The sequence below is a fragment of the Haliotis rubra genome, unplaced genomic scaffold (genome assembly GCF_003918875.1).
Source record: "Haliotis rubra isolate DU_JTF1 unplaced genomic scaffold, ASM391887v1 Scf62, whole genome shotgun sequence".
Lineage (NCBI taxonomy): Eukaryota > Metazoa > Mollusca > Gastropoda > Lepetellida > Haliotidae > Haliotis > Haliotis rubra.
This window is the reverse complement of record NW_025767324.1, coordinates 511,159-655,337: the sequence shown is the minus strand read 5'-3', so window position 1 is coordinate 655,337 and position 144,179 is coordinate 511,159. Positions and strand designations below refer to the sequence as shown.

Below are 144,179 nucleotides of genomic sequence, written 5' to 3'. Positions count from 1 at the left end.
GATATGGTCGGGTAAGTTGGCCGTGGGGGCGGTGAGCTAGCCTAACGGTAATGCATTCGCTCGTCACACCGAAGACCTGGGTTCGATTCCCCACATGGGTACAATGTGTGATGCCAATTTCTGGTGTCCTCCGCCGTGATATTGCTGGAATATTACTAAAAGCGGCATAAAACAATACCCACTCACTCAGATGGACAGTTACATTTCCATGTGTGTGAATCCAGTCAAGCTCGTGATATTTGCTAGACAAATAGGATTAACTGCTCCTTATAAAATGTATATCAACCTTTTTAAAACATCTTCAGATTCACCTTAAGACATTTACCTTGCTTAAGATCGTGCACCCAGATTGTGGTTTAAACAACCAATAAAGTATACAACTGCCAAACAATGAAATATCAATTCTGTGTACCAGAATACTGAATCCGCATACACAAAATTACAAAATATATTCTCCCCGAAGTTTGTCCTTCATGTGGGTTTTCTGGAGTCTGTAACCTGCGTCCCGTTTGGAATCTCCCTTGGTAAGAAGTTGAGGTATTTTGGTTCTGTGCTGAGGAGACACAGGATGGTACTCTTAATCTTTTACTTATAGGATTAAGTGTCAAACAGAAAAGCCAAGGACTAAAAGAATCGCCCATGTTTTTTCTGGCTCATTTTTATTGCATCTGAATGTTATCGTTTGAGGTTCAGTCTGATGACACAGGATCTGTGAGACAACCTGTAAGTATTGTGTACTATGTATTCAGACATGGAATAGTGAGTGAGTGATTGAGTTAAAATTTAAAGTAACTTTGGCAATATTTCAGCCATATTGTGACTAAATCAAGTTATAGATTAATAATAAATAAAGGTAAATTATAAAAATCTGTTAACGAAGGACAGTAAAACAACTAGATTACCACAGATAGAAATTTAAAACTAGTAATTAATTTTACAACATTTTAACTATACAAGACACGTACGATACAATAGAAAAACAGGCTATAGATTGCCAACAACTGAAGGTAGATCACCATACTAGGGACCATGGTGACTTACAGTACATTTGCTTCCTGCATGGACCCTAGCTAAATTTACATCATCCCTTCAGCTGATAGCAATTTACACACATCTAGCCTTACATAAAAAATACACATATTCTACGATTAAAAGTGGAGAGTTTATATTTACTTTGAATGTTTTGGGACTTACGTACCCCCTCAGGAGGACAATCATTTTACAGTACTTTAACCCCCTTGAGGATACAGCCCACTAACAATCTGAGTTACTAATTTAAACTTCCAATCATAAAATATTTATCTATTTACAAATCAGTTAACAAATCAAATTCCTTTAAAAATGCAATAATCAAATGAGAACTTATATGAGTGAGTGAGTGAGTTAAGTTTTACGCTGCACTCAGCAATAGTCCAGCTATATGGCGGCAGTCTGTAAATAATCGAGTCTGGACCAGACAATCCAGTGATCAACACCATGATAATCGACCTGCGCAACTGGGAACCGATGACATGTGTCAACCAAGTCAGCGAGCCTGACCACCCGATCCCGTTAGTCGCCTCTTACGATAAGCATGGATTACTGAAGATCAATTCTAACCCGGACCTTCACGGGTCACATGGAATAGGGCGGAAGGTATTATGATCACTCAAATCACCATTATTGGGAGAAGTATTGTTCGACTTTGTCGGAACTGCGGAGGAACATCTTCGAGAGAATTGAAACAGTGAAGTGATAGTGTTTAAATAGAAAGGAACTGTTTCCGATAAGGGTCAATCACAATATCATTATACTCCTCTAACCATGTCTCCCAAAGGTTTGCCGGGTACAGGGCGTAACTGTTTCCCAAAATATTCGCTGTAATCTATGATGGGTCGTAGTTGCCTGTAAAATTGTTTCCTTTCATTTTTAAACAATTTTTATTAGTTTATACAAATTCTATATTCTTTTGTGAACAGGTGTTTCGTTTTTAATATTTTACCGAATATAATGTTTCAGGTTTTGTCATCAATTTCCCAGAGGAACACATTTTTAAGCAACACCGAAATCAGTCAACATGGAATCGGCGATTGTGGTGACTCTCAGAGCATGTGCAATCCGATTAAAATGATGGTTTTTTTTACAAAAACATTTCTTGACAAAGTGTGGGAACCATTTATCCAAATGACACAAAAAATGCCCCATGAACACCTGTGACATCACCGGTTTACAGTTGTTCATATTTATATCTTCATCACTGTTTTGCCTTTTACGCCTAATGGAATTTATTTCGGTTGATAGTTGAGTCACTATGTCAAGGTAATAAAAACAGATTCCGTTGAAAACGTATTACTTTCAAAGACAGCATCACTATGTGTACCATATATGTTGTAGTCTGTACTTTGATGCCTCTGATACAAGCTGACACCACTGTCCGGGAAATTGTGACGCCCAACTTCGGTAACGGTCCTTATTTTGACAATCAAGTATGCCAAGTGGAGATCCAAAGCAACGTTCGTGATGTAAAGGTGGAAGTGACGTACTACGACATGGAGTGTCCTTTTGACAACATTTTCATTTGTGACGGTAGGTGTATTTATATCATGATGGGGATTGTTTTACATAATTCACTACAAAATGCTTTCCTTGATTTGGACAACGGTGTGTCTCTTTTCTAAGACAAAGCGGAGAGTGTACGCGTCAACCTGGACGCTTGCCTTCGCTATAGATGGAATTAAGGTGGAGGGTATCCCGAATGTGTGAGTAAATGAATGCGTATGGTTTTTGCCTGTTGAAACAATATGATGAAGTTCTGAGACACAAATTAGGGTCTTTGGGGAACTGACTGAACATTTTAACAACTTAGCTTTTCATGTCGTCATCTGTGGGTGGGAGTAAACAAAGAACATTCCGATGTTATGTTATAGTGACTGAAATCAGACTGGCATAAATGTCAGAGATGGAAATAAGACGGTGGGTATAACTGGAAGTACAAGTAATACGGTGGGAATACCCAGGGATAGATGTAAGACTCAGAGATGTAAGAGAGGCCAGTCAACATTGAGACATCGAAGTTAGACGGGTGCATTATCCAGAAGAACAATATCCACGAAATAGAAATTGGGGGGGGGGGGGGCTTCTCGGACGCGATACCTCTCCATGTGAAAATAAAATCGTCGTCTGGTAAGGGTCGGATTAACCCTGTAGTTCGCGTTAGGACTTCTAGGTTTTCTATACGTACGTTAAATGAACCCGTAGAGATCCGGGTTAGAACTGATCTTCAGCATCCCCTGCTTATCGTAAGTGTCGCCTAAAGGGATCAGGTAGTAAGGCTCGCTGACTTGGTTCACACATGTCATTGTATCCCAGTTGTACAGATCGATGTTCATACTGTTGATCACTGGATTGTCTGGTCCAGACTTGATTACCTACAGATCACCGCCATATAGCTGGAATATTACTGAGTTCGGTGTAAAACCAAGCTCACTCACTCACTCGTAAGTAAAATGCGCTATAATGTCGTCGTTAGTTTACATACTCAGTAGTCTGTGAGCGCCGTACATTGTGTACCGGCAGTGGAGTACTATCAAGACTATTTTTGAGGTCTTTGTAGGCCTGTTAAGATCAAATTGCAGAGTCGGGTATCAAATCATTGAGAAAGCCGTCGGTTGAATCAAAAACTCTTTGTTGTCAAAGTTCGTACGGGCTCATTTGCCTTATTATCTTTGGAATTGTACGTAGAGGTGTATCATATCAGTATCAAATATCTGATTTGTAAGAGATGAAAAGATTTTAAGTTATTTCGAGTTCATTTATTCTAATAATTCTCTATTAATTGTTATTATGTAACAACCGTGGTTCATGATGATAAGAACATGTATTATATACCCATGTATAACTTAGGACAGAATACAGGGGTGCAATACGGATGACGTGGTCATACGGATGACGCCAGATTACGTATTGAAACCCTGCCGGTCCTAATTTCTCCAAAGCTCAATTTGTTTTTTTAAGTAACAGATTAATGCAAGATAAGAGGGTATATAATAAATATTGAAAGTCATTCTATTGCATTTGGATGTTTTGTATTGAACTAGAAGATGTCATGGGAGCAGAGAAACAATTTGTTCTTTGAACTCGTTTCTCTGGTCCGATGACATCTTCGACTTCAATACAAAACATCCAAATGCACTAGTGCGACGTTCTATAGATAAACACAATGATCTGAACACGATACACCTTATGCATTTAATCTTTTCCAGGTGCCGGGTGTCTTAATTTGTGTGATACAAATCAAAGGATCTTTCGTGGTAGCAGTGTTAACGTGACTCACGTCTCAGATATCTTTTTGGCTTTCAGTGGTATGAGATTAGAATACAGCTTAGGTAAGTATCTTCTTTTCAATGAACCCATTTAACTCCATAGTTTTCCCAGGACAAACATAGTGTATAAAGATAAAATTGGAAACTATATAATTATAATTATTTGTTTAGCTGCCTATTTTGTCTGGTCAAGTCCGTTACATTGGTGAGATATCACTTATGATTATTTCACCATAGCCCATGTGATTAAACAAGTGGGGTGCCAGACCACAATCGCCAGCAGCTGAAGGGATGATGTGAATCCAGCTAGGGTCCGTGCATGTAGCAAAGGTACTGGAGGTCCTCATGCTTCCTAGTATGGTGATCTACTTTCAGTTGTTGGCGATCTACAGCCCGTTTCTATATTGTATTGCTCTGTTGAGAAATCTACTGTTATAGTTAGATGCCAGTTTTACCTTCTGGTTCTGTGATCTTTGTGTTGACCTTACGGCCGTTTACCGACAGGATTTTAATAATTCATATGTATTTATTATGTATTTAGAGCTTGTTTTAGTAACGAGATGGCTGAAATAATTATGTCATCAGAATAAAAAGTTAAAGTAATAGAAACCAAATGCCCCCTCTGAAATAATAGCAGGTAGCAAAGGTACTGTAAGTCTCCATGGTCCTAGTATGGTGATCTACCTTCAGTTGTTGGCGATATATAGCCTGTTTTTATATTGTATTGTCCAAATAGTACTATTAGTTTTAACTTTCCACGCTGATATTCTTGTTGTTTTACTGTCCTTTGACGACACGCATATATAATATGCACATGTTCCATTTCAATGTCAAGTATGTTCTCGTCACGATATCGATATGGCTGTCTGATGATGAAGAAACTTGTTCTAATATCCCGCTGTATGCTGCGAAACTTTATTGTGAGAGCAAGAAGTACACTGAGAAAAACATTTTAAACATATTTTAAGGCCGCTCCTTTTACAATTTATAATGTACAGTGTCCTGCATTTTGTGCATTCCCAACGGAAGTGTGACTTGTTTGTAGTCTGGTGATGAAGAAACTTGTTCTAATATCCCGCTGTATGTTGCGAAACTTTATTGTGAGAGCAAGAAGTACACTGAGAAAAACATTTTAAACATATTTTAAGGCCGCTCCTTTTACAATTTATAATGTACAGTGTCCTGCATTTTGTGCATTCCCAACGGAAATGTGACTTGTTTGTAGTCTGGTGATGAAGAAACTTGTTTTAATATCCCGCTGTATGTTGCGAAACTTTATTGTGAGAGCAAGAAGTACACCGACAAAAACATTTTAACACATTTTAAGGCCGCTCCTTTTACAATTTATAATGTACAGTGCCCTGCGTTTGGTGCATTCCCAACGGAAGTGTGACTTGTTTGTAGTCGTCTTTGTGTACATGTAGACACGTGTTCATAAGACAACTTGACATCAGCCTTGGTTGCGTATGAACTCCATGATCAAGGTTTAGTCAGATGTTTTCACAGTTTCTTCATTTCCTTTACGTTCCTTTACAAGGGTGGGTTATGAGTTGTACCCGGGTACCCATCTCAATACCCGGAACCGTTATCATCATGTGACTAATAGATTAAACATTGTAATATGTTATTCTTTCTTGATCAAAAGGTGGTATTGTCACTGAAGATTTACACATTATTTACAGTCAGCTGTTTAAATATAATACACGATTAAGTAATTGAAAAACTCGAAATTTTAGCCTCCGAGATGAAGAATATATTGCCATTCCTTTCAAATTTGATATCAGGAATTAACATAACGGGTATCCGAGTAGGGTAGGGTGAAAGGGGATGGGTACCCTCTAAGAAATTTGGACTCGTCTCAGCCCTAATTTGTACCAAGAGGCTTTTGTCCCGAGGGACTTTAGGCCCCTACCCCTGATGGCGACCTGTCTATAGCCGTCCCGACCCCGTATACACCCCTTCAGACACAGAGCAATGCTCTTGTCTAAATAAAGCCTTTACTATACCCCTGTACATTACTCTACGTCTCTATGTTGGACGGCACTTCCAGATTTTGATTTTACGTTGTGGACACCGTGGATGAGCACTTTCTGTTCCGGTGATTGTACAGCATCCATGCTCAACGACACAAGGACAAGGACTTGTAACATCGACAGCTGTGAGGGGGAGACGAATCAGGAACGAACCCGGGTCTGCGAATCCTACTGCAGTAGCTGCGTCCTTCCATAACAGGTAAAGTTTACGAACACAATACAATAAATATTCGCCTTTTTTGTTAGAGACAAGCACAACTTCGGCCACATGCATTTGAGGAAGAGCGGCTGTTTTTATACGACATTATTATAGGATATATAACATTGTTATGAAAACCTAAAGTGTAATTGGTCTTAAAGAAAAACGGGAACACATGGCACAAAAACAGGGAAGTGAACATTCCCCCACAGAACTCCCTGAAAGCGTCACCATGGCCACGAATTTGATCAAACAACTCCAGTAGATAAATCCAGGTATTTGACCGTTGTGCACATTTTTATTTGTTTTAACGTACTTTCTTAAATTACAAGGAAATAAATGGAATATTAAATGTCTACTTGTCTCATTGGATGTGCAGTACAAATACACATGCTTATGTATAGATGGATGGATGGATGTATGTATTATAACACATCCTTCCTCTCATGTCTTACAGGTCCTGTCTGACAGAATACAAAGAAATATTGCAAGGAAGGATTCAAGATATGGTTGCACAGTCAACACTGACTGGGAAGATTTCGTTGAGAGAGGGAACCCAAATTCCAAAAATGCTTTGGTGTTAGTACTGACGCTTATTAGTTAATTTGTGAGGAAAAATCACAAGGCATCAGGTTATATAGACACAACTATCTTTGAGGGCCAACGATTTTTCATGCTTTTTTCTTTCAACTTACAGGGGGAAAATCGAATGTAAAATGTCCCTCCTCTCAACTACTATTTTCATTCTCTTTTTTTATTTAAATGTAATTTCTTGAATTACACGACAATAAATCGAATGTTCAATGTCTTTTGTATCTTTGGATGCGCAGTACAAAACAAGCTTGTTTATGAATCGAAAGAATATCTCAGTCTCATAAACTTCACGAATTGAAACCCAAATTAGGTTACACTTACATAGGGTGTAATTCAAGACATGATGAAGTTCTTATGAAACAATGTCGGATTGGCCATACACGTTTTTACACATGAATCCCCATGGATTAAAAAGTGAGGATCCTCCATTCTGTGACCCTCTCACAAGAGATACCTGTTATCATCTTCTTAAAAGATTTTTTAATAATGTCAGTGTTAATTTAATTTTTGGTTTTGGAAAAGAAATTGAATTATTTCATAAAGTTTGAAATTTGGGTTTTGTTTTAAATCAGTGTGATGCCATCACCAAACGGATTTTATTTATGGCAAAATTATTCAGGGTGTTAAAGTACAGTAAAATCGTTGTGCTCCTGACACTGGCACAGAGTCTATCCGAATCACGATATATATCATCAACTAAGGTTATAGTACCTGGGATATATTTCCATAGTTTGACATTGGCTAAAATTGAAAACACCCAGTGCTAAACAAAGTGACGGCATATATCCTGCTGGTCACTAGTAAACAAAGTGAAGGCATATATCCTGCAGGCCACTGGTAAACAAAGTGAAGGCATATATCCTGCAGGCCACTGGTAAACAAAGTGACGGCATATATCCTGCTGGTCACTAGTAAACAAAGTGAAGGCATATATCCTGCAGGCCACTGGTAAACAAAGTGAAGGCATATATCCTGCAGGCCACTGGTAAACAAAGTGAAGGCATATATCCTGCAGGCCACTGGTAAACAAAGTGACGGCATATATCCTGCTGGTCACTAGTAAACAAAGTGAAGGCATATATCCTGCAGGCCACTGGTAAACAAAGTGACGGCATATATCCTGCTGGTCACTAGTAAACAAAGTGAAGGCATATATCCTGCTGGCCACTGGTAAACAAATTGACGGCATATATCCTGCTGGTCACTAGTAAACAAAGTGACTGCATATATCCTGCTGGCCACTGGTAAACAAAGTGACTGCATATATCCTGCTGGCCACTGGTAAACAAAGTGAAGGCATATATCCTGCTGGCCACTGGTAAACAAAGTGACTGCATATATCCTGCTGGTCACTGGTAAACAAAGCGACGGCATATATCCTGCTGGCCACTGGTAAACAAAGTGACTGCATATATCCTGCTGGCCACTGGTAAACAAAGTGACTGCATATATCCTGCTGGCCACTGGTAAACAAAGCGACGGCATATATCCTGCTGGCCACTGGTAAACAAAGTGACTGCATATATCCTGCTCGCCACTGGTAAACAAAGTGACAGCATATATCCTGCTGGCCACTGTTAAACAAAGTGACTGCATATATCCTGCTGGTCACTGGTAAACAAAGCGACGGCATATATCCTGCTGGCCACTGGTAACCAAAGTGACTGCATATATCCTGCTGGCCACTGGTAAACAAAGTGACTGCATATATCCTGCTGGTCACTGGTAAACAAAGTGAAGGCGTAAATCTTGCTGGTCACTGGTAAACAAAGTGATGGCGTACACCCTGCTGGTCATTGTTAAACAAAGTCATGGCGTAAATCCTGTTGGACACTGGTAAACAAAGCGACAGTGTAAACCCTGTTGGCCACTGGTAAACAAAGTAGTGGCGTACATCCTGCTGGTCACTGGTAAACAAAGTGGTGGCATAAATCCTGCTGGTCATTGGTAAACAAAGTGGTGGTATACCTCCTGCTGGCCACTAGTAAACAAAGTGATGGCATAAATCCTGCTGGTCACTGGTAAACAAAGCGACAGTGTAAGTCCTGCTGGCCACTGGTAAACAAAGCGGTGGCATAAATCCTGCTCGTCACTTGTAAACAAAGTGATGGCGTAAATCCTGCTGGACACCTGTAAAGAAAGTGGTGGCGTACATCCTGCTGGACACTGGTAAACAAAGTGTTGGCGGGCAACCTGCTGGCCACTGGCAAACAAACCGACAGTGTAAATCCTGCTGGTCATTGGTAAACAAAGCAGTGGCATAAATCCTGCTGGCCACTTGTAAACAAGGCGACAGTGTAAATCCTGCTGGCCACTGGTAAGCAAAACGTTGGAAAAATCCTGCTGGTCACTGGTAAACAAAGTGGTGGCGTAAATCCTGCTGGTCACTGGTAAAGAGAATGTTGCAGTAAATCCTGCTGGCCACTGGTAAACAAAGTGGCGGCATAAATCCTTCTGGCCACCTGTAAATAAAGTGGTGGCGTAAATCCTGCTGGCCACCTGTAAACAAAGCGGTGGCGTAAATCCTGCTGGCCTCCTGTAAACAAAGTGATGGCGTAAATCCTGCTGGTCACTGGTTAACAAAGTGAAGGCGTAGATGCTGCTGGTCACTGGTAAACAAAGTGATGGCGTAAATCCTGCTGGTCACTGGTTAACAAAAGTGAAGGCGTAAATCACTGGTCACTGGTAAACAAAGTGATGGCGTACTTCCTGCTGGGCACTGGTATATAAAGTCATGGCTTAAATTCTGTTGGACACCTGTAAACAAAGTGGTGGCGTACATCCTGCTGGCCACTGGTAAACAAAGCTGTGGCCTAAATCCTGCTGGTCACTGGTTAACAAAGTGAAGGCGTAAATGCTGCTGGTCACTGGTAAACAAAGTGATGGCGTAAATCCTTATAAACAGTGATAACGATTGTTCTCAACCTCTTCCAAACCACTGTCTGTATATCTTCTATTCGCAGTCTGTATAAAACCATCATGCATCGTCCATCAGTTAATAGTGTGTATGGACAATGGCAGCCTCATGGCTCACTTGACACACAATCAACAAGTCACCGGCGACCCAGAAATGCCAACCTGAACTTGGCGGTAAAGTTGGTTGGATTGGTTGGTTTATACTGGCATTAAAAACGCAATACCAATTTCAAACAAAGATATTTAATACAACTGGATATTGAACACAGCGCATGTAAAACGATAAAGTTATTGTTTGTGAACAAAAGAAAATGCAAAAGGTACAGAAGTTAAGTGTCTTTATGATGTCATATCACTGCAAACAAGCAGGGATTCACAGATTTTCAGTATTCTGTGTGTCCGCGTTGAATCCTGATGAGAACCCGCACACTGCTGCAAATAGACGTGCATAGACGAGCATGGAACCTTTGTGGAATAACTTGCCACTGTTGTTGGAGAACTGCTGTCAGTTCTGCAATGGTCATGGGTGGGTTTGGAAGGGCTCGAACTCTGCGACTGAGCTCATCCCACAAATGCTCGATGAGGTTCATGTCCGGAGATCGAGAGGGCCAGTTCATCACAGGGACTTGGTTGTTGTTTAGGAAAGCCCGCGTGACCCTTGCTGTATGGGGGCGGGCGTTGTCGCGCTGTCGTGTTGAAGGATGTGATGACCTTGGCCATTTCCCGCCGCCATCAGCGGAAGCAACGTTCGCCGAAGAACGTTGTCAATGTACCCCTGGGCAGTCAGGTTTCCACGGATTACAATCAAGGGTGATCTGAAGTTGCGTTCTGGGCCCAGTTGAGTCTGTCGCGGCGGTGACGTAGCGATCTGTCCTATGTATGGGCGCCGACAGCGTAGACCGTGACCAGCAAGACGTCTACGGACGGTACGTGCGCTGATCCTTCTCTGTGCTGGTGGCGAATGTTTCGATCCTGACGTATCGTCGTTACATGTAGCTCACCTTTGTCTTGTTATTGAGATTGAAGATTAGACACCGTTGAAGTTAAATCCCTTTGCTGTATCTATTGCCGGTGATGTGAAGAACATTACAATATTACGTTCTGGTGCGCTGTTGATTGAGTGCGGCAATGGCAACAATCGAACAACCTTTTGAAGACTGAAACATTTGTTGGCATTCCAGTCACCGTCACCGCCAACAAAACACTTAACACAAGCAAAGGAATCGTCAGAGACCGTTGTCGATTGCTAGCTGGCATGTCGGAACAAGATATTGCCTCCGAGATGAGATATCAGGATGCACTGTAAGTTAAACGCTTTTCAATCTGTAAAAATAATGAAACCTTTAAAATCAACACCGATGTATTTTCCTCTTCTTTACCAAATGCTCCAAAATCAATTAAGGCAGGCGTTTGTAACCTTGTTGACACGTACATTCCGAATCCTCTTAGTTGCTTCAATTGCCAAAAGTTCGACCATGGCGTGAATACTTGCACATTGTCTGTTATGCGTGCTCTGTGGTGAAACGACACACAGAACAGACGATTGTGACAGTAATGTCCAAAAATGCACAAACTGCCCAGGGGACCACCCATCTTAGTCTAAAGACTGTCCTGTTTGGAAATAGCAAAGGCAATCAATAAGATAAAGTACACGCAAAACAATAGTTTTACAGCTGCAAAAAGACTTGTCCAAAGTTCCGAACATGCAGCAAGCTATGCTTCCATTACCAGAATATCATCTGAATCAACCTCCAGAGCTACTTAAGTATCTGCAAGACAAACTTGACTCGGGTGAAAACGGATTCCCCTGCTCCTTTCACACTTCCTACATCTACTCAAACAGGAGAATCACTTCCTGGTATACCTCGAATGCAATCAGAGACATCCCCCGATCATGAAACATCTCAGTCGTCAATACGGTCTCAACAACATCTCGTTAAAACCAAAAGTAAAAACGTCAGATTATTTAAGAAAATGAGTGGCAGGGCCCCAAAAGGGTCAGAAAATCAAATGAAATTATTCAACAAATATGGATCCCTTGAAGACATGGACGTGTCCAAAATCTGAGCATTATTTCCGTTGCCATCCCATGGTCCATAATTTGAATAAATTCAAAAGTTTAAATGCTAAGGCACGGCGTACTTTCAAGCAAAGAAAACGCCAATCCTGGCAAAATTATGTGTCAAAAATAAATTCACAATGGGCCGATATTAAAGGTATGGAATATGATCCAGAAAATGAAAGGTAAGGGCTCTCAATCTATTATTAACTAGTAAATCTGATATTGCAAATAAACTTGGAGAAACTGTGGCCAAACACCCTTCCTTATCGAATTATTTACCTCAGTTCCAAAAATATAAACAACAACAGGAAAAGAAAACTATTAATTTCAATTCAGATAATGGGGAAGATTACAATGAAATATTTTCTATTCATGAGCATCGTACCGCTCTTGAACAAGCTCACGATACCGCCTCAGGAGCCTATAACATACATTATCAGCTCCTGAAGCACTTACCGGAATCATGTTTAGAGACCCTCTTAAATATCTTATTATGATATTAGGACATCTGGAAAATGTCCTTCTTCATGGCGCGATGCTATTATTGTTCCTATCCCTAAACCAGGACGTGACCATACTGATCCTTCGAATTATCGACCGGTCTCTCTAACTAGCTGCGTTTGCAAAACCATGGAACGCATGATAAATGATCGACTTGTTTGGGACTTGGAAACCAATAACCTTATAACAGATATGCAATGTTGTCTCTGTAAAAACAGAAGTACCATGGATCATTTAGTGCGTTTAGTATCCTTTGTTAAAAATTCCATTATTCAAAAACAACATGCAGTGTCTATCTTGGGCTCAGTAATAAACCCGCCTTCTTCCTTCTCCTCCTTGGCAATTAGTGACGCCACAAGTTGATCTAACACTGACAACGTTTAAAAAACCCAGAAACTAAAGAATTACAATATAAACATGAATTTAATCAATTAAAAATGAAATATAATACATACAAATCCTTATTTACAATGGCTCCGAGGATGGTGGCGCATTTGCTTGTGCCACTGTCAATGAATGAGTGAGTGAGTTAGAATTTAACGTCACCTCGGCAATATTCCAGCCATATAGTGCCGAGAAAGATTTTCCATACACAATAAATATAAGTATCACAGATGGTGTTTAAAACTAGCATGTAAATCTGAAACTAGTTTATTTACGAAGACAATACAATATTAAAACAGGCGATAGGTCGCCAACAACTGAAGGTAGATCACCAAACTAGGAACCATGGGGACCTACAGTGCCTTTGCTACCTGCATGGGCCACTGCCATTGGATCCAGAACGATATCTTCTCAATAACCAGCTAACAGCTCTTTTTTTACAGCAGAAGCAAACGCCATATTAACGGCTCTTAAATATATTCAAAACTACCCTATAATAAACAATTTGTAATCTTTTCTGACTCTCTTTCGTGTCTTCAGGCTACTAAAAACTTGTCTTCTAAACATCCACATTTAATTGAAATTATTGACTTACATAATGACCTTGCAAATGTCCAGTGCAACATCGTCCTCTGTTGTTTACCCATCCAAGCTGGTATTTCTGGTAAGGCTATGGCTGATTTTGCTTGGGTAAAGTATCAGTACGGTCAGATAGTGAGGTAAGGTAAAATTGGGTTTTACGTCGTGCTTGAGAGTATTTCGCTCATATGACGACGTGCATGTGTGTGTATGTGTATGTGTATGTGCGGCTGCTTGTACTTACCCAGACTGAGGCTTGTTTTATAGTGCTAGCCCACTGAGATACCATACCGCAGTGAAGCACGAATACCCCACTCAGACACATTATACTGACTCCGAGCCGACAACTCCTTGTCCATTAAAGCAGAGCGCCAGGCAGGGACCAACAAGTACTATATTTTAACGTCTTTTGGTATGACGCGGTCGGGGATCGAACCCGTGACCTTCCGCTCTCCGGGCGGACGCTCTAACCACTACACCACGGAGGCGGTCAGTACGGTAAGAAGGAATAATTGTATGTCCATTGAGTAATGCACATCGAGCAATGATAAGGGGTTACGGTACAAACCCAGGTACATGCAGGCATGCATTTAACCGGACACCTATCTGCAATGGCTTTGTTTATGTACAAATGAATAAAAAATACAACCACAACAGGAAATAAACAAGCAACAAAATTAATATGTGGTATTAGCTTTTGAAACGTCATGTCTGTGGTAGACACACGGGGAGGTTCGTCATGTCTCAAGGGTCTGTGGTGGACACACGGGGAGATATGTCACGTATCTGACCGGACAGCGGAAGTTCCAAGGTTTGATCCCTGGGTATGTCATTCCAAATCACGTAAACATTCCTACTGCTTCGTTGCCCGGCACTGAAAAGATAAAACAAGCATCGGTCGGCTTGGAGACAATATACTGACACTCGGTATGGTATCCTACTATCTTTGTGGGTTAACACATCTGAATATACGGGTATAATTCAAGTATGCACTCGCATACGCACACAGGCATATGCATGCACGTGTTTAGAGAAGGTTAAAAATCTCAAACGCCACGGTTAACCATATTTCGCCGCGCCTCACTGATGAAAGTCCATGACCTTAGTTTAACAGATGTGACAGATGGTTTATAATCTAATTGAAAAGAATGGTGACCACTGTTTGAACTTTGTACAGGTCTGTCATTTCACAGTCGAAACACAACATCTATGGACGCTGCTCAACGAAGAACGTATAAAGTAGCCATAGTTCTGTGTTTGACTCAATAATTATCGATGCATACTTGTTTGCAAATGACATAACTGATTTGTCCAAAAGGAGGTACTCATTAAGCCAAGCAACACATTGTTCAATTATTGAATCACAAAGCTCATCAGTCGTTCCAGAGCAGATGGATAGACACGAGATTAAAGGGGGACAAGGCTCTGGAAAGCTGTCAGTCCTAGCAGAGCAGAGGGGCAGACACGAGATTAAAGGGGGACAAGGCTCTGGAAAGCTGGCAGTCCTAGCAGAGCAGAGGGACAGACACTAGATTAAATGGGACAAGGCTCTGGAAATCTGGCAGTCCTAGCAGAGCGGTGGGATAGACACGAGATTAAATGGGACAAGGCTCTGGAAAGCTGGCAGTCCTAGCAGAGCGGTGGGATAGACACTAGATTAAATGGGACAAGGCTCTGGAAATCTGGCAGTCCTAGCAGAGCGATGGGGTATACACGAGATTAAAGGGGGACAAGGACATTTGCCGTGGGTTCCGCCCCTGTGTCGTTGGAGGACGGGAATCTGGTGGTTGAGGGCACTGGTTCCAGGAACAGCGTTCCTTTGCCAAACACACCACTTCGGCCCTGACTTCACCTAGAAGGGTGGTAGAACTGTCCCGATTCTATCAATCGGCTGGTCATGCCAAGCCCTGTGCTTGTATATTGTGCTGCACAAATCTATTATATACTTGGTGGCATTAAAAACGCAATGCCAATTTCAAACAAAGATATTTAATACAACTTGCCAGTCACCAGACTCGTGGGCAAAAGACCCGTCGAAGCCATCAAAATGAAATCAGTCAAATCGTCACCAGCGGCGGCGGCACGTCGCGATAAAACAGAGAAAACATTACCGGACCGTGTCAGCGTTAGGTACTTATACCAGCCGGGCGAATACGAGGGAGACAACAGAAAGCGCGCCATCGATCCGATATGGTCCATGAAAACGTACAACATCGACCTGGTCGACATCAAAGACGGCCAACCGAATTTGTACTACTTGAAAGACGGGCCACCGAGAGCATTCGTCCGAGAGGAGTTGATGATCGTACCTCACGACACAGTCCTTTACACATCACCCACCGTGTGATGATAGTTTCTCGTCATGATTTTTTATCAGTCTTGCATGCCTATTTTTCTGCTTAATGTAGCCAGCCAGCCAGCCACCCGTACACCAAGCCGAGAGAGACACACGCACACGCACTGCGACTCGTCAGCCCACAGCGCTCGGAGGAGCAGCCACCCCCGAGGCGACCCGAGCCTTTTTCCCGACCGACCCCATGCTCACTTAAAAGTCAATATTTCAGAAACTATTCGACTGATTTTCATCAAATTTTGAATGCACCTCAGTAGTACACAATGGGGCTACGGGATTAGGGACTTCCCAAGGACTCAATTTAAAAATTGGTCCCGTAGCCCCATTGTGTATACTACTACTTTCCCTATCTGACATGACTGAAGCAGACACTGTTTCAGAGTTACACTCTCAAGGAGTCACTGCTGTACAACGGTTTACGTTTAAAAGAGAAAAAGAAATTCTAAAAAGCAATACCTACTTGTTTAATTTCCGTCTTCCGTCACGTCACGTCCAAACTCACTTAAAGCTGGTTATTGTCACCTTAGGGTAGATGCCTACATTCCTAATCCCCTGAGGCTTGAGGCTCCAAATCATACCATAATCCAGCTGCCTGCCACCGATGTGGAGGCAAATGTGAAGACAGTAATCCCTGCAATAACCCGTCTGCTTGTGTAAACTGTTCTGGAAGTCATCCCTCGTCATCCAGAGAATGCCCTACATGAAAACACCAGTCAAAAATTTCACGTGTCAAACATGACCGAAATATCACCTTTTTCGAGGCAAAGAAATACGTCATGGCTCAGGAAACTCCTGGCCTGTCTTATGCCGCCGCAACTGCTTCTACTTCTGCCTCTGCTGCTGCTTCAACTTCAATCCCCAGATCTCTTCCTTATAAATCGGTAGCTTGCCAGACCGAGTACACTTGCTCCAACCTTGATATCTGCCGCAATCCAAGTGAAACTTGCACAAGAAACATCCAGTTCACAAACATACATTCAATCTAAGGCATCTTGCGATAAGGATTCGACCTCATCTCACATAAAAACCATCATCTCAAAAATCAAAAGCAGACATAAATTAGAAACGAATTGAAAAAATCAAATCCAAATTTCTAGAACTGAAACAAATAAATAGAATCAACGTGGTAGAACCCCGAAAGGGGCTAATAATCAGGTCCAAATATTTAACAAGTTTGGATCACTCGAAGACATGGATATGTCCGACCACAACCATGGTAGGACACATAGCTTGTCGCCCTCGAGGAAGGTAAGTGGTCCATCTCCTGTTAATCCCCAGAAGTGGTAGCATCTTCACCTCTAATACAATGGACTGGCTGACTGAGTTTAGTTTTACGCCGCTTTTAGCAATATTCCAGCAATATCACGGCAGGGGACACCAGAATATAATGGAACTGAGGACTCAGGACAAATTTGAATGATTTACATCTTTTAGTCCAAGATTTTAAACCGTCGGTATTCTGCTTACAAGAGACATATGTAAAGCAGACTGATCATTTTTAATTTTGTCAATATAATGCATACTATTGTTTTTTTTCCTCCAAGCGATAAAGCCTCTGGAGGATGTTCAATCCTTGTTCGGAATGATGTAATCCACAGCCCTGTTATACTTCAAAGAACTCTCCAGGCCGTTGCAGTAAGACTTGCGTTGCATGTTGCAGTTACTCTGTGCTCTTTGTACACTCCGCCTTCATCATCTGTTCAGCATGATGAACTCCCTAAACCTTGTATAATCATGGGTGATTTAAATGGGCACAGTCCACTGTGGGGTAGTACTAATACAAACGCCAAAGGTAAATTGCTGGAGGATTTCATTTCAAATAATGATCTATGCATTTATAGCGACGGTTCAAATACGTATTTACATCCTGGCACAGGAACCTATTCAGCTCTTGATTCGTCTATTACTGACTCTAACCTGTTGAGTGAATTTGAATGGTCAGTCCACGAGATATACGATATGCGGAAGAAAAATGATCTAATGCAAAAGAAGTGGGACACCCAAGTAGGTATCAACAAATTACATGCAATTAAACCAACTATAATTTACATAGATTTATGGTGGTTGAAAAACTTGTTTTAGTCACGATATGGCTGAAATAATGTCGATGTGACTATAAATCTTAACTCACTCATTCTATTGAGTCGGAAATCCGGTTTCCGGATAAAAATAGTGAACCTCATTCGTCCGAAGGACACGCTGTTGTGAACCAGACAACCACCATGGCGCACGATGTTTGATCTACCGACATCATGCTGGTGGTGATCTTTTAATTACTTTGCAATTCATCACTTGACATCCGACACCATGTTGGTGATGATGTTTTATCTACACTACAGTTCATCACTTGGCATCAAACATCATGTTGGTGATGATGTTTTATCTACTCTACAGTTCATCACTTGGCATCCGACACCATGCTGGTGATGATCTTTTATCTACTCTACAGTTCTTCACTTGGCATCCAACATCATGTTGGTGATGATGTTTTATCTACTCTACAGTTCATCACTTGACATCCGACAACATGCTGGTGATGATGTTTTATCTGCACTACAGTTCATCACTTGGCATCCAGCATCATGCTGGCGATGATGTTTTTTCTACTCTACAGTTCATCACTTGGCATCAAACATCATGCTGGTGATGATGTTTTATCTACTCTACAGTTCATCACTTGACAACTTACATCATGCTGGTGATGATGTTTTGTCTACTCTACAGTTCATCACTTGGCATCCAGCATCATGCTGGCGATGATGTTTTTTCTACTCTACAGTTCATCACTTGGCATCTAACACTATGCTGGTGATGATGTTTTATCTACTCTACAGTTCATTACTTGGCATCTAACATCATGTTGGTGATGATCTTTTATCTACTCTACAGTTCATCACTTGGCATCCAACACTATGCTGGTGATGATCTTTTATCTACTCTACAGTTCTTCACTTGGCATCCAACATCATGTTGGTGATGATGTTTTATCTACTCTACATTGGCATCCAACATCATGTTGGTGATGATGTTTTATCTACTCTACAGTTCATCACTTGACATCCGACAACATGTTGGTGATGATGTTTTATCTCGATACAGTTCATCACTTGGCATCCAACATCATGCTTGTGATGATGTTTTATCTACTCTACAGTTCATCACTTGACAACTTACATCATGCTGGTGATGATGTTTTATCTACTCTACAGTTCACTCTACAGTTCATCACTTGTTTTGTCATACAGTTCATCACTTGGCAACAACTATGCTGGTGATGATGTTTTACCTACTCTGCAGTCCATTACTTGGCATCCGACATCATGCTGGATATTATATTTCCTTCGGTTGAAGGATGAATAAGAAGGAAATTGCTTTCTCCAGGGTATGTAACTCTGGACAGGGTAGGTGTGGATGTTGATAGGTGGCGTTGCTATAAGGGTATATAAAGGTAGTGTAAGCCGTGTACGTCATTCTCGCATCACGTGCAGCTACGGTCTGTTGATTTATTTTCAAACCTTACAATGGAGGCTAAGATTGACGCCATTTTGAAGAACTTGGAGACAAGTCAGCGAGAGCTTCATGATGCTCTGGATACTAAGATATCGGCCCTCAGAGAAGAGTTCAGTCAAACCACAACTGACGTTAAGAAGCTTAAGGCGGACAAGGACTATATTTGGTCGAAGGAGGGTAATAAGATTCAGTACAATTTTAATCAAGAGACTATTCAGTGCTTAAATCATGTAATTTCATCTATTCACAACGAGATGCTTGAACAGGCAGAGTCCATGATCGTATCAGAATGTGAACGACTGAAACTGAGGAACAAGCACATCAGGATCGCGGACTCCTCTGAAGGCGGTTGGGAGACGGTGAGACAATATGTTTCTAATGAACTCGCTGACAATTCTGACGATGATCGGGCTATTTTCCGTGCTAACAGCAGAGCTGTCAGGAAATTGCGACAAAAGCGGGGAAGATACGCGCCGTATGCAAGTAGAGCTGCTCGTAGGAGTTCTACAGTTAGTCGTCCCGTGCAGCAAGCGGCCAGCGTTTCTAACGGCCCTCAGCATATCCAGTCCGTTAACCAGCCCTTTCGTACCAGAGGTCAGCGTTCAGGAGCATGTTTCGCCTGTGGCGAGTTTACCCACTTCCGAAGAGACTGCCCCTATACCAGTGGCGGAAGTCAGGGAACGTCAATCGGAGTTAGTGCAGGCCAGTCGGGCCAGTGAGCAGAGGCAGGATTTGTCAGTTAAGTATACTTTTCAAGAATGTTTAAATGCTGTCGAGAATATTTATACTGAAAGCCTTACTGAAAACTATTCTGAATATGAACAGGGAATGTCGGAGATTTTGGTCAAGGGTCGGCTTAAACGCTGTTTACCATTTTGGATATCTATGGGTGCATCACAATTTGTAATCGATATTATTGAAAATGGATATAAAATTCCTTTTTTAACCAGACCTCCTGATATGTTTTCCAGAAACAACCAGTCGGCAATACAACATGCAAGTTTTGTGACAAAAGCTATTGATGAGCTGAAGAAGAAAAAATTGATTTGTAAATGTGATACGCCCCCTGTTGTCGTCAACCCGCTCTCTGTATCAGTGCAGTCCTCAGGCAAAAAAACGGTTGATTCTTGATTTGTCGAAAGTGAATAACTATGTTTCAAAATCTAGTGTGAAATATGAGGACTGGAAAACGGCTTTAGTTTATATACGTCAGAATGACTATTTGGTTAAATTTGATATACATTCGGCATATCACCATGTTGACATTTTTCCATCTCATACAGGTTTCCTTGGTTTTGGTTGGCCAGATAGTACTGGAATGATACATTTCTACAAATTTTGGTTTTGCCATTTGGCTTGACTTCGGCACCGTATGTATTTACTAAGATTACTAGACAGCTTGTAAGGAAATGGCGGGCAGAAGGTTACAGGATTGTTACTTTTTTGGACGATGGTATTTTATCAGGAGATTCGAATCTGCATACACTTGCCATAGGTTCTGCTGTCAAAGATGACATTCTTGCTTCGGGTTTTGTACCAAAAGTAGAGAAGTCCTTGTGGTCTCCCTCACAATCTTTGGAGTGGTTAGGTTTTAGCATTGACACTACAACAATGTCATTGAGTGTGCCTAACAGGAAAATTGACAAGCTTCTCAGTACGATACGTCATGTACAGAGTCTTAGTTGGAATCCGGTGCCAGTGAAGAGTGTAGCCTCTGTTGTAGGGCAGATCATTTCTATGAAATTGGTGGTTGGTGGCCTTGCTCAATTAATGACTAGATCTTTGAGTATGGATATTATTACTGCTAGGTCTTGGAGCAGTAAAATAAGACTTACTGACAGTAGTAAGCACCAGTTACAGTTTTGGCTAGATAACACTGGGCGTTACGTGTCAAGACGTTTGATTCAATCAGCAGGTATGAGGAAGCTGTTGTATTCAGATGCGAGTGACACTGGGTATGGTGGTTATTGTGTGGATGTGAACAAGGTGGTGTCACATGGTCAGTGGTCTGATGAAGAGCGTGGTAATAGTTCCACTTGGCGTGAGCTTCAAGCAGTGAATATGGTTTTGAAGAGCTTAGCACCAGGTTTGAGACATGAAAGGGTCAAGTGGTTTACTGATAATCAAAATGTAGTTAACATCGTTGAAAAAAGGTAGCATGAAAACACACCTGCAATCTATTGCGTTACAAGTATTCAATATTTGTTTTGAGTACAATATAGATTTGCAAATCCAGTGGATCCCTCGCAATGAAAATGAAGAAGCTGATTTTCTCAGTCGATTAGTGGACCATGACGATTGGGGGATTAGTAAAGGTGTGTTTCAGAGTGTTGACAAGAAATGGGGACCACATCAGGTTGATCGATGTGCTTCATACTACAATGCTAAGCTGACAACTTTTAACTCCCGCTATAGCAACCCAGGGTGTTCGGCTGTAGATTGTTTCACAGTGAGCTGGAGAGGAGTCATGAACTGGGTTGTCCCCCCCCTGTGTGTTTGATACCCAGAGTTATTGGACACATGTCTGAATGTCACGCTGTAGGCACGCTTGTTGTTCCAGAGTGGAAGTCGTCTGCTTTTTGGCCAATATTGTGCTCACAGTCTCGGTACATATCACAAGTGAAAGATTGCATATATCTGCCAAGATCAAAAGAAGCATATGTTGCTAGTAGAATAAGAGGAGGTCTGTTTGGTGAACATGATTTGCATTTCAACATGCTAGCATTGTTGCTTGATTTTCGTTAATGTTGATGTACCTGTTACAGGTGTGTTTCACGACGTTTATCAAGATGAGATTGGTTGTCTCCCTTCCCATGTTCGGGATCTCGCATATGAACTGCCTGATTTAATATCTCATGCAAGAGCTGAGTCCACAACAAAGAAGTATAGTATGGGTTATGCAGCATGGAAAAGGTGGGCGAAGAGTAATAACATGTCTGATGCGCTCCCTATATCTCCTTTGCATTGTGCAATTTATTTATTGTCTATTGTGCAAGAAAGTGATTCAGTATCGCCTGTTTTAAATGCTTATTATGGGTTGAGACATGCTCATTGCAGTGTTGGCTTGGTTAGTCCTACAGAGAATGGCTTAGTTAAAAATGTTGTAGAAGCTGCAAAGAGAAAATTGGCTCGAAAAGTAGATAAGAAAGAACCAGTTACAGTGTCTGTTTTAGAGCAGTTGTATGATGTAAAGGGTCATAGTGATTCTCTAATGGATTTGAGAATATTAGCTATTTGTTTGCTTGGGTATGCGGGATTTCTTAGATCTGCTGAGTTATTGAATATCACTCGAGCTGATATTGTATTTTGCCAGTCTCACATGATGCTGTTTATTGAGAAATCTAAAACAGATATCTACAGGGATGGTGCCTGGCTGGTTATTGGTCGGACAGGTACAAAGTTGTGTCCTGTAAGTTGTCTAGAAAGGTATTTGGTTCAAGCCAATATTGATCCATATTCTGACTGTTTTGTCTTCAGAAATTTATCTAAATGTGCCAGTGGCTATAGACTAAGGAAGGTTAATACGCCTATGTCATATAGTAGGCTGAGGGAAATATTTTTAGAAGCTTTCAGTCCTTTTGTTGATAACATTAAGAAATATGGACTGCACAGCCTGCGTAGTGGTGGAGCTACTGCAGCAGCTAACAATGGAATTCCAGATCGGATGTTTAAGAGACATGGACGCTGGCGAAGTGAGAAAGCTAAAGATGGATACATCAAGGATAGTTTAGAAAACAGGCTAAAGGTTTCCCTCTCTCTCGGGCTCTGACTTTCTTTGTTTCTCTCGGCCGTGTAGCGCACAGCGAGCCCTGTGTTGATACAATGTGTTGTGTCGTTTGTTAGAGTGGAATGTTGGGGGCTGGAGAAATTATATTTCCTTCGGTTGAAGGATGAATAAGAAGGAAATTGCTTTCTCCAGGGTATGTAACTCTGGACAGGGTAGGTGTGGATGTTGATAGGTGGCGTTGCTATAAGGGTATATAAAGGTAGTGTAAGCCGTGTACGTCATTCTCGCATCACGTGCAGCTACGGTCTGTTGATTTATTTATTGTTTTAACTTACAACTTTTATAAATCTGTAACATTTATATATATATGTATGAATGATATAATTTCCTGTGTTTCAGGGGTATGTTTCCTGCTGGCTGAAGAGCCATGAGAATACTTGGGTTCTCTACATTGTAAATAAGTGTGAATAGAATCTTGACAAGAATTATACAGACGGTGGTTTGTATTGGTGCTGAAGAGCCGTTATAATACTGCATGCATGCAATTTATGTGTTTGTGCCTGCTAAGAGCTGAAGAGCTGTTATGATATCTTAAGATTGAATGAAATAAATGTGGAATTTTGGTTGAGGAGCCATTATAATACCGTGTTGATAATGAATGGATGTTATGTCCTAGTTGGAGATAAGAGCCGTTCTATCATGTGTTTTCAGCGCTGAAAAGCCGCTGTGATACTGTGTTCAGATTGAATTAACTCGGTTGTATTCCGGGCTGAAGAGCCGTTATAATACTATGTTGGGATTGAACGACTTGTGTAATATGGGCTGAAGAGCCGTTATAATACTGTTATAATAACGATGGATTGAGGTTGAGATTGTATTTAATGTACATATTTGTGCTTTACACAGTTACTGTAAACCCTCCAGTCATGTGCTGCTGCATCGTTGAGGGAACACGGTTCCAGAGTTTTTCTTTAAAAGTTTATCTCTGGTTTTACGTGTCGGGCTTCGGCATGGTGTATCTGTAACTTGTCATGCGTGGTATATGCGTGGTGTAAATAAGTATCTTACAGGTAAACTACAATGGGATGATGATGATGACTATGATGATGGTGGTTAATGTAATAAATCTCGGCCGTGTAGCGCACAGCGAGCCCTGTGTTGATACAATGTGTTGTGTCGTTTGTTAGAGTGGAGCGCTGCAAACAGCGAGCCCTGATTGTTGATACAATGTGTTGTGTCGTTTGTTAGAGTGGAATGTTGGGGCTGGAGAAGTTATACCGAGATGTTGAATAGGACGCGGTTTGCATTTCTTTATGATCTCTGATCGTTTGACTAAAATCAACAACGGCAGTTTCTATAACTTCTACAAATTTACGTACAATGACAAGAGAGAGTTGGAGAGTTGTTGACACTCGCGGTGCATTAAGTTAAAAATCTTCTTTCTATAAAATAAACGTTTTGTTTTCCAGAGAAGAATTTTCATTTAAATCAACAACACCAACTAATTTACATGAAACGCCTACATCTCCACAGCAGTATCGAAACGATCCCCAAAGTTGAATTTATTACATTAAAGTCGAGCTGCACACAGTAGAAACTGTTTTGTGAGAAAAGAAATACAGTGAACTCCCTCTAAACCGACATTGCTCGGGCCCTGTGAAAAATGTCGGTTTAGAGGGATGTCGGTTCGGAGGAATGTCGGTTTGGAGAGAGTTTTTAGAAACTCAATCCAAAATTAGTCCTGTAACAATTTCTGTTTCACTTCTACCAAAAATAGTCCGCTTGATTTAATTTGAGACCGATGAATTTTGTCACTAACACAAAATCTAATTATTGCAACAAAACCAGATTTGGCACAGTCATATGAAATCGTCAGACCAACTCATATGATTGGTCTCATAACTTTGGACACCCAAATAAAAAAGTTGTTTAAAGAACGATAATTGTGTTGTTGTCACTTTTCGCTATTATTTACGAGGGAGGACCACTTCCTGGTAGAACAGCCGGATAATCAACAAGCGTATGTAGTGGGATTTCGCTCGTCACGCCGAAGGCCCGGGTTCGATTCCACACATGGGTACAATATGTGAAGCCAATTTCAGATGTCCCCTGCCGTGATATTGTTTAAACATTGCTAAAAGCGGCGTAAAACCCAACTCACTGACTCACATGTTATATCTGATCTGAAATAGGTATTGGGTGAATTTCATTAAACCTTAAGGTCGTCTAAGTGAGGTTAAACGATGAAGAACATTGATTCATTGCTGTCGTTTGTGATGCAGATGCTGTTCCCCCTGAAGCTGTGTGTTCCAGTCTTGGTGTTGGTGATGGTGGCAAGAGCACAGGTCGACAGTAAGAGAACCAAACACTGAATATCAGTTTAGGGTATAACATCCATTATATACTCTTCAGAAGAAAGTAAGGGAACCTGATATTTCAATTTGGATAGGAAGTATAAGTATGAACAAATGTTTCAAAGACAGACATCTTATAAAAAACACCACCATTTCTCCTTATCACCACCCCTAAATACAACTCATGGAATGCACGTGCACAACGCAGTAGCCCCATACACGTGCATGGGGTGTCATTCTTCATTTTGACGGTTTTCTAGAAGGTCGATAAATCACTGTAGACTATTAATTTTGACAATCATCCTGCATCACACAGTTGAAAGTGTTTGTTCCTAGCCGGGTTTTTTCGTTTGAAAATGAAAATCGTACGCATGCAAATTTCACGTCATACACCAACCATCTTCCAAGAACGATTACTGTACAAACAGCTATAGTCATAAAAAAGTGGTTATGCACTCTCAATTCATTCACTATTATCATGTCAACATTTCCAAATGTTTACAATCGTAAATTAAAAATGAAGTTCCCCTACGTTTTTTGAGAAAATGATATGCTATATTTTTGTCTCTCCTGACATCTATGGTTGACTGTCATATTGAGAGAAGGGAGCAACTTCTCAATCCTATTAAATACCGCAGTAAGCATGCGGTACAACACATGCTTTGCTTAAGGCCGGTCTGTATTGTTACCTTAAAATGAAGATATATTACAATCCTATTAAATACCGCAGTAAGTATGCGGTACCACAAGGCCGGTCTGTATTGTTACCTTAAAGTGAAGATATATTACAATCCTATTAAATACCGCAGTAAGTAGGCGGTACCACACATGCTTTGCTTAATGCCGGTCTGAATTGTTACCTTAAAGTGAAGATATATTACAATCCTATTAAATACCGCAGTAAGTAGGCGGTACCACACATGCTTTGCTTAATGCCGGTCTGAATTGTTACCTTAAAGTGAAGATATATTACAATCCTATTAAATACCGCAGTAAGTATGCGATACCACACATGCTTTGCTTAAGGCCGGTCTGTATTGTTACCTTAAAGTGAAGATATATTAGTATGCTTTTCATTTATGATAATAATCAGCTGTTGTTTTTTTCAGTTTGTGATAATGTACCAGTGCTTGCAGCCTCCCCAACGCCCCAGACACTCACATCTGTGAGCATAGAGACGGGATCTTTCAATTTAATATATTGTACAGTACAAATAACCGTACCAACTGGCTCCTCTTTGAAACTGAACTTTAACTCAATCGTTGATCCAATCCTTGATCCTATTGTTATCTACACACAAGGTAAGTTAAAACTATAGTCAAACTTGATTAATTTACCTAATTTTACTTAAGATGCCACTGCTTCAGTGTGCGTGGTGTATAGGGAAGGTTGTTTGCCTGAACAACGGTGTGTTTTTGTTGGGTTTGTGTGTGTGTGTGTGTGTGCGTGTGTGTTGTGTGGCCTGTGTGTGTTGTGTGTGTGTGTGTGAGTGTGAGATATGGCATGGCGTGTGTGCGTGCGTTGTGTTGTGCGTGTGTGTGTTGTGCGTGCGTGTGCGTGCGTGCGTGCGTGCGTGTGTGTGTGTGTGTGTGTGTGTGTGTGTGTGTGTGTGTGTGTGTGTGTGTGTGTGTGACAGTAACAAATTAAACCATTGTTTTGGTATTGTGAACATGTGCAAGCTTTTGGGAAATGTTTCCTAGAATTATTGAATGATAATGTCAACATCTTCACAACATGAAACTTGAACTACAACGCACTGTGTTTGAGATGAGAACAAATGTATGTACTGGTGATGTGTTTGATTTAATATTGTTGTTAGCTAAATTCTTCAAATATATATATGCAGGTCAAGACATTTATCATATATTTATCATTTATCATTTATATATATATATATTAGACATGACTTTTGCAAATTATAAATGACTTTCTGAATTCTTTCTTCTTGTTCCCTAATGAAGAAAAAAATATAGGCTGAATGAACTTGAACTTAAACAAACTTACTGTGAATATTTGAAACATGTAAGTGTGATTGGTGAGGGAATGTGTTGTGGGGTCTTGTGTTGTTGTTGTTGTTGTTGTTGTTGTTGTTGTTGTTTTGTGTTTTGTTAGAAAAGAATCCTGTTTTTCTGTTGTCAAACAAAGATTTCTTACAAAGGATTCTAGAGTCCCCTGGCTCTATTGCCTTTTACTGTAGCAGGGTAAACTGGAAATAGAAATTTTCAATTACCAAACAAAGAAACATTAATTATATAAAGAAGCCCCACTGAGATGGGAGGTATTGGTGATATCTAGACCTGCTTCTCTTAGGGCTTGAGCATCGCAAGGATGGCTAGGCAGTATTGGAAATAATGTGGTTCAGGGACTGTGAGGCAGATTCTCTTTGTGTGTATGTGTGTGGGGTGTGTATGTGTGTGGGGTGTGTATGTGTGTGTGGTGTATGGGGAGTGGGTGTATTAGGGCATGTGCACATTAAGGTAAGCATATATGTATGCGGTATATAAGAGTTTGTGTGTACAAATACTGTCATAGGCTGTCGTATTCTGTGGCAACTTCTTCTAACGTTTCTTCTTGTATAGATGGGACTTTGGTGGAAGTCAGCTTCAATGCATTTCTCGGCTATGGTCCACCTATCTACGTTTTTCCGGAATCAGTCTACATCTCCATTGAATATGACGTCACCCCCAGTTCCACATTTGTGATGACATATCAAGAGGTACCCTTCGAAGAAGACAGTAAGTTGCTGTCATATTGTTCTATATCTGGGGGACCGCCTCCGTGGTGTAGTGGTTAGGGCGTCCGCCCGGAGAGCGGAAGCTCACGGGTTCAATCCCCGACCGCGTCATACCAAAAAGACGTTAAAATATAGTACTTGTTGGACCCTGCCTGGCGCTCGGCATTCATGGGTACAACAAGGACTGGTCGGCTCGGAGTCAGTATAATGTGTCTGAGTGGGGTATTCATGTTTCACTGCCGCATGGTATCTCAGTGGGCTAACACTATAAACCAGCTTCAGTCTGGGCTAGTACAAGCAGCCGCACATACACATACACACGCATGCACGTCGTCATATGAGCGAAATATTCTCAAGCACGACGTTAAACCCAATTTCACCACCACCACTATATCTGGGGTTCCCATGGTCCGAAGCATGGTGATCAACCTTCACTTGCTAGTGATCTATAGCCCGTTTTTATATTGTTCTGTTGTCTATAGTGATATTTTTTTTATGATAGCCTGTTAGCTTTAAGTTAAAAGCTGTGATATTATAGTAGTTTTACTGTCGTTCGATGACTGTTTTTTACGTTCTAAATATCTGTATATGTTTTAATACTAATATGTAAATTGTTCGCGTCACGATGTGGCTGTAATATTGTGGATGTGACTGTAAAAAATACCTCACTCACTCTGTATCTGGGCATTTGAGGGGAAGGGGTGGGGGAGAGGGCTGTATAATGTGCTTAAATTCTGTCCCCTCAAGTTGCAGGACATGTCGGTGGTCACTTCAACCAATGCCATTATTATGATCTTGAATTGTCATCTATCATCAAAATAGTGCTGCTTGTTTTCACCATAGCGTCCAGTTTGTGTAGGGGCGGTTAGGGTAGCCTAGTTGTTAAAGTGTTGGCTCGTCACGCCAAAGGTCCGGGTTCAGTTCCCCACATGGATACAAGGTGGTTTCTGGTGTGATTGTGCTGGAATATTGCTAAATGCGGCGTAAAACCATACTCACTCGCTCACTCGTTGGCTTTGATATCATGTCTGAGGTCTGAGGGTCGCTATTCCATTGAAATTTATAATTTCTTTGAGAGGCATTCAGAACTGGGAGTGCTCAACAAGGGTAAGTTATATATTCTTTATTCAGTCGTGTGAACCCTCAGAAGGACTATATCTGAATGGAGTGTTTGATGTGAGCTAGGGGTATGTAATAGCCCCGTGCAACCATTTCAATTCACAAAGATCCTGACCAAGACAAGATCCCGTCTCCGAATCTGCAGCACAGCACAGAACCGAGCACGCCTCTTGTCCCCACTTGGAAAAACTGCCAAATCCTTTGTCTTACAGTTAACGATATTCTGCAAAAAATCCATGACATCCCCCAATCAGTGCCTCCTCTCACAAAGCAAAGGTTATCGTAAGTCACTAAGGTAACCTTAGTGCAATGTTAAAGAATGGGAGTTAGGGTTAAACTTAGTAACGGTTGCTTCGAGAAAGGAGCCTCAGACCCATTAATCAGCTGGTGTAAAGGATCAAAACCGAGGGTTTGTTTGTAAAAGTAAGCCCGCGTGCTCTGCTCATCAGCAAAGGCATTCATGAAATTTACCCATCCCTTGAAAACCCCTGTCAACTAAGGGCTTACTTTTTCAAACAAAACCGTGGAGAAGGTTTTGATCCAACTTATGAACCGACCGAAGATATACTTTAGAAGATATAATTTTAATATTTGGTATTTACTGTTGAGATCAACTGGGATGCGACTGGCAGCCGACACTTTGCCTTGCACGCGCGGTGCACGTGCTCTGCTCATTGGCAAAGGCAGTCATGAAATTTACCTTCCCTTGAAAACCCCTGTCAACTAGGAGCATTATCCAAAACAACAACGACCAGAAAACCCTACTGAACCATCTGAACTAAAAAACTCACGTATCCAATTCAAGAATCTTCAGAAGAATCTGATAACTAACCACCTTCCTGAATGTCCTGGTACAGAGAGATAATAACAACAAGCTCCTGACCACGTATATCGTAAAGCAACTCCGCAGATCGGTACCTTCACTATGGCTCCCACCCCCCACCTCAAGCCAAGAAAGAAACCACCTCAACCCTAGCAAGACGAGGTCACAACATCTGTACCGCTAGTTGGTTGGTTTGTTGGTTAACGCTGCACGCTATGTGGCAGCAGTTTGTAAATAATCGAGTCTGGACCATTCTCTGCCATTCTCAGTAACATTCCGGCTATATGACGACTGACTGTAAATCCCGTAAGAACCAGACAATCCAGTGATTGACGTCACAAGCATCAATCAACACAACTGGAATACGATGACACATCAACAAATCCAGGAAGTCTGTCCACCCGATCCCGTTAGTCGCCTCTTACGACAACCATGGGTTACTGAAGACCAAGATATTCACGGGTTCACTATGAAACACCTTACAACCAAAATGAATCACCTATGTACCAGTGCTTGCAGCCTCCCCAACGCCCCAGACACTCACATCTGTGAGCATAGAGACGGGATCTTTCAATTTAATATATTGTACAGTACAAATAACCGTACCAACTGGCTCCTCTTTGAAACTGAACTTTAACTCAATCGTTGATCCATCCTTGATCCTATTGTTATCTACACACAAGGTAAGTTAAAACTATAGTCAAACTTGATTAATTTACCTAATTTTACTTAAGATGCCACTGCTTCAGTGTGCGTGGTGTATAGGAAGGTTGTTTGCCCTGAACAACGGTGTGTTTTGTTGGGTTTGTGTGTGTGTGTGTATGTGGGGGCGTGTGTGTTGTGGCCTGTGTGTGTTGTGTGTGTGTGTGTGTGAGTGTGAGATATGGCATGGCGTGTGTGCGTGCGTTGTGTTGTGCGTGTGTGTGTGTGTTGTGCGTGCGTGCGTGCGTGTGTGTGTGTGTGTGTGTGTGTGTGTGTGTGTGTGTGTGTGTGTGTGTGTGTGTGTGTGTGTGTGTGTGTGTGTGTGTGTGTGTGTGACAGTAACAAATTAAACCATTGTTTTGGTATTGTGAACATGTGCAAGCTTTTGGGAAATGTTTCCTAGAATTATTGAATGATAATGTCAACATCTTCACAACATGAAACTTGAACTACAACGCACTGTGTTTGAGATGAGAACAAATGTATGTACTGGTGATGTGTTTGATTTAATATTGTTGTTAGCTAAATTCTTCAAATATATATATGCAGGTCAAGACATTTATCATATATTTATCATTTATCATTTATATATATATATATTAGACATGACTTTTGCAAATTATAAAATGACTTATCTGAATGAATTCTTTCTTCTTGTGATTGGTGAGAGAATGTGTTGTGGGGTCTCTTGTGTTGTTGTTGTTGTTGTTGTTGTTGTTGTTGTTTTGTGTTTTGTTAGAAAAGAATCCTGTTTTCTGTTGTCAAACAAAGATTTCTTACAAAGGATTCTAGAGTCCCCTGGCTCTATTGCTTTTACTGTAGCAGGAGTAAACTGGAAATAGAAATTTTCAATTACCAAACAAAGAAACATTAATTATATAAAGAAGCCCCACTGAGATGGGAGGTATTGGTGATATCTAGACCTGCTTCTCTTAGGGCTTGAGCATCGCAAGGATGGCTAGGCAGTATTGGAAATAATGTGGTTCAGGGACTGTGAGGCAGATTCTCTTTGTGTGTATGTGTGTGGGGTGTGTATGTGTGGGGGTGTGTGTATGTGTGTGTGGTGTATGGGGAATGGGTGTATTAGGGCATGTACATTAAGGTAAGCATATATGTATGCGGTATATAAGAGTTTGTGTGTACAAATACTGTCATAGGCTGTCGTATTCTGTGGCAACTTCTTCTAACGTTTCTTCTTGTATAGATGGGACTTTGGTGGAAGTCAGCTTCAATGCATTTCTCGGCTATGGTCCACCTATCTACGTTTTTCCGGAATCAGTCTACATCTCCATTGAATATGACGTCACCCCCAGTTCCACATTTGTGATGACATATCAAGAGGTACCCTTCGAAGAAGACAGTAAGTTGCTGTCATATTGTTCTATATCTGGGGGACCGCCTCCGTGGTGTAGTGGTTAGGGCGTCCGCCCGGAGAGCGGAAGCTCACGGGTTCAATCCCCGACCGCGTCATACCAAAAAGACGTTAAAATATAGTACTTGTTGGACCCTGCCTGGCGCTCGGCATTCATGGGTACAACAAGGACTGGTCGGCTCGACTCGGAGTCAGTATAATGTGTCTGAGTGGGGTATTCATGTTTCACTGCCGCATGGTATCTCAGTGGGCTAACACTATAAACCAGCTTCAGTCTGGGCTAGTACAAGCAGCCGCACATACACATACACACGCATGCACGTCGTCATATGAGCGAAATATTCTCAAGCACGACGTTAAACCCAATTTCACCACCACCACTATATCTGGGGTTCCCATGGTCCGAAGCATGGTGATCAACCTTCACTTGCTAGTGATCTATAGCCCGTTTTATATTGTTCTGTTGTCTATAGTGATATTTTTTATGATAGCCTGTTAGCTTTAAGTTAAAAGCTGTGATATTATAGTAGTTTTACTGTCGTTCGATGACTGTTTTTACGTTCTAAATATCTGTATATGTTTTAATACTAATATGTAAATTGTTCGCGTCACGATGTGGCTGTAATATTGTGGATGTGACTGTAAAAATACCTCACTCACTCTGTATCTGGGCATTTGAGGAAGGGGTGGGGAGAGGGCTGTATAATGTGCTTAAATTCTGTCCCTCAAGTTGCAGGACATGTCGGTGGTCACTTCAACCAATGCCATTATTATGATCTTGAATTGTCATCTATCATCAAAATAGTGCTGCTTGTTTTCACCATAGCGTCCAGTTTGTGTAGGGGCGGTTAGGGTAGCCTAGTTGTTAAAGTGTTGGCTCGTCACGCCAAAGGTCCGGGTTCAGTTCCCCACATGGATACAAGGTGGTTTCTGGTGTGATTGTGCTGGAATATTGCTAAATGCGGCGTAAAACCATACTCACTCGCTCACTCGTTGGCTTTGATATCATGTCTGAGGTCTGAGGGTCGCTATTCCATTGAAATTTATAATTTCTTTGAGAGGCATTCAGAACTGGGAGTGCTCAACAAGGGGTAAGTTATATATTCTTTATTCAGTCGTGTGAACCCTCAGAAGGACTATATCTGAATGGAGTGTTTGATGTGAGCTAGGGGTATGTAATAGCCCCGTGCAACCATTTCAATTCACAAAGATCTGACCAAGACAAGATCCCGTCTCCGAATCTGCAGCACAGCACAGAACCGAGCACGCCTCTTGTCCCCACTTGGAAAAACTGCCAAATCCTTTGTCTTACAGTTAACGATATTCTGCAAAATCCATGACATCCCCAATCAGTGCCTCCTCTCACAAAGCAAAGGTTATCGTAAGTCACTAAGGTAACCTTAGTGCAATGTTAAAGAATGGGAGTTAGGGTTAAACTTAGTAACGGTTGCTTCGAGAAAGGAGCCTCAGACCCATTAATCAGCTGGTGTAAAGGATCAAAACCGAGGGTTTGTTTTGTAAAGTAAGCCCGCGTGCTCTGCTCATCAGCAAAGGCATTCATGAAATTTACCCATCCCCTTGAAAACCCCTGTCAACTAAGGGCTTACTTTTTCAAACAAAACCGTGGAGAAGGTTTTGATCCAACTTATGAACCGACCGAAGATATACTTTAGAAGATATAATTTTAATATTTGGTATTTACTGTTGAGATCAACTGGGATGCGACTGGCAGCCGACACTTTGCCTTGCACGCGCGGTGCACGTGCTCTGCTCATTGGCAAAGGCAGTCATGAAATTTACCTTCCCTTGAAAACCCCTGTCAACTAGGGCATTATCCAAAACAACAACGACCAGAAAACCCTACTGAACCATCTGAACTAAAAAACTCACGTATCCAATTCAAGAATCTTCAGAAGAATCTGATAACTAACCACCTTCCTGAATGTCCTGGTACAGAGAGATAATAACAACAAGCTCCTGACCACGTATATCGTAAAGCAACTCCCGCAGATCGGTACCTTCACTATGGCTCCCACCCCCCACCTCAAGCCAAGAAAGAAACCACCTCAACCCTAGCAAGACGAGGTCACAACATCTGTACCGCTAGTTGGTTGGTTTGTTGGTTAACGCTGCACGCTATGTGGCAGCAGTTTGTAAATAATCGAGTCTGGACCATTCTCTGCCATTCTCAGTAACATTCCGGCTATATGACGACTGACTGTAAATCCCGTAAGAACCAGACAATCCAGTGATTGACGTCACAAGCATCAATCAACACAACTGGAATACGATGACACATCAACAAATCCAGGAAGTCTGTCCACCCGATCCCGTTAGTCGCCTCTTACGACAACCATGGGTTACTGAAGACCAAGATATTCACGGGTTCACTATGAAACACCTTACAACCAAAATGAATCACCTATGTACCAGTGCTTGCAGCCTCCCCAACGCCCCAGACACTCACATCTGTGAGCATAGAGACGGGATCTTTCAATTTAATATATTGTACAGTACAAATAACCGTACCAACTGGCTCCTCTTTGAAACTGAACTTTAACTCAATCGTTGATCCAATCCTTGATCCTATTGTTATCTACACACAAGGTAAGTTAAAACTATAGTCAAACTTGATTAATTTACCTAATTTTACTTAAGATGCCACTGCTTCAGTGTGCGTGGTGTATAGGGAAGGTTGTTTGCCCTGAACAACGTGTGTGTTTTGTTGGGTTTGTGTGTGTGTGTGTGGGGTGTGTGTTGTGGCCTGTGTGTGTTGTGTGTGTGTGTGTGTGAGTGTGAGATATGGCATGGCGTGTGTGCGTGCGTTGTGTTGTGCGTGTGTGTGTTGTGGCGTGCGTGCGTGCGTGCGTGCGTGTGTGTGTGTGTGTGTGTGTGTGTGTGTGTGTGTGTGTGTGTGTGTGTGTGTGTGTGTGTGTGTGTGTGTGTGTGTGTGTGTGTGTGACAGTAACAAATTAAACCATTGTTTTGGTATTGTGAACATGTGCAAGCTTTTGGGAAATGTTTCCTAGAATTATTGAATGATAATGTCAACATCTTCACAACATGAAACTTGAACTACAACGCACTGTGTTTGAGATGAGAACAAATGTATGTACTGGTGATGTGTTTGATTTAATATTGTTGTTAGCTAAATTCTTCAAATATATATATGCAGGTCAAGACATTTATCATATATTTATCATTTATCATTTATATATATATATATTAGACATGACTTTTGCAAATTATAAATGACTTTCTGAATTCTTTCTTCTTGTTCCCTAATGAAGAAAAAAATATAGGCTGAATGAACTTGAACTTAAAACAAACTTACTGTGAATATTTGAAACATGTAAGTGTGATTGGTGAGGGAATGTGTTGTGGGGTCTTGTTGTTGTTGTTGTTGTTGTTGTTGTTGTTGTTGTTTTGTGTTTTGTTAGAAAAGAATCCTGTTTTCTGTTGTCAAACAAAGATTTCTTACAAAGGATTCTAGAGTCCCCTGGCTCTATTGCCTTTTACTGTAGCAGGGTAAACTGGAAATAGAAATTTTCAATTACCAAACAAAGAAACATTAATTATATAAAGAAGCCCCACTGAGATGGGAGGTATTGGTGATATCTAGACCTGCTTCTCTTAGGGCTTGAGCATCGCAAGGATGGCTAGGCAGTATTGGAAATAATGTGGTTCAGGGACTGTGAGGCAGATTCTCTTTGTGTGTATGTGTGTGGGTGTGTATGTGTGTGGGGTGTGTATGTGTGTGTGGTGTATGGGGAGTGGGTGTATTAGGGCATGTGCACATTAAGGTAAGCATATATGTATGCGGTATATAAGAGTTTGTGTGTACAAATACTGTCATAGGCTGTCGTATTCTGTGGCAACTTCTTCTAACGTTTCTTCTTGTATAGATGGGACTTTGGTGGAAGTCAGCTTCAATGCATTTCTCGGCTATGGTCCACCTATCTACGTTTTTCGGAATCAGTCTACATCTCCATTGAATATGACGTCACCCCCAGTTCCACATTTGTGATGACATATCAAGAGGTACCCTTCGAAGAAGACAGTAAGTTGCTGTCATATTGTTCTATATCTGGGGGACCGCCTCCGTGGTGTAGTGGTTAGGGCGTCCGCCCGGAGAGCGGAAGCTCACGGGTTCAATCCCCGACCGCGTCATACCAAAAAGACGTTAAAATATAGTACTTGTTGGACCCTGCCTGGCGCTCGGCATTCATGGGTACAACAAGGACTGGTCGGCTCGGAGTCAGTATAATGTGTCTGAGTGGGGTATTCATGTTTCACTGCCGCATGGTATCTCAGTGGGCTAACACTATAAACCAGCTTCAGTCTGGGCTAGTACAAGCAGCCGCACATACACATACACACGCATGCACGTCGTCATATGAGCGAAATATTCTCAAGCACGACGTTAAACCCAATTTCACCACCACCACTATATCTGGGGTTCCCATGGTCCGAAGCATGGTGATCAACCTTCACTTGCTAGTGATCTATAGCCCGTTTTTATATTGTTCTGTTGTCTATAGTGATATTTTTTTTTTATGATAGCCTGTTAGCTTTAAGTTAAAAGCTGTGATATTATAGTAGTTTTACTGTCGTTCGATGACTGTTTTTTACGTTCTAAATATCTGTATATGTTTTAATACTAATATGTAAATTGTTCGCGTCACGATGTGGCTGTAATATTGTGGATGTGACTGTAAAAATACCTCACTCACTCTGTATCTGGGCATTTGAGGGAAGGGGTGGGGAGAGGGCTGTATAATGTGCTTAAATTCTGTCCCCTCAAGTTGCAGGACATGTCGGTGGTCACTTCAACCAATGCCATTATTATGATCTTGAATTGTCATCTATCATCAAAATAGTGCTGCTTGTTTTCACCATAGCGTCCAGTTTGTGTAGGGGCGGTTAGGGTAGCCTAGTTGTTAAAGTGTTGGCTCGTCACGCCAAAGGTCCGGGTTCAGTTCCCCACATGGATACAAAGGTGGTTTCTGGTGTGATTGTGCTGGAATATTGCTAAATGCGGCGTAAAACCATACTCACTCGCTCACTCGTTGGCTTTGATATCATGTCTGAGGTCTGAGGGTCGCTATTCCATTGAAATTTATAATTTCTTTGAGAGGCATTCAGAACTGGGAGTGCTCAACAAGGGTAAGTTATATATTCTTTATTCAGTCGTGTGAACCCTCAGAAGGACTATATCTGAATGGAGTGTTTGATGTGAGCTAGGGGTATGTAATAGCCCCGTGCAACCATTTCAATTCACAAAGATCCTGACCAAGACAAGATCCCGTCTCCGAATCTGCAGCACAGCACAGAACCGAGCACGCCTCTTGTCCCCACTTGGAAAAACTGCCAAATCCTTTGTCTTACAGTTAACGATATTCTGCAAAAAATCCATGACATCCCCCAATCAGTGCCTCCTCTCACAAAGCAAAGGTTATCGTAAGTCACTAAGGTAACCTTAGTGCAATGTTAAAGAATGGGAGTTAGGGTTAAACTTAGTAACGGTTGCTTCGAGAAAGGAGCCTCAGACCCATTAATCAGCTGGTGTAAAGGATCAAAACCGAGGGTTTGTTTGTAAAAGTAAGCCCGCGTGCTCTGCTCATCAGCAAAGGCATTCATGAAATTTACCCATCCCTTGAAAACCCCTGTCAACTAAGGGCTTACTTTTTCAAACAAAACCGTGGAGAAGGTTTTGATCCAACTTATGAACCGACCGAAGATATACTTTAGAAGATATAATTTTAATATTTGGTATTTACTGTTGAGATCAACTGGGATGCGACTGGCAGCCGACACTTTGCCTTGCACGCGCGGTGCACGTGCTCTGCTCATTGGCAAAGGCAGTCATGAAATTTACCTTCCCTTGAAAACCCCTGTCAACTAGGAGCATTATCCAAAACAACAACGACCAGAAAACCCTACTGAACCATCTGAACTAAAAAACTCACGTATCCAATTCAAGAATCTTCAGAAGAATCTGATAACTAACCACCTTCCTGAATGTCCTGGTACAGAGAGATAATAACAACAAGCTCCTGACCACGTATATCGTAAAGCAACTCCCGCAGATCGGTACCTTCACTATGGCTCCCACCCCCCACCTCAAGCCAAGAAAGAAACCACCTCAACCCTAGCAAGACGAGGTCACAACATCTGTACCGCTAGTTGGTTGGTTTGTTGGTTAACGCTGCACGCTATGTGGCAGCAGTTTGTAAATAATCGAGTCTGGACCATTCTCTGCCATTCTCAGTAACATTCCGGCTATATGACGACTGACTGTAAATCCCGTAAGAACCAGACAATCCAGTGATTGACGTCACAAGCATCAATCAACACAACTGGAATACGATGACACATCAACAAATCCAGGAAGTCTGTCCACCCGATCCCGTTAGTCGCCTCTTACGACAACCATGGGTTACTGAAGACCAAGATATTCACGGGTTCACTATGAAACACCTTACAACCAAAATGAATCACCTTAAGGGTCACATGCAACGTAAAACACAACTTTGCAGATTCTGATACCTTTCGGTATGGACTTACCGAAACAAATCGTCAAAAATGCAAATTCAACTTATAAAGTTGAAAAATAACGCGATGAAAAAAAACGCGCGAAATCGGAGTTCAAACGTTTCACTAATTTTCCCAAGACTTTTCTGGGGAAAACGGGTTTCAACAGCTGGGCTGCGCTCATAGCACGTGCGCAGTGAAATAGGTTCGCGCAGCTTGGAAGTGGGTTGTCCGGTGAAGGCTTTGGTGTGAGCTATGTTTCTAATGTTTTGTTGATATCTCACAGGCGCGAGCTTTTTGTATGTTATGACAGTAAATTAACTGTTTATATAATTTCACCACACGTTCTTCTTACCGAGTCACTTTCTCAGTTTGATACTTAAAAGCAATGTCATTATTTAGCATTGACAGAATTTCTAACTGTGATATAGATATGTCGTTGTCACAGACAAAACTCAATGTCTTGTTTTATTGACACCTGTGTGTCTGCCTGCCTGTCTGCTAATGACAATATTCAATACACAGCTGCTGTCACTGACCACATGCAATTTGAACTTAACACCAATCAGGCTATACACCATAAACAAAATGCATTGATTTATCTGATCAACCGAGTTCGGTCTCTGTCACATTATGTAATTACACAGACAGGCAGGTGTGATAGTTGAACACATGACATGTTTTGATGTCTGTTGATTGCAAAATGTTATACACAAAAAAATGAGCATGTATTTACAAAACCCAACATCTCTACATATACACACCGTGAGGGCATATGCAAATGAACCAGCCGTTACACTTGAGTGCACACCCACCCGCTCTGACTGGGTTCGGTATCCCGGCTGCTTCGTTTCTTTGGAAGTAAACCGTACACAATATTGCACTTTTGATTTGCGATTGTACGCTTATAATTTTGTTTATATGTTTTTTCATAACCAGCAATGTATATTATATGTCATGACTAAGTGATAATTGTGTTTTAATTATGTTTGATTTTTTGGTTGCATGTGACCTTTAAGCAAGTCTTCTTGTAGTCATTGGATTGTCTGGTCCAGACCCCACTACTCACAGCTGGAATATTGCTGAGTGTGGCGTTAACACTAAACAAACTAAGTACATCCGCTACCCTGAACAAAACAGACATTATCATGAACAGCATGAAGAAAAAAACAGAAATCTCCTCAACAGTTGGCACAGTCCCCCCTACCGTTAGCCACATAATCCGGAGACTTTTAAAGAAAGAGACAAAAATTAAACTAACAGGCAAAAAAAAAAGGAAAAGGAAAGTGTGCCCATACACCTGTCATTAAAATTCACTTTCCTTTTTCACAATGGTGGTTTGTCGTTTTGAAATATCAGTGGTATCGTTTCTTTTGCCTGTTATTTTAGATGTAGTGTTCAATAGAATTAACATCATCCAAACCACCATCCAAACGCTCCTACCCGTGTAGATCCGGGTTAGAATGAACCTTCAATAACCCATGCTTGTCGTAAGAGGCGACTAACGGGATCGGGTGGTCAGGCTCGCTGACTTGGTTGACACATGTCATCGGTTCCCAATTGCGCAGATCGATGCCCATGCTGTTGATCACTGGATTGTCTGGTCCAGACTCGATTATTTACAGACCGCCGCCATATAGCTGGAATATTGCTGAGTGCGGCGTAAAACTCAACTCACCCACTCACTCCAAACGCTCCTTGGAACAGTATAGTATATCCTGTGTAATTGTGGACATGTGTACATTGGTGAAACATCCAGACCTCTCAAAACTAGAATTCAAGAACATCTCAGCTCAGTGTTTAAACGAGACTCGAAGTCAGCTCTATCAGACCATATCGTCAGTCATAGATGTCTCACATCTGTTGCAGTGTGTAATATGATGCCTGTGGTGTTTGCCAACACCACTACCCAGGATCTTGTGACGCCCAACTTCGGCAACGGACCCTATTTTGACAATCAGGTATGCGTTGTAGAGATAAGAGCCAGCGACACTGAGTTCAGAATAGTTGTGAGGTTCTTCGACATGCTGTGCCCTGACGACGTGCTCATATGCGACGGTAAGTACACGTAAACCAGATATTACTATGTATAAAGCTTCAAAATAATATTTCCGTGATTTTGCTTTACATAAATTATTCCAAAATGCACTGTTTGATGAGGCCTAGAGTCTCTGTGTCTATCATAAGACATACGTTAATTAGGGAGAGATTATCTCAAGTTAAGATAAATGGTGTCGACAAAAACGTAACACAGAGGGGGCTTCAAACAAACTTTTATTGACATATAAAAAACAAACAAATTAGTTTCACTTATCAATGTGTAAGTGACTAAGCACGTGGCTGTATATAGGAACATACACTTGAAGTTAGTAAGTTCAAATTAAAAGCATATGAATGTATGTCATTCGCCCACGAAGACACACAACATTGAAATGCTTTTCCTATGGAACTGACGTCATCACCGGCCCTCATACTGTTCAAGCGACTGCAACCTCTTCTGACTGTCGTATGTGAAGCAAACCATTGCATTGATAACTCTGACACGTACCCATTCGCTGCGCATTAGTGGGTTCGGTGCAGTCTTATTACGTTGCACCTGATGAACCTTCCAAATAGCTATTCAGCGTGGAGGCTTCCAAATTCTGGCCATGAGTGAGCAGTGTTTCTAAAGAAACGTGTCCTAAAATCTCTCCGGCTTCAATCAGATAAAACCGCTCTATATATTCTAAAACCTTGTCTCTTGCTCCCGGGGTATATGTGTTTTTGCAATTGTACATATCTAATTTAGTTCTTTTACAATATGTCCGGTCAATATGTAGAGATTATTACAGAAGCAAGTGTGTAATATGACACATACGAAACGAGTGTGAAATTTTGTATACATAATTTTGAATGTCTTTCGTATAAGTCATCTGACACACCTGCTCGAGTGTAATAATTTCTTTATTCTCCATTTTATTCATGTACATTTGTGCAGTAAAAAACGGTAAGCAAGTGTGACGGCCCTCTTCATTGACGTCACGTTCAATTGTTTAATGACGTCACAGACGACGAAATACAAAAACAATGGTTGCCATGCAAAAGTGATATGTGCACATATTATATGACACTGGTTATGTTTCCCAATATGGGTAATAAAGTACAGTAATCTAACAATCAATGATAGTATCTCGAAAATAATGATAATCGAGGAGTTCCAAATGCAGAAGAATAAAACAGCGCTATTTTGATGTAGTGAACATACATTCTATTGCTTGTGAATGCCATGGTATCTTCAAACAATGGGTGCATTATCCACACATACCTCTTTTAGACGGTAGATGTGTATTACATCAAGTCCTAATGGGATTGGAAGGGCGTAAATTATTGCTAGAATTCAGTAGAAATGAGATTATTCAAGAAGCTGTTATTGTGCAACTGGCGTTAATCAAGTTAATCTGTAAATATTAATCTAAACAGGATAAACATGCTCGGGTGTTTTTCTTTCCCAGATGCTCAATGTACGTCATTGTGTTCCACGAGTCAAAGAATCTTTCGTGGGGACGTTTTGTATGTGGTTCTCCTTACAAACAATGTTGGTGCCACGAGTGGAATGAGAGCGGAATACACTGAAGGTAAATATCATGTGTCCTAAGGGACCACCTTGTCTGATACCCTTACTTCCCTACATTTTGGCATTTATCTACTCTTAACAAAAGTAGGAGAACCTGAAGTTTCAATTTGGATAGGAAGTTTAAGCAGTAACAAACTTTTCAAAGACAGACATTTTATGAACGCACTACTACTTCTCTTTATCACCACCCCTATAGTTTGGCATGAAATGCATGTGGACCCGGTTTTTTGTAAATATCTCTTCATCCAATGACCCAATCGATCTCAAACTGTGCAAGTGGATGTTTTGTCAGACAACCTAATCACATTGTAAATCACCGATTTTATGCATTTGTAGTAAAGAATCTGTCTATGTAACTGTCAACAAAATAAACAGCAGAACGCAGACGGCTTGCAGAGGGAGGGAGCCAATGACCTGTAACAGCGGCAGTGATGTGCTCATGGGGTTTGGTCCTTGTAACAATGCGAACAGTCTTGTTCTGGATCCTCTGCAGATGAGAGATAGAACTAGATCCAACTAACAACGCATTGCAATAATCCAACCTTGAGGTTGATTAGTAACCTGATCGACATGACAGTTAACGACATATTGGTCTTAGAGTACAATTTGATATTGCAACAAAAGTAGACAGTTTCTTTAATAGGTACACATATTTTGAGCAAAGAAGGTTCCTTTATTTACAGAGTTATAATAATGTGGACTGATGAACTTGATCTAAATTAGGTTCTGTAAAGGCTGAACTTTAGAAGAGGTACTGAAATTCGTCAGCAATAGCAGATGAATCACAAAGAGGACATGTCCTCACGTGGTACATTATACCAACGACCGGTCTCTACAGGAAAGTAATGGTTTGAGGTTCTAAATATGTCAGTAAAGTGTATGATGGTGAAGTTGATAGCAACAGGTAATTATCGAAATATGGAATAGTTTTGAAGACTCTAGTAGTTAACTTTTGTACTGCTTTCAATTTCACTACGCCAGGATTGAATAAATTGGTGAAAATAGCGTGCGTTCACATGTGCTGACATGTAACGTAGGTGAGCGGTTGAATGTGAACTTTGTGTAAAACCGTTGAAACGAGGTTTGCTGGCCCAACTCTCGCCATCATGTTGGAGGGGCGATGGGGTAGCCTTGTGGAAAAAGCGTCCACATGGGTACAATGTGTGATGCCCATTTCTGGTGTCCCCCGCCGTGATATTGCTGGAATATTGCTAAAAAGGGCGTAACACTTAACTCACTCACTCACTCATCATATTAGACAGAACATTACGAAGAATATTGACCCATGAAACAGTGGATATAATTAACTATCATTAAGAAATACAGTTCGCCCTAACCCCATGTACAGGGTAAAAAAAGTAATTTTTTGCATTAACTATGATTATGGTTAAAGCACGAGGACGCTTGCTTGAAGATTCCGATTTTCAAATTAGATCCTAAATATCATGTTCGACCGTGCAGAGCTTCAATTTACGGCATGAGTGGTAATTTGATGTTTACTTTTTAAAATCAAATATGCTTATTCGTGTGTATGCAAGAACAATCTGTGCTCAATGACACTTTCGTATCCGATCTCGTTGGTCGCCCAGTACATAAATTATTGGTGGAATAAAGAGTAAAGAAACATTCTTTGCCAAATCTTCATAAGGGTGGTGTAGTTAAATGTTCACACGGCGACGTGTATGTTCGGGCGTGGCTGCACCTTCTAGCCCTAGATCCCGACCCCGACCCTGACCCCGACCACGACCCAAACCCCGACCCCACACACACCACCACATCACAACTGACTTACCCGTGAATATCCTGGTTAGAATTGATCTTCAGCAACCCAAGCTTGGATTGTCCGGTTCGGACTCGATAATTTACAGACCGCCGCCATATAGCTGGAATATTGCTGAGAGTGGCGTTAACCAACGAATCAACCCAACCCTTCAGAAAGAGAGCAATGTCCTTGTCTGAATTAAGCCTTTACTATACCCCTGTACATTACTCTACGTCTCTATGTTTGTGTGGCAGTGGATGTTCCAGATTTTACTGAGTGGACACCGTGGATGAGCACTTTCTGTTCCGGTGATTGTACAACATCCATGCTCAACGACACTAGGACAAGGACGTGTAACTTCGACATATGTGAGGGTGAAACGAATCAGGAAAGAACCCGGGTCTGCGAATCCTACTGCAGTAAATGCGTCCTTCCATAACAGGTAAAGTTTACGAACACAATAATTATTCGTGACATTTGCTAGACTGGATAATTTATTATTAATATTATTGTTATATTGTACTTGTTATACTGACTGAGTTTGGTTTTACGCCGCTTTTAGCAATATTCCAGCAATATCACGGCGGGGGACACCAGAAATGGGTTTCACTCATTGTACCCATGAGGGGATTCGAACCCGGGTCTTCGGCGTGACGAGCCAACGCTTTAACCGCTAGACTACCCCACCGCCCCTGTACTTGTTATAGGCTTTCAGTGATTAAGTAAGTTAATAAGCCTAGTGGGTAAAGCGTTCGCTCGTTCGAACCCGGGTTCGATTCTCACAATGGGTGCAATGTGTGAACACCATTTCTGATGTCCCCCGCCGTGATAATGCTAATTTTTAAGCGGCGAAAAACTAAACTCACACACTACCATATGAGGTGTTTGTGCAGTTATATGGTGATGTCGTTCATTAGTTCTTTGTATTCAACCGTTTCCACAGGCGGGCTGGCAAACTAGTCAATATTTACAATGTCACATTTCTTGTACAGAAAAATACTTTACGGTTACAGCGAAATCGGCCACTAGTTTTAGTTCGCCATTAACGTATTTCCTTGTATGCATTTCAACTAAGATATACTATTCACACTTTGCTAAGGATCAAATCATTGATTCAACAGAAAACTATGATGTGGGATCTAATTTGGTTTAAATATCCAAGCTTATTGTAAGCATGGATCCTTGGTTTCAGTATGTCACTGCGTCTTGTGGATCCCATACCTGCTATTGACAGGTGTTGTGTACTTGTCAATGACTCGTTCCATGATCTGCAAAATGGTTGATTGGTGCCATGAAAACCATGGATGGTTACTGATGAATCAAGGGTAGATTAAAGTGTCTGTTTGCCTAAAGGGGGGTTACCATATCATTATTTACCCAGTTTTAAATGAATACAATTTCAAATTGTAAATCTATGTTTATGTAAAGTTGTGAAATTTTGTGATTATTAGCAAAGTGTGAGTAGTGTATATACAAGCTGGTCGGGAACAAAACAGTTTGCACACACACACACACACACACACACACACACACATATACTAATAATCATCACCCCACATTGCCATGAATTATGAACGGTCCCTAACTGTACATGTGGGGCGGTAGGGTAGCCCAGTGGTTAAAGCGTTGGCTCGTCACGCCGAAGACCCCGGTTCGAATCCCCACATTGGTACAAGTTGTGAAGCTCATTTCTTGTGTCCCCCGCGATGATGTTGCTGGAATATTGCTAAAAGCGGCGTAAAACCAAATTCAGTCAGACAGTCAGTCACTACATGAATTTGTTCTCTTGTTGACGATTTTCTCACATCTTGAAAAACTCCAGTTATGTCTGTTTTATGCAATTTAAGACATCCCCCGTCTCTCGTATCTGACAGGAGGTCCAAGATTGGCAAAATACGAAGAAAAACCTATCTGTAGACGGGTTCAACATGTGGTTGCACGGTCATGGCCTGAAGATTTTACTTACAGTGTGAGAGAGAATGCGAGCGTGAAAAAACTGTAGTTTCGGATGAAACATCGATTTGGTATTAGTTTAAAATATTCTTTCAAGATACGCTTAACTAGGATGGCCAATTAGTTTCATAATTTTGTATTTTCATGCTTCCGTGTAAACACTGAAGTTTGGTTGTAAATGTCCGAGGGATAAATCAACAGGGTGTGGGTTAAAGCATGAAGATGGGGCACAATCAGAATCGCCAACGACAATGTGCATAATATCTTCCAATGCCACTGTGTAAATTTTTATGTTTGATGGGAATGGCTGGTATAGAGTGGAAAGGAAAAGGAAACGTGGTATAGAGTGATAAATATTTCGAAGAAAAGTTTTTGGGACAACAAGTATCTGTATATATTGAGGTGATTTGCAAATAAATAAATCAAGTATTATCTCAGTCCTCTCTCTCTAACACACACACACACACACACACACACACACACACACACACACACACACACACACGTGCGTATGAATACATCGATATATTGCATGTTGACTAAGCCTGTGGCTCACACACAGACGCACGCACGCACGAATATGTGCACGTGGTTTATACACATACAAGTGCGATAATCATGAACGCGACATGAAACCCAGGTTATCAGTCGAGAGGGACATATAACCATTGAGCGTCCATTTAACGAGGTGTAGCACCAAGAGTGAGCGATAACTAATGACTTCTGATAACTTGGGATGAGGTAGCCTTGTGGTTAAAGCGTTCGCTCGTCACGGCCCGGGTTTGATTCCCACATGGTTACGCTGTGTGAACACCATTTCCGATGTCCCCGCCGTGATGTTGCTAATTTTAAGCGGCGAAAAACTAAACTCACACACTACCTATGAGGTGTTTGTGCAGTTATATGGTGATGTCGTTCATTAGTTCTTTGTATTCAACCGTTTCCACAGGCGGGCTGGCAAACTAGTCAATATTTACAATGTCACATTTCTTGTACAGAAAAATACTTTACGGTTACAGCGAAATCGGCCACTAGTTTTAGTTCGCCATTAACGTATTTCCTTGTATGCATTTCAACTAAGATATACTATTCACACTTTGCTAAGGATCAAATCATTGATTCAACAGAAAACTATGATGTGGGATCTAATTTGGTTTAAATATCCAAGCTTATTGTAAGCATGGATCCTTGGTTTCAGTATGTCACTGCGTCTTGTGGATCCCATACCTGCTATTGACAGGTGTTGTGTACTTGTCAATGACTCGTTCCATGATCTGCAAAATGGTTGATTGGTGCCATGAAAACCATGGATGGTTACTGATGAATCAAGGGTAGATTAAAGTGTCTGTTTGCCTAAAGGGGGGTTACCATATCATTATTTACCCAGTTTTAAATGAATACAATTTCAAATTGTAAATCTATGTTTATGTAAAGTTGTGAAATTTTGTGATTATTAGCAAAGTGTGAGTAGTGTATATACAAGCTGGTCGGGAACAAAACAGTTTGCACACACACACACACACACACACACACACACATATACTAATAATCATCACCCCACATTGCCATGAATTATGAACGGTCCCTAACTGTACATGTGGGGCGGTAGGGTAGCCCAGTGGTTAAAGCGTTGGCTCGTCACGCCGAAGACCCCGGTTCGAATCCCCACATTGGTACAAGTTGTGAAGCTCATTTCTTGTGTCCCCCGCGATGATGTTGCTGGAATATTGCTAAAAGCGGCGTAAAACCAAATTCAGTCAGACAGTCAGTCACTACATGAATTTGTTCTCTTGTTGACGATTTTCTCACATCTTGAAAAAAACCTCCAGTTATGTCTGTTTTATGCAATTTAAGACATCCCCCGTCTCGTATCTGACAGGAGGTCAAGATTGGCAAAATACGAAGAAAAACCTATCTGTAGACGGGTTCAACATGTGGTTGCACGGTCATGGCCTGAAGATTTTACTTACAGTGTGAGAGAGAATGCGAGCGTGAAAAAACTGTAGTTTCGGATGAAACATCGATTTGGTATTAGTTTAAAATATTCTTTCAAGATACGCTTAACTAGGATGGCCAATTAGTTTCATAATTTTGTATTTTCATGCTTCCGTGTAAACACTGAAGTTTGGTTGTAAATGTCCGAGGGATAAATCAACAGGGTGTGGGTTAAAGCATGAAGATGGGGCACAATCAGAATCGCCAACGACAATGTGCATAATATCTTCCAATGCCACTGTGTAAATTTTTATGTTTGATGGGAATGGCTGGTATAGAGTGGAAAGGAAAAGGAAACGTGGTATAGAGTGATAAATATTTCGAAGAAAAGTTTTTGGGACAACAAGTATCTGTATATATTGAGGTGATTTGCAAATAAATAAATCAAGTATTATCTCAGTCCTCTCTCTCTAACACACACACACACACACACACACACACACACACACACACACACACACACACACACACACACACACACACACACGTGCGTATGAATACATCGATATATTGCATGTTGACTAAGCCTGTGGCTCACACACAGACGCACGCACGCACGAATATGTGCACGTGGTTTATACACATACAAGTGCGATAATCATGAACGCGACATGAAACCCAGGTTATCAGTCGAGAGGGACATATAACCATTGAGCGTCCATTTAACGAGGTGTAGCACCAAGAGTGAGCGATAACTAATGACTTCTGATAACTTGGGATGAGGTAGCCTTGTGGTTAAAGCGTTCGCTCGTCACGGCCCGGGTTTGATTCCCCACATGGTTACGCTGTGTGAAGCCCATTTCCGGTGTCCCCCGCCGTGATGTTGCTGGAATATTGCTAAAAGCAGCGTAAAACCATACTCACTCACTCAAAGGATTTGGTTTGAAGTAATAATAAGACTCCTGCAAATTGAACGTGACCTCACGCACAGTGCATTCCCATCTCAAGTCCATGACTTTGCGGTCGAGATTATCTTTCGCACGTACGGTGATGTGAAAGAAACCTCCACGATGATCTAAATTCTTCATGAATCAAAGTAGCCAAAACTGGACATACAACAGCGTGTAAATCTCTTTGATAGTCCTTATCGTCCCTACCCTTGACACTCCGGGGTAGACAATCCATGCTTGTCGTAATGGGACAGGGTGATCAGGCTTTCTGATTTGGTTTATGCATTTTACCGTATCCCATTTGCGTAGAGCTATGTCAGGACAATCACTGGAACGTCCTGTCCAGACTCGACGCCGTCATGTAGTATTAAACAAAATGCTGCTCGTTTTAACTATCTGTCCAAATACATCCAGACAACACTGTTCCTTCAAAGACCATGAACCGATCTCCCAACACACACTGGAACACTGCAGTAAAGTTTTATGGAGAAATCAGTTTCAGATAACGCACAATTAAGCAAAACGTCGGCGTGTGGTCCTATGCATAGCGCTAAGGTCACTATCAGTTGAAGTTAAGCAACGTTGCGCTCGGAGAGTCCTTGGATGGGCGACCGTGTTTGGCAGCTTAACTCCTGAGAGTTTCTAGGACTTCAGTCCTGCCCCACAACGAAGCACATGTGATACATGTGGTCTCACCTTAGGCAAGTGGGTTTGTTCAAAATTGCCTCTGTTCCCCCAGCAGAAAATGGGTACCCGGTGAAATATGTCGTGAGACTATTAAGCTTCTAGCGCCTCACAGGCAGTTGGATTATTCGGGGTAATCATGATCAGACTGTGGATATCTAGCCCGGAAAAGGCGCGTTATAAATATTTTCATTATTCTCATTAAAACATTCACCACACAATGTCAGCAGCAAGTGATATTTCTTGATGGACATTATGAAGACGATAAGACACGAACACTACCACAAACATACGTTGGGGCCAGGCTTTGAACTGACAAGCAAACCCGCTAGGCTACCCGCCGCCCCTGCCATTAAACCTATACCCGTTTAATTCTGATCACCGCCTCAGGCCGGTGGGGTAGCCTAGTGGTTAAACCATTGTCTCGTCACGCTGAAGACCCGGGTTCGATTCCCCACATTGGTACAATGTGTGAACCCCATTTCTGGTGTCCCATGATATTGCTGGAATATTGCTGAAAGCGGCGTAAAACCATACTCACTCACTATTATTACATCATCCGTTTTAAGTCTCGATTGTACTGGAAGTGAGACTACAAAGCTATGGGCTCTTACTATGACAAACTCTGGATTTATTTTATGAAAAGAATTCACTTATACACCACTCTTCACGTGAAACTAATATAAGAAAAGCTTTGAAAAGAGAGTTATACGTTAATGAATGGCAGATGTAATACATATTAAAGCTGGTACAGGTCCAAATGTTCTACTCGGGTACCCCAATCCCTATTACCCTATCCTACCCTGATGCCAGTTAATTCGTGACATCAAATTTGTAGGAAAAATGGCAATATTTTCATCAGCTCGGGAGCTAAAATTTCGAGTTTTTCAATATCTTAACCATGCATTATATTCAAAACAGGTGACTGTAAATTATGTCTAAATCTTAAAAGACAATACAACCTTCTAATCAAGAAAGAACAACATATTACATTGTTTAATTTATTAGTCGCATGATCATAACGGGTCCGGGTATTGAGACGGGGTACCCGGGTCCAACTCATTACCCACCCGCCCGGGTATCCGGGGTACTCGTCCCAGTCATATTACATATAACATATCTTACCTTACAACAGCTTGCTTGAAGACGATGGCTAATCATCCTGTTCGCGAGCTGCTCGAGGGTTATATGGGTCAGTTTCAAAATTAGTAGTATATTCTGTGAGTTTCAAATATAAAAAAAATCTGTGAGATTAAAAGGACTTTTCGTTCCAGAAAAAAATATTTAGATGTTTACTAGTCAGTAAATGTGTTAAGTCATTAGTCTTGTCATTTTGAAATTTATTCTTAACCACATTTGGGGGTCAAGACTGGCAGATTTACTCCGTCCGGTGGTGACGGTCATAATATCAATGTTCACAAATAATGTAAAAATAAACAAATTAATTCATATTATGCAAATTAGGATTAATCAAGCATACTCAAACTGCATTTATTTATTTTCAACTTAAATAAAGAATCTACAAATCGTAACATGTTTGTCCTGTGATTCTGTGTCCTGACTTTTACCAGTGTATGAAATTGTTGCAATAATTTCCCCCTGGTGCTGGATTGTACTTCTTCCTCTGTCAGCTTGAGCTACCTCCTGTGCATGTGACAGCAGATGATATAAAAAGATTCAGCACATTTTGCAGAAAATTTACACCATCAAGTAAGTATAAAATGAAATGTTATGTGTCAACCATAATTGTCCAGACCGTTACCAATGTTTTTCATGTCAAATAAATCTCTCTATTTTGCTAATTTCAATGGATATGCTGCCCAGAAATGGAAGGGGTGGGAGGCATGTCATTTGAAATGTTTTAGGGATCATTCATGTTTTTTGTCTTAGATTTATTTACAGATTGTCTTGACCGTGACTGTCAAAACCGTTACCATTCTGCATATTAAAGTAACTGCTTGGACAGTCCTTGTAACGGCAAGGACAAAATAATTTGTATTTTGAGAAACTAATGAAGTTATTCATTAATGTTTAAAGAAATATAACGAATATATAGTTACTTTAGCAGTTAAAATGGTTTAAGCACGGAATGTTACTGTTCAAAGAAGTTTTGATGCAGTAGCATAAGAAACAGTTTCTAGTAATGGTTTGGACAAATAATAGTAAGGGTATGAACATATTTTGTAATAAATTTCAAATTTGAAGAATTTGTAATAATGAATTTCTATTTACTTATCAATCTGCTTTAAATAATACAACCCAAAAACAATCTTATCATGTTAAGTTTCTATTTTCTAAGATCAATAGTCTTTATGAATGAAAGTTAACGGTTAGGAAATCAATGGTAACAGTTTGGACATGTAGTAACGGTTTGTAACTTTTATCAGAATTATTTCAAATTATCTCTCTAAATGTAATAAATCTGTGTTTATATGGAATAATTCATTAAACAGATCCAATTATGCGAATGCCAATATTTTCACTCTTCCATATTTAGAACAATCTTCAAGGTTTTTGGTAACGGTTTTCAACCTCTCCATACTTTAAAAATCACTAAAACCAAATTTTGTTTCCATAACAGAATAACCTTAAGCGCTGCTGAAAAAATGAGACGGTGCCGAATGAAAAGAGATCTGTAACCGCGGAAAAGAGCCAATTGCTTAGAAAGAAAGAAAAGCTGAGGTGTGCCAGCAGAAGGTCAAAGATCAATGACCTGTCCAGGAGAGACAAGTTGCTAATACGTTGGCCAAACCTTTGTATTTGATAAATATTTGATACCATCTCACTATTAACAAATACTAAAGGCACCCAAGTGAATGAGAAGTATATTGCATAGAGACTAATACTGTACTATAATATCAACAGCAAAATGGCATCTATGCAGTTACCTGTGTAGCATGACCATGTGCACAGTATCATAGTTGTTGCAGTACCTTTCAGAATTTAATCTTTTGCATGTTTTAGAGGGAAAACATTCGTCTGTTGCACTAAAGTCCTTACCGTTACCAATAATGTCACAACGGTTACTATTCATTCAATTTTGATTGCACTTTTCTTTAGATTTCTATAGCGATTTTTCAATCAAGACAGGTGTGTGTTTTTCATTCTTCAGAAGCTATAATTTGTTTTTATTCAAAAGCCAAAAATGTATTCACACATTTTATATTGATATAACAAATGTCCAAACCGTTACCACAGCATAGAAGAAAACATGTCATATTTGTTACAATTTATCATTTCTAATACATGTTTCAATATCTGTCCAAAATAGGGTTAGTAGTTGAGGTAAGTAACATCATTTTTCCTTTCATGTTACCTATTTAAAGTGCACTCCTGCAAAAATTCACCCATCCACATATACCTCTACCTCTACGTCTGCGTGCGACAGCTGTGGTGACTCTTACACTCATGTGTGTACTTTGTGCTCAAATTCGATTCTACGGATATTATTTTCTACATTTTGGAAAGTGTTTTGTGACCTAGTGGCTTCAAAGTGTAGTGAATTCAAATTGAATCGGATTGGCTGGCATGTTCGCGAGTCTGTTGACAAAGAGCAAGATTTGTGGTGATATTTCCGAAAGGATGGATCAGGACACGAGGGTGTACCTCTGGCATAAACACGGTAAGGTAATGAATTATACTTTAATAGACTACTTTAGATCAAGCAGTGTAATGGATAAGAGGGATCATGACTAAGCTAAATAACTTTTCAACGATATTATACATTTAGAAAAAAAAAATATGTTGGGCTAAACAGAACGGTTTGCAGATTCTGTAGATCTGATTGTGTTTTACTACCGCTAAATTTGAAACAGTACAAATTTCAAAATATCATTTTGTTTGAATTGATAACCCAACTGTTTATTTATGTGGACGGAAGGCATTAGAATCTAAAATTTCTTCGGCGTTCGATGTTAATGCATCCTCCGTTACCGGATCAAGATCAGTGGCGATATCGTTGACGAAAGCTGATAATAAATTTAACACGGAAATTTTGTAGCAGTCTATTGCTGGATCTATTCTGACATAACATAGAATCAACGTAAACATATTTGTTTTTGCTGATTTTTTAGTCGGAAAGCAGACGATGTTTTGATCTTGTTCGACTGAATATTTGTTTCCATGCTTTCGAAGTACTTTTGTATGTATAAACACCTATTGCTGTGATTTACGCAAGTAGTGAGTCGTGCCCGTCATCGCTAAATCCATCTTTAAAGACATATGTGTAATTTCCGACAGTAAAATCGCCGTAATTTATCGATGCATCGGTAGGTTGTTCGGTGTCCGCCATGTTAGTGGGCAGACAAAAATAGTGCATTACCGTAAACCATGTATGATTGCGCACGGAAAACAGAGACCTGTATAACGTGATTATATACCTCTGAATGACTTTAATTAACCAATCACAATCCAGTGTTTACTGAAGTCATGGTAGAATAAGTCTTAATCCAACTCGTTTCCATGTGTAAGACTTCACCCAGCTACTCAACTCAAACCAGGCTGATGATAACCCAGAACCTCCTCCAGTTGTGTTCTTTCCCACATCTGCCAAGCTGTCTGAGCAGCCAGTCCGCCCGGAGAGCGGAAGGTCGCGGGTTCGATCCCCAACCGCGTCATACCAAAAGACGTTAAAATATGGTACTTGTTGGTCCCTGCCTGGCGCTCGGCATTAATGGGTACAACAAGGACTGGTCGGCTCGGAGTCAGTATACTGTGTCTGAGTGGGGTATTCATGCTTCACTGCGACGTGGTATCTCAGTGGGCTAGCACTATAAAACCAGCTTCAGTCTGGGCTAGTACAAGCAGCCGCACATACACATACACACGCATGCACGTCGTCATATGAGGGAAATATTCTCAAGCACGACGTTAAACCCAATTTCACCTCACCTCACCTCTGAGCAGCCAGACGAGAGTACTGGGAACCAAGAATAGTTGACAATCATACTTCGTCCCATAAGCTCAAGTATTTTGGGCTATAATGTTTTGCCACTTTCTCTCTTTTTCTTTATCTTTCCTGAATATCCAATCTCTAGCAAGTATTTATTTTGTTTGATATTTTGTGTCTAGTATTCAGACACTTTAAGTTGAATATATTTTATTTGAATCCTTGCTAATAAAACATATTCGAACAGATTTGTTTTATCTAAGTTGGGTTGTTCTTGAAAATATACACATGGAAATTAATTAAGCTACACCCGATACAGTTTGTAATAATTTTTTACCTTTTAAATATTGTGATGTTTTGATGGTGTACATATTTTGAATGGCGTTTCCTTTAACGAAAGTTCAGTTTGGGTTTACACCCATAGCGCGAACACAACATGACATGCATGGAATTCAAGGTACCCACGTGCCCCGCAAATATAAAAAGCACTTTCAATAAGTATAGGTATAAAAGGTATAAAATGATAAAAATTCGTGATAATTTACTCAGAACTTATCAGTATGGCACAGCGGCGATATTCACAAGCGAGGAGATGGGGAATTATTGGCATGCATAAAACAGGAATGTCCGCCAAAGCGATTGGGCGTCAGCTGAACATTCATCACTCTATCATCAGCAGACTTGTGAGAAAATTCATCGCCATCGACCATGTGAGGGATCGTCCAAGGCCAGGCCGACCCAGGAAGACTACCAGAGTGGAAGATAATGCCCTGGCACGTCTTGTGCTACGTCAACCCTTCACCACAAGTGGCGTATTGAAAACCCTTTGGCTTCCAGAGCTGTGAGTAACAGAACAGTGAGAAACCGCTCGATCGGCATGAGGGCACGACAGGTACTGAAGCGTCCAGCACTAACTAATCTCCATAAACGAGCCCGTTTGGATTGGTGTTTGGCCCGACGTCAGTGGAATTTGACGTCATGGAGGAAGGTCCATTGGTCGGACGAGAGCCGCTTCCTTTTACACGTCACAGATGGCCGTCAACGTGTTTTGGGGACCAAACACACTGCGTATGTGCCAAGAAACATTCAGGCTTCAGTTCCGTTTGGTGGGGGGTCAGTTATGGCATTTCCCATGACTGTAAGCTGGATCTTGTCACGGTTCGGGGAATCTCAATGGCGATCGCTACATCCGGGACATCCTTGACCTCGTCCTTGTACCTCATTTTGACAACCATGCTTTAGCTACTCGTCCTTTATTCATGGGTGACAACGCTCGGTCTCACCGTTCTCATGCTGTGAAGGAGTATCTCCAGAACAACGCCATCACCCAACTCCCCTGACCTGCTATGAGTCCAGATATGAATCCTTCAGAACGTGCCTGGGACATTATTGGACGTCGAATCCAAAAACAGGAATCTAGTCCACAGAATCTTGCTGGTTTAGTGAGTGAGTTTAGTTTTACGCCGCACTCAGTGCTGGTTTAGAGACTGTACTGCATCGTGAGTGGCTGCAGCTGCCTTTGGAACGAATTCGACGACTCACTGGAGGCATGAGAAGGGTCGACGCCGTCATCCGGACTCGTGGCGGGTACACTCACTACTGACATTTTGTTAGTGATTTGTCTTCTTGATACCTCACAGAACACCTTCTGCCAGAAATGAATCTGTGTCTTTGTCGATCTCCACAGCACCAAAGTTGTATCGTGAAACAATTTTGCTGAAATTCCCACTTCAGAATCACATGTCCTAAAACATTTTATCACCTTTCACCATTGTGTGTTATTCATTACTGAATAAGTTCAACTTTCATGATAGAGTAGTGTTGGACCCATTCCTGACTTGATATGATGGCAGTTTTACATCACACTTATCCAAAGTTGGCAAAATCGGGTGTCGCTTAATTAATTTCTATGTGTATAGAGGTTGTACGTGAGTGAGTGAGCATTGTTTTACCCCGCACTCAGCAATATTCCAGATATATGGCGGCGGTCTGTACATAGTCGAGTCTGGACCAGACAATCCAGGGATCTGCGCAATTGGGAACCGATGACATGTCAACCATGCCAGCGAGCCTGACCACTCGATCCCGTTAGTCGCCTCTTACAAGAAGCATGGGTTACTGAAGGTACATTCGAACCCGGACCTTCACGGGTATAGGTTGTAGGTCTTTCTAATACAGATATACGCATTTGAAAGGTTACCTGTTGTTTGTGTGATAAATTTGTGAAATAAAACCTCAATATTATTTTTGTAGCTGGTCCCCTTTTGGTCCCTGCCTGGCGCTCAGCATTAATGGGTACAAGAAGGACTGGTCGGCTCGGTGTCAGAATTAATGTTTCTGAGTGGGGTATTCATGCTGAACTGCGGCATGGTATCTCAATAGGCTAACACTATAAAACCAGCTTAAGTCTGAGCTAATACAAGCAGCCACACATACACATCGCCGTTTGAGCGAAATATTCCTAAGTTCGACGTTAAACGCCATTTCACCTCACCTGGCACCATGTTGTGCTACTCATATTCCACATGCACCATGCCATTGTGGAGATTATAACGGATCCTCATCAATTTGTGCAGTCAGACACAGCATTCATTGACATTCAACAATGTCAACCCATGTTGGGTTGGGTTGAAACTTATGAATAGTCAAGATTCAACAGGTTTTTACACCCCATCGTGGAGCATTCCGGCAGCATTCTTGATGAATTCCGGACATTCGTGTTACATTCTAAGTGCATGTGTAGGACATTTGAAATATTCGAGCTGCATTCTGTTTGAATTCTCTAACACTAGATCCATATTCGGTTGTCATTCCAAGAGGGTTCAGAATGCATTCTATGTAAATTCGTACAGAATTCGAAGTACTTTCCAACCGAAATGCATTCTAAATATTCTCGGTGTATTCTAACATTCCTCCTGTATTCGAGATCTATTACACTCAGAATGAGCAAGAATTATTTGAGGCAGGTTCAACGTGCATTCTAACAGCATTATTACAAAGCTTGAAAAAACTGTTTATTTTGACATTCTCTCCCGAATGTGGTTTCGAAATTTGGAAATATTTCTTTCATGGCTGATTTTCCTTGATTCCTGTCGATTTGAAATAGTGTCAAGGAGCCTAAAGGATCGGTTTGCTTTTGAACAGAAGGTTGCTGATATCCGTCATGTTGGAACTAAGAACAGCCAGGTTAGCGTTCGACTTCAGCAAACCATGCTTGTTGAAGGAGTCCGTGTTCAGGCTTGATGGACGTGGTCATATCCAAGTCACATAAATCAATGCTCATATTGTCTTGAGATTGGACTAGTTACTGTATGCAGTCATATTGCTAAGGGGAGCATAATAAAATAAAATAAAATGCATTTTGCCACTTACTAAAACTTGGATAAATTGCTAATCTTAGCACAAAACTTTTTTTTAAAGAATCGCATCTGAACCACACAACCCAGTGCCTGACGTCATGAGGATCAATCAAAACTGGGATACAATGACATCAACAAAGTCAGGGAGTCTGACGACCTGATCCCCTTAGTTGCCTCAAATAACAAGCATGGGTTGCCCTGGATCTTCACAGGTTCAAACAAAAGTCATCAGAAGATCACAAGTAACCCCTGTCTCCACAAGTTTGAAAGAACAAATCATCTGACAATTACTTAATGTCAACTTGATGAGATGCTAGAGTAGTTACTGAAGTACCAAAATAACATGGAATTGAGATTCCTAACTTTGTACTTCTTGGTCAGGTACACACCAATGTCAAAGTCAAAATTACAAATTTCAAAAATCCCTAACAACAAAAAGCACCACTTCAGGATCTGTTCCAAGTTTTGTTGTAAGATATTGAAAGGTGTTTGCTCCGGAAAATGACACCTACCTCAATTTCAACTCAGTCTAACTTGTTTCCATGGAAACAGGGAAAAATCAAAATTTGAAAAATTCCTAAATAGCAAAAGGCTACACTTTTGCACTTGGTTAATACATGTTGCAGATTTCGAAGAAAAATCTTTCATGGTTTTCAAGTTGTGCTCATTAATGAAATCCACCTGTCCTTTTAAAACAAAGTCCAAATTGTTTCCATGGAAATCAAGAAATATATAAATGCAAAAAATCTGTAAATAGCAAAAAGCACCACTTTATGTTGTTTCATATATCTACCAATTTTTGTTGAAAAATAGTTGACTATATTTGAGTTATGCTGCAGAAAAGAAATGATTAAGGACAGATGGATGAGATGTCGACTAAAATCCCACCCGACCGATCACATAGGGCAGGGGAATAAGACATTGCTGAAAGGATTACATCCTGACAAGAAAACAGGTCAAAGTATGTTCTCTGCAGTATGTTTCAGTGTCTGAATCTTGCTGGAAAGTCGATTGCAAGCACTCAAATGAATAGGGAGCGACTTAGAAAGCTTTGCAGTGAGACAAATGCCTATGTCTAATGCAGATGCCAACCCTACTTAGCCCAATTAGTATTTTGGCCAAAAATGATGCCAAAATTAGCATTGACTTTTCCAAAGTACTTTCATATTAAATAAAAAACATGCAGAACTTATTAACATTGTACTCACCTAAATTAGTAGTAAGTATCCACATACAGCTTGAAACTGAACACGATGTGGTTGGAATTCATTGTGTATGGTACGTATGCTATTTGATACTTTAATGCATTTTAAAAAAAATTGTATAATTTTACTGTTATGGTAGATGTGTATTTTGTGGGTTTTTTCGTAATGTATATGGTATGGGTTGGCATCTCTGCTAATGTTTGACGTCTGGATCACTAGACTGGCAAAGTAAAATGCTGGTCGCTGATGTAACGTCACCAACAAACTATTCAATTTCCATCCAGCCTTTTACACATGCCAGAAACCTATGTTCCAATAGCTTGATTCCAAGATATACACTGATTGACAGTGTGTGTGTGTGTGTGTGTGTGTGTGTGTGTGTGTGTGTGTGTGTGTGTGTGTGTGTCCCCTAGTTCAACTAAAGTACTAAAATATGCAACACTTCAAACTTTCTTCCCAAATAACATATCCAAGTCCAGATAATTTTTCTTTTTATTTAAATTTAAAAGTCCATTCTCTTTTAAAAATAATCTGAGGCAAAAATATTTCAGTGCCCACCTTTGTGTATACTGAGCTATACACCTGAATATACATCTTACTAATAATTCTATATACTGGTACAATCAACAAACAAACATATGGAATTTCTTCACTTTTTTTAATATTTTTTTTTGTACAACCACGTTATGCCATAAGAACACAAGCTCCTCCGACCTTCTTGATCTTGGTCTCTGCAGACTTGCTGAAGAACTTGGCCTTGACTATAACAGGCTGCTTAGGCAGGACTCCCTTTCCTAGGACTTTGAAGTAACCCTGGCAACAGAATAAATTTGTACGGGTAAGTGGAATATATCAAACCAGTCACAACAGACTTCAGGTGCATCCAAAATACATAAGGATGCGCATGTCATACCCAATTCAACTTTCAATTTGATGCACAAAACGAACCATCGAAAACATGAAAAACATGAGTAACATGAAGCTTATAAGAAACAGTCGTTGCTTAAACCCCATTATGCTGAATGCCATGCATGGTAATAGTAAGCAGGGAAAAAAATATTTCAAAATTTCCCACTAGATCCAGGACCAGTGAGTGGATAAATGATAAGTGGTCCTGGTTCAAAATAACATACGTAGATTTACTTAACTATCAATACAAACATCACTGGCCACCAGGACCACTGCAAACTTATCATTTAGTGGTGTAATTTTTAGTATCCAACCACTGACATTCAGCTCTCTTGAAAGAGGGTTAGATGGAAAACCTTTTGAAATTAATTTCCCAAGGAGAATACACTTACAGCGCGAACAACATCGATGACAGGAGCCACATCTTTCTTGGTCTCGTAACGCACACGTGTCTGTTCTGATACCAGGGACCACAGCTTGTCCAGGTTGATGGTTGGGCAGTAAAACTTTTGGTTGGTCTTGTGGAAGTACCTCATACCAACTTTTCCAAAGTAACCTGGATGGCTGGAAATTGAATCTTCAAATTAATTTGTGTACAATGAAGTTAACTTCTAATAATTAAATGAAACAGCATTCATGTCAATTACAAGCCAGGGTTTTACATGTGTGATTCCTGCGTATTTGACGCAACAATTTTGTAAAAGATTCTCAAAATATTATCATACGAGTCAAGCTCGATGCAAGTTTTATGAGTGACCCTCACAATTCAGTTCAGAGTCAATAAAATCTATCTGATAAGCAAACAATGATAGTTTTCGTGAGGTCTTCATTAATTTAGATATTTCTTTCAATTGATGATAATAACTGTATGTTACAGTGAATAAATCACAAGCCTGATTATTTGTTCAGTAAACTGGAGTTTGTTATGACTGAACTGTGAATGACAATATTAATGCCAAAACACAAAACAATAAAATCTTTGCAAAACTCTTGCCTTTTGATATACACACCTAAATATTACGCTAACATTTTAATGACTCCCAAATATTGACAATGACTCCCAAATATTGACAATGACTCCCAAATATTGAAAATGACTCCCCAAAATAATACTGTGGGTCACCACGACTCTTTTTTAAAGTCTGTGTAAAACCCTAACACGCTGTAATAAGCAATATTCAAGCTAGACGGAAGCATTTACTTAATATTAGCCTAGGCCATATAATCATGATATTCCAGTGATTTATATTGTTAGTGAAAATTCAAGCATGTCTGGGTGTGATGGTACAATCAACAGCTAACAGAACCAGACCACTCAACCCAAGATATGCTAACCCAATTGATTTTTTTTAGCAAGCAGTGGGGTAGCTAATCATAATTTTATGTGAAAAAACATGTGGAATTCCATTTGATCACCCCTTTCAACCAGCATGGGCTTCTGGGGACTGATTCTAGTCATGAATCCAGATATGGAATCCAGGTGCAGAATGAAAATAGACACGTATTTGCATTATACACAAGCAAGCATTATATGCTATCAAAAATGTCACTGAACTTGACAAACTGATCATTGGAAGACCATTTCACATAAGCTGGTGGGGGATCTATTTGAGCCAGAATGTTGACGAGGGGAGCGTTAGTTGTACAATGACAAGCACAACTTTCTCTCCCTACCCATCCAAACAGTGCCTGAGAATGCAACCCCACATTTGTATGACAACACTTGAAATGCAGTGAAACTTAACCACCATGCCTCACGAGAGCGCTAGCAAAACATGAAAACTGGCATTGACCTAGATGGTTATATCTGAGATTTCATATACATATTTCATAGTATACTACTCACTATTTGTCAAAGTTAATTCTGTGATGATGTTGTCCACCAGCATTTCCTCGACCTCCAGGGTGCTTTCTGTGTTTGCCTGCAAACAGATGTGTGTAGGATGAGCAACCGTAAATATGTTGTAATTTATGCTTTATATCACTTCAATATTCACATGCCTTACTTGCTACAAGTTTGAAAGCTGTACCTAGTAAAACTAGGTACTTAGTATGACTAAGCTAAACTGATAATTGTCCACGTGTAAAGAGTTTTACAGGGTACAGAAATGTGTATCCAGTACACACAAATGTATGGAATGTATGCAGACAAAATGTAAATAGCTCAATAATATAAAAAATCTCGACAAGAAACAAAGCTCTCGTAAATAAGTTTATTTTAAATCTTACAGTACACTTCCCAATTTCATCAATTAAGATGATCAAAACATTTTATTAAAAGATGCCTTTTTATGAACTGGGTCAAGTTTTAAGGTGAGATCGTTGTATTCATTTGTTATGAAGTTGCTGGCAGGGGTTCAAACTCACCGATACGTCCATGTCCATGACTCACATGGCCTCTAAGCTTCCTGGTCTTCTTTTTCGAGGTGGTCTACAATAGAAATTCATCAAACCAATTCATAACATGTACATCCAACTAGTTGCTAACACTCTACAAGCTATATAAGCTCATGCACATCAGATTTTTGCACAATGCAGTAATGTGCACCTAGTACACACACAAACTAAAAATGGATGCAGGAAAAAGTATACAGAGCATCACCCACGTCAGTCATATTCATGCCACATAATAGTTGAATACACACAAGGTTGGAGGGAGTTTAGTTTTACACCACACTCAGCAATATTCCAGCTATATAGTGGCAGTCTGTAAATAATCGAGTCTGGACCAGACAATCCAGTGATCAACAGCATGAGCATCGATCTCCGCAAATTGGGAACCGATCACAAGGTTGGACAAATGTAGGCCAGAAGGAAATCAGAGGGAAATAAATTAATTACATCGCTGCACTGGGAAACAAACTTACGTCCTTTTTTGTGTATATGTCGAAATTTTAAGCTTTTTCGTGCCCCTGCAAACCCTGATTGCAATCAATGGTCTTGGGTCAACAATGCACAAGAAAACAATGTTGCACAATCCGTTATTCTACTTTGAATTTTCCAATGGTTACAACTGATTTTATTACATTGCAATAAATTCTCCCTTTCGCTAGTAGTTTTCTTCAAGTAAATATATTTCGCTATGAACTTTAAAAGACAAAACCTTAGTCAAGGAAAGTAAAGTCTGGTGGTTCATAATAATAAACTATGTTTTATATAACATTAGTTGGTATGCTTTTAGTTTAACAGACTTCCGATCATTCCCGACACTTTAATGACAAAAATTATATGTTATATTTGTCAATTAAAAACATGTATTATGTCAAAAGGCCATATGAATTAAGTCATGGTTATGTTTAAGGTTAGGTAAACCCACCCCTTACCATGCTCACGAAAACAAATTGAAGTTATAAAAATTGTTTCTTTCTCATCTGACAAGTTTTCATGGAAACTGACTTTTTTCCAAAACACTTAGTCCTTTCATATGCCTTAATTTGCACTGATGAAATTAGTGGTGCGAGTGAATGTTGCAAAATGTGTAATACCGGAGTGTGCAATATTCTGACACTGCGACAGCAGCTTGTAAACGAGAGTCTAGACCAGACAAATTAGTGATTGGTATCTTGCAAAATAATCCACAACAGGATTCATTTAGTTACCTCAGGGTATCCAAACTTGCAATGTAAAACACTGGATTATCTGGTTCAGACTTGATTTATATGAAATATTGCTGTGTGTGCATTAAACAAGAAGCAAACACAATTTTTGCATAGAATATTTGGGTTTAACAAAGGGATGAAGGAACTGTAACAACCGAGTCCAAACAAATATACCGAATTTCTTTATTGGTGACCAATAACAGTTTAGCAGTAAGTGCATGGCAGTACTTGATTGTACAATGTTGTGAATGTTTTGCAATATCACAACTACTGACATGTATGGCAGACAAAACAAATTATGTTTAAACATCACACTTAAACAGGGCTGGTATGCATGCATTCAGTTTGTGATACAAGAAGAGTTTTCATGTTATTCAGGGGTAGACAAACAAGTCTATATCCAACCTCGCTAACACATGGCTAACCGGTCCCATTTGAAACCCTGTTCTGTACGCATGTTCTGATGCGTTTCAACTGATGCAAAGGCACGATAATGGAAAATGTTACCTATCGTGTGCAATAAAGGAAAGATTTCCGCCATTAACCCCCGTATTTTTTATCATTATAGGCCTAAGAATATACGCCTATGTCTATGTGTTTTTATAACCCTCGAACCCTAAAACCCTCGAAATAACCCTAATAAATAGAATACATTTCAAGCGTGGGTTACAGGCGGAACTCTTACCGCAATAAACGCCATGTAACTAAAGCACATAACTTTTAAAACGTATTTCATTAAGCAATACCAGCTGAAAATATTCCTTACACTTGTCAACACTAGAAATGCATCATATCGCGCACTCACATACAAAGTTGCATTAAGTTTTCAGTTCAAATATTTGCATTAGGGCGTAAAATATGACCACTGTATGAACAAGCAACCTTTATTTTATAACATATTGGCCTTGGTGATATTTTCAAGTGCCAGATTCAATCGCTACGTGTCGATAGAATTTCAGTTAGGCCAACGCTGACATACCATGATGGTGGATCAGTGAAAGAGGACGGAAGCGGAAATAGGTTTGGTAATGTAGTATTTTCCAAACAGCTAGTTACAGTAGGCGAATCATTTGACAAACGTTGTGGGGCCTTAGCGGCTGTGCTCGCCCGGCTGGATGAGAATATGTCTCCCTAATCTGTCCGTCAAATTCATATAGTTAAGTAGACCACATGGTCTTTGTGGTAAAATTGTCACGAACAAGTACCTTTTCAACAAAAATATGTACAAAATCTAAAACTCCCTAAATAGCGCAAGGCACTAGTTCATCACCTGGTCTTTGTGTGTGCTAAGAGTAATGAAAGACCTCCTATTAGTTATAGAGAGATATATATGATCGGGGAGATGATTACTAAAGGAAGGATTCTGATGACGGACAAGCTGAAAACTATATCCCCCGTATTGCATACCAGGAAGATACTATGTAAAATATCTACAGTGGGTATATAGCGTTCTCAAATATCGAAATCGATTAAAATAAGTAACCCTAAATTCTCTTGCATTCCATATGAAATTAAGTCTAAATGATTGTCCTTATGTTTATCACTCAAGTGATTGTCAACATATGTATGACTCCATATGCTCACGAGTCCATAGATTAACGTACGTTTATGACGCAAATGATTGTCAATACGCTTTTGATTCCAATGAGTGCAAACAGAACGGCACTTCCTTAATATAATGATTTGGATTTTTACCCCTTTCCTTTTTGTCTATGAATATCACATTTTTTCTCTCATAATATTATCGAATGATTACTACAAGGCACCATCAAAAGTCGTTTGCGGGTGATATTAATTCTTTTAGTGTTCGATGATTTCGCACAAATATTGGTCTCACTGGGTCTCCATGGCATAGTGCACGATTTTGTATAACAAGAAAAACAGGTTTATTTTCGGGAGAAATTATGCGCGTTTCTGTATCCATGCTCTTGGTGAAATAAACTATTGTGCGTTTAAATGAAACACGTAATACGAATGTGAGATTTATGTATTTAAGACGTATATTACGCTCATTATTTTCATTGTCCGTGTTGTAAACATCCTTTCATGTTGTAAGACGCGACTAACGGGATCGGGGGGTCAGACTGGCTGACTTGCCTGATGCAGGTCATCATATCCCAAATTGCGTAGATCTATTCTCAGGGTGACCCGGGTTATCTGGTCCATACCCGATTATTTACAGACTGTCGTCATCGAGCTTTAAAAACAAACTAGACACAAACAATTTCCTACAGGTGGTCACGGTTGGCCCAGGTGGCTAAACGCCGAGGCCTGTGATCCCACTGGTTCGAATCCGGTTGTGGTTTTGAGGTTCGTAAGCACCATAAACCGGCTGATATTTTTCATAAGTGGTAAATCATTATAACGTCAAATATTAAAATTTTCCACTAATTCGAAGGAACCCTTTTCTTTGGAGTACAAACAGAATGTTGTAAAACTGTTCCTAAGGGATTATCATAAGTTAGCTAGATGTAGTCTAGTCGGAAACATTGACACATAAGGAAACAGACGGGCCAATGTTAAGTTGTCATTTTCATCATCTGAAAGGATGACTTCCATGGATATTGACTCATCTCAAATTTAGCATAAAACATTATTACAACGTATTTATCTTACCGAAAACCTTATTGTTAATTTTGAATTGTTTGAAGCACGGTACAAATCTTTTTGCAGCCATCGCTAGATTTTGCTGACAAGAGAAACAGATTTATAGTTATCTCCCTTCCATCGATTTGCATTCGCAAAACATCGGTAATTTCCATACATCATACGTGATTGAATGTTATTCGAGATAAAGAATTACTACCTCGAAGTACAGAATGAGTTGCCATTGACAGCGGGGTACATTGAAATGTTACTCGCTTGTAAGCGGGGTACATTGAAAGTAAAGAAGAGCGCTCAGCCAATCAGAAAGCGACTTTTATGTGTGCGGTAAGATAAAATTAATTAAGCCTGTTTTGTATGGTCTTCATGTGCTTTGGTCACGCGCCAGTTGCTATTTCATAGATAAACACTGTAATCATGATATGAATAAGTAAAAACCTCAAAAATAACTGGGTTATTTGGTGAACCTTGTTGTTTCTTCCATCAGACGACCATAACCATTGTTGTTGGTTGTTAGGGAAAGTCTATGGAGCTACCGGAAGTTTACGGAATCACTCGATTTAAACCGGAAGTTATCGAAATGTTGACAGATCTGTGGAACCCGAGCGAATATAGGAAGTAGATTACACTTCGGATTGTTATGGATCAAGGAGGAAGAAATATGCTGAACTTTTGGCTGAGTAGGTTGTCATTTGATATTCATAAATAATGCCACTTCCCACATCTAGCGTTAGAATTCTACGCTCTGTCAACCCTGGCTGTCTCATCCCGGTGTCCAAAACATTCCAAATGAGGTTGGTCGCCTGTAGCGAACAGTTGACAACTAACCTGTCACGATGATTTGCTATTGTATTAGCTTTGGTTTGTCAAACTGGAGATGAAGATGCGTTAGAATAGCAACATACAATGCTCATTCAATTTTTGTTTCATGTAGGGATCAATGGCCATATATTTATTCTGATACAATTAATCAATAACCTGTAGCTGAATACTGACACTTGACATGGAAGACCAAATCAAATGTCTTTGGTTCCGTTGCACGTGTGGTGTGTCTTATCCAAGCGAAAACTTATGACTCCACGATATCCTATACATATTTAGGCCAATATCAGACAATGCATTTGCTTGTACGTGGATTGATTGTCATACTTAATGTCTCAATTGGTGAGGTGTAATGACGTTTACTGAGCGCAGTACTGTCTTTGACTGGTTCATGCTAATGCAGGTTTTCTAATGCCAACCCAGTAATCATAGAGGCAGTCTGTGTCTTAAAGAGATATTGTTCTAATTTGGTATTGATACAGACATTAGCATGATTAGGGCTGCAATGAATCAACTATGATACACATCACAAATATTGCTAACAAATACAAATGGGGGATACGATAACAAGTCAACAAATGATGTATTGTTTTGGTATTCAGTGAAAAAATTACAAAATAACATTTTTTATGTTTTGACCGTGTAATCCCAAATATGACGTATGTTACATTTGACCACTTTCTAAATGGCATTGTGTAATCATGCTGACAGTGTTAATGTATCACAACAATGAGCAGTGATCACATTACTGGCAAAGAGTGGCAAGTGGGTTAGATGCTGAGTTTGTGTGATGGTGATTAGGTGCCTGATTCTGCAAGTGTGGGTTTAAATCCCTGATGACAAAGTACCCAAAGTAAGCCAAGTACTTTACCAATATAACTGTACTTTACCAATAGTAAAGTACCTCAAATGGAAATTTGTTGGCAGTGTCCTTAGGACAAATGGAAAAAAAACCCTGACAGCTTTTGTTCAGAGACTATTGAAACTTATTTTCATATTTAGAATTCTTCATATTCAGATTGTGTGATTTCCGCATGATCAGCAATGTATTGAGTGATACATATAGATGTTATATAGCAGAGCTCCAGATAAGATATAGCTCATGTGGGTACTGTACCCACTGTATTTTATGGGAGTGGGTATTATGAATGTTGAGTGGGTATTTCATTTTCCGTTACCCACTGCTTTCAAATATGTGCGTATTTCAGTCACTTTACTCACCTAAGTATTACGTCATTGAGTAAGTTTACTAAGCAGGTATGTTCTGCCTTATGTCATACCTAATCAAAACCAACTTAAAAATAATGGAAATTATTTCATAAAACATCACGTATCCTATACTGACATTACAACACTTGTCCTATACTAACAGTACAACAATGTCGATGTCTTTTCATTAACAAGTGATTTGTATAAATAATGCGTTTGTTTTAAACTTTTTAGCATTATCTAACATTTTAAATCGTGGTGGTATGCAACAATTATTTTTCAATCGTCATTCTATGTGTATTTTAGCCAGATACACAGCTTATCTGGGCAACAACTATCAGTAGAAGTAAGGGGTTGTAATTGTGTGTGTTGAAAGAGCTGATCAAGTGCAGCAATTTAGTTGTGCTTGTTGATTGACAATGTAACTCATTAGAATTTTCATTCAAGAAGGACTGAGAGAGTTGTTGTTAACTAAAGGGTTGATGGTATCTGTATTTCTAATATTTTCATGTGTATATGCTAAAAGAGGTTATCTATTTTTAGTATTTTAGGGATATTTATTGTAGTGTACACTGAGGTAATTCATGATCCTTGTAATTTAACACCATAGATATATATATATATATACACCCACATACAGGCACCACAAAGGTGTCTATTTTTCTGCAAATATATTAATTCCCTAATGGTATGTGCGATTCGAATGTCTGTCTGTCTGTGTCTGTCCTTAAGAATAAATATCAAATCCTAAAAGTTATCTGGACCCTCAGCCTCAAAGCAACATTTAAGACGTGACACAAGCTGCATTTTCTACCATATGACCAACAACGGACCTTGTCTGATAGTATCTTGAAAATCCTCAGGCTATAAATACAACTTACTTCCTGTTTAGTGTTTGACCTCATGAGTTGAATCCATCTCATTCACAGCTCATTTCAGACAAGTCATCCTTCAAATTTATATTGAGAAACCTGATATCCTAAGAGGAAATGACAAGTCTAGAGTTTATTGACATTTGTATGGTGAAAATTAGGAAATACAATCAAAGTTCAATTTTCCTCACATGAGTTTAATCCAGTTGCTAGCCTCATATGACAAGCATGGATTGCTGAAGATCAGTCCTGTTAGGTCGTCACTTGTTAGAATCAATACATTAAGATTTTGTACATTTTGCCAATCAGAAAGTTAAACACTAGAACATTTATTTTTTCCTGTCGAAAAGTTCAAACTATGATAAATGAGTTCAAATTTTGGTATGAAAGTAGAACCAATTCAAAATTAGACTTAAATATGAATAATTTTCTTCTTGGCGATTCAAAGTTGAATATCCTTGAAAAACACCTTTTTATAATAACCAAGCGTTACATTCAAAATTGTCATTACAATAAGACTATTCCCATATTTACCCAATTATTACCGCTAATAAAATATAATCACAACATAGAGAAATTCATTTCTGGAGACATGGCCCCTATACTAATATAGATGGACGCAAACCAATGCTTGATAATACCATCCTTTCTCTCCTCTATTTTCTTACTTTCCTACATCCCTATACCTCTTTCTTTGTACTTTATTCATAAACCCATAAATCATGTCGTCTCTCACTTTTCCCGCAGCTGGAATATGTGTTGTGTGTATTATCCAACTGTATGAATATTGTATCACTTGCTATCACAATAAAAAAAAAATGCAAAAAAATACAATAAGATCTGCTTTTGTGCTTTGACCACAAGGTATAAATTTGTTGCTGGTGCCGAGCAAATTGTCCGTGTTACTCAGTACCAAACAGCATCTAGGATGTGTCTTGGATTCCAAGTTGAAAAATCTTGGCAAGCAAATGGGGTACTGGTAAAAAGTTGTGAGATTTTCTTTAGTTTACTGACTGACTGACTGAGTTTGGTTTTACGCCGCTTTTAGCAATATTCCAGCAACATCACGGCGAGGGACACCAGAAATGGGCTTCACACATTGTACCCATGTGGGGATTCGAACCTGGGTCTTCGGCGTGACGATTCTTTAGTTTAAATGTCTTTGACATCATATGTCAAAATAACATTCAACAATTTAAAATGAATCCTTCCAGCCTGATCATCATTTAGGGATGACTGTCGATATAGATAATAGAGATCAATAATCGCTAACAAACTATCAATCCATTGTCAATAAATTGTCATAAAAGTGTGAAAGCACTGAATACATTTCACATCAGTGGTAAGTGGTGACATAATTATGGACGGATAACTAGCTAAACCACTCTCTGAACATATTTTAGAAGCAACCCATAAATAAAGAACTAGCTTTGTGTATTGTGTGAGTAATTAAAACTTTATTTTATCACAAAGGTTTTGTACAATGTTAGCGATGACATTGATATTGATATGAATAATCATTAAATATTCTTTCCTTGTGCCCTATCCTCATTAGTGGTATCTTGTATGTACTTCCCGATATTTGATGGTGACCCGTGAAGATCCGGGTTAGAATCGGTCTTCAGCAGTGACCCTTGCTTGTCATAAGAGGTGACTAACAGGATCGGGGCGGTCAGGCACGCTGACTTGGTTGACACATGTCAACGTATCCCAATTGCGTAAGTCGATGCCCATGATGTTGATCACTGGATTGTCTGGCCCTAACGAACTCATTATTGATCCTGGTAACCATGGTAACCGTGAAATACCTATCAACCCAACAAAGTCATCACAATTATATTGACATGGATTGTAATTGGATAATTTCAATTAAGGAATTTCTACTAAAATTTATTGCAGCCAAACACCAGCCTCTGCTGGGGTTTCAGTAAATCCCTGAGCATGTACTGAGTGTTAGCTAGGTGAGACATTTAACATGTATGTGTACACGGAAACTGTCTCAGTCATTCCTGACTACACACTGGCAAATTTCTTATTTGTTCTGGAAGTTGTTTCAAGTTTGTGAGGCAAGAGCCGTGTTTAAACACAAGGAGCATGTTGTTAATTGTTGAAGTTGGTGACGATGCTTTCTACCTTGTAGCTGCTTGCTTGAACTCTCTGGATTAATTCCCTCTGATATAATCATGACCGTCTCCATGGTAAATAACCTTTTTATCCCACCGGCATATAATGCGGTGGGATATAGTCGTCGCCTCGTCCGTCTGTCCGTCCGTCCGTCCGTCCGTCCGTCCGTCCGTCCGTCCGTCCGTCCGTAATCATTTTGTTTCCGGACCATAACTCAAAGACCGTTCGATATTTTTTAACCAAAATTGGTAGATATGTCAAAAATAACCTAAGGTGGTGCCTTTTGCTATTTACAGATAATTGTCATTTTTATTTTTCTCGGTTTCCATGGAAACGTTTTGGACTTAGTCTTAAAGAAGGGTGGGCTTCGTTTCCGGAGCATAACTCAAGAACCGTTCAATATTTTTCAACAAAACTTGGTAGATATATCAAACAGATCCTAAAGTGGTGCCTTTTGCATTTCACAGATTTTTGGCATTTTTATTTTTCCCGGTTTCCATGGAAACGATTTGGACTTAGTCCCAAAAGTGAGGGGTGGGCTTCGTTTCCAGAGCATAACTCAAGAACCGTTCAATATTTTTCAACAAAACTTGGTAGATGTATGAAACAGATCCTAAAGTTGTGCCTTTTGCTATTTGCCGATTTTTGGCATTTTTATTTTTCTTGGTTTCCATGGAAACATTTTGAACTTAGTCTCAAAAAGTAAGGATTGCTTTCGTTTCCGGAGCATAACTCAAGAACCATTCAATATTTTTCAACAAAACTTGGTAGATATATCAAACAGATCCTAAAGTTGTGCCTTTTGCTATTTGCAGATTTTTGGCATTTTTATTTTTCCCGGTTTCCATGGAAACGATTCGGACTTAGTCCCAAAAGTGAGGGGTGGGCTTCGTTTCCAGAGCATAACTCAAGAACCGTTCAATATTTTTCAACAAGACTTGGTAGATATATCAAACAGAACCTTAAGTGGTGCCTTTTGCTATTTGCAGATTTTGGCATTTTATTTTTCCGGTTTCCATGGAAACGATTCGGACTTAGTCCCAAAAGTGAGGGGTGGGCTTCGTTTCCAGACATAACTCAAGAACCGTTCAATATTTTCAACAAAACTTGGTAGATGTATGAAACAGAACCTTAAGTGGTGCCTTTTGCTATTTGCCGATTTTTGGCATTTTATTTTCTTGGTTTCCATGGAAACATTTTGGACTTAGTCTCAAAAGTAAGGATTGCTTTCGTTTCGAGACACAACTCAAAAACCATATAATATTTTTCAACAAAACTTGATAGATATATCAAACAGATCCTAAAGTTGTGCCTTTTGCTATTTGCAGATTTTGGCATTTTATTTTTCCGGTTTCCATGGAAGCGATTCGGACTTAATCCCAAAAGTGAGGGGTGGGCTTCGTTTCGAGACACAACTCAAAAACCTCTCTATATCTTTCAGCAAAACTTGGCAGATATGTGAGGCAGATATTGAAGTGATGCCTTTTGCTATTTGCAGATATTTGTGATTTATTATTTTCTCGGTTTCCATGGAAATGATTGAACTTAGTCTCAAAAGGAAGGGATGGGTTTTGTTTCGAGCACTGCGCGAAAACTTCTTAATATCTTTCAGCAAAACTTGGCAGATATGTGAGGCAGATCCCAAAGTGGTGCCTTTGCTATTTGCAGATTTTTGTCATTTATTTTTTTTCATGATTTCCATGGAAACGATTTGCACTTAGTCTAAAATCAAGCTGGACTTTAAGTAACTGTCAGATGATTTGTTCTTTCAAAGATGTGGGGGCGGGGATATGTCATCTTCTGATGACTCTTGTTTACATAGCATCGATCTACGTAACTGGGATGTGATGACATGTGTCAACCAAAGCTAATGGGTACATTTGTTCACCTTACATACCGTTTAGAGCTTGAAATGTCTGGTGCAACCACACCTGGATAAGGTGTGATATCTGAGACTTTCTTTGTGTATGAAGATGTTAAGTCCTGTGACCTAAATGGAAACCATTTGTCGTGATAGGTGCTATTTTACGAATGCTACATCGTAATGTGACTGCACAGTTTTATCGGTTTTACACTTTTCAAACGATACGCATTGCAATATTTTTTCAGGAAGGTATTTGATAAATGTTTAAAAGACATTTTGTGATTATAAGAATAATGAATGTTTATGAGACATTTTGTGTCTATGGTTTAAGTTAAAATCTATACAGAATTTCATCCACCACTGTCATTTCCCTTCATAATGAACTTACAATTTTTTTATTCTTCTGTGACATGTAAACATATTAAACCTTGTGAAGCTTCTGGTGACCATCAGGTGACCTTCAGTGTATCGAGATACACCTGAAGAACCACTGGCTTCTTTCAGCTGCTAACTGGTGAATTCAGGACAGTGGATGTCAGTATTAATTAATTTTGATAAGAATGCACATGTATTTGGAGGATGAGTTCAAACTAGGGACTGTTGATTGGATATTTGTGATGTGTTAATATTCATCACTCTACATCATTCCTTTGCTGATCCGATGAAGGTGAAAGTTACACTGTTCATTAACAGGGATATTGTACTACCTCAAGACATTCCTTATCAGAAACTGCAGTGTGGTAATGGTAACTCATGAACTTCTTGTGCCCAATTCATTGTAATTAAGTAAATACCCAGTTAGTATAAGGAGGAGTTTGAGGACAAAGGTTTGTTGTACCATTTTTGCATTTGTACCGTATTTGCTTAAAAATGACCCATAAAGATCCGGGTTAGAGTTGGTCTTCAGCAGCCCATGCTTGTCGTAACAGGTGACTGATGTTGACACATGTCATTGTATCCCAAATGCTCATGGTGTTGATTACTGGATCATCCTGACAGCCTCTGTGGTGCAGTAGTTAGGGCGTCTGCCCAGAGAGTAGAAGGTCGCGGGTTCGATCCCCGGCTGCGTCATACCAAAAGACGTTAAAATATGGTACTTGTTGGTCCCTGCCTGGCGGTTCGGAATTAATGGGTACAACAATGACTCGTCGGCTCGGAGTCCGTATAATGTGTCTGGGTGGGGTATTCATGCTTCACTGCGGCATGGTATCTCAGTGAGCTAGCACTATAAATCCAGCTGGTCTAGTACAAGCAGCCACACATATACCCACATACACATCGTCATATGAGCAAAATATTCTTAAGTACGACGTTAAACCCCATTTCACCTAATTTCACCTGGATTGTCTGGTCCAGACTTGATTATTTACAGACCGCAACCATATAGCTGGATTAGTGCTGAGTGCGTTGTTTAACAATATCAACAAATTGAATTAAAAAGTTTTTCATTTCAGATGCTTCCGTCAAGGATATCGTCAATGGCTGAGATGAAAGAGGAACTATGTCCTGTGCTGTTGGGGGAAGGCTCTGCTGAGCTTTCTCCAGGACAGGTTTCATCAATACTCTATTTAAGCCACCAATCAGAGTAAATGGAGCAAAACACACAGAGCAGTAGTGTTAGAAACTTGCCGGCAGGCAAGATGAAAAATATCAAGAAAATGTTTGAAACAGGAGAGACAAATGAAGAGTTGGAGAAGTCTCGGGAACCTGAAGGACAAGATGATGTGACAAAGCATCCCAAACCGGCACCAAGACAGAAACCTACCCTCTCCGCAAAACCAGCAATCACTTCTGCTAAGCCTGCCCTTCTTAAAGGGCAGAAACCACAGTCAGTAGAAAAGAGTTATGCAGATCCCAAGAAAGTAACTCAGTTGAAATCAAATGGAAACAAAAAGGCTGAAGTTGAGGGAAAGGCAGGCTTGGCAAAACTTAAGGTATCATCTGAGTCCTCGACTGCATCTCCAGCTTACGCTGTGCCAAAGAAGAAGCTGAGTCCAACAGTGACTCGCAGGATCAATGCTCTGCAGCAGGGTGTGGGAAGTGATAAGGAGAATGAGAAGGTGAAGCCACCAGTGCCACCGTCACCGGCGAAAGCTGGATCTAAGCCCTCTCTGAACATCCAGACAGATGCCAAAGGAGGAGATCGGAAAAGTGACCCAGCTGTGTCTGAGACTCTAACCAGAAACAGAAACAAGTCAAGGGAGCAGATTGAGCAGGAGAAGCTCCGTAGGAAATCTGAACCCAACAGTCCAAAGAGAATAATCAACGGCAGCGATGCTGATGATGAAGACTCTTTGCCAGTGGTTCAGAGGATGAAACGATTTGAGTCACCCCAGAAGAAACCCACTGAAGGTTCTCCTGTGAAAATTCAATCACCTAACAAATCCCCAAAGCATCATGCAGTACGCAGACAGAACAGTATAGGGACGGCTAGGGAGTTAACCCATTCCCCCTCTTCATGCTGGTGTATCCCCCTTTAATTTCTCCCGAACTAATCCCCCACTCCCTGACCTACCCCCACCTTCCAATGATAATACAAATGGAGGAGTTCCTCCACCACCTAAAAAACCACCCCGAACTCATGCGCATGATGAATACATTAAGGCAAAGGTGAAGAAGTCTCAAGAGGTTGTGATGGTTGAGAATGACTTATACGAAGGAAGCACAGAAAAGAAGGCTGCTGTGAAAGAAGGAAAGGGTCCAAATAAAACCCAAGGTAAAAATAAACAGAAAGATAAACAGAAAGATAAACGTGTCCATCATGTAACTAAACCTGTACCCAAAGACACCAATAAGTCACACGTGTCCAAAGATGATCCTAAACTAACATCAGGAAATGTCAAGGACAAACCTGAGGAGGACACATACAAGTCAATCAAAGATCGCATATCACTTCTACAACGACCCTTGTCTCAAGAGGATCCAGTTCGGCGTCATCCTCCATCAAGACCCCCACCACCAAAACAGCGACCTTTTTCCGTAGCAAACGATCACATGATCAACACCTCCACTATTCCTCGACGAGGACGTCCACCACCACCAAAGATACCACATATTGACATGGAGGAAAACCTTTCCAATGAATGTGACTTTACAGTGATCCATAAGAATGAACTTGCTCCTGTTCCTGAGAGCAAGAACATGGTGTTGTCAATGGTGGATGAACTGACCCAGAGACCTGTTCAGAGATTCCCATTACGGAAAAGTTTTAGTTCGGATGATTTGTACAATGCAGGCCTGATGAAAGGGGATCCAGTCTATATGGATCCGACGGAGACGTTAGGTTTTCGGGACGATATTTATGAGCCACTTATGGACGAGGAAGGATACGCAGTTCCAAACAAGTTTGTAAAGCGAGGACTTGTGAAGAAAACATCTCTTGACCCAGACATGATTGTGAGTATGGATACTTATTTAAACCTTTTGTCTTTCTGTTCACCTCTGTTCCCATCAGTTGTGTAACGATGCGTCAATACAATGCTGTATCGTGATAGTTGGATCATGATACATCAATATACAACTCCTGTATCGCGATAGAAGGATTATGACATGATACATCGATTTTTTTTAACACAATACAAGGATCATGATACGTTGATTTACAACTCATGTATCGCAATACAAGGATCATGATACAACGATTTACAACTCCTGTTTTGCAATACAAGGATCATGATACGTTGATTTACTACTCATGTATCGCAATACAAGGATCATGATACAACGATTTACAACTCCTGTATTGCAATACAAGGATCATGATACATTGATTTACAACTCCGGTATTGCAATACAAGGATCATGATACATTGATTTACAACTCCTGTTTTGCAATACAAGGATCATGATACGTTGATTTACAACTCCGGTATTGCAATACAAAGACCATGATATGTTGATTTACAACTCCTGTTTTGCAATACAAGGATCATGATATGTTGATTTACAACTCCTGTTTTGCAATACAAGGATCATGATACATTGATTTACAACTCCGGTATTGCAATTCAAAGACCATGATATGTTGATTTACAACTCCTGTTTTGCAATACAAGGATCATGATATGTTGATTTACAACTCCTGTATTGCAATACAAGGATCATGATATGTTGATTTACAACTCCTGGATTGCAATACAAGGATCACGATACATTGATTTACAACTCCGGTATTGCAATACAAGGATAATGATATGTTGATTTACAACTCCTGTTTTGCAATACAAGGATCATGATACTTTGATTTACAACTCCTGGATTGCAATACAAGGATCACGATACATTGATTTACAACTCCGGTATTGCAATACAAGGATCATGATATGTTGATTTACAACTCCTGTTTTGCAATACAAGGATCATGATATGTTGATTTACAACTCCTGTTTTGCAATACAAGGATCATGATATGTTGATTTACAACTCCTGTTTTGCAATACAAGGATCATGATATGTTGATTTACAACTCCTGTTTTGCAATACAAAGACCATGATATGTTGATTTACAACTCCTGTTTTGCAATACAAGGATCATGATATGTTGATTTACAACTCCTGTTTTGCAATACAAGGATCATGATATGTTGATTTACAACTCCTGTTTTGCAATACAAGGATCATGATATGTTGATTTACAACTCCTATTTTGCAATACAAGGATCATGATATGTTGATTTACAACTCCTGTTTTGCAATACAAAGACCATGATATGTTGATTTACAACTCCTGTTTTGCAATTCAAAGACCATGATATGTTGATTTACAACTCCTGTTTTGCAATACAAGGATCATGATACGTTGATTTACAACTCCTGTATTGCAATACAAGGATCATGATACTTTGATTTACAACTCCTGTTTTGCAATACAAGGATCATGATATGTTGATTTACAACTCCTGTTTTGCAATACAAGGATCATGATATGTTGATTTACAACTCCTGTTTTGCAATACAAAGACCATGATATGTTGATTTACAACTCCTGTTTTGCAATACAAGGATCATGATATGTTGATTTACAACTCCTGTTTTGCAATACAAGGATCATGATATGTTGATTTACAACTCCTGTTTTGCAATACAAGGATCATGATATGTTGATTTACAACTCCTATTTTGCAATACAAGGATCATGATATGTTGATTTACAACTCCTGTTTTGCAATACAAAGACCATGATATGTTGATTTACAACTCCTGTTTTGCAATTCAAAGACCATGATATGTTGATTTACAACTCCTGTTTTGCAATACAAGGATCATGATATGTTGATTTACAACTCCTGTATTGCAATACAAGGATCATGATACTTTGATTTACAACTCCTGGATTGCAATACAAGGATCACGATACATTGATTTACAACTCCGGTATTGCAATACAAGGATAATGATATGTTGATTTACAACTCCTGTTTTGCAATACAAGGATCATGATACTTTGATTTACAACTCCTGGATTGCAATACAAGGATCACGATACATTGATTTACAACTCCGGTATTGCAATACAAGGATCATGATATGTTGATTTACAACTCCTGTTTTGCAATACAAGGATCATGATATGTTGATTTACAACTCCTGTTTTGCAATACAAGGATCATGATATGTTGATTTACAACTCCTGTTTTGCAATACAAGGATCATGATATGTTGATTTACAACTCCTGTTTTGCAATACAAGGATCATGATATGTTGATTTACAACTCCTGTTTTGCAATACAAGGATCATGATATGTTGATTTACAACTCCTGTTTTGCAATACAAAGACCATGATATGTTGATTTACAACTCCTGTTTTGCAATACAAGGATCATGATATGTTGATTTACAACTCCTGTTTTGCAATACAAGGATCATGATACATTGATTTACAACTCCGGTATTGCAATTCAAAGACCATGATATGTTGATTTACAACTCCTGTTTTGCAATACAAAGACCATGATATGTTGATTTACAACTCCTGTTTTGCAATACAAGGATCATGATACTTTGATTTACAACTCCTGGATTGCAATACAAGGATCACGATACATTGATTTACAACTCCGGTATTGCAATACAAAGACCATGATATGTTGATTTACAACTCCTGTTTTGCAATACAAGGATCATGATATGTTGATTTACAACTCCTGTTTTGCAATACAAGGATCATGATATGTTGATTTACAACTCCTGGATTGCAATACAAAGACCATGATATGTTGATTTACAACTGGATTGCAATACAAGGATCACGATACTTTGATTTACAACTCCTGCATCACTATACAACAATCATGATATATAAATGAAAATAATATAAAAAATTACTTTTCTGATATACAACTCTAAAGGTATGAATATGTAACAAAGATGAAATATCGCTTCGATCATTTCCGGTTGAAAAGAATATTCATTGCATAATACAAATTACATACCAGTGTGTTTACCTCAAAGTTTGAACCGATGTAGACTGATCTGAGTTATGGCCCTTGGATATGACATACCTGGTCATTTGGTCAGAAATTGGCGACATTTGTGTTCTTCATGAGAATTTTTCAATTATAAACCAATAATATTTTAAGAACAAAACAATTTTGTGAACCAACTAAAACAAATGATTCTCTTTATCATGTGGGGTAGCCTAATGGTTAAAGCCTTCTCTCGTGACGCCGAAGACCCAGGTTCGATTCCCCACATGGGTACAATGTGTGAAGTCCATTTCTGGTGTCCCCTGCCATGATATTGCTGGAATATTGCTAAAAGCGGCGTAAAACCAAACTCACTCACTCACTCACTAAACATGGGGGTGTTCTCTGCAGATATGCATGATATCATGCTGGTGATATCTTCGTGTTCTGTCTGCATTAGCTGGTTGTTTCCTCGGGTGTGACAACATACACTTCCGTGAAACGCGCTTCAGGCAAACATATATATATTTGTCAGTTACTGTGACAGCTTCCTGGTTATTATGCAACCGTCTGTGCAACTGCTGTGTCCGAATATAGAGAGAAGGATCTTATATGTTACGCTCTCCGATTTGCAAGTATGAGAGATCTAGTTTCAGAAGGATAATTGTGATAATTCATCCATGTTTTAACTTGTCCTTTCAGGAAAGAAATGTAAGTGTTTTTACAACAGGCGTCGATTTTATGTTTGTCACTCAGCATGTTCTGCATGGTTCGTAGTATAAATTATGTTTCACGGATACCATCAAAATAGAAAGTTTTTAAAACATTTCGATGGATGTGAGAGATTTCTAATTGAACATGTAAACTTAGGGTTGGTAGGTTACCTTAGAGGATAAAGCAATTGCTCATGATGTCAAGGGTGTGGGTTGGATTCAACACATTTGTATTATATGAAGACATGTCTGGCATTGTCACATTCCTAAAATCAGTGTGAAGTCCAGCTCGCTTGCCTCAACAATTTTCCTTCATTGTATTCTAAGTCTACCTTGTTTATAACAGTCTGTTATTATCACATAATGCTTTCGTTGATTGTCCTGGCGATTGTCCTGTTGCCATGGAACGATTTAAAACCAGAAATTATGTTTATGTTAAACTGACTAAGGTTTTTGCAAAGATTCCTCATAAATTTGGACATGCGTTTGTCACTTTTGTACCTGATTGACTAGGAAGTGTTTTAAAATTTTGTTTGAAATGTGCATGAGAAACATTGTGGTATGTCTTCATTGTCTTCATCTTGATGCAGACATATTCAAAAGAAGTATAGAAATTGAATGCAGTGCATCTGATAGATTGCCGGATCTTCATTCCCTTGACTGGCCCTCTTGTGCGTGTGTGTACATGGTGATATGTGCATCTTGTTTAGCAGAATCAGTGGAGTCAATGAATGCCAGATGAGAGTTATCATTGCTGAACTGATGATGCTATTTAGCCATTTCTTGTTTGTGTCAGTGTAGTACAAGTATTGTTCATGTAACACTGATATTGTTGAAGGCACTGTGTGTTTTGTACTTCACTTGTTATGTTCAGTGTGTGGCCCCTTTGATATGCCCAACAGCCGTATAGAGCTACCTAGATTTCCATCATTTGAACATGTCCACTTTTGTAATCATGTATGTTTCAGCCAGTTATTCAGTGTCAGCAATAAGAATTTGTCTTGTAACACTTTGTAGCATGAGGAGTTTGTCTTTTAATAGTTTTTGGCATGATGAATTTGTCTTTTAATACTTGTTAGCATGATGTCATTTGTGTCAACACGTATCTGTTCTTTTATGGCTATTTTGACCCTTGTGTGAGTGAGACCTTCATGACCATAAATATGAAGGTGAGCTACAGAACCCCAATGCTCTATTGGTGTCTTTTCCCCTCTCTTGTAGTGAGTAGAGAGGTTACATAGAGACAAAGTATATACTTGTACATAAGGCAGCACAGAGATGCATCAAGATCAGCACAGAGGACAATATTTGGTCGTAATGTGTAACAAATTTCAAAACTGATTGAAAAAAATCCCAACTCCTCAGCATTTACTAAAATAAGGACTGTAAAAAGATCCAAGTCAGGACTGTAAAAAGATCCAAGTCAGAAAAATGTGACAGTTTTCTCCAGTTAACCTGCTTAGGGCATTGTTTGGAACATTGTTTGGAATCCTCCAGTTAAGGGCCATTGCTTAAGGGCACATTGTTTGGAATCCTCCAGTTAACCTGCTTAGGGCACATTGTTTGGAATCCTCCAGTTAACCTGCTTAGGGCACATTGTTTGGAATCCTCCAGTTAACCTGCTTAGGGCACATTGCTTGGAATCCTCCAGTTAACCTGCTTACTTGGGCACATTGTTTGGAATCCTCCAGTTAACCTGCTTAGGCACATTGTTTGGAACATTGCTTTTGTTTAGAATCCTCCAGTTAACCTGCTTAGGGCACATTGTTTGGAATCCTCCAGTTAACCTGCTTAGGGCACATTGTTTGGAATCCTAGCTAGATCCCTGCAGCACGATTAAGACCAGGATTATAGTCCATAGTCTCTGCATCCCGTCACTAATACATCTTAATCCTCCAGTTAACCTGCTTAGCCTTGGTAGTTTCCAAGAACTGGCGCCAATAACTAGGAAACACTTTGGACCACAAACATCAGTGATAGAGAAATGTTGAACACTTTATCTGACACTGGGTCACTAATTCATCTTAATTACTTATCTCCTGGTACTGTTGGTGCTGAACTGACACCTGTTTCAGATCATCGTGTGTGGTAAACCTGTCTGTAGAAGTTGGTCTAACATCAGGTCATCCTTGCCTGAAGAACCTTAACCTTGCTAACAATTATCAGGTCAGTCTTTCACAAATGGTGTCCTGGAGGCTATATTATTTTGGCAATTTCATGAGATTATCAAAGGTAGCATTTATTGATATGGGGGATATTTGGGACCGAGGAGGACGGGGAAATAATCCCTTGATGAAAATACTGAGAAACATTATTTTGAGTCAGGTATATATAGCAAATACTAATTGTTTGCATTCTGAATGCCCTGGAAAAGATTCTGTTGTGAAAACAATGAACCATTATATTTAATCTTTTTATTAAATGAAAAAAATACACCACCCCTAGTTTCAACCAACACCCTATTCATCAATCTCTCTCTCTCTCTCTGACCCGTGAAGATCCGGGGTAGAATAGGTCTTCAGCAACCCATGCTTGCCCCAAAAGGCGACTATGCTTGTCGTAAGAGGCGACTAATGGTCAGGCTCGCTGACTTGGTTGACTCATGTCATCGGTTCCCAATTGCGCAGTACGATGCTCATGCTGTTAATCACTGGATTGTCTGGTCCAGACTTGATTATTTACAGACCGCCGCCATATAGCTGGAATATTGCTGAGTGCAGCGTAAAACTAAACTCACTCACTCACTCACTTCTCTCTCTCTCTCTCTCTCTCTCTCTCTCTCTCTCTCTCTCTCTTGATAGCCTGAAATCAATAGCAAAAACTGTAACAAAAAAAAGAAATAACATTTTTTTTAACACAATGTTGGAAAAGGTGTGTATTAAGGGCTGTTGAATAAACATACTCATCATCAGATAAACCAAGCCTATATTGAAACATCGCTTATAATTGGCGATCCAATTACTGTACAGGAAATGGACGGTCTAACTTCAGTATTTCACTGAAACAAATTTAGTGAACATGCTCTATCTTGAGTATTCTAGTTACTTTGAAACGTTCTCAGTTTTGTCATGCTGACAAAGCATGACAAGAGGAGAATATTACAGTCTATGAACCATATGCTAGTAAATTGTTATTATAAATACTCTGCACTTATTTACCACAGAGGTTTTTGTCTGAAGTGATACACTGGTCAAATGCGATATTTCAGAAAACGGCAACTTTGTTGATGTAACTTATTGCATTACTGTGTAATGGTAACATTGGAATCAACATATTCAAAGTGAATTAAGTGAGTGAGGGAATAATCTTTGATGGTGTCACAAAGTTCAAAGGGATGCGACTGCCTATGTGGTGTAGTGGTTAGAGCGTCCGCTGGAGAGCGGAAGGTCGAGGGTTCGATCCCCGACCGCATCATGCCAAAAGACGTTAAAATATGGTACTTGTTGGTCCCTGCCTGGCGCTCGGCATTAATGGGTACAACAATGACTGGTCTTCTCGGAGTCCGTATAATGTGTCTGAGTGGGGTATTCATGCTTCACTGCCGCATGGTATCTCGAGTGGGCTAGCACTATAAAACCAGCTAGCGTCTGGGCTAGTACAAGCAGATACACATACACACGCATGCACGTCGTCATATGAGCGAAATATTCTCAAGCACGACGTTAAACCCAATTTCACCTCACCTCAAAGGGATGCAGGTCTCCGATGTTTACTATTTGGTGCAATAATCACATGTATTCAGTATTGTGCATAATCAGCACAAAACGGTAAACACTGTTGTTGGATGTTTCTCTGGCTTGCTTAGCCACCAGTGACCCCAGGTCAGTTATAGTTTGTTAACCATTTTAGAGATTTCATGACCCGGGATAGTTAGTTTATTGTGCATGCAAGTAGCATGTTTGACACACATTGTCTCAGTGTCAACTGATATCTGCTGTTATGTTATGATAGGTGACCTCAGTCAGGAAACAACATGATAACAATGAAGAAAAATTTTTCAATTTTGCATGACAAACTTGATAGCTGACTTTTTCAGGTAGGTCCAAGAATACAAAATTTACTTGTGGACATTGAAATTAGTGAAAAATGTGTGCCAAAAGTAAGGTTACATACTGTCATAATCTGATTTTCCTCCTGAGATGCACTCGGAAACACTCACAACACAATATGTGCAAGTGTAATCGCAGGAAATATATCCACTTAACTAAAACGATGTACTTCATTTCCTTTAGTAAATGCCAGGACCCTCCAATACGTGCCAGCCTCTAGCCAGGGCGACTTAAAGTTAGTCCGGTGGTAAAAGCTTTCCCTCGTCACACCGAAGACACGGGTTCAATTCCCCACATAGGTACAATGTGTGGTGCCCATTTCTGGTGTACCCACCATGATATTGCTGGAATATTGCTAAATGCGGCATAAAACTAAACTCACTCTTTAAGCAAGGTTTTCAATATGATCTGTCTGCTATATAGCAGCTGGGCCTTATTTAACGGTTATTGACACCAGGTTTTGAATAAACGCCAAACCATCATTTGATGAAAGTAATTTATACAAATTTATAATTTTCTGTGATTAATGATGACTGTTTCCTGCCAGTTGCATATTTTAAATGACTGTAGAATTTAGAACATAATAAGGAAGTGAGTAGGGATTGCCCTAGACAAACGCTTAGTCCCTGAATATATATAATTTTGATAGCAACAAATAAACCCATTTGAATTGAAAAGGAGCCCCAATGAGTTGGGAACCTTGGGAAATCTAGACTTAATTTATTTAGGGCTTGAGCATTGCAGAGAGGGCTAGGCAGTAGGGAAAATAATGTGGTTCAGGGACTGTGAGACAGACTAGGATTGCCCTCATGCAGAAATCTTGCCTAATGACTCTTGGAAACTGTATTACATGCATATGACAGGGAGTCAAGATGACTCCTATATTTGGGGTCTAGGGCAATCTTATAACGCATATGACTCCCTTGAAGACAGGGAGGGTGTCCAGATGACTCCTATATTTAGGGTCTAGGGCAATCTTATATGCATTTGACTCCCTTGAAGACAGGGAAGCAGTCCAGATGACTCCTATATTTAGGGTCTAGGGCAATCTTATATGCATATGACTCCCTTGAAGACAGGGAAGCAGTCCAAATGACTCCTATATTTAGGGTCTAGGGCAATCTTATATGCATTTGACTCCCTTGAAGACAGGGAGGGAGTCCAGATGACTCCTATATTTAGGGTCTAGGGCAATCTTATATGCATTTGACTCCCTTGAAGACAGGGAAGGAGTCCAGATGACTCTATATTTAGGGTCTAGGGCAATCTTATATGCATATGACTCCCTTGAAGACAGGGAAGGAGTCAAGATGTCTCATATATTTGGGGTCTAGGGCAATCTTATAACGCATATGACTCCCTTGAAGACAGGGAGGGAGTCCAGATGACTCCTATATTTAGGGTCTAGGGCAATCTTATATGCATTTGACTCCCTTGAAGACAGGGAAGCAGTCCAGATGACTCCTATATTTAGGGTCTAGGGCAATCTTATATGCATATGACTCCCTTGAAGACAGGGAAGGAGTCCAGATGACTCCTATATTTAGGGTCTAGGGCAATCTTATATGCATATGACTCCCTTGAAGACAGGGAGGGAGTCCAGATGACTCCTATATTTAGGGTCTAGGGCAATCTTATATGCATTTGACTGACTCCCTTGAAGACAGGGAGGGTGTCCAGATGACTCTATATTTAGGGTCTAGGGCAATCTTATATGCATATGACTCCCTTGAAGACAGGGAAGGAGTCCAGATGACTCCTATATTTGGGGTCTAGGGCAATCTTATATGCATATGACTCCCTTGAAGACAGGGAAGCAGTGCAGATGACTCCTATATTTAGGGTCTAGGGCAATCTTATATGCATTATGACTCCCTTGAAGACAGGGAGGGTGTCCAGATGATTCCTATATTTGGGGTCTAGGGCAATCTTATAACGCATATGACTCCCTTGAAGACAGGGAGGGGGTCCAGATGACTCCTATATATTTGGGGTCTAGGGCAATCTTATATGCATATGACTCCCTTGAAGACAGAGAGGGTGTCCAGATGACTCCTATATTTAGGGTCTAGGGCAATCTTATATGCATTTGACTCCCTTGAAGACAGGGAGGGTGTCCAGATGACTCCTATATTTGGGGTCTAGGGCAATCTTATATGCATATGACTCCCTTGAAGACAGGGAGGGTGTCCAGATGACTCCTATATTTAGGGTCTAGGGCAATCTTATATGCATATGACTCCCTTGAAGACAGGGAGGGAGTCCAACAGGGAGGGTGTCCAGATGACTCTCCTATATTTGGGGTCTAGGGCAATCTTATAACGCATATGACTCCCTTGAAGACAGAGAGGGAGTCCAGATGACTCCTATATTTAGGGTCTAGGGCAATCTTATATGCATTTGACTCCCTTGAAGACAGGGAGGGTGTCCAGATGACTCCTATATTTAGGGTCTAGGGCAATCTTTTATGCATATGACTCCCTTGAAGACATAGAAGGTGTCCAGATGACTCCTATATTTAGGGTCCAGGGCAATCTTATATGCATATGACTCCCTTGAAGACAGAGAGGGAGTCCAGATGACTCCTATATTTAGGGTCTAGGGCAATCTTATATGCATATGACTCCCTTGAAGACAGGGAAGCAGTCCAGATGACTCCTATATTTAGGGTCTAGGGCAGTCTTATATGCATATGACTCCCTTGAAAACAGGGAGGGGGTCCAGATGACTCCTATATTTAGGGTCTAGGGCAATCTTATATGCATATGACTCCCTTGAAGACAGGGAAGCAGTCCAGATGACTCCTATATTTAGGGTCTAGGGCAATCTTATATGCATATGACTCCCTTGAAAACAGGGAGGGGGTCCAGATGACTCCTATATTTAGGGTCTAGGGCAGTCTTATAGGCATATGACACCCTTGAAAACAGGGAGGGTGTCCAGATGACTCCTATATTTGGGGTCTAGGGCAATCTTATATGCATATGACTCCCTTGAAGACAGGGAAGGTGTCCAGATGACTCCTATATTTAGGGTCTAGGGCAATCTTATATGCATATGACTTCCTTGAAGACAGAGAGGGAGTCCAGATGACTCCTATATTTAGGGTCTAGGGCAATCTTATATGCATATGACTTCCTTGAAGACAGAGAGGGAGTCCAGATGACTCCTATATTTAGGGTCTAGGGCAAACTTATATGCAGTTGACTCCCTTGAAGACAGAGAGGGTGTCCAGATGACTCCTATATTTTGGGTGTAGGGCAATCTTATATGCATATGACTCCCCTGAAGACAGGGAGGGTGTCCAGATAACTCCTATATTTAGGGCCTAGGGTAATCTTGTATGCATATGACTCCCTTGAAGACATTGAGGGAGTCCAGATGACTCCTATATTTATGTCTAGGGCAATCTTATATGCATTTGCTTTATTTAGGGCTTGAGCATTGCAGAGAGGGCTAGACAGTAGGGATAATAATCCAGATGTATTAGTATTAAACAGAATAGAGACTGGGGCTATGACCATGATAACTGTGAAATATGTAGACACTCCTTATAAGGAAAATACAGTGTGATCAACCATTATGGTCATTGTTAAGAGTGTTAAAGGTATACATCAGGTTACTAAGAAATACCCCTTGGTGAATAGTTAATACTTCTGTTTTCCTGCTGTCATGTTTGTAAAGCGATCCCAGTGTTTATGTGTAGCATGGGTATTGCACAATGTGTTCAAGGAAAACCTATCCTTCTTCCTCATCTTGAATTGTTGATAGTGGTTGCAGAGATACCATTGTTTGGAGATGCACAGCTGGATTGTTTGTGTTCTCTGTGTTTATTCCGTGTATGTGAATTTAGATTGAAATTACTGCTTGGATTTCAGGCAAGTAGATTTGCTCTGTTCATACGAAATGTGTAAATATGCTTAATGTTTTAATTTTTATAGGTTAACAGTTGAAGTCACATTGCTGTCAGTAATTATATACTACTTAAAAGAAGTTAAGGATCACCTGATTCTTTCATATTCCAGTTGTTAATGCGTCATGTCATCATAGATAAACTAAAGTAATATCTAATATTGAAAAATCAGGCCATGACATGTTGACTTTTATATGAAAGAATTGTGTCATGCCATGACTTACTAACTTTATATTATCCATATGGTTGAATATAACTAATTTAATAGTTTCAATATGAGCACATGTCCACATACTGTAAACATATTATATATCGTGCAGGTTTACTTTTCGCGATTTTTCGCGCAAAATATCACTTTAGCCATAGCTGATTGGTCGAAATATGGCCTTGTCTCTACTCCGATAACTTGTATCGATCCTCAGCGACAAAAAATACTTTCTTAGGTCAGTTATGGTAGCAATGTTGATACATTCTTTTGTAAATATATATTGGTGATGTTGATTTACAAATAAAATTTCCATATTATTTATTATATCTTTTGTATATTCTATGGTAAGAAGCTGGAGTTGTAAGTGTGCACTATTTTGACAAGTAAAACCTGCTCACTAACCCTTGGTGCGTATTATTGCGCCATGATCCAGTTTTGCATGTAGGATTTTCGTTACTGTAAAACTTTATATTTTCTGATGGATCTTCACATAGATAACTGGATAATAAAGAAATTATTTCACTCGCAAGTGTGTTATGTGACTTATACGAAAAACGTGCAAAATTATATTCGGGCAATACAAAATTTAACACTCGTTTCGTAAACAATTGTGTCATGCTATGACATATTAGCTATAGTTATATGAAAGAATTGTGTCGTACCATGATATATTAACTATATTTGTATGAAAGAATTGTGTCGTACCATGATATATTAACTATATTTGTATGAAAGAATTGTGTCGTACCATGATATATTAACTATATTTGTATGAAAGAATTGTGTCATACCATGATATATTAACTATATTTGTATGAAAGAATTGTGTCATACCATGATATATTAACTATATTTGTATGAAAGAATTGTGTCATACCATGATATATTAACTATATTTATATGAAAGAATTATGTCATACCATGATATATTAACTATACAGTCGAGCACCGTTGTGTCGAACTCTGATAACTCGATATTTCGGTTGTTTCGATATAACATCTCAGTCCCGGCAAAATCCCTCATAATTTATCATTATTCAAGCTCTTTTAACTCGATTACTGATGTCTCAATATTTCGGATATCTCGATATAATATCATGGTCCCAACAAGCAAAATTACCCCTTTAACTCGATATTTGCAATGAAACTCGATATTCACCTAACTGTCATGGGCAAGTATCCCTCTGCTGAAATGAGGTTGTTTCCACGTGTTTACACACGATGCGACATGAATCCAAGGAATGCGGTAATGTAAACTAATTTGAGCTAATTGAGTTGAAGGTGTCACTGTTTGTTATTTAATTACGATTAATTAAGAAGGAATTAATTAGGAAGTACTCACTGTTACGACTAAACACGACTGATAACGGATTATAATTTCGAATCAAAACATACTGAGATTCCAATGAGGGTTTTGTTTAATCACGTGACTAGCATGTGATTGTTGAGTAGAATCTAAATTGGTTTGCTATCCCCCCGGCCTTTAATGCGGGGGGATATAGTCGTCGCCTCGTCCGTCTGTCCGTCTGTCCGTCCGTCCGTCCGTCCGTCCGTCCTTAATCATTTTGTTTCCGGAGCATAACTCAAAGACCATTTGATATTTTTCAACATATGTCAAACATCACCTAAGGTGGTGCCTTTTGCTATTTACAGATTATTGTCATTTTTATTTTTCTCGGTTTCCATGGAAACGTTTTGGACTTAGTCTTAAAGAGGGGTGGGCTTCGTTTCGGAGCATAACTCAAGAACCGTTCAATTTTTTTCAACAAAACTTGGTAGATATATCAAACAGATCCTAAAGTTGTGCCTTTTGCTATTTGCTGATTTTTAACATTTTTATTTTTCCCGGTTTCCATGGAAACGATTCGGACTTAGTCCCCAAAAGTGAGGGGTGGGCTTCATTTCCGGAGAGTAACTCAAGAACCGTTCAATATTTTTCAACAAGACTTGGTAGATATATCAAACAGAAACTTAAGTGGTGCGTTTTGCTATTTGCAGATTTTGGGCATTTTTAATTTTCCTGATTTCCATGGAAACGATTTGGACTTAGTCTCAAAAGTGAGGGGTAGGTTTTCGTTTCCGGAGCACAACTCAAAAACTTCTTAATATCTTTCAGTAAAATTTGGCAGATATGTGAGGCAGATCTTGAAGTGGTGCCTTTTGCTATTTGCAGATTTTTGTCATTTATGTTTTTCATGATTTCCATGGAAACGATTTGCACTTAGTCGAAAATCAAGCTGGACTTTAAGTAACTGTCAGATGATTTGTTCTATCAAAGATGTGGGGGCCGGGGGGATATGTCATCTTCTGATGACTCTTGTTTTCTTTCTGACATAGTGATATGTGATGTTATGCCTCGGTCGAATGACTCGAAGTTCGGATAACTCGATATTTTTTCTTGGTCCCATGAATATCGAGACAATGGTGCTCGACTGTATTTATATGAAAGAATTGTGTCATACCATGATTTATTAACTATATTTATATGAAAGAATTGTGTCATACCATGATATATTAACAATATTTATATGAAAGAATTGTGTCATACCATGATATATTAACAATATTCAGATGAAAGAACTGTGTCTTGCCATGACACATTATTTATAGACTAAGGGTTTCTTTTACTTCTTTTGAGCAGCATAGAAGTTTACATATGACTTATCCTATGTATACAGGTATCAAATCTGCTTTGAAAACCTTTAAATTTAAAGCCGGTCATGACCATCTCTTAGTGTAACAATATTCACAAGGTCAAAGGGTGCAATAACGTCTCTAATATCAATTGTTCACTCAGCAACTATTTTTATTACAACTTGAACCTGTTGGCCAGATTTGTTAAACATAGATAGTGATATCACATCAGGAGATCAGGTGAGCGTTGTTTATTAGGCATGTAGGATCAGCGGAACGTGACTCTAATGTTTGAACTGTCGACAGTAGAAAAGGACAGGAGTACTTGAAGTACATGTAGTTTGTATGTAATTTGTGGGTGACAGACAGAGTGAGTGAGTATGGTTTTACGCGACTCTAATGTTTTAGCAATATTCCAACAATAGTACATGTACGGCGGGGACACCAGAAATGGGCTTCACACATTGGGGACACCAGAAATGGGCTTCACACGGGATTGAACCCGGGTCTTCGGCGTGACGAGCGAACGCTTTAACCACTAGGCTACCCCACCGCCCTGACACACAGACAGTGAGTGAGGTGTTCATACAAAATCAGATACTGTTACAGTCAAATCTCATTGCCTCAAATGACAAGTGTTTTAATAATTATAAACACACTAAAAATGATGGAAAGATAAAAAAAGGTCAAGTACCATTCACTTATGAAGTAATGATGTTATTATGTGTGTGATGAAGATGATTACGAGTAAGTATGTGATTATTACAGTATCTATATTTCATTGATTGAATGAAGTTGTCTATTGTACAACTTAGTTCAGTGATGAAAAGTACTAAGTTTTCAGGGCATCTGTCATTTGGGCCTACCATATCTTCCATCCACATTGTATTTGGTTTAGTCTACTGGCCTCTGTAAAACATGATACAGTGGTATTTTGAATATTGTAACATGGGTATTCTATGCAGTTTTGCCATTTCATGGTATGTCCCCAACCCGTGACCGATTTTGATGTATGGAATATTGCTAAAAATGGCGTAAAATGAAAACTCAGTAAGTCAGTCAGTATTAGGTTACACCAGGAGAGGAAGGGTACTAATTAGGAGCTGGTTGAAAATCACACAATGAACAGGTATTGCCAGGCATCACAAATGGCGACATACTTCCAGGCTCATGCTCTGCTCAGTGACTTATATATGGAACACACTTTTTTCTGTAAAGAACATGCAATAATGAATTCTGATTTTTATGCCCCCCGCCATATATGGCTGGGGGCATATAGGGTTACCCTCCGTGTCCGTCTGTCCTCCGTGTCCATCCACGCACGTCCACAAAAACGTGTGGTCCATACTCTATGTACTCTATCCACTTGTCCACAAACAATGCTCTGTGGAATTCAATGAACTTATACATGGGCTTTCTTGGGACTCTAATGGTGTGCATCTCATATTTTGTTTTTGTATTTTATTGTTTTTTTGTAAGTTTAGAGACATTTGAACTTAGGTGCATTTTGCTGAATTTCTCTATGATGATAGTGTAATACGGGATGAAGTCTATCCACTTCTCCACAAAAACTACTCAACAGAATTGAATGAACTTTTACACGTCTTTCGTAGGGACTCTAAAGGCGTGCATCTCATATTTTGTTTTTGTATTTTATTTATTTTTCCAATTTTAATGCCGTTTGAACTTACATAAATTTTGTTGAATTTCTCTCTGATGATAGTAAAATAGGCTCAGGATTGAGTCTATCCACTTCTCACCAGATGTTTGAAAAACTGCTCAACAGAATTAGATTAAGCATCTCATATTTTGTTTTTGTATTTTATAGTTTTTGTATGTTTCATTTGAAATTTTGTTGAATTTCTCTCTGATGATAGTGAAAAGGATTGTACATGCTCAGAATAGTTGCATAGATGTTTATTGAACTTGTTCATGAATTTTGTTCAATTATTGATCTTTATATGATAATAGGTTGTGTTATCTAACCCCTCAACACATATTAAGTATGTTCATTGTGACATACATTTACAAATAAGTATTTACCTGGACACTTTGGATATATTTATTTTATAATCAACCATGATATTTATTTAGTAGAAATTAATCACCAGAGCATGCTCAGTATAGGGAACTCTTCCTACAGCAGCGGAGGCATCTTCCATAGTTTATATGCCATTACTTAATAAGAGGGAAGTAATGACACAGACTGGGAAGTTCTCCATTACGGATCTGAGATGAAGACTTTCCCATAGTCAGGAAAGGATGGAGATTTCCTTCTCTTTAAAGATTTATCAACAATCACAGACTTCCTTAAAACACTTATCGTAATTTGCATCCTTATAGTTCATGTTGCAGTGGGGCACAGGCAAACAGTAGCGCAAATACGGTTGTGCAACAAAGAGAAAATATGCAGTCTTCCTATATACGAGCAAGCGATGAAAGGTTGGCAACATTATGCTCTGTGGGGAAACCAATGAAGATCCGGGTTAGAATTGATCTTCAGCAACCCATGCTTGTCGTAAGAGGCAACTAACAGGATCAGATGGCCAGGCTCGCTGATTTGGTTGACACATGTCATCGGTTCCCAATTGCGTAGATCGATACTCATGCTGTTGATCACTGGATTGTCTGGTCCAGACTCGATTATTTACAGACTGCCACCATATTGCTGGAATATTGCTCAGTGAGGCGTAAAACTAAACTCAATCATTCACTCAAAGTAGATGATAACTGTTTCTCTATTTGATGTTCATAGCACCATTTTGATATAGATACTTACACTGTTGTCAAGGAATAGTGTTTGTCTTTTAACCCTGCACTCAGCAATATAACAACTATCTCTATATAATCGAGGATGGGCTCGACAGTCTAAGGTGACTGACATCATGTGCATTGATCAAAGCAATTGGAGTAGGATGTCATGCATGAACCAAGTCAACCACCCAATCCCCTCAGTCACCTCTTACGGCAAGCATGGGTGTCTGATGACAACTTCTAATCCTGATCTTCATGGGTTGACAGAATAGTTAAAATAGATTAACAGATTGAATTATCATACAGGAGAATGGTTAACAAGAGTATGTAAACTAACAGGGTTCAATCTTTACGCTCGCCCGCAAGCCCGAGGCGAGTAAACATTAAGTCGGGCAAATGGAAACAAAATCGCACTAGTCTGGTGGACTACCAGTTTTTTTCAGTGATTATTCATAAAATACTGCAATTGAGATCATCCATTTTCAACTCTCACCACCAGACTAGTGAATCCAATGTTTCAGAACTTCAAGATAACAGCTACATGGTGTCACTTTATTCAAAATATGTTAGTGGTCTCTCGCTATACCACTTGTTTTAGGTTGGAACAGGGTTGGAAATAACCCATTGCCCGACGCCCCAGTCCAGTGTTTTTTTCTGTCGGGCTAGCAAATTTGTATGTCACGCTGTACCGGTGTCCAGTTAACTTTCCAATGTTAATCATGTTGTTTATTTTAAAATCAACAAGAAAATCGGCCAGTATAGTGGGAAAATTATCAGGGCAAGTGGTTTTACATGTGCCACTGTACCAGAGTACACTAGCAATTTTAAAGTTATTTCCACAACTGTTGGAAAGAGCATGCAAAACTGACAATTTTAGTTATCCATTTCCATACCTTCAGTTCAATACAACTGGCCCTGATAGTGTATAACTATCTGATACAAGTGCCTCTCATAATATGTGGGTTAATGAGCAAAGTGAGTGAGTGAGTGAGGTTAGTTTTACGCAGCACTCAGCAATATTCCAGCTATATGGTAGCGGTCTGTAAATATTCAAGTCTGGACCAGACAATCCAGTGACCAACAGCATGAGTATCGATCTACCCAATTGGGATGCGATGACATGTGTCAACCAAGTCAGCGATCCTGACCACCTGATCCTGTTACTAGCCTGTTTCAGGTTTAGTCCTAACCCTTAGCTCATAACAACAGGTGGGTATTCTAGCAGCAACCTAAAGGACACAGAATACTTGACGAGGAAGCCAATTAAACAGGAAACAAATTAGATTTAAGTACTAAGGTGGGATGTCTGGATAAGAACTGCCAGAATGACGCAGCCTTGATCTCTGTTGATATGAGGCTTGTGGCCGTAAAACTGCTTCAGCTAGTTTTCTTCTGGTGAGATCAAGAGATTGTTGGAGTGGATTATCTTAATCTGATGAAGTTGCTCCATTTTCGGTATATTAATGGTAAACATATCCAGTTTGATGATTTTCTGTCTAATATATCGTAATTCAGAATGTCAGTGGTCTCTTTCTACAAAACAGTTTTAACACTTTAAGAATTATTGGGGGTCGGTTAAAGTGTTTGCTCGTCATGCATCGAAGACCCGGGATCGATTCCCCACATGGGTACAGTGTGTGAAACCCATTTCTGGTGTCCCCACTGTGAGCTTGCTGGAATATTGCTTAAAGCGGGGTAAACCCCAAGTCGCTCCCTCACTCACTCACTCACTCACTCACTCACTCACTCACTCACTCACTCACTCACTCACTCACTCACTCACTCACTCACTCACTACTCACTCACTCACTCACTCACTCACTCACTCACTCACTCACTCCTCACTCCTCAGTCACTCAGTCACTCACTCAGTCACTCACTCACTCACTCTCAAAATAGACTGTTTTCATGTAACTTTGAAGTATTTCAATGAAACAAATTTGGTGTCCACGAAGTCTTCGTAGCTGGACGGTATTCGTAAACCTATGATAAACCACATACAGTTACGATAGTTCATAATACTTGCTTAGAACGCTTTGTGATCTAAGCACTGAGACTCTGATAGCTGCAATATTTTGACCAGAGCTACGATGTTCGTAAAATCATTTTAATGTTGTCTATTTTGCAGTGAGCCTTGAAGTTGTACTAGTGGCTAGCCTCAACCTTGTTAGTTGTAGTAACCTTCATAATGTGTTGTATCACTAGCCGGAAATGAAATTGGCCCAGCCTTGATATTCATGCTCATTTGAAAAGAGGTATAGTAACAGATTAATACATATATCAGTATATATTTGTATATTTTGTATAATTTTAAGGAAGTAGATATGAGTTTGGATATTTTATGAGTATAGTTATAAACTGACTTAGGCATTTTGACGTGACAGGAAAATATTCTAATCTGTCCATGTTTAAAACCAAGTAATTAAAGTCTTTTAACGACATTAAGAAGTGATACACATAAAAGGTGAGAATTTATGGATTTATACTTCTTCAGTTTGAGGAAACAATGTTTTTCTGGGTATAGTCTTGCTCTTTCATCAGGTAGATGTTTAGTGCCCACCATTGTCATGTTATCATTGTTGTTGTTTCACGTGTACATATATATAGCGATCTCCATCCTAGTTTTTCGTTCACCTGATGGAGGAGTAAGAATATACTGGGAAACGAATATCTCAAAAGATCATTCTTGTTGAATTACAGGTTAAACATGATAGTGTAGCATGCTTCCAGAAAGTTTTACGGTAGATATGTGGAGGGAACCATACATTCTCGATTGTTATCAGGTGAACAACTGACTAGCATTTGCATGTCTTCATGATAAAGACTTGCTGACGGGGCAGGATACGCCCACCTTTTTGCGATATCTGGTATCATCACTTTTTTAAGTGTCTTTTAAACACATTCTCATTATATAGTCAGAGTTGTTCAATGATATCCAGAAACCTCAAGATCCTTGGAACTTTCACCTAATGCCTTCCATTTGATGCCTGATGTCTCTGCACAGTGAATGTGTGCATGTGAATGCAATACAGGAATAAGGAAATTGTTATCTCGATACAAACTTGATAAAATGGATTTCTTATGATACTGCATTTGAATGTCGTCTTGTTAGAGAGTTTATCAATGTAGGAAAGTTTGAGATGTGTGTGTGCAAGATTGAAATGGTGTATACATGGTTTAAGGTATGTGCTGAAGCTTGAATGTGATATACCGTACTTACTCTAGTTGGCGTGTCTATTCTGTTTAATGCTAACACAGTTGTGGTGTGACCTAATTCCAATGTACAAGGGTACATATGCTGGAAATTAACTCTGTACATCATAAGATAATGTTATAGAGACAGTTAGTTTCATCTAATGGCATCAGGAAGAGATCCAGCTTTTAGTAGAAGCCCAGCTTCTGGTTTTTGAACGTGATCCAGCATCAATCCAGGAAAATGACGAGTCTTGAGAAAGGTCTCGGGTCTAACTTGAGAAATGCGAAAACTGGTGTTTTCTGTCTCAACATTGTGATCATAGCAATCCTGAGTGAATCATATATATTTCATTCGCAATGTTTTCGGATCAGCTTGTTTTGACAACATACAGATCTGATGTGGCGTAAGTTATAACGTGACTATATTTTCAGGGTCGAGGGCCTTTAGGAGCAGCTTTGAAGGCGAGGTTTTTAGGATTTCGGAAGATCTTTGCGGCAGATGCCACATCATCCCCCGAAACGGAAGCCTGTCCCAATTCAAGACCAAGACCCACTCAAAGTAAACAAGCGAAGGATGAATCAGGTGAGAGCAGTTATATTCCTCCTCCTGTGCAGGCCAACATTGGAAGGATGTTTGTTTGTTTGTTGATTAACGCTGCAGTCAGCAATATTCCAGTTATTATGGCTGCAGTCTGTAAATAATGGAGTCTCGACCAGACAATCCCATGATCAACATCATGAGAATCGATCTACACAATTGGGATATGATGACATGTGTCAACCAAGTCAGTGAACTGATCAGTGATCCTGGAGACATAGATCATACATTTTCATGATTGTGGTGACGTTAACAGATTTCTGAAATCTGTACTTTTTGCTGTAGATAACTAAATACAGATGAGTGAGTGAGTGAGTTGTGTGTTTTACGCCGCTTTTAGCAATATTCCAGCAATATCACGTCTGGGGACACCAGTAATGGGAGTAACACACATTGTACCCATGTGGGGAATCGAACCCGGGTCTTCAGCGTTACGAGCCAACGCTTTAACCACTAGGCTACTCCACCGTCGATGAATACAGTTGAAGGTTGGATCTGTTCGGACATTGCTATAAACATTGCCATCAGGATCATCTCATGATGGTTGTCATTACTGTTACAGGATTTTGTGATATTTGTTTTATGTGTGGAACAGAGATCGTTTTGTATTGAGTGTCAGGATTGACTATAACCTGATGACACCATTAGCTAAAATCTTACTTGTTCATTTTCTTCATTCTATGGCCTTGCTTCTTTCATCAGATCAGACTCAAGCTGAACCAGGCATTTGCTGCAATTCAGAAGTATGTCCGACATCGCAGTGATCCGATTCAGGAGGAAGTCGAGGACAGACAGAAGGACTGGGATACTGTCTCTAGTAAGTTACTCTTAACATTTCACCTAACTTCATCATCCTGAAAGAGAATCCAGACTGTAGATTGGCATGTTTGACCAGTGGTTAAGATGAAGCATGAAAGGCAAAGTGTCCTTAGGGGTGTCAAGATGAAGACGTGTGGATCTTTAGATTGTAATACTGTGGCAACTGAAAGTATGGACACAATGGTCCTCAGATTTAATGCATTACCCATCACATCATAACACAAAGCTGGCCCTGTGTATGTGGCTTCAGATGCCTTTTCCCCTGCATGCAGGATGTTGACTGGGTTTGACAGTCCCATACCCCTGCTCCTGGGGTTCACCAAAGTGGTATTTACATTACTTTGGGTTTTCGTCCACACGAAGCAGATGCTTCATGATATCAATTTAATCGTATTTCATGGCGTTTTCGTTTCATATGTCTACAAGAAAAAATAGCATCCTCCTGTACATGCACTGCTTTAAAGACTTTCACTTGATTCTCTTGAATAAATGTGACCCAAACCCCATCTTTTCTTTATATGTTCTTTATTTTTGTTTTGTTTTCTATGCCCACCAATCAAATATTGAAGCTGTATGACATCTGTGTAATCAAGACCAGATGATACAGTGATTAACAACATGAGCATTGATCTTTTTCAGTTAAGATACAATGGCATGTCAGGTCTCTGAGCTTGAACACTCTGTGACCTCTCATGACTAGCATAGGTATCTGGGGAATTGTATCTTTATACAGGATTCTCCATGGGTTAAACAGTGACATATTCCCCATGTTATTCCCTGGAGTTAAGTATGTAATGCTTTATCCCACACCTCAGTGTAGAACCAACCCGTGAAGATCCGAGTTAGAATTGTCTTCAGCAACCCATGCTTGTCGTAAGAGGCAACTAACGGGATCGGGTGGTCAGGCTCCTGACCTGGTTGACACATGTCATCATATCCCAGTTGCATAGATTGATGCTCATGCTGTTGATCACAGGGTTGTTTGGCCTAGATTTGATTATTTACAAACTGATGCCATATATCTTGAATATTGCTGAGTGTGGCGTTAAATAACAAACAAACAGTGTAGAACCTCAGCTGGATGTTTATCCTAATGCACGTTCTGATTTACTACTTGACATGACATGTCCAGGGTTCTGTTTACCCAGGAATTCACAAATGCATAGTGAATATTTTGGATCTTTTTTCATGCCATGCATGATTAAATATTGAAAGGGATGTAACTCTATGAACTGATTTCAAGGAAGAATTAAAGAAGCAGGAATCTGGCATTTATTGATATAAGACCCAGAAATATTGATAGCTCGAAATAAAGTAATATTTCACAATATAATGACTGGTATACATTAAAACAACTCATCCAACTTACTCAAGATAAAATCTGTTCTGTAAAACAAAGAAATAAAACAGGCCATGTTCAGACTGTATGTGACAAAAATAGATAAATGTATACAAGAAAAACTTATAAACGTTATCTACCAAAGGTCACATGACCTAGTTTTGCTGCCATGCCATAACATGACCTGTGCACCATAGGTATATATGTTGTAATGGCAAGGAAAGTAATCCTCAGTCCAGTCAAGCACGACGTGATTCACCTGTTTGTAGGTGGTTGACAAATGGAGGCTACTCGTACGCAGTTCTATTGAATTGATGAATCACCACGACGTGAAGGGGGGTGTATTAACTGCATGGTGTGCCTTCATACATTATAGGGTGTGCATGGGAGCTTGTTTGGAGTTATTGGGCTTGTGATCTGAGATCTGAGTTTTACACATGTTGGAGCTAGGTTGGCTGTTGACAGTGATTTTGTGGTAAGATTGAAGAGTTGTGAGGGCAAGGTATTGTGTGGGTGACAGGTTCTTTGTTTTATTATGATCTGATGGGACAGTAGAGATCCTCCTACAGTTGTCAGCAAGAGTGCTGGTACTTTTTTTACTGTTGCTTTCCAGCTTGTAAATGTCAGTCAAACAGTTGGAGAGCTGTTTAGCTTGTGTTGGTACTTGTGATTCTGGTGAAAGGTTTTAGATGGGATGTTCATGTCAGTCAAACAGTTGTAGAGGTGTATAGTTTGTTTTAGAAATTGTGATTTTGGTAAAGGTTTTAGATGGGATGTTGATGAAATGTAAACATCTTGTTTAGTTCTTATTTTTCACTATATGTTTACAATATCACATGTCTTGTCCTGTTGTTGAGATAACACAGAGTTTTATTTTGATGCTTATACTCTAAGTACTAGGAGACAAGGAAGTGTATGACAATGACACAAGGTATACCAGCATGTATTCAAGGTCAAAGGTGGATCTGCATTAACCACGTTAACCCTTTGTATATGGTAGCTTTACCATCTTCATGTTAGTCATGAACAATATAATGGGCCCATTGGACCATGTCAGACAAATTGAGCCCTCCCTAACCTTTCTGTTTCCAGGGCCTCAATCATTTGAGAAGCTGGTCCACTACAAGTTCTTTGTGTGGATTCTATAGGTAGATTCAATTAAAGCAAACTGTCGTTGGTTTGTTTGCTCTTGCCTTTCAAGGGTTAAGTTGTTATCAGGTCAGACGCACGCTCTTGGGTATCAGTATCAACTATCAAAAAAGTTTTCGTTGTAGATGATCGCAATGACTGGGTGAGATACCGTAAGGGTGATTGTCATGGGGCTAGTGGTTATGGCGATGGTGCATGCTTTAGTGATGACTTGTCCTGGGGGAATGTGATACTACTTGACATTGTTATAACCATGTTCTGATTTGGCTGGAATGTGACGATAAGTGCAGTGAAGGGATCTTCTCTGTGTTTGGGTGGACCTGTTTATTAAGGATCTTCTCTGTGTTTGTTTGGACCTGTTCATTAAGGATCTCTTTGTTTGTGTGGACCTGTTTATTCTATGTGCTTGTGAAGTATCAAGACCTTTGTGTAGGACACTAAACTTGTGTCATATTTGTTGTGCTAAGATAAGGGGAGTTCTACTTGTTGTGTCAAATGTCAGTGGCAGTGTTCCATGTGTTATCTGTATTAAACAAGCCACCAACATCATGGCTTGACTGTTGGTAGATTTGATAGTTCGCTGAAGGAGTCAGCGTAGATGTTTAATCAGAAGAAGGATCAGACAGTTGATTGGCAGTTGAGTTCAGAGGGCAGAGGAAAAAGGTTGACATTCATATTCTGGAGAGTGGAGTACTTCCATATATTGCTTTCACAGTGCTGAGGAAAAGGCTTGACATTCATATTCTGGAAACTGGAATACTCCATATATTGTTTTCACAGTGCTGAGGAAAAAGCTTGACATTCATATTCTGGAAACTGGAATACTCCATATATTGCTTTCACAGTGCTGAGGAAAAAGCTTGACATTCATATTCTGGAATACTCCATATATTGCTTTCACAGTGCTGAGGAAAAGGCTTGACATTCATATTCTGGAAACTGGAATACTTCCATATGTTGCTTTCACAGTGCTGAGGAATATTCTTGACATTCATATTCTGAAAAATGGAGTGCTTCAATATATTGTTTGTAACAAATTGATGTGGTACAGAGCTTGACCATGTGGCCCCATCTGCCAATAGGAAGGATGCTTTGACAATGTGTACTGCAGCAGACGACACAAGCGACAGACTTCACACGTTTTGCCTATTTGAGGAATTCAGACAGGATCATTGTGTGACACCCTAAGCATCAGGCTAACCGGCACATTTGAGTGACGTTAAACAGCTACCTGCTGGTCCTGTCTTTACGCTTGAAGAATCAGAGCATTACAAATAGAATCCAAGTGTTGTTAGTGATGGCTCATGACTATAAGCAGAAGAAAGTCTTTAAGGCTGGTCAGCTTGACATTCATGTCAAACCTGTAACTGGTCATAACAAGGAGGTGTCAGCATTACTGTCACCTACTAGAGAAAAAGGAAGGTACCTGAAGAATGTTCCTGGCAAGGTCAGTAATGGATCTGGTGTTTCCCGGGCTGCTGCTGGTTATGTGTCACCCTTTGCAAAACTGAATGACACTGGGACAAGTATCTACCCGAGTCAGTGGTGCAGTGTCTCCCCGAGGTACAGAAACAGTGCCTCCCTGGAGTAGGGGAGCAGTGTCTACTCGAGGTAGTGGCGCAGTGTCTCCCCGAGGTACAGAAACAGTGCCTCCCTGGAGTAGGGGTGCAGTGTCTCCCCGAGGTAATGGTACAGTGTCTCCCTGGAGTAGGGGAGCAGTGTCTCCCCGAGATACAGAAACAGTGCCTCCCTGGAGTAGGGGAGCAGTGTCTACTCGAGGTAGTGGCGCAGTGTCTCCCCGAGGTACAGAAACAGTGCCTCCCTGGAGTAGGGGAGCAGTGTCTCCCCGAGGTAATGGTACAGTGTCTCCCCGAGGTACAGACACAGTGTCTCCCTGGGGTAGAGGAGCAGTGTCTACCCGAGTTAGTGGGACAGTATCTCCCCGAGGTACAGAAACAGTGTCTCCCTGGGGTAGAGGTGCAGTGTCTACCCAGGGTACCGAGTCAGTTTCTAAACAATTTAGAAATGGTTTTGCAAAGACGACAAATGTCAGTGAAATTGTTGCAAAAATGGAGTCAGGGGGAAGTGGTAAATTGAAGTCACAAATAAAAAGCTTTTCAACTTCAAATTTGATAGATATTTCGGAGAATGATTCCTATAGCCAAAGTACAGGACAAGACGGAAGTCTCTGTTTGGAGATGTTAGTGTGCAGCAGAAGATAAAAACATGGGAGAAGTTCAATGAAATTTCAGTCAACAACAATTCAACAATCCTGAAAAAGCAAAATCATGAAATTACAGGAGAAAGAGACCTTAAACCTGCCCGTCCAGGTATATTGGAGAGATTCAGTGGAGAATCCACTGTCGATAAGTATGTGTCACAGACAGCAGCTGATCGAAGATCTCATGAAGGAACTAAGTTTGATCAAAGAACAAATGATTGGACTAAGCTAGATCGAAGATCTCATGAGGAAACTAAGGTAGATCGAAGATCTCATGAAGGAACTAAGGTTGATCGAAGATCTCATGAAGGAACTAAGGCAGATAAAAAACTAATGATTGGACCAAGGTAGATCTAAAGTCTCATGAAGAAACTAAGGTTCATCGAAGTTCTAATGACTATGCTAAGTTAGATCAAAGGTCTAATGATTGGACTAAGGTAGATCGAAGACCTGATGACAAAACTAAGGTAGATCGAAGAGTTAAAGATTGGGATAAGATAGACCATAGATCTAATGATTGGAATATGGAGGATCAAAGATCTCATATAAGGACTAATGAAGATCAAAGATCTAATGAGTTGACTGTGGTAGATAGAAGATCTCTTGAAGGGAATAAGGATGCATATATCTCAGACGGTAGTGAAGAGTATTTAAGCTCAGGAAACGGTCACAGGGAACCAAGCAAAGAGTTGAAGCATTCAAGTTATGTTGACATCAATTCCAATGTTTTGCATGGCAAACATAGGGACCAACGCAGCAATACCTGGACACCTCAAAGTAGTAAATCCAGTCTTTCAGAAACATTTGGATCTGACACATTGAAGAAGAAAGTGAAAAAGAAATCATCTCGGAGTAAGTTCTATGTTTCTGTGGATGATCCTGAAGATGTTGGTTTGGATGATGAGGTTGGCCTTCCTTTGAGTCGTTCCATGAGTGAACCAATTCTTGACAAAGTGGAAGAAGGAGTACATGTATATGAAACTATAAAATCAAAAGGTCCAGACACAGATCATGGTGTCATCGACAACACAGATGGGACATATCAGAGGGTGTTTTATAAAGAACAAAGATCAGGGTCATTAGGCAGTAATGCTCTTTTGGCAAAGAATAATTGGAGTAACCATATTTATGATATACCTTACCAAATCACAGACTTTGAGAAGCAACAGTATGGGCAAGAAAGTTTAGGTGAGTTCAACAGTATGGCTGTTACTGTACCGTGTGTGTGCATAGTTTGAAACAATATTAATGTTCCCAGATTTTGTCCAGAAATGATGTGTGACAGAGTTGCCAATCTACCCCATGGTGAAAATGGTTGTCAGCTGAAAATGCCACCTATCCTTCCTGAATTCCAGGGATGTCAGTGGCTGTGACGTCACAATATCCTGTGTTAGTCTAAGCAGGTATGTCTTAGACTGTGATGTCACAATACCCTGTGTTATTCTAAGCAGGTACCGTATATTACCGTCTATACGACGACCCCATGGATAAGACGACCCCCAAACTTGACCCTTAAACTCAGTGTCAAAATGGTATGTTTCATGCATAAGTCGATCCCCCGCGATGGGGTCCTAATCGCGGCAAACACAGACCACAGACAACTGGCAGTTACCAATAATTATAACTTTGGTCCACATTATTCAAAGAATTCACAATCATATAGATCTATATTGCGTCTACTCACGGATCGAAATGAAGTGTAGTTGACAGAAAATGCATAATATATTTTGTTTCTCTAAATATCATATTTATTGTAGCAACAAACTTTGCCCCATTCAACAATCACGAACTGATTACCACCTCATTTTCCATTGACTGGTAGTTTACAGTAACATCGGTAAAAATGTGTGAATTTAAATGGCTTCCGTATTTTACCCCATTTCATGTGCGTACAACTTCTGCCTACCACGTTCATGAGGGTCCGTATAACGTTAGTGTTGATTATATATATTTTACATAAAAACTGTAATTAAAATTACACAATACTAGGTTATATTTCTTTGGGTTAAATAATAGTTCTCTGTATTATATTTTACTGACGACTGCGTCAGAATTCGTCCCGTTATATTATTGTGCATGTTTGAACTTGTTCGCTGCTGATTGCTATTTCCGGCTCAAATACACACGGTAATCTTAATCTTAATTAATTTATGGAGCAAAAACTGTATTTAAAATTACACAATGCCAGGATATATTTCTTTGGGTTAAATAATAGTATTCTGTATTATATTTTACTGATGACTGCGTCAGAATTCGTCCCGTTATATTATTGTGCATGTTTGAACTTGATCGCCGGGAAACATGTGCACAGCTGATTGCTATTTCCGGCTCAGATACACACGGTAATCTTAATCCCTGCAAATAATACAATGCCCAGCAAAAACAACTTATAACTTAAAAGGTAAATAATCTTGTCTAGTGATAATTAATTGCAAATTTGACGTCTCTACTGACAAAGTCGTCTTCTGTTGTTTGTTCACACGAAGTGATACGATGTTGTTTTCTTACCCCTGGAAAAAAGTTTGACGAAAGCGTAACCCATGGATAAGACGACCCCCTTCTACAGACTGCTTTTTTTGGTCCTCAAAATTCGGGCTTATAGGCTTATAGACGGTATGTATAGACTGTGATGGTATGTCTTAGACTGTGATGTCACAATGTCTACCCTGTGTTAGTCTAAGCAGGTATGTCTTAGACTGTGATGTCACAATCTCCCCTGGCTGTGATGTCTACCCTGTGTTAGTCTAAGCAGGTATGTCTTAGACTGTGATGTCACAATACCCTGTGTTAGTCTAAGCAGGTATGTCTTAGGCTGTGATGTCACAATACCCTGTGTTAGTCTAAGCAGGTATGTCTTAGACTGTGATGTCACAATACCCTGTGTTAGTCTAAGCAGGTATGTCTTAGGCTGTGATGTCACAATACCCTGTGTTAGTCTAAGCAGGTATGTCTTAGACTGTGATGTCACAATACCCTGTGTTAGTCTAAGCAGGTATGTCTTAGGCTGTGATGTCACAATACCCTGTGTTAGTCTAAGCAGGTATGTCTTAGACTGTGATGTCACAATACACTGTGTTAGTCAAAGCAGGGATATATCTGACTGTGACGTCCCAATACCCTGGGTTAGTCTAAGCAGGTATGTCTTAGAATGTGATGTCACAATACACTGTGTTAGTCAAAGCACATATGTTTTTGTCTGTGACGTCCCAATACCCTGGGTTAGTCAAAGCAGGGATATCTCTGACTTTGACGTCCCAATACCCTGGGTTAGTCAAAGCAGGGATGTTTTAGGCTGTGACGTCCCAATACCCTGTGTTAGTCAAAGCAGGGATATCTCTGACTGTGATGTCACAATACCCTGGGTTAGTCAAAATAGGGATATCTCTGACTGTGATGTCACAATACCATGTGTTGGTCTGTGATGACACCAAGTGTTAATGACAAGGGGGAGCATCTCCTGCCCCTGAGTAGTACCTGGCAATCATTTACATATAAAGTAAGGATTTGTTGCTGTATACACCTACCATGCGTTAATGGCCTGTAAGCAAATCATTCAAGTGAGTTGTTGATTGACCAGATAATCCAATATTACACTTTCACAGATTTTGTTGATATGTTACCGTTGAATTGTCTGTTGTGTTCAAGGGTAGAGATTCACAAGGTCTAAATATTTCTCAATTGAATTCCCTTGTCCATGACACCAGTCTTATGACTGCCATAACACTTCTTGATTAAACAGGAACAGGAACACGAACATAGACATTTAAATACCTAGTGCAATAATGTAAGCATCATTTGGACCTTAAGCATGATGGATCCCATTAATGATTTAAACAATTAGCGTTGGGGTTTATTTTTTCTTACACTATTGGGGTTTATTTTTTCTTACACTATTTATATCTATATTTATCTTGCCTCACACATAAATGTCGTTTTCTGATTGCCTGAGCGATCTTCTGTTATTTTCGAGCTCAGGGAACATAAACAAACTTAGAGGGTACATCAGCTCATGTCCCCCTCATGACCAGTGAACAGCTTATAACATCTGTGTATATATATAATGTCTGTGACAAAATAACCTGACTTGACCATGTGCCAAAATGGATTCTGTTGGGTGCAAAAGGCAAACTGAGTGGTAAGAATCTCTGAGGGATCATCTTGTATATAGAATTTGTATTCATGAACACATGGGATGAAGTGATTGATGAATACAGTAAACTATGCTTATGATGAACATACTGATAGATATGATGAACATACTGATAGATATAATGAACATACCGATAGATATGATGAACATGCTGATAGATATGATGAACATACTGATAGATATGATGAACATAGTGATAGATATGATGAACATACTGGGGGATATGATGAACATACCGATAGATATGATGAACATGCTGATAGATATGATGAACATACTGATAGATATAATGAACATACTGATAGATATAATGAACATACTGATAGATATGATGAACATACTGATAGATATGATGAACATACTGATAGATATGATGAATATACTGATAGATATGATGAACATAGTGATAGATATGATGAACATACTGGTGGATATGATGAACATACCGATAGATATGATGAACATGCTGATAGATATGATGAACATACTGATAGATATGATGAACATACTGATAGATATAATGAACATACTGATAGATATGATGAACATACTGATAGATATGATGAACATACTGATAGATATGATGAACATACTGATAGATATAATGAACATGCTGATAGATATGATGAACATACTGATAGATATGATGAACATACTGATAGATATGATGAACATACTGATAGATATGATGGACATACTGATAGATATAATGAACATATTGATAGATATGATGAACATACTGATAGATATGATGAACATACTGATAGATATAGTGAACATACTGATAGATATAATGAACATACTGATAGATATGATGAACATACTGATAGATATGATGAACATACTGATAGATATAGTGAACATTCTGATAGATATAATGAACTGTTCTTTGGTCCCAGTCAACTGCTGCATGTTTGAGTCCAAATGCATGTAACAAACCATGGTTATAATAAACTAAAATCAAGTTTAAGACTATACAGCATGTATATGAGGCTGCTAGACCTACAGGATAAACTATCTAATGCTGCTCTCTCGGCAGCACAAACACTGAAGAACAAAGGAAATTCTAACATCCCGTATGTTCCATGAACAATTTTGTAAACCTAGAGAGCCTGGCTTTATCCTTTGAAGTAGTCAGCCCAGCATAGATGTTGTAACACTGGAAACCATTCCACAGAGTGATTATTGGATCATCATAGCACTGTAATCTCTTTGGGGAATGGGCATTCAGATACACATATTGAAAGTAGGATACATTTTGTGTTAAACTGAGTGAGTGAGTTTAGTTTTACGCCACTTTTACCAATATTCCAGCAATATCACGGCGGGGGGACACCAGAAATGGGCTTCACGCATTGTACCAATGTGGGGAATCAAACCCAGGTATTCAGTTGACAATCGAACGCTTTAACCACTAGGCTACAAACACACACACCCCCCACAACCCCCCCCCAACCCCCTGTATTAAACTGAACCCACGTGATAGAATTTCCCACATAATTTTGTTTCCTTGTCAGTCTTGTTGTAACTCAAAACCAGCGAGTCTCTAACATCTTTTAAGACTGGCCTCAAAATATTTCTTTTCAAGTGTCAATTTCCATCTTAAGCGCACAGAACATTTACTAGTGAATGATGCGATATTTAAATGCAATTATTAAATTATTATGATTATATGATTTATGGACCTCTCCATTTAACAAGCTTTCCTGCCATAAATCTATTACAATCAATACATGTTTGACAGACTATTTCTGTTGTCCAGTGTAGTCAATAAATTTGCTTGTCACGCTGAAGACCCAGGTTCGATTGCCAACATGGGTACAATGTGTGAAGTCCATTTCTGGTGTCCCCTGCCGTGATGTTGCTGGAATATTGCTAAAATCCGGGTAAAAGTAAACTCACTCACTCACTCATTGAAGGTGAGCTTCAGTACCTGAAATGTTATTGTGTTCTTGATTTGGAGTTGTTGGTGGTTTTTTTTAAATATTGTGAGATATAAATTTCTTTTTCTACTGATCTTGGATGCTTCTGTACCTCAAAGTGGACAATTAACTACATGTACATTATTAACTGCTTACATGTACAGTAAGAAAATTACATGTTTTTTTGACAGTTGACTCCGACTTTGTGGATGTGTCTGAGATTCAGCGTCGGGTGGAGTATGTCAGCAGTGTCAAGGCCAAAACAGTGAGTTTTTCAATCACAGCTTTTTTCATATATTGTTAAGCACCTTCCTGGATTCTGGGCAAGAATCTAGGTCTACCTCAACTCATGCTTGTGAGAAATGACCGATTGGATCAAGTCAGGCTTGGTCTTGTGGAGACTTGATTATTTACAGATGAAATATAGCTTGAAAATGCTGAATAGAGTTCTGCACGACAAACAAACAAACAACATTAAGGAAACATTATTATGTAGGCCGTAAATCATGCTCAGGGCCCATTCTTTCTGAATGATGTCATGAAAGCACCCTTATGCATCCAAATGATCAGAATATGTCCCCAAGAACTTCCTTTTGTCCAAGTGGGATTAGTGGGTTAGGATCTGGGACTTGTCTGAGACCACGTCATTTTTCTCTGATAGCATCAGACGTGTGAAGACCCGGTATAGAATTGGCCTTCAGCAACCTATACTTGTCATAAGAGATGACTAACCTGATAACATGGTCAAACTTGCCGATTGGATTGATGCATGTTTTGATTGTGATTCCTAAACACATGCTTAATTCATTAAACAGTTAGCCAGTTTCCACGATGAAAATGTAAGACACCAGAAATAGGCATCACATATTCAGGGTTTTACATGATGCCTAATTCCTGCGTATTTCAGGCTTGACCTAACTTTTATGAGTGACCCTCAGAATTCAGTTCAGGGTCAATAAAATTGATTTGATAGGCAAACAATGATAGCTTTCGTGAGGTCTTCATATTAATTTAGATATTTCTTTCAATTCATGTTAATAACTGTATGTTACAGTGAATAAATCCCAAGCCTGATTATTTGTTCAGTATACTGGAGTTTGTTATGACTGAACTGAACAGTGAAAAAGATACTATTTATTAACTAACATATAAATGACAATACAACACAAAACAATAAAATCTTTGTAAAATTCTTGCTTTTTGATATACACACATAAATATTACGCTAAAATTTTCATGACTCCCAGATATTGAAAAGGACTCCCCAAAATAAATACTGTGGGTCACCATGACTCTCATTTTTCAAAGTCTGTGTAAAACCCTGCACATTGTACCCATGTGGGGAATCGAACCCGTGTCTTTGGCGTGACCAGTGAACGCTTTACCCACTAGGCTACGCCACCGTCCGTAAACCCATGTAATGTGGCTACCTTCCTTTCACTCTATAGTGATCAAGTTTAGCGACTGGCCTTTAGTGTTTTAATGGAGACTACAGGGTCTTCTGGCTGAAAAAGTGGCTCCCAAAACTCCACAGCCTAATGGCTTAGCATTACCTGCTCTAAATGATGCCTTACTTTATTGGCTTAAGCCATGAGGTCACTAAAATGTCATACTGCAGATAGCATTCTGATGATCCATCTCAATCACTTTTTCCTTGAATCTTATGGTTATTATAAGGGTAATGCTATTTTTTAGGGCATTATCATTTGCAGAAGCCTGCGGTGTTCCATTAACTGCCCGACGAAGGAGGGCAGTTGAAAAAGACAGAGGGCTTCTGCAAATGATAATGCCCTAAAAAATAGCATTACCGTTATTATTGCTAAAATACATGGAATATGTGTTGAAAAGAAAAAGGAAACAATGAAGGAATTTGACTGTAAGTTTGCTCAAAACCAACCTCTGACGGGGTTGACTGACTGAATGCAATTACGTCATCGAACAATTCAAGTGACGTCACAACAGAAAGTGACGATATTCAACCTTGGCCTTTGACAAGACCATAGCCTGCAACATGTCAAACTATGTCTGTGTTCGGTTTTGGTCCATCAACAGCCTTAATCGTGCAAATGTTAAGGTTAGCACCAACAAGAAAACCACTATTATCGCTATTTAAAGCGGGAATTCAGGTTGCTTTGACTTGTTTGACCCAGAATATCTGCCAGTTCAAAGCCAATGTCGAATGAAGTGTAAGCCCACGCACCCACTAAGACATCACTTGATAACAGAACTGATAGTGGCCCATCCTTAAGGTTGATCGGTCCAATATCATTTGCAGCGGGGATAATGGGAGGGCCGTTTCATGTATTTTATCTATAATGTAGGTTAGAAGAGTTCCATAGCAACTTAGGCTATCAATATAGACGACTTAACAGGTGGTCAGGCTTTGTGACATATTTGATCTTTGCCTTCTGATTGCTTGTCATTGTACCACCGTGACATGGATGGTTGGTAAACAAACGTTTTATCAAACTCAAAGGGACCAGTCATTTTACTTTGTTATAACAGTAGTTCATTATATGCATTTCAACTATAATCTACAGTAAGTCGACAAGACCAAAAGAATAGTTCATTATATCATTTCAATATGTTTGTATTTGTTATAACCCTAGTTATGTAACTGTAATATTAATCGTTAGATTGTCTGGTCCATGCCATCATGATATAGCCTGTAAAAATCTTAGTGTGGTGTTACAAAAAAACAAAAAATTTAACATTTTGCTACATACATATACGATGCCGTCCGGTAATTCCATGCACCTAAGCACATCGATCGCAACACGGCAACTAACATCTTAAGATTCTAATGTTGCATTATGCCATACGGTTGACATTACCGGCGTTCTGATGACATCGCTTGCTGTCCGGTAATTCTGAACAGCAACTAATGCGCATAACATCCAGTTGGAGATCCGAAGTATGGAAGCGTATTAGGGCCAGATTATTTTCAAAAATCACTTCATCAATGTAAGGAAGAGTGTTTCATATTAAATCCAATTATGAATAATGAAGAAAAAGGTTTGAAAGTCTGAAGAAAACAAATTTTCATAAAACTGTCAATTTACCTGTCAATTACTGTTATTTGCTTACCTTTAGTGATTAAGAGCCAGTCCCTTGTAGAAATGTCCCGATTTCAAGCGTAAATGTGGTAGCAGACGATGTTTACCTTCGATACGGAAGTACGCTATTGCAGCTGCGCCAGAATTATCGGACTCGCTTGTATGCTATGAAGAGCCAGATCTCACCAAACCCCAACCAAACCCAATGGTCATTAAATTAGTGACACAATTATGTTTTGTTTATCTTGTAGTTGGAAGTAAATATATACACCTGTGCATTAATTATGCACCACCCTATTTTGAAAATAAGATGTGATGCTTCAGAAAAGTTAGGGTATAGCCATCAATTTAATCAACCTGTAGTTAAAGAAGCTTTATCCACTGACAGTTTTACAAATACCATAACCTATTCTATCCGTTATGAAAGAATATGTTGATGAAAATGTGATGGGACTGAATTTGTTCCCAAAATAACTATTCCTCTCCTGCTCAAACTACACAATTAAATTAAGTTTTGACTAAAATAACAATTCTGTTATATACCATGATGACATTTACACATCAAGTAAGCTTTAATTATGCATAATCAGGAAGAACCCGAATGTCAAAGATTCAGACCTTTTTCCAACAATTCAGATTGCTAATTGACAAAAATTGAAAAAGGACACATTAATAAGATTTTGGAATAATTTTTTTTATGATTTTGACTTTATTGTAATGAATAACCACTTCTCCTTGCCGTGTACTGATAATTACAGCTAAAATCTGTTTGTTTTCTTTGTAAAGCAACTTTTACTGCATTGTAAAATTTTACTTCTTTTTAGTTTGACTGTAACTTTTCCTAAATCTTAGTTTACAAACTTTCATCCATTCACAATAAATAATGAATTTATAGGCCACACAACAATCAATTATTACTCTCACTTTTCAAAATAAGGTAACTTGTTTAAGGACAGAAAAACACCTATTTTAAATATAGGCAATTATCCTAATTAAAATACATGGTAATTTCAATGATGTTTTCCTTCTTGAAATCTTAAATGCTTGCTCTATCAAATTATAACGGTTATTGTTTGGAGAGAGTTTAGAATTTCTTTTCAGACAAAATTAATTGATAAAAATATAGGTAGGTGCTTAATTTATGCACACAAGTATATATACTTTGACAAAGAAATTAATTGAGGTATGAAATGTTTGAAATGAGTTAATGTAGATTTCTTCATGAATTCAATTTAATTGCAATTTCCTTCCGTTTCTAATTAAGTATTGATTCAGTGTATCCGCCATCATGTTTTAGTGACAGGAAGTGTCTGATCTCTCTGAAATTCCATCTTGCCATAATTGTGCTTTTTGCTATATTTTTTTTACTGGTGAGTCATTTTTACCAACTAAAGAACTCTGCTTTTGAAGGTGTAGAAGCCTCTACAAGGCCAAGTGAGGTCACTGTCACACATTTTTTGGTGGAATCTTTATTTCTGTCTGTGAACAGGTCTTAGAAAATACCTTGAAGTTTAATTGATGTGTTGCTCATTAAAAGGCCTCATGGTCAATCCTCAAATTTCGGCCATTTTATAAACCGGAATAAATGGCCTCATTTAGTGTATTAAGTGAAATAATGAGTCATGAAACATCTCTAAGAATGATCACGTTAATAATGATGGCACTTTATCGTCTTGTCTTGTTACTGATATCGAACAAGATATATCACCAGTAGAATTTGTTATTGATATTCTAATGGTAGAAAGCATTTACTGTGTCATAAAAAAAACGACAAATGAGGTTTTGCAAGATGCAGATGGAGACCGTCTGTCACATGTGTCATTCTTAAAATACTTCCTGGTACCAATTAGACCCAGAATGCATCTGCAGAAATAACCCGAGGGAGTGATTAGTGAACGTTTGGCAGAGGGACCATCCAGTGTTTGACCATGCTCAAAATTCTACTGCATGTCCATCTTGTGTTATTGATTTTTGTGATTTAACATGGACAAGAATTTTACAGACTAAAGTTTGGTGCCTCTGGCATAAAACTGGTTTTAGGAGTTGCATGTTTGATGGATAACACATTGCATCTCCGGGGAACTGGAATCTGATAGTTTCTGTTTTTGTGGTCCGAGTTTTTGTGTCAAATACATCATCAAGGAACTCGAGAAAAGAGTTGCTAACAAAAGAAAGGATGTCTTGGTAATGGTTCTTCGTGCTTCAAGATAAGGATAGAGTTATATGGTTATGTTAGATCATTTAAAATTCTGAATAATTATTATTGATGATCTTTTTTCAAACGAAGAAAGGAATTTTCCCTGATTTAAATTTATATTGCATACAGATTAATTTTAATTTTTATAGTGTTAGAAGATGAAAACTGCGTATTTGACAACTATTCAGTCACTGCCCAAAACTATAAATATCTGTTCAGGGTTTTGCGTAACACGTAAATGTGCATCCACCATGCACAAATGTTACTATTTGAGAATGGATGCAGAAAAACAATTCACTGCATCCAGAGGGATGCACGATATTGTTCATTGTACCCAATACACATCTATGACTTTGCTAAGTTGTTTCTTTTCAGAGCATCAGTCCACATGTCAATGATTCATTCCAGGCTCTAAAGAAATTATCAAAACATACATTTCTCTTATTATCATGGGACCCTCTATTATTGCGGTAGTTAATGTTGTCGCCATTGGGATTATGAACGGCTACTGACATTTAGCATTTTATATATATTTTCAGTTGACTGATGTTTAATCTTCATTTCTGTCACAAATAATGTGACACATAGTCACAACCCGTTTAATACCATTGCGACAATCCCGATTGTCTCGTTTGACCCGGAAATTGAAGCAACTCTCTATTATCGCGGTATTGCTATTTTTTTTACTATGGCACGCGGTACAAGCAGATGACACTGTGAAACGTTTACTAAGACAAGTAAGGAATCTAAATAGTTTGATCATTAAAAAATATTTAGGAATTTCATTCACATTAGTAATATCATCATGTTTTTAACCCAAACATCTGAAACTTCTGTTCATTTGGATACAAGGTAACAATGACGTTACAAAATTTTGTTTTCCACCTTAAAACGTTCCATACAAGTTGATGCCGTGTGTAGAGTGAAGTTGCATAATACGTCACTTCCTGTTATATTTGTATCACGGAAAAATGCAAATGTCCTTATAGTTGTCGCAGAATTACTCTTGACGAAGTAAGTTTTGATTTATGCTAGATGTAATGGCAGTAGGTGTCATACTAGTTTCAAAATGTTCTAGAACTTACTGAAAAGATGAATACTTTAATATTTCTGCGATTAGAAATCACATTCTAATGAAATGAATGACTTTTTCAAGAGCGATAAATATATTTTACGTAATTTGCATATGTAAACAGCCGATGCGGGGCGTGGTGTTTCTGCTTTCACGATGTTTTCGCGTCCCGCGATAATAGAGAGTCCCAGTATATATACTCCCTGTTACTTCACAGGACAGTGATATTGTCATCTGAAGGACCCTTAAAACTAATAATTGGGAGTCCCAGGACTCCCATGTTTGTGAGTCGAGGTTAAACCCTGATCAATTTTTGTACATAATGAGCTGAGTTTACTGAATGAACAGGATTATACTTGAGTTTCAGAGTGGTGAAGATTGCAGGCTGACACTTATGATTTGTAAACATGGTAAAACTGCACATTAATCGTTTTTAGGTCAAGTTTACTCTGAAAGTCAAACACTTGCTGAAAGTAGCAGAACACATGTTTGCTATTTTCAAAACTTAAATTACATATTTCATTCATTATATAAACAAATAAACAGTATGTTGTCTCAGAAAGCAGAATCGCTTGAGGAAGGAAATATTTGTCTGAAATGACATTTCAATATCAATGCTGTCAACATCTTGATAAAGATTATCATAATAGATAAAGATTATCATAATAGATAAAAGATTATCATAATAGATAAAGATTGGGACTACAAACTAAGTAAACTTTATAGGGTTTGACACCATTTTTCTTTTCTAAATGCTTAAATGCTAAACAAATAAAATCAAAGTATCAGATCTCTTTCTATCAATTGAGTCAATTTTTCTTGCAACTTTCCTTTTGTATGACTGAACAGATATGAATTAATTTTAAGCAGTGCAGAAGTTTAAAAACTACCCGAGCTTAACGTTTCATTAAAACTGTGGGAATAGAAATTCCGTTTTCTACAGGTTTCAATTAGTGTCGGATCGTGCCTGTGATTCATGAGACTATCAATATTTTCAATCACTGCTGTGTTTGTCCAATCACAGTCTGTATCATGATGATATGTGATGATGAAAACCCCTTTCCTGACCACTGTTTTCATTATTCTAAATCTGTACACAGACTCTAGTGGATTTTGTGTGCTGGCATTCAAGAGTGGTGCTGCTAATTCCCTAAAAGCTGCTTTTGGTAAAAATCAATAATCTCTTGATCTTGTTAATTGTTGCTGTTTTTCTGTGGCCCCAACATCACAGTCCAGGCCTTGCCAAGTGTAAATAGGATCTGCCTTTACGGAACAGGCGATTTTTGGAATGCCATACAGAGCATCAGATGTTTTGAGGATCCTAATCAATAAAAGTTGTAAAGCAAATGTCATGAGTGATATGAATGATGGGTCTTAGTCACACTAGTTGGTCGAACAAGAAACATGGGGTCACTCTGATGTGGAGTGATCATCAGTCAGACTGTCACCTATTCAAATTATTAAAGAAAATAAATGAGAGTTAGTTATTTGGGCAAGATGATTATTTTACGTTACCTTCTATGACATTCATATAAAAAAACCATTTCCCTCTATTAATGTGTGTTTCATTGGGTCATAAAACCGGACAACTTCTCTATCTTGCAAAGCAATGTTAGCCAGGATGTTTTCAGTAGCCTTGTGTTTCAGAATAATTATTTTTCTTTGACATCACATGTTCATGGCTGTGAGTGTATGCCAATTTCCCAATTTCCATAGGGACCTGGATAGAATCTGTACCCAGAGTTTTAAGTCATAAGAGATGACTATTCCATGGCTGTTATGTACAGTAAACTGTGATTCAGGCTCGGACGGGTCCAAATTTTCTACACGGGCACTCCACCCCCAACTATCCTACACTACACTAACCCCACCCAGATACCCGTTATGTTAATTCCTAACATCAAATTTGTAAGAAATGGCAACATATTCTTCATCTAGGAGGCTACAGTTTCGAGTTTTCGATATCTTAACCATGAATTATATTCAAAACAGGTGACTGCATTATATGTCTAAATCTTCAAAGACAATACAATCTTTTAATCATGAAAGATGAAAGAAACATATTGCATTGTTTATCTATTAGTCACATGATCATAACAGGTCCGGGTATTGAGACCGGTACCTTGGTCGAACTCATTACCCGTCTGTCCCGGGTATCTGGGTTACCCATCCCAGCCCTAACTGTGTTTATACCAAATGTGCTTATATAACATTCGCCCTGAACTATTATAACATTATAGCACTCGGACGCAAGCGTCCTCGTGCTTTAACTATAATAGTTCAGGGCAAAAGTGTGCTTTATTACACTATACATGGTGTTAGAGCGAACTGTATTTCTTAAATATCAATATTTTTCTCACATATTTGAGTAAGTGAGTTTGGTTGAATGATGCATTTAACAGATTTTAACTTATATCACACTCACAGACACAGAAATGATGTTTCCAAATTGAGTGAACCAAACTGGGATTCAAACCCATGCCAAAGAGAAGCAACTCTGTAACAGTGAGTTGCAGTACCTTTGATGACTGGTCTGCCCCTGAGGTTCTGGAACATTAAAGATGCAATTAGTGCCAACCATCCCTTCATAGGAGGACTCTCCAGCATCATCACCATACATTCCTATCTTTTATTTATTTACCCTATCAGGATCTGTCAACTCAGCAGGAAGACTGGCCCCAGCTGATAACACAATACTGATACTACTTCCCTCCCTGCTAATTATCACGGCTAATTACATTAGGGTGTTTCTGTGGCGGACACATTGTTTGATTTAACATAGTTACTGTAGATTGCCTCCCTCCAGGGCGGGCTTGGAGACATGCTGACAGAGGGTTATATAGCTTCACTTCTACAACAGTTGATGTACCATATTTGGTGCATTAAGCGTCCTTTTCCTGTTTCAGCTATCAAGAGGATAGCATATGGAACATGTTCATCTCAAAGTGTACACCCTAATTACTACTATCAAGTGTATGTGGATAATTTCCATCTCTGTAGTAATGTTTTATTTGTTATGTGGAGAACCGGATTAGGCGTCACACATCAATATTGTAGCGGGGCGGTGGGGTAGCCTAGAGGTTAAAGTGTTGACTTGTCACGCCGAAGACCCGGGTTCGAATCCCCACATGGGTACAATGTGTGAAGCCAATTTCTGGTGTCCCCCACCGTGATGTTGCTGGAATATTGCTAAAAGCGGCGTAAAACCAAACTCACTCAGTCAGTCAATATTATTAGCATTTTTAAAAAAAAAAATTCGTTCCTCCATGAAATCATGAATGAGATGTTTATGACCTTAACATCAGTAAAAGAATGTGAAAACGGTTTTCCAAGCATTATGATTTTCACTATGAATCAGTTTAATGTAGTTTGCACTTCCATGCATGTACATGTTTACCTTGAAAATATATCAAATTTGTCTTTTTATCTTTTGCTGAATGGGTTATTTTCTTTAGATTCACTATAATTTATTTTAAAAAAACTAAGTATCATAAGGTAAGCATGTTTACTTAAAGTCATCATTGCTATTTTACTGTATATCTGGCAAAGGACACACGTTTGATCCAGAGCATGTGAGTTTTTGACAGTATTCAAAATGAAGCATGAAACTAAAGGTTAATTTAGTGTGCCTCTTGCTGAAAATGGTAACGAAACCTCCTCAGAACCATCCCTATATTATTTTTACTGTATTTTGTGTTTGATGGCTGAAGAATCATCTTTAAACACTTCATGCCAGTGATAAATGTAAATTCATGACAGGGCGCTGCACATGACATCAAAAACAAGACCCACCATATTTCATTTTGGTATTCAAATTTTTCCTGCATTTGTTTCTATGAGAACCAGAGACGAGAATATGTCAAGTACGGTATCAGTGATGAAGCTTCTGGGTCTGAATGGATCCAAGTTAATATTAGTCTTAAGGGGACTTTGCTGGTTTAGGGTGAAGCCTCTTTTTGTCCTGTCTTTCTAGAATTGTCTGGGTATTGTGGTGGAATTTGTGTTGGCTGTGATAACAGACCCAGTGTGACTCAGTCGGCTGTCAACGTCAGGATACTATGATGGCTCTTGTCATGGTTTTGCATTTATTTCATTTGAAATATCCGTGATGATATTGCTGGAATATTGCTAAAAGTGGTGTTAAACTGTACCAGAGACCATATACCGGTATATGGTCTCTGACTGTACCCACTCACTTACTCATTAGAAATAACTGAGGTTTCATTGTTTTTCATTGAAAAATGGTTTCTCTTGTTGTATTTCAAAATTATGATATTTTCAAAAGTATCAGAAACATTTGAAAAATGGTAGCTATTTTAATGCTGTCTCATGCAGAGGAGCAATTCCATGTGAAGCACTCAGATCATATGTAACTTTAATTGTTTACCAGCTATTTATTGCTGTATTGGTTACTGCTGTATATCTCCCTCTAATCACAGGTGACAGGTAAATACCAGAATGTTAGCAGTCATATTGCTTAGGTACCGTATATTACCGTAGATAAACTGATCTCATAGATAAGCCGGGAAACATGTGCACAGCTGATTGCTACTTCCGGCTCTATATAAAAGAGACAAATACACACAGTAATCTTAATCCCTGCATATGATACAATGCCAAGCAAAAACAAATTAGAACTGAAAAGGTAAATAAGCTTGTCTAGTGATGTTTCATTGCAAAGTTGATGTCTTCACTGACAAAGTTAAAGTTGTTTTTTCTTGTACGTTCACACGAAACAATACAATGTAGTTTTTTTACTGGTCACCAGAAAAAAAGGTTGACGAAAGTGTTACCTGTAGATAAGCCGACCCCATTCTACAGGCTGCTTTTTGGTCTTCAAAATTCAACTTATCTATGGTTATATATGGTAGCTTATTGAAGGGTATCTGTTGGGTTTTTGCCATTTAGTAGTAGAATTAATGTTTGTTATTGAATGGTAGAGATTTTCACTAATTTGCAAGTCTCAACTTCCAGACCAATGAGTCAACTAGACATTGTTCATGCTACAGTGCGTTAAGGCTGTCTGTCTGTTGTGGTCCCAGTGGGTGGCAATTACTTTGTGGTTTCATAAAGGTAGTAACAAACAAAACTGTGCTATAAACTCAACATGCACCTGTAGTAACAATTGTCTGTGTGCTACAATCAGGAATAGTCTGAGCATGTGACAGCTACTGAGCAAGCTCCACCCCACTGTGTGACACCTTGCTAACACCCCAGGTTGAGAGAGCTAAGGGAACAATTTATCACTGTGAGGAGCTTTGTTGCGAAGATGTGCTTGCTAGAGTGCTTGATAGTCTCTTGTGTTTGATTTTGTTAACATGGGGAAAACTCTCTTCAAACATGTCAGACATGGAATAACAGATTGGCAAGGCTTTTTAGGCACTTTTTAGTTTATTTTCAAATATTTGTGGAAAAACAAGATGATGTAATTGATGCATGACTTATTTTCTTGAATCTGAATGTCATTGAGCTTATTCAAGAGCAAGCTGATGAGTTTTTGGTTTTTGAGTTTTCCTCAAAGAAAATTAGTTGCCTTTGTTTCTAGGCTTCTTTTTTGAAAATGACACACAAAGTACAATTTGCTTGATAGTCTTAAGAATCAAAACAGCTTTATGTGTTTATGTACAAGCTGACATACTTAGAGAGCGAGCAACTTGTAGGTAATGGAGTTTGATAAGTATGATAATTAGAAATATTTATTAATGATAGAATAAAGGGGGGAAAGAGGATTATTACTGGAGCGATTACTTCATGAACATTAAATGATGGCAGTGCCCACGAAGTAGGGTAAAGTTTGTCTGTACATCACCTCTGTTGCATTGTGGATAGAGTTTCTGGCCCGAAAACTGAAGTCTGGTGGTTCAATCCCTGGCATACTGTAGAAATTGGTACTTGTTGTTACCTAGCCTGGTGGTTGGGATTAAGGTAATAAAACAAAGATTGGTCGGCTTGGAGTAAGTATACTATTATGAGTAGCGTATCAGTATTAAAACTGCTGTATGGGATCTCAGTCGGCTAGCACTATAAAACCAGCATTAGTCTGGTCTAGCAGCCACACACATGTGCATGCACGTCACATTAAAAGTGTGATTACCTTGAATTTCACTCTATTTTACTTCACTTCACTTATAACCTGTGAAGATCCGTGTTAGAATTTATCTTCAGTTACCATGATGTTTGTTGTAAGAGGCGACTAACGGGATCGGATGGTCAGGCTCGCTGACTTTGTTGACACATGTCGTGGTATCCCAATTGAGTAGATCGATGCTCATGATGTTGATCACTGGATTATCTGGTCCAGACTCAATTATTTACACACCGCCACCAAATAGCTGTAATATTGCCGAGTGTGGCGTAAAACTAAACTCACTCACTGCACTTATATATGTTTATCTTCTTCTGTTTCTTTCAGATAAAGAGCATCAGGAAGACCAATGAGTTTATGTCAAGGATTTATCCACAATTATTCGAGTATGCACTAGTCGTGGGGCTACGACCCAAGTCAGGCATGGGATACAAGCCATACGTCATACACAAGTTCCCAGAAACGGTGGGTGAATTCTTCTGTTGGAGATCGTTTGTACTTGGAGTTTGACATTGCAGATATGTTTTAACTGTTTGAAATTTTCACGTTTTTACATGCAGTTCTTTTCACCATTTTCAGATTGTGTTTTAGTATAGTGTATCAGAAACTCTCTATGTTGTGTGAAATTATTACATAACCAGATGGAAACCCTTAAATGGATGCTGGATGCAAACCTTGAGCTCCTCTTTTCATCGTCAAACCATCATCCATGAGTAGTTTTAGAGTTTTAGGGGAAACATTTTTAAACACAATTTGAAAAATAACATTGAATTTCTTCAAACAGATCTCATCTCTAAATGTGCGAAATTTATTTCTGGACTTCTCAAAGTACAATTTTACAATCAGTGTATATTCTGCCTACAACAATTATTTAGTTATTCCTGATCTCTTGAGGGAGTTGCTCAGTCATGTAAAGCCCCACTATTCTCTGTGAATACTCACCAAGATTGAACATAAAATGAGGATGAAGGAACATGTATTAGGTCTGAAAATGTCATATAAGAATAAATTTCTCTTCTTTTTCTCTTACACACACACAGACACACACATACACGCAATGGACATTGCACTATAACTGGAATTATGTTCACATTTGCATCAAACCCAGCTCACTCTTACCGGACAGTTCAGGCTTTGTTGTTGGATGGTATATTGTGAAATATAGTCTGTAAAGGGCATTAATGGAGTTGTAAAATAGTAATTGAAAATAATATGATCTTATTGATCATGTAACTTATATGTGACCGATAAAAGAAACACAATGGTTCCTGTAATTTAAGTTAAATTGCCCACATATAATCCATAGCTTTTTAGTGGCTTTCATGCAGCTTGTTCACATTTTAGCACTGCTGATTTCTAGCACTCGTCAGCCAATCAGTGTGTTAGCTATATTGACCAATCAGTGTGTTAGCTATATTGACCAATCTGTGTGTTAGCTATATTGACCAATAAGTGTGTTAGCTATATTGACCAATCAGTGTGTTAGCTATATTGACCAATCAGTGTGTTAGCTATATTGACCAATCAGTGTGTTAGCTATATTGACCAATCAGTGTGTTAGCTATATTGACCAATCAGTGTGTTAGCTATATTGACCAATCAGTGTGTTAGCTATATTGACCAATCAGTGTGTTAGCTATATTGACCAATCAGTGTGTTAGCTATATTGACCAATCAGTGTGTTAGCTATATTGACCAATCAGTGTGTTAGCTATATTGACCAATCAGTTGCAAGAATGTATGGCTCCTTACACCGGACTTGACTTTGTTTCAGTTGGATGATGTGGTAAGGTTTATGACTGTTTACATACATTTTGCACACTCTTGAGCTCTGCGCAGCTCTAATAGCAAGGAGTTTTGGCATCACATTAGGCAGTGCTTTTACAAAGGGACAATGGCTTTTGCATGATGACGATGATTATGTATCCTGATGCTATGTGTATCAAAGTGACAACACAGGTCATTGGAAAATGTCATAAAACTAATAATAAATTCCAGAATTTTTATGTATCACGCCAAATAATTTAACCAGGTATTTATAGAAAACCTCAAGATTCAAAATTTATGCTGCAGAAATATTTTCTAATGGCCAAAATTTTGATGCACATTGCAGATTTGATGGAAAGGATTTCTTATTATTATGCAAGAAATGTCATGAAATTTATAAAGAAATTATTATTCACTTTAACAGCGAGCATACAAAGTAGGTCAGGATGGCAACTTGCTTGCTTGTACGAACATGGTGAGTTTGGTATCGTGGGTTGTTGTTTGTCGTGTTGACAAGCAGTGAAATAGACGACAGAATGTTCATTTCACTAGTTCTGTTTGTAATGTTTGTGCTTGTTTTTTATGACATTTTTCCGCTTTTAAATGGTTTGTGATTTGGAATGATATTTTTTAGTGGTTGCAGATATAGTTTTCTGTTCAAGATTTCTGTTAATTTGCTGGATTACATTGCATTTATGTTAATTTTGAGGCATTTTGTGGCATTCTGTATATCATCATCACAGAATGGTATAGTATGTGTTACAGCATGCCTAGTTACAAGCAGTATGCATGTGGGTATGGTAGTAAATATGTATCATTACATATTTCAAGTATTGTGGAATTTGCTTGAGGCTAGTTGCCAGAGTTTCGACAGATTTTGAATTTTATATTATGCATGTTAATATGAATGAGGTCTGTTTTTTTTTACAGAGATGAGTATTTTTAGAATCCATTTATATGTATATGAAATACAATTGACAATTATGGTGTGTGTGTGTGTGTGTGTGTGTCGTGTAGTGTGTGTGTGTGTGTGTGTGTGTGTGTGCGTGTGTGTGTGTGTGTGTGTGTGTGTGTGTGTGTGTGTGTGTGTGCGTGTGTGTGTGTGTGTGTGTGTGTGTGTGTGTGTGTGTGTGTGTGTGTGTGTGTGCGCGCGTGCGCATGTGCGTGTGCGTGTGTGTGTTAGCCTAGTGCTTAAAAGCATTCACTCGTCATGCTGAAGACCCAGGTTCCATTCCCCTCATGGGTACAGTTTGTGAAGCCCATTTCTGGGCCCCGCCGTGATATGCTGGAATAAAAAAAACAACTCAGTCAGTCAGTCAGGGGCGGTGGGGTAGCCTAGTGGTTAAGGCGTTTGCTCATCATGCCAAGACCCGGGTTCGATTCCACGTGGGTACAATGAGCAAATCCCTTTTATTGCTAAAATTGTTGTAAATCTAAACTCACTCACTCATTTATGACTGGGGAGTTAGGTAGTGAGCGTGTATGGTTTTAGCCGCTTGCGGGAACAATTGGCCTTTCAATGCATCTAACCACCTAAGTGTGTAGAGTTGGATTCCTTTTGACACACAAAGCCTGTAGGATCAAATCCAAGTTTGCAGATATCATGTTCCTAGGTTTGTCAGCTCATGCTCATGGATTTCACGTCCAACACCTGCATCATTTCAGCCTTTCCTCCGACGTGTGGTAGCATATAACTAGAATACCACAAAGAGGCGTTAAACCCAATTCACTCACTAACTCACTCACTCACTCACTCACTCACTCACTCACTCACTCACTATAGTGCTATAATGAGCACATGTGAAACTTTTACATTTTAAGTTTACTATGTTGTGACAGTTTGTATAGGGCAGGTTCAGGTCAGGTCAGGTCCCCTTTAAAACCATTGGGTATGAAGAATTTCACAAAGGATTTAAATGTTCTTATTCTGAAATTATTAGACATATATGAATGAGAATCTAAGACTTTGCTGTCAATACTTACAGTTGTTTAGGACTCATAATAAAACCAAATGAATAGATAAAGCTACAATGTGTCAAAAGTTATTTTGGAGATTTGGGGAAGCATTTCATCATGAGCATATCTTTGACCCAAGTTGAATATCTGCGGAGAGAAGAAAGATCTAACTTTTGTAATAATTTCCTCTTGGGTCCCGAACTTGCTCAAAGTTACATTTTTCCATGAAGTTAATTTTTTTTTTAAATTTGCTTTTTATTCATTGTTGTCCTGCTTAAGAATTTCATCATATCAGTATTTGTATGCCTACAGCCATTTGAGCGTATAACTATTTCAAGGTTTCCTGTGGAACCAAAAAGTGTCCATTATCCTACCTTGTCCTTCAGTACATTTGTCTATCTGTACATCTGGGATTACATTCTTTCAGTTCATATGGGTAGGCAGGGATTTACCTCGAGTCCTGTGTTTGAGGGTCCCTGGGACCCATACTCTTAATTGTCAGTGGGGGTCCCAGACACTTAAATATTATTATTAATACTGTTATTGTATTGTGTATCATGATCATCACATTGTTACAGTAATCAAATTGCAAATGAAACCATAACCCAGCTAGTAGCAAACTGAGTGATAGCTTATTGTTACTTTTACAAAAGTATTTGGACTTTTTCTGCGTCCCTGTGGATGCATTCATAAATTTCGTTACTGCGTCCATTGTCAATCTTTATGTGTATAGAATGCAGGAATTCGCGTCCTGTAAATCCCTTGGTAGGGCATCTGTTTGTCACACTTCACATCGCTTCTCCATTCTGTATATAGCCCCATCATGCCTACTGGCCAGTGTTAAATAATGGATGGCTTCCAGTGATGACACCTTAATCCTGGTAATCCATGACGTTGTGTCCTTCCCACTTACTTCTTGAGTCTCACCCCAAAAGAGTAATACATTTGTTTGTGAAAGTCTGCTGGATCGGATAACTGCTTAAATTCAGTTGGGTAGCCTTGTCTGATCAGATGTCTGAGTGATGGCAAAATGCTGAAACATCTCAAGTTTCAGCATGCGAATACTCTTCCTGGTCTGCTCTTCTGCGTCGATGCGTTTGGACACCATTGATGTCTGTAAGCTGTTTAAGTAGACCCTCAGGGCAGATATTCCACGAATCTGTGCATTATGTGACATCCCTATTGGTTTTACAGGAACCCCTCCTTACAACATGCTGGAAGTAGCAGTGAACTAAATATGGGATTGGTTTAGGCAGGACTGACTTGATACTGTGGTCTGATGTGGTATGACCCGTGAAGGTCCGGGTTAGAATTGATCTGCAGTAACCCATGCTTGTCGTAAGAAGCGACTAACGGGATCAGGTGGTCAGGCTCACTGACTTGGTTGACACTTGCGATTGCGCAGATCGATGCTCATGTTGTTGATCACTGGATTGTCTGGTCCAGACTCGATTATATACAGACCGCCGCCATATAGCTGGAATATTGCTGAGTGAAGCGTAAAACTAAACTCACTCACTCTGATGTGGTATGGTTAAAGTACTTACATCATTGAGTGTTGTACACAACTACATTCTCCCATTGTGGGGATTTCGTTTCAGAATCGATTCCTTGTACTCCATGCATATGGTAAGAACTCCTGATCAGGTGTGACTATCCATTGTTGGAGCCATCATATGTCATCATTCCCTGACCGCGTCATACCAAAAGACGTTAAAATATGGTACTTGTTGGTCCCTACCTGGCGCTCGGCATTAATGGGTACAACAAGGACTGGTCGGCTCGGAGTCAGTATAATGTGTCTGAGTGGGGTATTCATTCTTCACTGCGGCATGGTATCTCAGTGGGCTAGCACGATAAAACCAGCTCAGGTCTGGGCTAGTACAAGCAGCCACACATACACATACACACGCAAGCACGACGTTAAACCCAATTTCACCTCACCTCACCTCATATGTTATCAAGCTATTGTTCTTGTAGATTCTGAGTCAGGAAGTCACTCTCCATTCTGAAAGTGAATTTGAAAAATGTTAAACTGAAGCAACCATAGGTTATATGTTATCAAGCTATTGTTCTTGTAGATTCTGAGTCAGGAAGTCACTCTCCATTCTGAAAGTGAATTTGAAAAATGTTAAACTGAAGCAACCATAGGTCATATGTTATCAAGCTATTGTTCTTGTAGATTCTGAGGCAGGGAGTCACTGGTCATGCTGAAAGTGCATTTTAAACAAGTATAATTGATGCAATGATAGGTCATTATTTAGAATTATAGATAGGCACTATGCCAACCATGAAATCCTGTAAGTCAGAGAAATCACTCAATTCTGTTCATTCCTAAAAGTAGAACCAAATCACCCCTTTGGGGCTATATTCTGGAAACTGGATATTCTTGATTGCTCTGTTATATATTGCCACAGTGGTAATTCTGGAATAGAATAAGCCCCCAAAGTCTACATGCATGTGGTAGAAATGACTAAACAAGCCGGTGGTCAGGCTTCCACAGGCCTGGATGGTTGCATATTTTACCTTTAAGGCCAGACCCAGTTTATTTCTTGTTTTACGGATTTTTGTACTGAAAAAAACTAAAGGCAGGAGGGAAAAGAAATAAAAGTAATTAAATGCTAAAAGTATTTTACTTTGGGCAATTTATAAAGTGTATATATGGGGCAAAACACAATCTAAAAACTTTTCTTGTAATTAACATTTTTAACCAATGACAAAACCCAAACATTAGGATTTTATTTTTGGTCTGGTGTAATGTTACTTTGAATATAATCAATCAGTGGATAGTATGGGACAGACTTGATCATTAACAGGCTGCTGTCATATAACTTGGATATTGATGGGTGTGTTATTAAACAACAAGACAATGTGTATCCTGACAGAATGCACTGTATCCTCACTTATAGCTTGGGTTGTTCATGGTGGCGGTAGGGTAGCCTAATGGTTAAAGCGTTTGGGTTCGCTTCCCCACATGGGTGCAATATGTGAAGCCCATTTCTTGTGTCCCTTGCTATGACATTCACTGCTGGAATAGGGCGGTGGGGTAGCCTAGTGGTTAAAGCGTTGGCTCGTCACGCCGAAGACCCGGGTTCGAATCCCCACATGGGTACAATGTGTGAAGCCTATTTCTGGTGTTCCCAGCCGCGATGTTGCTGGAATATTGCTAGTGGCATAAAGACCATACTCACTCACTCACTCACTCAGCTGATTGTTCATGCTGTCAACCAGTGGTTTGCCTGGTTCACCTTGATCATTGGGATCAGAATTCATCAAAACTACAGTATACCGCCTCACTCAGTAATATTCCAGGTATATGGCGTCAGTCTCTAAATAATCGAGTCATGACCAGACAATCCAATGGTCAACATCATGAGCATCGATCTATGCAATCGGGCTATGATGACATACATGTGTCAACCAAGTCAGCGAGCCTGACTTCCAATCCTGTTAGTCGCCTCTCATGACAAGCATGGGTTGCTGAAGACCAATTCTAACCTGGATCAGTATTCATTTTCAATACCAATCAGACTGGAGGACATCTGTATATTTACACTGGGTGTGAGTAACTTCATTGCCTTTGAGGAATTATTGATGACCAGTAGGTGTAAGTGGTTTTAGGTGTTGGTAATCGGTCAGTTACCTGACTGCTGGTCTGCCTGCTGTCTACAGGTTATGGCACTGAACACTGCCAGGATTGATTTGTTTATGCTCAGGCTTCACTGTACTTCATTTGTTGAAGGTTGGTGCCAGTGCAATAAACAGGATTCAGAGACTATTGTCTAGCATGGCTGAACAAGGCTTCACTTAAAAGTGTTTAGCTTAACACATTTTGTTAAAGAAAAATTAAAAGGTTATGGTGCCATGTATACCTGTGCAATAAATTTTGAACGATCCGCTAAGATAGTCGTAAAGATGTTAATGTGTCTAGCATGGCTGAACAACAAGACTCCTTCCAGGTTATGGCACTGCTGCTAGATACAGCTACACTGTAATACATTTGTTATGGTCTGCAACACAAATCAGGCTAGTTGGCTGTAACTCCTTGGATGAAGCTGACACAAATCAGGCAGTTGTGTAATGGTGAAGCCATGGAAATGTTACATGTGAGAAATATTCAGTGACACTTAAAACAGATCTGTAGGTTTTTGTCTTTTAATATAGTGATATGTCAGTGGTTATGGTAAACCTAAAATATTTACAGGCCTGAAATCCCTGAGGAACATTTAACATCTGAAAGAAGTAGATTTGGTCAAGAAGGCTTGTGCCAATTTGTAATGGCACATTTAAAAAAAAAATGGTTGATAAATGTCTTTCAGAATCATTATCCTACAATAGCTGTTTTCTTGTGTTGTTACCCCAACTGTCTTTGACTTGATATTATTTCAACCATATGTCAAATATTATTCAAAGTATTGTAAAGGATATTGTAATCATATCATTCTTTGTCTCTATCTTATGCTCATTTTCTTGTGAGTCTTTGGTTGTATGTCCCCGCCGTGATGTTGCTGGAATATTGCTGAAAGCGGCGTTAAACCAAACTCAGTCAGTCAGTCAGTTGGTTGTGTGTGTAGTGATTTGAGTTTTACTGATGGTTAATCCTGAATGTATGTTACCTTGTGGATTTTCAATATTAAATCTTAAATCAAAATTTTAGAATAGGTAGTACGTATGGCCACCTTTTTCCTCACCACGTCTCTTTAATGACTGTTATATTTTTCTTTATTCAGAAACAAGAGATACAATTTGTAAGACTTCAAAGTATTATGACAGGACCAATGAAAAATGTTGTCCAAAGCCTTTGAAACATTTTAACACATCTTTTCAATGTCTTTCTGCCTGCATAAGTGTCTGCATGACATATAATGGTAGAGCAAGCCTTAACAAGTGTCCGACGTATATAGACGGTTACAAGCCACAGTCCCGGCTGGTTACTACAACAATTGCCTCAGGGGATGGCTGACCCAGGATTTCCCACGTATTATTTTCCCACTTTGTTTTTGTTTAATTTCAATGGAAAAAAGATACCTGTCACTGACTGTTGAATATAAGCTGTCAAGCACATGCTGCGATGAACTCCTGAGGGAAAACATATAAATGGCTGGTTTGTGTAAGTTGTATTGATTCTGAATGATGTTTAGCGTGTCTTCAACAGAGCGAACTAGGGTTAAACCCTGCTGAGGAAGTATCTCGTTATCTCTTTATCAGTATATGTCAGTACAGAGTAATAAAAAGTAGGGTTTTTTTTCTACAAAATTAGAATCTGAAAAAATATACAAAGGGATAGGTTTAGATACTGTTTATTATTTTTTTTATATCAGTCTTCACTCAAAAGTGTTTAGCATTAACACTGATTTTAATTTTGTTAAAGAAAAATTAAAAGTACTTTGTTTAAGAAAAATTAAATAGTGCTGATCAGAGTTAAACTCTTGCTTTTAATTTCACAACATTTCAAAGTTTTACCCTGTGATTTGTTTTGGTAATTACATTTTTATCATACCTAATCCTTTTTGTGTGCTATGATATCGAGTTATGATAACGTGCAATGTAGTGGGTGAGATCTGACATCACATCAGCAATACAGCAGAGTTATCTGCATTGCTGCCTTGAGAGAAATTACATAGAATGTCCTCCATGTCAAGAACATTGAGATAAACATTATCTTGTTCTGTCCAGTTCCTGGGGCTACGAAAGCTCCAGATGCAAATATATAATGTCAACTTTGTGTAGTCACAGTTGCAGGAGATTATGGACAACACTTGATTTAGGTATAAGACAAAATAATATGGATGTCAGCTTCTTCTTTATTGTATACACAACGTTTCTGAGCTATTCCATGCCCCTTCGTCAGGTGAATGACGATGAAGGGGCAAGGAATAGCCCAGAAATGTGTATACAATAAAGAAGAAGTTGACATCCATAATATTTTGTCTTAGACTTGAATACTAACTTCTATATCCCTCTCAAGAACCTCAACACCTGATTTGACATTGCAACCCGTCAGCCTAGTGGTTAATGGTGGAGTGGTTAGAGCGTCCACCCGGAGAGTGGAAGGTCGTGGGTTCGATCCCCGACCGCGTCATACCAAAAGACGTTAAAATATAGTACTTGTTGGTCCCTGCCTGGCGTTCGGCATTAATGAGTACAACAAGGACTGGTCGGCTCGGAGTCAGTATAATGTGTCTGAGTGGGGTATTCATGCTTCACTGCGGCATGGTTATAATCTCAGTGGGCTAGCACTATAAAACCAGCTTCAGTCTGGGCTAGTACAAGAAGCCGCACATACACATACACACGCATGCACGTCGTCATATGAGCGAAATATTCTCAAGCATGACGTTAAACCCAATTTCACCTCACGTCACCTCACCTAGTGGTTAAAGTCCGCTCGTCATGCCGAAGACCAGAGTTTGATTCCCCACATGGGTATCAAAAACCACAACGTATGAAGCCCATTTCTGGTGTCCCCTACCATGATACTGCTGGAGTATTGCTAAAAGTGACATAAAACCAAAACTCACTCACTCATGCTGTCAACCACTAGTTTGCCTGGAACTGGTACTCTCCAGCTAACATGTCCATGAATAAAGTTAACATTAGCATGAACTTCATATCTTTACTCTGCCTGTTTGATTGCAATTTGGTTTGGATTTTTACCTTGGATCTGATTTTGTATGGGAAAAGGTTACACTGCACATCTAAATACATTTATTACTCACCTGTTTAATATATCACTGTTTAATAAATCTACAATGTTATTACACATTGTGTAATAATGTTGCGTGATGCCGGACGTAGGACTTCGTAATGGTTTACAGTTATGACGTCACAATTCTAATACCTCTGTCACAATGGTATTAGACCTTGCTTGACTCGCGGCAGTTTCTATCAATTTATGTTGGAGGGTAATAAACAGAATACTAAACTCACTTCCATGAAATACCATTTTTATTAAACTAGTGAAAGATTATGTATCAAACTCACTTTTGCTTGTTTGATACCAAATCATTAACTTGTTTGATAAAAATGGTATTACACTGAAGGTCATTTAGTATCCTCTATTACTGTAAGAATTTCTTCTTGAACTTCAGTGGTTGTTGAATTATAAGAAGCCCACTTGAACATTATTTAAAGCTTCAGAATTACCTTAATTATATTTTTATGCTCGTTTGATGACAAAACATTGTAACTTGTTTGATAAAAGTTTTGTGGTTGAGTGTGTCAAATATTGATGGTTGATGGTTAATTGTGTCATAGACTGATGTTTAGTTACATGTTTGATTGTGTCAAAGATTGATGTCAGATGGTTAACTGTGTCAAAGATTGATGTCAGATGGTTAACTGTGTCGAAGTTTGATGTCAGATGGTTAACTGTGTCAAAGATTGATGTCAGATGGTTAACTGTGTCGAAGAAGCTGTGTAGAAGATTGATGTCAGAATTGATGTCAGATGGTTATGGTTAACTGTGTCGAAGATTGATGTCAGATGGTTAACTGTGTCGAAGATTGATGTCAGATGGTTAACTGTGTCGAAGATTGATGTCAGATGGTTAACTGTGTCGAAGATTGATGTCAGATGGTTAACTGTGTCGAAGATTGATGTCAGATGGTTAACTGTGTCAAAGATTGATGTCAGATGGTTAACTGTGTCGAAGATTGATGTTATGCGGATTATTGCGTCAAATATTGATTTTACATGTTCAAAGTTTGACAAAGGATGGTTGATTGCATCAAACATTGAAACTGCAAGGTACATTTAGATGATGATTGATGTAATATATTGGCTTTAAAAGGTTGACAGAACATGGTTGCTTGTGTCAAGGAATGATGTTACACAACGTACCTGTATATTTTCAGATTGACAGCAATGTGTCGGTACCACTGTTCTGTTTCCCAGATGCTCCTGAGTACAAGCCACCAACAGGCCCAGTTCCTAGGTAACAGATGCTACCTTTCTTTCAAAATTCAGTTCCAACCTGTTGTAACACTTAAACAAGATACCCGTTTAGATCCTGGTCAGAATTGATCTGCAGTAACCCATGCTTGTCGTAAGAGGTGACTAACGGGATCGGATGGTCAGGCTCACAGACTTGGTTGACACATGTCATTGCATGCCAATTGTGTAGATCGATGCTCATGCTGTTGATCACTGGATTGTCTGGACTCGATTATTTACAGACAGCCGCCATATAGCTGGAATATTGCTGAGTGCGGTGTTAAACAACAACCAACAAACTTAAACAAGAGTGCAATATAAGTTCACTGGTTTTTATTAAGGACAACGCACACCTTATGAGAACCCTAAGGTTAATCAGTTAGGAAAACATGTTGTTAAACACTATTAGTTTAGCTTCAAGACTGTACTGAATGAGAAGTCCTTGTTCGAGTAGTATTTCTTTCATTGCAGCAGTCACATCTACATCAGCAGACTGTACAGGGACCCAGTGTTTTATCATTAGTATATATCACCACATGAATGTTTATTGTCACATGTTTCATGTTACAGTGAGTCCTACTCGTTCGTCCTTACCAATATTGATGGAGAGAGGGTGTATGGATATTGTCGCAGGATACAGGTAGGACAACGTCCTATGATTTAAATTGTCAGAACAATTTGCACAGCTACATAGGCCTGTAAACTGCCGCTACATAATGCACAAGTCATCTTTACCACGGGGACCTTATATTGATCACTTTAACAAGGCCAGTGTCCCATTCAAATAGAGGGGTGGTGGGGTAGCCTAGTGGTTAAAGCGTTTGCTCGTCATGCCGAAGACCCGGGTTCGATTCCTCACATGGGTACAATGTGTGAAGCCCATTTCTGGTGGCCCGTTGTTGTGGTGAAGCTGGAATATTGCTTAACGCGACATATAACTAAAAGCTCACACACACTCACTCACTATTCAAATAGCACTGGCAACTCCTATAAAGAGTTATGCCCCTTATCTCTCAAGATCCACCAGTCATAGTTGTAAATCCTGATCCATAGCAGTAACGGTAAGTTATCAGGACCATGCCACTGAAACGTTAACACCTGCAGCTTCCATTCTATGGGCTTTCCTCCAATATTAGCACCCTGGTCATGCCAGAAATGTAAGTTGGAGGTTCTATTCCCAGTTCAACAAAATTTTGTTTCTGGGTTTGCTTGTACCATTTTCTGACCATGTAGTCTCCAAAGACATGCATCTCTTTGGGCTTTCCTCTCTCATTAAGTTGAGATGCAGTGATATAATGGGGATGCTATTCGAAGCAGCGTTAAACCCAGCTAACTCACTCCCCAAACACTAATCTGCCACACTGAAGTGACTGTGGATGGTTTGGATTTGTTATCTCTATTGTGTTTCTGTTCCAGCCACCAGACTCAAGTCTACAGGAGGTGATCTGTATCATCAGCCCAGTGGATGCCTTCAACATGTACAACAAGGTACGACTGAACACAGTTTAGGAGGGAATGGTGGTATGTGGTGTGGCCAAGTGGTTAAAGTGTTTGCTCGTCACGCCAAAGACAATGTACAGTGTATGAAGCCCTTTTCTAGTGTCCCTGACGTGATATTGCTGGAATATTGCGACAAGCGACGTAAAACTAAACTCACTCACAGGTCTAGCCTTGTGGTTAAAGGTCACTCCGAAGACCTAGGTTAGATTCCCCACATGGGTTCAATGTGTGGAGCCCATTTCTGGTGTTCCCCGCCCTGAATTTGTTGGAATATTGCTAAAAACAGCACAAAACTAAAACCTCACTCACACCTTCACCCACAGCGTGTGAAAGACCCTAGGGATCCTGTAGTAGTTCCCTGTACTGGATTTATTATCTTGATTCAAGAATGTCCAGTCAGCAGTCACTCAATTCTTTGGATTGATTTTCTTTTGACCAATCAATCGATATGACAAAAGTGTCTGTACATTTCTTACCAAATTGTTGCATGTCGATATAGGAGTAGAATGACTTTAATCTAGGAATACAATGACTCTTATCTAGGATCAGTCAGTGGGTGGTGTTTATTTACATGCCTCATTGGGCGGTGGGGTAGCCTAGTGGTTAAAGCGTTGGCTCGTCACGCCGAAGACCCGGGTTCGTATCCCCACATGGGTACAATGTGTGAAGCCCATTTCTGGTGTCCCCCCGCCGTGATATTGCTGGAATATTGCTAAAAGCAGCGTAAAACTGAACTCAGTCAGTACTTGCCTCATTGATGCTTGTGCATTGTGAGGTGATTTGTTAAGTAGGATGTCAGTATGTTTTGACTGAAATCAGCTTGGCATGGCCAGGGGAACTCACTAAAAAGGATTGGATACCTTCTCTAGATGTGATACATATTTTCGGGTTACAGGCATAGACATCAAGATAAACTTTTTTATCAGACTCAACTACAGATTAGTTTCAGAAGGGTGTCATGGATGATTATTCACTCTGTGGACATCGTGTTAGCTTGACCCAGATCTGGTGATATATGTAATCCTCCCTGATATTGATATTGGCATGTTACAACTTTGTCGTTTGTTTAGTTGTTGGATGAGATAGAGAAGCGCAGAGCGACGTCAACTGACCTTGCACAAGAACTGATTGCAGCATCCTTCGGTCGGCCTCTGCCCAAGCCTGGCAAGGTCATCAACATCAGAACACTGGTGAGATGGACATTTATTACTCGCCCGTGGAAGATACTGCAGTGTACTATTTATACGGCTTACAGTTATGATGGTTTACAGTTATGACGTCACAATGCAAATGCCTCTGTCGCAATGGTATTAGACCATGCTTGACTCGCGTAAAATTGACATGAGAGTCATCACACTGTAGGCTGTTTCTATCAATTTATGTTGGAGAATAATAAACAGAATACTAAACTCACTTCCGTGAAATACCATTTTTATTAAACTTGTGTGAGGTTTAGCATCAAACTTGCTTTTGCTCGTTCGATACCAAATCATTCACTCGTTTAATAAAAATGGTATAACACGGAAGGTTGTTTAGTATCCTCTATGTATGTCATGGATGATGTTCAAACTGTTAAATATGATCAATAACCCTGTACCAATACTATGAGGCGATGTTGGTAAATAATTAATACATGTAGTTAAGACTATAAACATCTTGACTTGTAGTTCCAGGTAAGGTAGGGAGTTTAATTATTTACCAATAATTATGTATCCGTTAAATTATACAGATCATAGACCATGATGAAGGCACAAAAATACCTCTGTGAACATTCCAGGTTTGAGTTCATCACCAGCTACCTATGTTTGTTGTACAGAATAACTAATGGATCATGTGATTAGATGCAATGACTTGATGGCATTTCACTGAAACCAAACAGCATGGATTATACTGTCAACGCGTGGTATATGGTCAACTGGGGAATTAGCTCATGTTTAAGACGACATTTATGTACAATACGTTGTCAAGACGAAGGAATATGTTCAGTTCAAACTTCTTTAGTTACATGACAAACAAATACACAAGACATAAATGAGGTGAGCGGAGTACCTGCTCAACCCCAGGGCGTTTCCTGCGAGCGGCATTATCCTGCTTGTGGTTGTCCCAACACAGACAGTCGGAATACCGGACTCGTACTCTGTTTTCCAATATACATCTATATGTGAGCATATATATACAGGTCTTGACAACAATGGACAGGCGACGACTCAACAATGGACAGATAGAGAAACAATAGCACTTCCTTGACCAGTTGATGTGATGGCAGACCTGGCCAAGGGGGGTGACCAATAAAGGTTATAAATGTCATATACAGTAATTAATTGTCTGACAAGTCAATGTACAATACGGAAGTGATAAGGATTGCATAGAATACAGATTAGCGTCATATAGATAATTACAATAAAGTCTCAAATGTCTTGAGTACATAGTTTTTACTTTTTTAAATATTTGGACGATGGCTGTCCTGAATTAGTGCCTATAACAGTACTGTTAAATCACTTGTTTGTCCAGTCTCAGTTATTGAGAAGCAATGACTAGGTATATAGCTGGGATATTGCTGATAGTAGCACTAAGTTTATTGCCTCACACACTGATATTCAAACTATTTGATGGTTATTAGTAAACAATTGAACCTGGACAAGAAAATAAAATGTTGGACATTATCAGCATCTTGGCAAATGGGAGTGCCCTTTTATTTAATAAACTTCTGAAAGAAGTTTTTCTGACAACCCAATTGTTAGTCGCTTCTGAAGACAGCTTTGGTTGCTAACAACCATCTCTGTTCAAAATATTCATGTGACTTTAAACTTAGCCTTACAATAGAAAACCCTTTTGGAAAGGCTACTACTGTTTTAGAAATCTGATATGAAGAACTTGTGAAAAATGGGTATTCTTCTAGAATTTCAGGCTCACATCGGTCATCAGTGAGACAAGCCAAATTTTGGTGGAGTAGTTCATGAGAGACCATGAAAGAAAGTATGAAAATGATCATAAATCATGCTTCTTTTTCAGGACAAGAAGGGAGAACTGGAAACATTGTTCTTGAACCGGCCATCAGATGTTCGCAGGGAAAAGGTGAGGTCTTGCAGGATACATTGATTCTAAAGTCAGATGAGGGGGAAGCTCAGATTCTTATAAACTGTTGTCTCAGAAGATGTTTTGAACAGACTTTTGAAAAAAAAATCAAGAAAATTAATCGTGCTGAAATCTTTTATTAATAACATTTTTTAGTTTGGCAACTGTAACTGAAATAATATCCAGTGTCAATACAGAATCCTCCAGAATATCAAAGTTTGGTCCCTAAAAATGTCTTCATAATTCATGTGAATTGCAGAGCTTTGGATTATTGGTATTGCAGGCTATTAAATATGTCAGATTTCCACAGTTTTACAGAAACATTTCCACTATATAGGAATGAGGTCCAATTGTTGTATGTGTTGCAGGTCAACTATGAGTGTCTGCTCAACTACCTGGGGACAGACAAGCTCATCAAGGTGTTCTCATCTCTCATGATGGAGCGACGTATCCTGCTCTGCTCAAACAGCCTCAGGTAGGTAGAGCTGATTATTTTACCTTCCTGTCTTTTATTTTTGTAGTTTCCAGTCTTCTTTCACTTAGTTATCATTATAATTCAAATACGTTTTGGTTGTACTTCCTGGGACCATGTCATGCTGAAGGCCCGGGTTCGACTCCCCACATGGGTACAATGTGTGAAGCCCATTTCTGGTGTCCCCCGCCGTGATGTTGCTGGAATATTGCTAAAAGCGGTGTAAAACCCGACTCACTCACTCACTCCTGGGACCAATCCCAGATCCCAGGCTAAACAAGAAACTTTAAAGAAATCAGGGCCTGGCGGCACCAGTAGAAATGTTTGAAATTAAGTCTGTTCATGAATAAGAAATTTCTGTCAGGATCCCAAAACAACCTACATCGGTCTTAGAAAATGATAACAGTCACCTACCTTTTGTGTGACCTTGACCTTGTGTTGCAGCATTCTGACGCTGGCAACGCAGACGGTGCATGCCCTGGTGGCCCTGCTGTATCCGTTCAGCTGGCAGCATATCTATATCCCCATACTGCCGTCCGACATGATCGAAGTGTGCACCTCCCCAACACCTTTCCTCATCGGCATACTGACGTCACATCTACCTCAAGTAATGGAGCTGGAGGAACTACTGGAGGAGGTATGTAGCCCTGACATTGTATCTAGTAACATGTAGCCCTGACATTGTATCTAGTAACATGTAGCCCTGACATTGTATCTAGTAACATGTAGCCCTGACATTGTATCTAGTAACATGTAGCCCTGACATTGTATCTAGTAACGTTTAGCCCTGACATTGTATCTAGTAACATGTAGCCCTGACATTGTATTGAATAATATGTGGCCCTGACACTATATGAAAAGTTAAGAAAGTGCCCTGAGTGATGTCATTGTGTTTCTATTTACATTAAGAGAGATTACTAAAAGCATTGTGTTGACAGTGTCACTAAACATTCTGTGAATTGACACATGTCATCGGTTCCCAATTGCGCAGATCGATGGTCATGTTGATCACTGGATAGTCTGGTCCAGACTCGATTATTTACAGACCGCCGCCATATAGCTGGAATATTGCTGAGTGTGGCGTAAAACTGAACTCACTCACTTATTTAAAGTTAAATGTCCCTGGTGCTTAATACACGTAAAACCCAGAAGGGCAGTATTATAAGAAGCAGCTGCAGAATATTTTCAGACTAGACCTATCAGTGTGACATGTTGTGTGTGCAGGTTGTGATTGTAGACCTGGACAAGAAGCAGTTTGTGCGGAGTATTGGAGATGAGGCCACGCTGCTCCCCAAGAAGCTACAGAAGGCTCTCAAGACAGCAATAAACATGTGCAAGATAGATAGCGGTAAGAGACTGTTGCATTGCCACATTTCTCTTTTGGTATTGTTAATGTCTTGGAGTTGATTTACAAGTAATCTGTGGAACACATTTTTGAAGTATCGATGATGAATAATGTCGCCAATTGTGCCCAAATCAGGAATCAGGCTTACTAACTGACAATGGTATAGGATCTATACTGAAATGTTCTTCTTACAGTACAATAAAGTAGCAGTTATTCATAAATCGTGCCTGGGTGTTGGGGTAGCCTAATGGTTAAAGTGTCCGATTGTCGTCTGAAGACATGGGTAAGATTCCCCACATCGGTACAATGTGTGAAGCCCATATCTGGTGTCCCCCGCCGTGATATTGTGGAATATTGCTAAAAGCGGCGTAAAACTAAACTCACTCACTCACAGCTGTTCATCAGTACTGATATTAGATTGTATTATGTCTATCTAAAATAGTGGGGTGATCCACATTTGTGCACGAAAGAGCTGTAAGATGATAGTAGTACTGCAGGGACAACTAATTGTGTATAGTTGACAGTGGAGAAGATGTCTGTTGAAAATCTGAAACTTCATTTGCAGCCAAATGAGGAGTTATGGCAGTATGATAGAGATCGTATTCTTAGAATTATCAACCATGATAACTATTGTTTGATATCAATAGTCCTGATAAGCTTCATCAGCCATCTTGCTACAGCGTATTGATGCTTCTGTTTGTCCTCCAGAGTCAGAGACATCACAATGGCTGATGGTGTCCGAGGCCTTCATGAGGATGTTCATTGAGATTATGGGTCATTTCGGGGAGCACATCATCACACAACAGGACGGCAAGAAGGTGTTTGAGGTAAGTGTCAGGTTTATCAGATATATTGCCTTGTTGTGATGGTAATCAGGGCTAGATTTAAGAGATGTTAATATCTACTTGCACCAGGTGCAACCTAAGATAAAAACCTGGTTGCACCAGCCAAATTCCAGCTGCACTGCTTTTATTGCAATATGAAATTCAAGAAATATGCTATTGAATTATTTAGATGTTTTGTTCAGAAGTTTACCCTCTCAAAAATTGACTTGCACCTGGTGCAAGTTAGACAAATAAATAGGTTGCACTTTGTAATATTGGGTTGCACCAGTGCAAGTAACAAAGCACTAAATCGAGTCCTGGTAATGTTTGTTCAAAGTCCCTGTGGGAAATCCAGATGAGAATAGGCCCAGCCACCAAGTGGATTGGATGGTCAGGCTCAGTGGTTTGGTTGATTGCATGTTATTTTTCCCTGACTTCATTGATCTTTGCTCACACTATCCATCACTGGATCATCTGCTCACATTTCTGGAATATTGAGCCAATTTTTTCCTGAAGGCTGCTGAAAATAGCTGGTATTTTCCTGATTGTGGGGTAAATCATTATACATCGTCTTCCTCTGTTTGCAGTCATTTGAGGTGAATGTAAAATTCTTTGACTGTTGTATGAAATAATTTGTACCTTTCACCCTTAATATTTGGATCGAACAGAAATCTTTTGGAAAATGAAATCAAGATTATCTAGAGTCGGAACTATTTCAAAACCACTCATTTATATGCTAACCAAGTTGAAACCTGTTTCGTCTTATGTTACAGAAAGAGAAGTTTTTGACACGTGTGAGTGCCAAGGGCATCAGACAGGTTCTGGAATGGTTCACTGAGACTCAGATGTTTGAAGTCTTTATGACCAATCAGCGGGAGAAGATCGAGTGGGGGACTGTGGGTAAGTTGTCCTTATTTGGACACGATAGTACAAAGCAGACAGAATTAGAATTGATCACTGTATCTTAGCTTTCCATATTTAGACATAATTGGAGCAGTCTGGTTTGAAATTTGACCATATTTGGGCATAATAATGAAAAGCAGTTGTAAACAGAAATTGTCACAGAGGCAACTGGACAGTAATTTTGAAATGATTGGGTCACTACTTTGATGGGCATTCTAGAAGTTGAGGAAATTAAGAATGAGGACAATTTTTTTTATATATATATACAACTTCTTTATTCTGTATAAGACAATGTTTCGACATAGATTCTAATGTCGTCTAATGTGATTGCGTCAGTTTTAAGTTTTAATAATTTGATGAAACCCATTGGTATGGTTCTTTTCAGCCAAGAAACATTAGCAGTATTCAAACCCATATCAAAGGTTTCTGGCTTGCCCAAGGGAGGCAACTCAACACAGTTAATTGACCAGTTGGGAATTATAAAAATAAATTAACCTGTCGCTGTGCGTCAGCTGGCCATTTTTAGTTGTGGAATTAAATGCAGATGAAGATGGCATTTCACACAATGACAATAATATTTGAAAATCGGATATAAGATCAAAACCCTCATATTAATCCTAGGTTAGAATGGGTGCCTGGCAACCTGTGCTTGTGATATGTGCTGCGTAAGCAGATGAGCTTGTGAGGTTTCTTGAATGGTTTGGAATAAGGATCATGATACCAATCATTCCATGGCTTGGTTCAGTCTTGATGTCGGTTGTCCTACAGCTGGAACATTGCTGGTGGGACGTAAAGTAAAACAAGTCACAACAAGATCAGAGAGAATTAGCTATGTGGGGATTAGGTTATGCTTATGTAGTTATCTTGAAAAGGATAGTTGACTGAAATTGTTCTTAGAATTTACATAAAATTTACAGTAAAATTTATTGTTTTCAGTGTGAATTCAATACAATTTCAGTTTAGTTGAGAATTTGGATTTTCTGAGTCTGCCTGACAATCCTGTTAGACCAAAGTCATGTTATTGCTGATTTCAGGGAAATATCACTCGTGTGTTTTTGGTTTCAGATTTGTTCATGTCAAGGTTGTTAGACTTTGAGAAAGAAGATTCCCGAGATTCAAACAAAGGTCTCGGTCGGAAGATGAAGAACTTTGGCAAGGCCATCAAGACTAAGCTTGGGCAGACATGACAAGACTAGTGAAGTGACACTTCTCTACCTTAGTGCTGGCAGACATATGTGTAATAAAGAGTTGACTCAAGCAAGAGCACAACACAAATGACAGTTCTCAACCTTAGTGCTGGCAGACATATGTGTAATAAACAGTTGACTCAAGCAAGAGCACAACACACATGCATCTGACTTGAGAAAGTTTTAACATTTATTTATCACTGTGATATTTCCCAATGTTTCTCGGGTATTCGAACAGATACTTCATTGAGGATCTTGCTTGATAACCATGAAGGTGTATACTTAAATAACTGTGTTTTGCACCGGAGGAAAGTTCCTAAATCATTATTAGGTCAGAGGTCAAAGACATTTCAGAGATGATTGTCAAGTCAGAGGTCAAGGATGTTTCCGACATCAAGGTCAGGTCAGAGGTAAAGCAAATATTTCAGAATTCAAGGTCAAGAATGAGGGTATGATATCAAGATATCAAGGTCAGAGGCCAAGGACAGGACCCATGTTTGATGGCACTTTCTGTTCATTCCTGTTGGATAACATGATGCCAATTGTGTGTACCAGTACATAACAGCCATGGCCATATCCAGAAGAAATGTGTCCTCTTTTTCCAGTTTACTTCAGCAACAACAACTATAGAATCATGGATAAGTATCTTCTGGAAGAATGCTTTCACTGAATATGAAAGGGAATTGGAAACTCTGATTTTTACAGTGAAAGTTTGATGAAATCATCGACTATTGAGGGATACCAAAGGGTAACAGATGAAACAGGTCTTTGGTGCTTTGGTGTTGGGACTAGCAGCACCTCAAGCAGGCCACTTCGTTAATCTTCTGTTCTTCTTTTGTCTGCAGTGAGAACCATCACAAGTCCACAGTACTGCTCCTGATTCTTATTGGAATGTGTTTTCAATGTACAACTCTCATCTTTCAGGGTATTATTAATATGTAATGTTGATTTGACTGTGATCATTCTTGATTCATAAGCTTCAATGATCTAAAGGAAGAAGTGTACAGCTGAATTCATAAAGATTGTTTTAACTTGGTTGTGGCCGAACCTGAAGCACCTGGACCTCGGACGTGGTTCTTCCGCAGAGTGTTGCCTGTATATGGAGGAATCCTCAGCTCTGTTATTGACCCTACTTGGGTGACAATACAGTAGATTAGGTCTTATTGTTGAATGCTGGTTCCTCTCTGCTGAGTGTTTGCCAGATCTTTGACAACAAGAACCTTGCCTAACTATAAGACTATCACACACACATTAACACCAATTAGGAGGAGCTGACATTCTTCCTGACATGTGAAAATAATCGTTTCTTTGTGTGCAAGCACTCGTCTACAATACAGTAAATTGCTGAATTTGTATTTCCAATGGCTATGTCCAGTGATATCATGCCTATTTTAGCTTGGTGACTGGGGATGTCCTTAGTCAATGGCTTTGTCCAATAACATCATGACCCTTTAGCTTGGTTACTGGGGTGATGTTAGTCATACGGGCAAGGTGCCTTCCAATGATCGGATCTGTGGTTTGATTCCTGTCGTCGGACTGTTAATGGCTGCTACTACATGCTTGTGATGTCTGCACTTTGTTCTTCC

General features: G+C 39.5%; 3 protein-coding genes and 3 long non-coding RNA genes across 14 annotated transcripts; 3 read left to right on the top strand and 3 right to left on the bottom strand.

Moving 5' to 3' along the window:
* The first annotated feature begins 21,925 nt into the window (after positions 1-21,925).
* Positions 21,926-24,323, top strand: LOC124256161. Its single transcript, XR_006892839.1, has 2 exons — positions 21,926-22,345; positions 23,559-24,323. It is a non-coding gene; the product is annotated as an uncharacterized LOC124256161 (long non-coding RNA).
* A 35,462-nt stretch (positions 24,324-59,785) lies between these two features.
* Positions 59,786-64,716, bottom strand: LOC124256176 (60S ribosomal protein L27a-like). Of its 2 annotated transcripts, none has more exons than XM_046690135.1 (5): positions 64,634-64,716; positions 62,423-62,486; positions 61,902-61,977; positions 60,448-60,619; positions 59,786-59,959 (listed from the first exon to the last, which is right to left on the bottom strand). In XM_046690135.1, exons 1-5 carry the CDS (start codon positions 64,634-64,636, stop codon positions 59,831-59,833), a joined length of 444 nt encoding a protein of 147 aa, XP_046546091.1. In that variant the 5' UTR covers positions 64,637-64,716; the 3' UTR covers positions 59,786-59,830. The 2 variants fall into 2 exon arrangements, with proteins under 2 accessions (XP_046546091.1, XP_046546090.1); XM_046690134.1 differs by lacking the exon at positions 64,634-64,716 and adding an exon at positions 64,340-64,369.
* A 2,124-nt stretch (positions 64,717-66,840) lies between these two features.
* On the top strand, positions 66,841-75,689 carry LOC124256187. The gene is made up of 2 exons (XM_046690159.1): positions 66,841-66,938; positions 74,604-75,689. Exon 2 carries the CDS (start codon positions 74,739-74,741, stop codon positions 75,627-75,629), a length of 891 nt encoding a protein of 296 aa, XP_046546115.1. The 5' UTR covers positions 66,841-66,938; positions 74,604-74,738; the 3' UTR covers positions 75,630-75,689.
* A 764-nt stretch (positions 75,690-76,453) lies between these two features.
* On the top strand, positions 76,454-143,837 carry LOC124256186 (DENN domain-containing protein 2C-like). 8 transcript variants are annotated; one of them, XM_046690156.1, is made up of 18 exons: positions 76,480-76,545; positions 80,258-80,266; positions 97,454-97,604; positions 98,322-98,436; positions 109,411-109,484; positions 121,957-122,094; positions 123,404-123,415; positions 133,209-133,288; positions 133,858-133,927; positions 134,704-134,775; positions 135,858-135,977; positions 137,800-137,862; positions 138,231-138,337; positions 138,779-138,971; positions 139,559-139,682; positions 140,388-140,506; positions 141,277-141,403; positions 142,472-143,837. In XM_046690156.1, the coding sequence occupies exons 3-18, from the start codon at positions 97,521-97,523 to the stop codon at positions 142,591-142,593; spliced, it is 1,620 nt and encodes a 539-aa protein (XP_046546112.1). In that variant the 5' UTR covers positions 76,480-76,545; positions 80,258-80,266; positions 97,454-97,520; the 3' UTR covers positions 142,594-143,837. The 8 variants fall into 8 exon arrangements, with proteins under 8 accessions (XP_046546113.1, XP_046546112.1, XP_046546114.1 ...); XM_046690157.1 differs by lacking the exon at positions 80,258-80,266 and having other exon boundaries at positions 76,454-76,545; XM_046690152.1 differs by lacking the exons at positions 76,480-76,545; positions 80,258-80,266; positions 97,454-97,604; positions 98,322-98,436 and adding exons at positions 101,898-102,489; positions 102,874-104,335.
* On the bottom strand, positions 101,513-102,460 carry LOC124256188. Its single transcript, XR_006892845.1, has 2 exons — positions 102,353-102,460; positions 101,513-101,924 (listed from the first exon to the last, which is right to left on the bottom strand). It is a non-coding gene; the product is annotated as an uncharacterized LOC124256188 (long non-coding RNA).
* Positions 103,071-110,520, bottom strand: LOC124256189. Its single transcript, XR_006892846.1, has 3 exons — positions 110,429-110,520; positions 105,532-105,533; positions 103,071-103,081 (listed from the first exon to the last, which is right to left on the bottom strand). It is a non-coding gene; the product is annotated as an uncharacterized LOC124256189 (long non-coding RNA).
* Positions 143,838-144,179: the final 342 nt, after the last annotated feature.

What these genes read in the sequence shown, in the direction of transcription:
- LOC124256176 (XM_046690134.1), bottom strand. Translation starts at nt 64,369, where the DNA reads ATGTGCTTTAGTTACATGGCGTTTATTGCG. An exon ending in TCATGGACATGGACGTATCG is followed by an intron (nt 61,978 to 62,422) that starts GTGAGTTTGAAC and finishes ATCTGTTTGCAG; the next exon opens with GCAAACACAGAAAGCACCCT. An exon ending in TCATCGATGTTGTTCGCGCT is followed by an intron (nt 59,960 to 60,447) that starts GTAAGTGTATTC and finishes TTCTGTTGCCAG; the next exon opens with GGTTACTTCAAAGTCCTAGG.
- LOC124256187 (XM_046690159.1), top strand. Translation starts at nt 74,739, where the DNA reads ATGGAGCAAAACACACAGAGCAGTAGTGTTAGAAACTTGCCGGCAGGC.
- LOC124256186 (XM_046690152.1), top strand. Translation starts at nt 103,672, where the DNA reads ATGGAGGATCAAAGATCTCATATAAGGACTAATGAAGATCAAAGATCT. An exon ending in GATATTGTCGCAGGATACAG is followed by an intron (nt 133,928 to 134,703) that starts GTAGGACAACGT and finishes TTTCTGTTCCAG; the next exon opens with CCACCAGACTCAAGTCTACA. An exon ending in ACGGCAAGAAGGTGTTTGAG is followed by an intron (nt 140,507 to 141,276) that starts GTAAGTGTCAGG and finishes CTTATGTTACAG; the next exon opens with AAAGAGAAGTTTTTGACACG.